Source organism: Marmota flaviventris, chromosome X (assembly GCF_047511675.1).
Source record: "Marmota flaviventris isolate mMarFla1 chromosome X, mMarFla1.hap1, whole genome shotgun sequence".
Lineage (NCBI taxonomy): Eukaryota > Metazoa > Chordata > Mammalia > Rodentia > Sciuridae > Marmota > Marmota flaviventris.
In genome coordinates, this window is record NC_092518.1 from 85,702,135 (window position 1) to 85,846,313 (window position 144,179).

The 144,179-nt window shown below is 33.9% G+C and overlaps 1 pseudogene; it reads right to left on the reverse strand.

Moving 5' to 3' along the window:
- Positions 1-8,372: 8,372 nt before the first annotated feature.
- LOC139703144 (DNA-directed RNA polymerase I subunit RPA43 pseudogene) lies at positions 8,373-89,511 on the reverse strand (annotated as a pseudogene).
- Positions 89,512-144,179: the final 54,668 nt, after the last annotated feature.

The window sequence follows — 144,179 nt, forward strand, 5'->3', positions numbered from 1 at the left end:
AGAGAGAGAGAGAGAGAGAGAGAGAGAAAATGAATGAATGAATGAATGAATGGTGTCTGGATCTATGTTGGATTCCTCCTTCTTCCACCCTCCTTTTGTCTAGGCCCCCAGCCCATTAGGCTAAAGTACCCACATTCAGAATGAGTGTATACTACTCCCTCAGTTTGTTGTCCAATATGCCACAAATCTCTGGAAACACTTCCATCAAAATGTAAAGTCTCTGAATTTAATAAAATTGACAATCCATATTAACCATCATAATGGCTTCTTCTTCAAGATGTCATTTATACAGTCCCTGGTGAGAATGACTGAACTCCAATCAAGTTTCAGTGTCTTCTCAGTATCTTCTTCATACATAGCAACAACCCAAGGAAAGGTCTTGTTTAGTTCATAGATGTTAATAGTTGCCATAATCCCTTGGTTCATTGGTGGGGTCAAAGAGGTGTTCTTTGGATGGTATAAAAGTCACACATAATAATAGGCTATGAAAGAGCATTACCAAAAATAGACAAAATTATAAAATGTATATTCTTCTCCAAAGAGTACTTTTCCATTTCGCTGGTATAGGAATCCAGGCTGTCAACTTATAAGAGACGGGTCATATATGATTATTGCTTTTGCGGTATACTCTCAGTGTGTGCTTATTGATATGCTTGAAGGATGGGTCTCTCATTGTGCCAGACCACTTGTATTCTGTAACATTGCCTCCTACGCACGACTGTTACACACTCTTTACAAGCCTTGATATCTTGCATTGCCTTCACTTCCTTATGGATTAATTACTTTCAGGCATACTTTTACAAAATAGAGATGTGTGGTCTATATTAAAGATTTGTTCTGCAAGTAATTTCACTGCACAATCAGTTTACCTATAATTAAAATAAAACTCTTTAGCTGCCTTCAGCACTTTCAAACTCATCACTCACTTTTTTTTATGTCATGAAAATAATTCTTGAATCATTTCAGCCATTCAGAGCTAGCAGTAAACTCAACAGAATAGTCAGTTCTAGCTTTATCTTCTAATGTAAAAAACTTTATACTCTCAGCATGACCATGAACATCATGGTGCTGAAAGGGACATAATTCTTTGTCTGGTCTTTAATCCATGTTCTTAGAGTTTGTTTCTATCTGATATCTTCCTATTTTATATTTTTGTTTGTTTCATTGCCTGTGTAACCTATCTTCTGCCAACTTCTATCACTTTGCTCTTGTCCTGCAAAATCTTAGCTGTGATCAAATGGGACATGCCTGACTGGTAAGCAATACCCATCAATGATTTTCCATCTAAATGGTTCTAAATCATTTTCAGTTGGCTTTTAGTTCAGTCACTAGATGTAAATACTTACTGGCAACATCAGCAGTGGATTTCATATGCTCAGGGACCAAGGGGGAGAAAATGAGATTAAATTAAGTATGAGGGAAAATAATACAATTAAGATATTCAGCAAATAAGATGTATAAAGGAGAACACATTCTGCAGGAATAATAGTATACACCTTTACAGTAAACTATTTTTGGAAGTGTAAGCAGTATTCTCTAAAATAATGATAATATATAGTATATTAATTCATAAGTCAGTTCCATAGTTATTTTTATCATTATCAAATATTATTGTACAATTTATGTTTTAAAATTTATATGAATGGCAGTGAAGTGTTTTATTTTTTCCCTTTTTTACAGTGGTATAAAATTAACTTTAAAAACCTCAGTTGGTGCACTATGTTCAAATAAACAAATATTCAGACATCCTAATTGTTAAATCATTATTAGTCCATCACCAATAAATTAGATTATACTTTTTTATGAAGGAAATATCAGTAGTCATTATCTTTTGTGTTTCTTAGCTGTTTCTGAAGAATTTTTAGAGTGTTTTTCTCCAGCAATCTCTGATTTGTTGCTATTATTTTCTTTCCTGACAATGACTCTTAGAGCAACCCTATTTGGCAGGGTATAACTGTCTTCATTTTTTAATCCACTGCCATATACCTTTATTATGTTCTCAAACGTAAAGTAGTACTTATCATTTGGCTATTTCTCCTAACAGAAGAATTTTATCTCTTTAAAAGTATTTTGAACCCATAAAATTTAGTTAAGAACATTTATCAAGTTTTTATTTTATACTTTCTATAAAGAAAGAGGTCTAAACAAGACAAATACATATTAAAGAATTAAAGAATGACTGAAAGAAAATGGTAGAACATTATACACTTCACAGAGCAAGTTGATAATTAGTTTGGCAGATAAGTAGCTTTTATGAAGTTCTTAATATTACTTAATGCTGTGACCTTATTTTTGTTTTTCCAAAATTAATAAATTAGCATACTGGAAATTAATATGTGATATGATAATACTAAGACATGAGGCTTTTAGAAAGTGATTGAAACATGAGGTTTTCATTCTCAGAAATGTTATTAATATTCTTTTTTTTAAAATTTTTATTGTTGGTTGTTCAAAACATTACAAATTTCTTGATATATCACATTTCACACTTTGATTCAAGTGGGTTATGAACTCCCATTTTTACCCCACATACAGATTGCAGAATTACATCAGTTACACATCCATTGATTTACATATTGCCATACTAGTGTCTGTTGTGTTCTGCTGCCTTTCCTATCCTCTACTATCCCCCCTCCCCTCCCCTCCCCTCCCCTCCCCTCTTATCTCTCTACCCCCTCTACTGTCATTCATTTCTCCCCCTTGTATTATTTTTCCCTTTCCCCTCACTTCCTCTTGTATGTACTTTTGTATAACCCTGAGGGTCTCCTTCCATTTCCATGCAATTTCCCTTCTCTCTCCTTTTCCCTCCCACCTCTCATCCCTGTTTAATGTTAATCTTCTTCTCATGCTCTTCCTCCCTACTCTGTTCTTAGTTACTCTCCGTATATCAAAGAAGACATTTGGCATTTGTATTTTAGGGATTGGCTAGCTTCACTTAGCATAATCTGCTCTAATGCCATCCATTTCCCTGCAAATTCTATGATTTTGTCATTTTTTAATGCGGAGTGGTACTCCATTGTGTATAAATGCCACATTTTTTTTATCCATTCGTCTATTGAAGGGTATCTAGGTTGGTTCCACAGTCTTGGTATTGTGAATTGTGCTGCTATGAACATCAATGTAGCAGTGTCCATATAGCATGCTCTTTTTAGGTCTTTAGGGAATAGACCAAGAAGGGGAATAGCTGGGTCAAATGGTGGCTCCATTCCCAGCTTTCCAAGAAATCTCCATACTGCTTTCCAAATTGGCTGCACCAATTTGCAGTCCCACCAGCAATGTACAAGTGTACACTTTTCCCCACATCCTCACCAGCACTTGTTGTTGTTTGACTTCATAATGGCTGCCAATCTTACTGGAGTGAGATGGTATCTTAGAGTGGTTTTGATTTGCATTTCTCTGACTGCTAGAGATGGTGAGCATTTTTTCATGTACTTGTTGATTGACTGTATGTCCTCCTCTGAGAAGTGTCTGTTCAGGTCCTTGGCCCATTTGTTGATTGGGTTGTTTGTTCTCTTATTGTCTAATTTTTTGAGTTCTTTGTATACTCTGGATATTAGGGCTCTATCTGAAGTGTGAGGAGTAAAGATTTGTTCCCAGGATGTAGGCTCTCTATTTACCTCTCTTATTGTTTCTTTTGCTGAGAAAAAACTTTTTAGTTTGAGTAAGTCCCATTTGTTGATTCTAGTTATTAACTTTTGTGCTATGGGTGTCCTATTGAGGAATTTGGAGCCCGACCCCACAATATGTAGATCGTAGCCAACTTTTTCTTCTATCAGACGGCGTGTCTCTGATTTGATATTAAGCTCCTTGATCCATTTTGAATTAACTTTTGTGCATGGCGAGAGAAAGGGATTCAGTTTCATTTTGTTGCATATGGATTTCCGGTTTTCCCAGCACCATTTGTTGAAGATGCTATCCTTCCTCCATTGCATGCTTTTAGCCCCTTTATCAAATATAAGATAGTTGTAGTTTTGTGGATTGGTTTCGGTGTCCTCTATTCTGTACCATTGGTCCACCCTCCTGTTTTGGTACCAGTACCATGCTGTTTTTGTTACTATTGCTCTGTAGTATAGTTTGAAGTCTGGTATCGCTATACCGCCTGATTCACACTTCCTGCTTAGCATTGTTTTTGCTATTCTGGGTCATTTATTTTTCCATATGAATTTCATGATTGCTTTCTCTATTTCTACAAGAAATGCCATTGGGATTTTGATTGGCATTGCATTAAACCTATAGAGAACTTTTGGTAATATCACCATTTTGATGATGTTAGTTCTGCCTATCCATGAACAGGGTATATTTTTCCATCTTCTAAGATCTTCTTCTATTTCTCTCTTTAGGGTTCTGTAGTTTTCATTGTATAAGTCTTTCACCTCTTTTGTTAGGTTGATTCCCAAGTATTTTATTTTTTTTTGAAGATATTGTGAATGGAGTGGTTGTCCTCATTTCCATTTCAGAGGATTTGTCGCTGATATACAGGAATGCCTTTGATTTATGCGTGTTGATTTTATATCCTGCCACTTTGCTGAATTCATTTATTAGCTCTAATAGTTTCTTTGTAGACCCTTTTGGGTCTGCTAGGTATAGAATCATGTCATCTGCAAATAGTGATAATTTAAGTTCTTCTTTTCCTATTTTTTATGCCTTTAATTTCTTTCGTCTAATTGCTCTGGCCAGTGTTTCGAGAACTATGTTGAACAGAAGTGGAGAGAGAGGGCATCCCTGTCTTGTTCCAGATTTTAGAGGGAATGCCTTCAATTTTTCTCCATTCAGAATGATGCTAGCCTGACTCTTAGCATAGATTGCTTTTACAATATTGAGGTATGTTCCTGTTATCCCTAGTTTTACTAGAGTTTTGAACATAAAGGGATGCTGTACTTTGTTGAATGCTTTTTCCGCATCTATCGAGATGATCATATGGTTCTTATTTTTAAGTCTATTGATGTGGTGAATAACATTTATTGATTTCCGTATATTGAACCAGCCTTGCATCCCAGGGATGAATCCTACTTTATCATGGTGCACATTTTTTTTTTTTGATATGTTTTTGTATCTGATTCGCCAGAATTTTATTGAGGATTTTTGCATCTAGGTTCATTAGAGATATTGGTCTGTAGTTTTCTTTCTTTGAAGTGTCTTTGTCTGGTTTAGGTATCAGGGTGATGTTGGCCTCATAGAATGAATTTGGAAGTTCTCCCTCTTTTTCTATTTCCCGAAGTAGCTTGAAAAGTATTGGTATTAGTTCCTCTTTAAAGGTTTTGTAAAACTCTGCTGTATACCCATCCGGTTCTGGGCTTTTCTTAGTTGGTAGTCTTTTGATGGTTTCTACTATTTCCTCAATTGATATTGGTCTGTTTAGGTTGTCTATATCCTCCTGACTCAATCTGGGCAGATCATATGACTTAAGAAATTTATCTATGCCTTCACTATCTTCTAATTTATTGGAGTATAAGGATTCAAAATAATTTTTGATTATCTTCTGTATTTCTGAAGTGTCTGTTGTGATATTGCCTTTTTCATCCCGTATGCTAGTAATTTGAGTTCTCTCTCTTCTTCTCTTCGCTAGCACGGCTAAGGGTCTGTCGATTTTGTTTATTTTTTCAAAGAACCAACTTTTAGTTTTGTCATTTTTTTCAATTGTTTCTTTTGTTTCGATTTCATTAATTTCAGCTCTGATTTTAATTATTTCTTGCCTTCTACTTCTTTTGCTGTTGTTTTGCTCTTCTTTTTCTAGGATTTTGAGATGAAGTATGAGATCATTTATTTGTTGGTTTTTTCTTTTTTTAAGGAATGAACTCCAAGCAATGAATTTTCCTCTTAGAACTGCTTTCAATGTGTCCCATAGATTCTGATATTTTATGTCTGTGTTTTCATTTATCTCTAAGAATTTTTTAATTTCCTCCTTGATGTCTTCTATAACCCATTGATCATTCAGTAACCTATTGTTCATTCTCCAAGTGATGCATGATTTTTCCTTCCTTCTTTTATCGTTGATTTTCAGTTTCATTCCATTATGATCAGATAAGATGCATGGTATTATCTCTACTCCTTTATATTGTATAAGAGTTTCCCTGTGACATAATATATGATCTATTTTTGAGAAGGATCCATGTGCTGCTGAGAAAAAAAGTGTAACTGCTTGATGTTGGGTGGTATATTCTATATATGTCAATTAAGTCTAGGTTATTAATTGTGTTATTGAGTTCTATAGTTTCCTTATTCAACTTTTGTTTGGAAGATCTGTCCAGTGGCGAGAGAGGTGTGTTGAAGTCTCCCATGATTATTGTATGGTGGTCTATTAGACTCTTGAACTTGAGAAGAGTTTGTTTGATGAACATAGATGCACCATTGTTTGGGGCATATATATTTAGGATTGTTATGTCTTGTTGGTGTATGGTTCCCTTGAGCAGTATGTAGTGTCCCTCTTTATCCCTTTTGATAACTTTGGTTTGAAATCTATTTTATTTGATATGAGTATAGACACTCCTGCTTGTTTCCGAAGTCCATATGAGTGATATGATTTTTCCCAACCTTTCACCTTCAGCCTATGTATGTCTTTTCCTATCAAATGCGTCTCCTGTAGGCAGCATATTTTTGGGTCTTGTTTTGTGATCCATTCTACTAGCCTGTGTCTCTTAATTGGTGAGTTTAAGCCATTAACATTTAGGGTTATTATTGAGATATGGGTTGTTCTTCCAGCCATATTTGTTTATTTATGTTACTAAACATGGTTTGTTTTCCTCTTTGATTATTTTCCCCCCTTTACTGTCCTACCTCCCACTGTTGGTTTTCATTGTTATTTTCCATTTCCTCTTCCTGTAATGTTTTGCCGAGGATGTTTTGAAGAGATGGTTTTCTAGCTGCAAATTCTTTTAACTTTTGTTTATCGTGGAAGGTTTTAATTTCATCTTCCATCCTGAAGCTTAATTTCGCTGGATACACAATTCTTGGTGGGAACCCATTTTCTTTCAGTGTTTGAAATATGTTATTCCAGGATCTTCTAGCTTTCAGAGTCTGTGTTGAAAGATCAGCTGTTATCCTGATTGGCTTACCCCTAAATGTAATCTGCTTCCTTTCTCTTGTAGCTTTTAAAATTCTCTCCTTATTCTGTATGTTGGGCATCTTCATTACAATGTGTCTAGGTGTGGATCTCCTTTGATTTTGCACATTCGGCATCCTGTAGGCTTCTAGGATTTGGGATTCTGTCTCATTCTTCAAGTCTGGGAAGTTTTCTTGTATTATTTCATTGAATAGATTGCTCATTCCTTTGGTTTGGAGTTCTGTACCTTCCTGTATCCCAATGACTCTTAAGTTTGATCTCTTAATGTTATCCCATATTTCTTGGATGTTCTGCTCATGGTTTCTTAACAGTCTTGCTGAGCTGTCTATGTTCTTTTCCAGTTGAAATACTTTGTCTTCATTGTCTGATGTTCTATCTTCTAAGTGTTCTACTCTGCTGGTAGTATTCTCCATTGAGTTTTTAAGTTGGTTTATTGCTTCCTGCATTTCTAGGATTTCTGTTTGTTTGTTTTTTATAACCTCTATCTCCCTGTATAGTTGATCCTTTGCTTCCTGGATTTGTTTGTGTAATTCATTGTCGAAGTGATCTTTCATTGTCTGATTTTGCTGTTTAATGTCTTCCTTGATACTCCAGATCATCTGAATCATGTATATCCTGAATTCTTTATCTGACATTCCATCTGCTGCAGCTGTTACCTCTTCTAAAGTTGAGTTGACCTGCATTGCTTGTGGTCCTTTCTTTCCTTGTCTTTTGATATTGCTTGCATTTCTTTCTGCTTGGTGAAACTGTTGTGTTTTTGAAATGTTTTTTTTCTCCTATATATTTATATTGCTCTTGTATAGTTGAAAAGTCTCCCTTGCAGGGTCGGGCGGCGGTCTGCCTACCTTACAGGCGCGGGCGGCGGCTCTGCTCTCTCCTTACTCCAATTGGGGTGTTATGACTACCATGCCGGCAGGTCACTGGGCCTGTTCTGGGCGCCGGCAGCGGCTCTGTTCTGCCCCTACTCCAATTGGGGTGACAAGTGTACCACGCTGGCAGGCCACCGGGCCTGAACTGCCGGTCAGTTGCAGGTCTGTCTACCCTGCAGGCGCGGGCGGCGGCTCTGCTCTGCCCCTACTTCAAATGGGGTGACGTGTCTGTCGCACCGGCCACTGGGCCTGTCCCGCTGGTCGGATGCAGGTCTGCCCATCTTTCGGGCACGGGTGGCGGCTCTGCTCTGCCCCTACTCCAATTGGGGTGTCATGACTACCACACCGGCAGGTCGCTGGGCCTGTTCCTGGCACGGGGCGACTCTGCTCTACCCCTACTCCAATTGGGGTGACGTGTGTACCACGCCGGCAGGCTCCTGGGCCTAATCCGAGAGTCTGTCGCAGGTCTGCCTACCTTGCAGGCGCGGGTGGCGGCTCTGCCCTGCCCCTCCTACCACATCTGCGAACCGCTGGGCCTGATCTGCAGGTTGGTCGCAGGTCTGCTCACCCTGCGGGCATGGGTGGCGGTTCCGCTCTGCCCCCACTCCAATTGGGGTCACGTGACCACCACACCAGCGGGGCCTGATCCGGGCACGGGCGAAGGCTCTGCTCTGCCCCTTCTCCAGTTGGGGTGACGTGTGCACCACACTGGCAGGCCACTGGGCCTGACCCGCCAGTCTGTCGCAGGTCTGCCCACCTTGCGGGCGCGGGTGGCGGCTCCGCTCCCCCCCTCTCCAATTGGGGTCATGCGATCACCACGCCGGCGAGCTGCTGGGCCTGCTCTGGGCGCGGGCGGTGGCCCGGCTCCTCCCCTCTGGCTCGACGACAAATCGAGAGAGACTCGGGTGTCTGTGCCTCACCCTCCCTACCAGGAGACCAACTGTTTCTGTCGCCGCTGGTATTGATGAAGTTCTCTCCTCCGCTGCTTTCTGATGACATCAGATCTCTGCCATGTTGGTATCCTATGTGAATGGCAGCATTCCGTTCCCTTTGCCGGGTAACCAAAGCAATGGGTGAGTCCTGACCGGCCCTCAGCAGGACCCGGACTGAGAAGCAGTTTCCGCGGGATCCTTAGCCCTGGGCCAGAGCCATTCTGGGAGCCGGAACTCGGCCGCTCCATGCTCGGTGTATGCTCTGATAAGAGCAGGCTCCAAGAAGCAGTTTCCGCGGGCTCCTTAGCCCTGGGCCAGGGCAGTTCCGGGAGCCGGAACTTGGCCGCTCTGTGCTCGGTGTATGTCTGATAAGAGCAGGCTCCAAGAAGCACTCAGGCACTGAGCCTGAGTAATCTGTCTGCAAGCCGCAGGCGAATGGCAGCCTGAAATTACCTGTTCTATGGCTGAATGAGCTTCGGTCAGTCGAAAACAGGGATGGTGACATCAGCTCTCCAAGATGGTGGCCACTGGCCTCCTCTGTGGTCTGACCAGTGTGGAGAACCGAAATGGACTGCTTCCTTCCCCCGTCTCGAACCCAGAATTCAGCACTGAGTACGGTGCTTGCACGGCTGGCAGAAACTGCAGCGCTGTATCCCTGTGCCACTATCTCCTCCTCGTTTCCCAGCGCACGCTGCAGACTCTAGCCGCGGGGCGATTTGCTGAATAAGCAGTGTTACCCTCCGTGCAACAAATCTCTCGCGTTTGAGTCCCTGTAGCCGATCCTCGTGCAATGGAAATCCTTCCTCCGGGTTCCGGAGCACCCCACTATTGCTGGAAATTCCTAACAAGATAGCCTTTAGCCGTCCTGACTTGTCATACTCCCACTCAGTGACGCGGCACACAGGGGCAATGCACTCCCCTCGCCGCCATCTTCCAGCCTCTCCTCATTATTAATATTCTTAAAAGAGTCTCAGAGACTCTGTCTTGCCCCTTCTAACGTGAATATGCCGTAAAAATGTGCTATCTTGGAAGCAGAAATAAAATTCTCAACAGTTATAAAATCTACTGAAACTGTGATCTTGAACTTCCCAGCTTCCAGAATAGGAAAAATCAATTTCTTTATTTATAAATCACCCAGTTAAAGGCATTTTGTTGTTGCAATCTGGATGGACTAAAGTAATTATGTCCATCGTTACACTGGAAAATTTTAACAACTAGTTAGGATACAAGGATTAGGAGTCAATGCTAAAAAGCCATGTTTCATAGATTTCACTAATTTAAGTGATATAAATATTCCAGCCATGACTGATTTCAAGCTATGAACATAAAGGAACTAAACACAGAATTAAACACCTCTTTCTGTTAAAAGCTAGATACAAGATTCTATCACATTCATTGCACAAAATTTTTATTAAAATGGTTAATTTGTACCCTGAAAGTTGTTATGAATTATGTCACACACAAATGTTCTGTTCCAACCATATTGGGGTACTTTTTTTTCCCTTATCAGCCCTATAATACAATATATGTTAATACAACAATTAATTTAATTCTGAATTGCTCAGGGGCCTATATAAAGTAATATGAGAAAAGAAAAAATTTGTTTTCATATACACATGCATATGCATATGCATGAAAATACTCAGTGACCAGTAACTTGCTGCTAGCCAGAAGTTGTCTTATATACCAAACACCAAAATTTGTGCAAGATTTATTTAAGAATTCAATGGGAAAATATAATGGTTATCTATGGACTGAGACCTGTAAAACTGTGAGCCCCCAAATAAACTTTTCCTCCTCCATAATTGTTCTGATCAGATCTTTTAATCACACTAGTGAAAAGGCTGACTAAAGCACAATTTTTTGCTTTAGCCTTACGGTATTCCTTTCCAGTATTTCTGCAAAGCTTATATCTTCTTTCCAATTGTTCATATAATTTCTTATACACTAGAGAAAATAGATGACATGAAAAATACAGTCTTGAACTTAAACTGGATAAACATTTTTTATGACATTATGTGTGATATGCAGTCAGTAGAAATCAGAGTTCTAAATTTGAAAGTTAATCATTTCTCAGGTGAACAATACTTGGCGTTAATACTCTTGTGTAAGAGCATGATCTGTGAGCTAACAGCTCCGGTCAGACACATGATAACAATGGTAAGCAAATAAAATTTTCACTATATTAAATGATGCTATTTGTAGATTGTGTGTGATAAATGTACTTTTAACTTAATTAATTTTACTTTATGATGGGCTTATAAGAATATATGTCCCATCATAGTTATAGGAGCACTTGTATTGGTAATTCCTCAAAATACTGACTTCCTACAAATAAAGACATCTTTATCCAAATCCACTTTTCCCATAATATTTCAAAAAATTAAAGATTCTTCCTCTAGAGTAAGAATTATTTCACCTTTCATCTTTTCAGAATTTAATCTTCTCTATTCTCGTGGATATATCTTCATCAACTGTACTTTTTAAAATTTATATTGAACAATTCCCACTGTAATTAATATATTGAGCACCATGGTGTGCCTGAATAAAAATCTAAACCGAAATAAAAAAAAAAACAGAACTTGTAGTGTTGATGTAGTTTATTCTAATTATTTAGGCTCTTTCTATTCATAGCCTAAATTCAAGAAAAAAATATACTACTATTAGGGTATGTACCTTTAACTCCTATTAACTATCCAGTTGATTTCAATCTGTATCCTACAATCACCAAACCAATTTGTTATTTTAATCAATATTTTTTGTCTTTTATATGATAAGGAGTGTTCTCTCTGATGGAGGTTTATCAGAGTAGAATAAACTGAATGATTCTTATAACCTCATAAAGTTTTAATTCTACTATAGGTGATAAGTGATATAAAAATATAAGTAGAAAAAAGAAGAAATATTGAGAGGTTCAAAATGAAGGCCAGTTCAAAGTATAAAATGGGGTGCTTGGGGTAAACTTCTCTGAGAAGATGAAATTCAAGGAAAGACTTAAGGGTAATAGATAATCAACCAAATTGAAAGCTTAGGGGGATATTATGTGAATTTCAACTGCTCTCTTTCAGTTTGATTTCTTTTTGCAACATTCTTATTAAAATTCTAAAAGATTTCTACTCACAAATTGTATTCATAATTTTTCAGTCTATAATTCATTTCTCCCTTTTAATATATATGTATACATATATGACTTTACTTTAAGATTTATAACATTTAAAAATAAATATTAGAAGGACCCATTTGTTTATAAAATAATAAAATATTATGATTGCATAACATCTTATCATTGAGTCTAGTCCATCCCCATCATTTTGTACATGAGGTATCAAATGCAAAAAACGTACAAAGGTTATGACACTGATAGTAAAACTGAGACCAGTAAACACAGGGATTAATTTCCCTTCTCTGAAGGCTTAATTCAAAACTTTACATGCACACACACACACACACACACACACACTCAAACATGATAAGAAAGAATGTACAAAACTATAATTCTATATAAAAGATATTTTAAAAATAATAATAGTTGCTTTATAATATTTACAAAATAAATATAGTAGCCTGAAGTCTATAGGATTACAGATAATTTTTTTCTGGGAAAAATAATATTTAATTTTTCATATAATCAAAAAAATTAAGTATATGTTGACACTTTATATATTTTAACAAGCATTTTTCTTATTTTATTATTTGCTAAAGCATATTTAATATATTATAAATATGATTCGAAAATTTTTTTGACTTTTATAAATGCATCTTTAATAGCTAATATATTTTGTATCATTAATTTTTCTTTAACAAATTCATCTTGTCCTTTCAGATTTATTTATGGCCGAATAATGTCTGAAAAAATATTCAGCAGATCACTATTGACACTGATAACCACTACAGTTAATTGCCTTATATGCAATGCTTTAAAAATTCAGAATTATAAAAAAATGATAGCTGAAATTTAAAAGAATATATTTCCTCATATATAAGGTGTGGCAAAATATAAAGATTTTTTTCAGCTTAAACACAATTTCAAACATTTTCAGAGTATTGCAATGGCCTAGGAATTATGGTGTAAGAAGGTGAATACAGAAAAATGGAATGAATTAATCCTTGAGATTTTGGAAGCACCACAAAAAAGGGAATCCTCCTGTTTCAGCCTGCTGATCTGCTGGAATTACAGGCCTGCAACAATACACTTGGCTCAATAATTACTTTTTAAAAATCTCAGCAGTAATCATTGGGGAAATGCATATCAAAACCAAAAAGAGATATCACCATCACCGTATTTCAGCAAGAATAGCTATTATCTAAAAGACTAAATATAACAAGTACTGATGAGGGTATGTAGAAAGTTGAACACTTGCATATTGTTGGTAGAAATCTAAATTTGTACAGTCATTATGAAAAGCATTTAGGAGGTTTCTCAAAACTTTAAAAATAGCATATAATCCAGGAACTCCACTTTCAAATATTATCCAAAGGAAATGAAATCAGTCTGTCAATGAGACATCTGCCCACCCACATTTTTTGTATCAATATTCACAATAGCCAAGAAATGGAAAAACAAATGTCCATCAATTAATAAAAGGCTAAATAATACATGGTAAATATATACAATGGTTTACTATGAAAATGGACAAAATACAGTAATTTTCAACAAAAACATTGATGGAATTGTATTACATTATATTATGTAAAATAGGCCAGATACAGAACTACATAATCATTTAATGTCTGTTTCAGAAACCCAAGTACAAGTTTAACATATTTATATTTTAAGCACAAATAAACTGTCATAGAGTTTCACCACATTCTTTCTAATGTTTTTTAAAGAATATAGTGCAAATCAGGAAGTGGTATAACTTGATTTTTGAACACTAAGTTATTCCACTATCATACTTTATTTCTGTGTGTTATTACACATAATGTCAATTTTTTGCATTGCTTTTTCTAATATTAAAGAAATACTAGTAAACAATAATTATAGAATACATCAGAGTACACAGGTACATAAGGAAATGCTCATAAATTTGAGTAAAACATTTTTTAGAAATATAAAACTGTTTTTGTACTACTAGTGGTGCTTGGTTCTAAACCCAAGCTTTGTGCACACCATGGAATTTCTATATTATTGAGTTAATTCTCCAGCTTGATATAAAACTATCTTAACCATGTACTTCCACATGAGAGTGAATTTAAAAATCAGAATGCAGAGTTCCCATGTTGTTAGTGAACTAATTGTCATCTACTAAAATTCTAAATAAAAAATACTAATAACAGGACAGCATGACAAATTAGTTGCATGTGCAATTTCATTATATCATTAGCTTCATAAAAGTGACATCATATAAATTTCCTCATATATCTTAGAAAGCTCTGGGGGCATCTTAGGAACTACATACCCAATGAGTAGTCATTATTATATGCAACAACACACAATGGGTAGCTTTTCAAGGGATCTATACGCTTTTTAGTGAACCACATTGAAAAGTTAATTTTGTGAAGTTTACACACATTCTTTTTATAGCATCGATTTCTATGTCGTAGCCATGTAACCAAAGCACTGCAATATATTAATGTGGGTGAAAGAAAAGCACTCTTTGCCTAGGTGAGGTGGTTAATTTTTCTTTTATTAGTAATAAGGAATTTAATCTGTAAAACAAAATTATCTTAAAGAGTGACTCATTTAAAATTCTTTATAGACATCATTTTATTTATCTTAGGGTCCCAAACCTATGGTTTTATCTCATTTTTTTCTGATTTACTGTAAGTGTATGCATACTTATATATAGTTTGTTATTGCTTGAAAGAATTTTAACATTGAAATGAATTCTATCTGAAAATGATTCATTATGTTGTAGAGATTTTTATCCTTAAAAAGTTTGTTGAGTGTATAAAAGGATGTTAGATCATCTTTTATAGTTCCTGTCTCTGCATATATGGCTCCACAAAATAGTCACCATGTTTCTTGAGAGGATGCTAGATAAATATATTAACACCAAAAATATGATAAAAAATGATCTAAATAAGAAGTAAATAAATAATTCCACTGAGTATCTTGTCACTGCATGACAATGCAAGTAGTTTTTCTCTTTGAAATATGTTATGTCTGGGTCTGGATATGTTATTTCTATGTGTCTGGAACTTTTCCTTAAAAACTCTTTATTTTTGTCCCAAGTAGGCTTACAAAGTTCAGTAAATAAACCCTAGTATGAAGCATCACCTTGACTATGTTTTGGCTATTTGTTATGTTGATTTACCTGTCTGTTTAGTGTGTTGGTCTTTCTCATTGGTTTACATGTTGAGAAGTTCCTGGAATACCCACAGGGAAAGGTACTAGTATACAGATTGCTATGGTTTGAATGTGTTTCCTCTAAAATTCAGGTATTACCAATAAGCTTATTTTAAAATGTATTATCTTTAAATATGTGACTAGGCCATAAGGGATTTTCCCTTATAAATTTGATGGAAGCTTTTATAATATAGGTCTTGTGAGCTTTCCTTAGAAGCAAAGAGAAGCCTTAATGAGATGATAGAAACTGCTGCTTTTTTGACCTTAAAAGTGGGCTGTCATATCACCAATTCTACAACACACATCCATGATAGAACCTATACTAAACAATTTGTACATGATCTGCTTCTCAGTTGGGGTTTTACACATAGCAAAGCAGCTCCCTTCCTGTCCACATCCATCCTATGTCTCTGCTACCTGTGTTTCCATGAATCACTCTTTAAGTACTTCAGGGATAGCTCAATGAGGCCCAGGTGTAGCCACTCTGGATTCATAAGTAGTGTACTTTGGTATCATTCATGTGGCTCAAATTCTACACACTCAACAAGTTTGAGAGCCATGGAAACATGGCTTTCTCCACCTAAATTTCAATGGATGCCTCAAAGAAGATTAAAGCTTAGGCTGAAAGCTGATACATATTCAGAGCCAAAACAGAGAGTTCCCAATATGGTAATACTAAATGGAACTGTGTGAGAATGGCTACTCTTAAGATATTGGATGTGTAGATTCAGCAGCATATGACACTAGCATGTGATAGTCAAATACACCTAATTCCAGCTTGTAAGACCTGTGGCATGGGTCATGCCAAGTAAAGTCATGGAGGTGGGGTCCCCTGGGAATCCAGCTCCAACTCTAATATGTTTGCAGGTAGGACAAGAAATCAAATCAGTTTAACCTCAAACATCAGTATTTAAGGTTTTATTGTTTGTTTGTTTTTACCTTTTGATTTCTTGGACTAACTTGAGACATAATATTACTTTTTTCTACTTTAATATTTCTCAATTTTGGAATGGAAATGTCAGTTATATGCCTACACTACCATTGAATTTTGAAAGTACATAACTTCTTTTGTTTCACAGGATCACAGATGGAGGGTAATTTGCCTCAGAATAAACCATTCTTTAAGTCTTGCCCTTATGTTTGCACCATATTGGACTTAGATTATAAAGTTCATGTTGCAATGAGCTAAGTCTTTGGGGGCTTTTGGTGTAGAATGAATGAATTTTGTATGTCCAACGAACATGACATAGTTGGGAGCAGGGGCATGGTTCTATGGTTTGAATGTGTCCTATCCAAAGTTCAGGTATTACACATGTGACACAATTAAGAGGTGGGCATTTAATGAAGTGACTATGCCACAAGGGCTATTACCCAGAAAATAAAGTAAAGTTAAAGCCCTTATAAAATAGGCTTTTTTAAAATTTTATTTATTCTTTTTAGCTATACATGACAGAAGAATGTATTTTGACATATGATACATACATGGAGTATAATTTCCCATACTTCTGTTTGTACATATTGTAGAGCTACACTGGTCATGTGTTTATATAAGAAAATATGGGGCTGAGGCTATAGTTCAGTTGCAGAGTGCACAAGGCACTGGGTTCAATCCTCAGCACCACATAAAATAAACAAATAAAATAAAGGCATTCTGTCCATCTCCAAGTACAAAAAAAAAAAAATTAAAGAAAATAGGAAAGTTATGTCCAATTCATTCTACTATCTTTCTTATTCCCATTCCCCCTGCCTTACTTTCATTCCCCTTTGTCTAACACAGTGAACTTCTATTGTTCCCTCCCCCTTCCCCACTTATTGTGAATTCGTGTCCACATATCAGAAAGAATATTTGGCTTTTGGTTTTTAGTGATTGGCATATTTCGCTTAATATGATAGTCTCCAGTTCCATCCATTTACCTGCACATGCCATAATTTATACTTCAAGGCTGAGTAATATTTTCATTGTTTATAAATATCATATTTTCTTTATCCATTCATCTGTTGAAGGCCACCTACATTGGTTCCATACCTTAGTTATTGTGAATTGAGCTGCTATAAACATTGATATGACTATATCAGTATAGTATGATGATTTTAGTCCTTCAGTTATACACCCATGTATCACCCTCAGCTGGGTCATATGATGGTTCCATTCCAAGTTTTCTGAGGAATCACCATACCACTTTTCATAGAGATTGCAGCAATTTTCAGTCCCACCAGCAATGTATAAGTGTACCTTTCTCTGCACATTTATAGTTACTTGTATCCTTGATAATTGACATTCTCATTGGAGTGAAATGAAATCTTATTGTGGTTTTAATTTGCATTTCTCTAATTGCTATAGATGTTGAACATTTCTTCATATTTTTGTTAATCAATTGTATATCTTCTATGAAATGCCTGTTTTTAAAAATTTGGTGAGCAATTTGTGTGCTCACTAAAATATTCTCCTGCTTTAATTTAAAACAGAAAGATTAATAGCATCATGAAATATAATATCTTTATCAAGTGACAGCTGTGGTACCACATCTGGCACACCATTGGTGCTCTACACCTCTAAGAAAATGTCACCTAACCAAACTACACTATAGAAACCAGTGTTAATTTGGATCATGCTGGGCTATATTAATTATAAAAGAAGTATGTAAAAAAGGATGACAAAGAGTAGCATCTGATTTTAAAAGTCTTTGCATTCATCAAATAACCTCCATCATCATCTTATACAAAGACAATAACTATATTTGACAATGAAAAGACATTTGGAATGATTAGGACAGAGTAAAAACATATAATATTTAGTTTTTCCCTAAGACTTTCCTTAATTCGTGGAGAAATTTTTTTCCCTAAGTAATGACAATCTTGATGAATGTGAATGCCTAAATAGAGGATTCAATTCCACTTTCACATGTAAGTAGAGAAATCTCATCTTGCACATCTCTTTCTCATGAGAGAAGGAAAGAATGCATGTGACAAGGCTATAACAATGGGTCTCCAAACATTTTGGATATCACATCTGACTATCATGTGCCCTGGATACCAGATATTGACCTACAGAATGTAATGTTTACCCTACTGTTCAGCCCTAGCCCCAGCCCCAGTAAATAGATTCTTAAGTACCCCATGGGAACAGGGCACCCTAGCACTTTCTTCTCAAAGCAAAATCTTTCAAATGAGTTTTCACTTTTAGCCTCCTGATTCTGCAACAAGTGAGTTTTGCTGATCCCTGAGATGCCCTCAGGGAATTTTTACCATTGTCTCAGTGCAAAAATACCTGATTTTTCTTTAATGGTGCTAATCTCTTCAGTAACCACACCTTTCTTGACCCCAATTTTACATGTGCTTTTCTGGATAAACTGCAAATTTTCAAATCTTCATACTCTATTTTTCACATTTAATTCTCATTCTAAAAATGGCTAAATGCTTCCAGAAATACATATACAATTTCATGAATCTTTTGCTTCCTTGAAATTTTCTGCCACCAAGTAAATTATTCTGCTACCTTTATATTCAAACTCATGTACTCCCAAGACATGGATATAATGTAGCCAAGTTCTTTGTCAAAATGAAGCACATGTGACCTCTGCTTCCATTTCCAGTAGAACACTATATGAAACTGCATTAACACAGTTTCTACTATGTGCATTCCTATCAGCATTTTGGCCTTCTAAACTCAAATTTCAACTGCTGGATTAGCTTTGCTTCCAATGTTCCAGGGATTATCTGGCCTCTGACTTCAAACTTTTCCAAATTCCTCCCACAAACCAGTCATGCAGAGTTTTGAACCAATCAGGTATATTCACAGCCACAAACCAATTTTCTGTATTATTCATATCTGACATAAACAATTCAGAAGAGAAAAAGTTATTTTGGTTTGTGGTTTCAGAGTCTCTAGTCCATATTCAGCTGGCTCCATAGTTTAGGCATAAGTGGGGAAGAATATAATGGTAAAAAGAAGTTGTGCAGGATATCTTCTCCCCTCATGGTAGCTTGAAAAGTGAGAGAAAGAATGAGAGAGAGGGAGGAATGGAGGGAGAGACTGGGGTGGGGTGAGAGAGAAATGATCCAGGGACAGGGACAAAAACTATAGACTTTCAAATCATTCCCCAATGATCTAATTCCTCTAAATAGGTTTCATCTTGCAAAACTCCACCATCTTTTTCAGCTATCAATGGATTAATCCACTGATGAGGTCTGAGTCATCACAATCCTCTTTTCAAAACCCCACCTCTGTATATTCCTGAATTGGAGAACAAGCCTTAAACTTGTGAGCCTTTGGGAGACATTCCAGATCCAAACCATAACAATTGGATGAGTAAAACTTAGATTTTGAAAGAAATAACATGGGAGTAAAAAGAAATATTGAAAAACTAGAGAGCATGCATTGACCTAAAATATACAGCTATTGCTCAGGTCCATGTGCTTGTTGATAATCAAATAACACCAGTAAACTGTTGGAGGTATTCTGATTTTTGCTACATAGACAAGATTTTTATGTGCAATATTCTGCTTTTTTAAAGTTGAAAATTTATATTTAAAATATCATTCTGCCCATAATTGTATATACCAAATCAAATAAGTCTCAATGAGTCAATCATTTTTATTAAGTGATATCAACTTTTAATCTTAGCATAATTCAAAAATCTAAAGTAAAACTCACTCTTTCATGACACATTAAATGAAGTTCATTTATATTCAAGATGGCAGAATAGAGGTGGTAAGCTGCAGATCTCAATCCCTCTATAGGTTTGATACAAATAAATGAAAGGATATATGATCAAAGTTGTGAGTGACAGTGGATAGGCACTGACAATTGTCGTGAGCCTTTTATGGGCTGTGTGTGTGAGCTATGTGCATTTGAGGTATGAGGAGACTGGTCTGGCATTGTGTGCTATGTGCACTGTGTGACACAAATATGCCTTTCCTCTCACTCTGCTTGTGATCCCACACAGCACCTGAGATGGGTGTGACTTGCCAAGATGTCAATCAATCTGATGACCATAAGACATCACCAATCAAGACTCCACCCTTCCAAACCCTACCCCTTATCTTATTTGGGCAGAATATTCTGTTGAATGTCTTCTCCCCAATAAATAGGGGGTTTCAGTTTTACTCACTCTCTTACTCTTTCCAGCACTGCCCAGGATGAAGCTGACCTTTGGGGTCACCAAGGTATCCTGCCCTTAGAAACTCATGTTTGTGTGCTGCATGGTTCCTTGGCTGTTTTCTTAATTATTGATACAGCCAGCTTATTTGAACCCATTTCATCTCGCCAGCCCAGCCAGCTGGCAACAGAATGTATTGGAAGGTCAGAAGGTTTTTGGGATCTTGGTAATTTAGGTTACTGGAACATAGAACCAGAAAGAAATGATTAACCTAAAACTAGCACTTGAATCAACAGGGTAATGCTTACGAGTGGGAAAACAAAGGGGAAAAGAGGGAGAGGTAATTCTGACAAACTTGTTTTTGGAAACAAAGGGAGTAGAAAAAATCAAACATAGTTCAGCTAAGAAAAGAGTAGCTAAACCACCTGCCATTTGAGAATGATTCTCTTTTCTCAAATTGCTGGTGGAGAATTTTGGTAGTCAGTCACCTTGCAGTGACTATATACAGACAATCCAGGAAGAACTCGAATTCACAACTTCATCTCAAATACAGATACCAATTGATGTCATAGGGAACACCTTGAAATGGGTTTACAAAACACATTGTGTACTGAAATCTTCCAAACTGAAGACTGCTGATCCACCCACCCCCAAATCTGCAAAGTCAAGGAGGTCAAGCAGAGTCTACGACACTTCAAGGAGAGAAGTGCCTAGGGAGTGACAAATACCTCAGCTTCTAAAGCTTAGGAAGCACCACATGTTACAGCACTACTACCGTGGGCCTCAACAGAGCAGGGTGGTGCAAAGAAATTAGATAAACCTCTTCACTGGTAGGTGCTATGACAAAGAAGGCCAAACCTTGCAAACTATGCACCACTGCAATAAGATGTTCCCTAAATACCAGTGTTAGGGTGGATAGGGGCTAGAAAGTAGCATACACCTGGGTATCAGTGGACTCTGCCAGGAAAGGCAGAGCATAACAAACAGTGCACAACTATGAACCTCTTTAAAGATCTATATTGAGCATGTCTGACATAGAGGAAAGTTCCAAGGTAGTGTAGCACAGCTAGCATCCTGGAAGCCACCATGAGCACATAACATGGGAAATCCAAATTTGAGGAGCTCTGTGTAGTTGCTGAGGGTCTCTCTACACCCTCAAATCCTCTAGAGGGAAGGCATAGACTAGGGTCCAGCGTGCACTGCTAACTGCAGCCATGACTCCCTGTTTCATATGGACCCCTAACCCGGTAAGCTAAACTCAGTCCTGAGTACCACCCACTGGTCAAAGACTCACTTTCCTGCCTCTACTCAACACTTCAGCCACCAGGTCACCCCATGCCCCTGCAGTGTGCTGTCTTGAACAGAGCATAGCAACCTACATGCGTAAGTCCTCAACTGTTCATATAACCATAGAGTATGTGAAAATATTGTCTCCATTTTAAATGCCTTAGCAAGGAGAAAACTGAATCTTTTTATGATTCGTTACAACTGCTCTTTGTAATTCAAGTTATTATATGTCCATCTCTCAGATATGATAGGTAGCTGTTAGAAATGACTAGTGGATAGGGAGTTTAAGAACTACTATAGAACAAATCAGTTAATAATCAGCCATGCCTTAGTGGTACCATAAGGTTTGACATGATAGCCATCTAAGGATCCTCACCTGATCTCAACCTTATAAACTGTTCTTCTCATATAAAGAGAAAGATAAATACAGGTAAGTGCAAGTATATTTTTGCTCAAAAGGGTTTAATTGTTAAGACACATTAAGCAAGAACCTACACTAACAACACAGACAAAGATTCCTAGACATAAGAAAGCAGGCAGATTAAGACTGAAAGTCCAGCAATCATAAATTCTATAAAATCATTTCCAATTAGGAGCTGTCAGTATGAGAAAAGATGACTACGAGTTTCCCGTGGGTTGTTAACTAATGTAATCTTAAAATACAGAGTTAATAAATGCTACTTGGGTGAGAACTTCTAACAATCTCCCTCCTACCCCAATAAAAGCTTGATCAAAAAGAAGTGAGGTGTCACTCTCCTCTCTGAAAGGGCTCACTCTCTCCCTTCAAGGTGACTTTTTCTCTTGTTGTTTCTCCTTTAATAAACTTTGCTACAACTGATCCTCACCCTCATCTGCTTTCTATTTTATTTTATTCTTTTGAGACACGTTTTCAATAAGTTGTTTAGGGAATAAGTTGCTGAGGCTGGCTTTGAACTTGCACAGTTTGCTAGTATTAAAGGAGTACATCACTGTGCCTGGCCAGAAATTTCTCTCAGTACAAATTTCCTGCAGAAGATCTGATGAGATTGGAGCATAGTTTCTAGTAGCAAAATGACATTTATCAAGGATGATCCATGCTCACCATTAAAAAGAGATCTATGGCTTCATTATCTGATGTTCTGACTTCTACTTCATCTACTCTACTTGTAATACTCTCATTTGAGTTTTTAATTTGGTTTATGGTTTCCTGCATTTCTAGGATTACTGTTTGGCTTTTTTTTAATAATCTCTATCTCCTGGTAGAGTTGATTTTTTGCTTCTTGAATCTGTTTATGTAATTCATTTTCAAAGTGTTCTTTCAGTGTTTGCATTTGCTGTCTAATGACTTCTTTAAGATTCCATTCCGAGTCAGGTATGCCTTGAGTTCTTTCTCTGTCCATTTTTCTGATGCCTCTAGGTTCTCCTGTAGATTTAAGCTGTCCTGCATTGTTTGTAATCCTTTCTTTCCCTTGTTTTTTCATGATGCTCACTTTACTTTCCAGCTCTGTTTGACTGCTGTGTTTCTATTTTCTTCTATTAATTTGTTTTGGTTTTGTATATCTCTGGGATCTCTCCTTTGTGATGGGAGACTATGTCTAGAGATGTTGGGCTTTATTGTAATTTAAAGCAAATTCGTTCATTTCATAAAAGGCATATGGATTCGGAAGGTGTATAGCTATCTGCGGTTTGGTCTTAGGACTTTATGTTTAGGTCAGGTGCTGTGATGGTATGGGGGTTAGTATGTCTTAGCTATCTTGGAAGATTGCTCTACTAAAGGGGAATATTAACAGGAGAATGTACCAGGGTATTTGGGGGTAGCTAGGAACTGGCAGCCATTATGAAGTCAAACAACAACAAGTGCTGGCGAGGATGTGGGGAAAAGGGTACACTTGTACATTGCTGGTGGGACTTCAAATTAGTGCGGCCAATTTGGAAATCAGTATGGAGATTCCTTGGAAAGCTGGGAATAGAACCACCATTCGACCCAGCTATTTCCCTTCTCAGACTATTCCCAAAAGACCTAAAAAGAGCATACTACAGGGATACAGCTACATCAATGTTCATAGCAGCACAATTCACAATAGCTAGACTGTGGAACCAACCTAGATGCCCTTCAACAGATGAATGGATAAAAAAAAAAATGTGGCATTTATACACACTGGAATATTACTCAGCACTAAAAACTAAGAAATTCATGGCATTTGCAGGGAAATGGATGGTATTAGAGCAGATTATGCTAAGTGAAGTCAGCCAATCCCTAAAAAACAAATGCCGAATGTCTTCTTTGATATAAGGGGGGTGACTCAAAACAGAGCAGGGAGGAAGAGCATGAGAAGAAGATTACCATCAAACAGGGATGAGAGGTGGGAGGGAATGGGAATGAGAAGGGGAATTGCCGGGAAGATGGAAGGAGACCCGCATTGTTATACAAAAATACATATAAGAGGATGTGAGGGGAAGCAGAAAAGAGAGAGAGAGAGAGATGAGTTATGGTAGATGGGGTAGAGAGAGGTGAGGGGAGTGTAGGGGAGGGGAGGGAAGAGGGGATAGGAAGGGTTTAGGAAGGGCAGCAGAATACAACAGACACTAGTATGGCAGTATATATAAATGTGGCTGTATAACCAATATGATCCTGCAATCTGTACACGTGGGAATAATTCATACCCCATTTCAATCAAATGTATGATATATGATATGTCAAGATCAATGTAATGTTTTGAGCAACTAATAAATTTCTGATGTTTAAAAAAATAAAGGATAAGAGTTTTTTTTAAAAAAAAATGACATAAAAAAGAGATCTATGGCATAAAATGTTAATTATAGGTAATTGCACTCCATTATCTACTTGAAAATTGTCGATATTAGAATTTAAGTGTTCCAACTGCAAATAACTAAAAAATGTGAAGTAAAGTCTATGGTAAGTAGTTGTGTTCAGCCATTTCACAATATATATATTTCAAAACAGTATGTTCTATGCTAAGCTACGTGCACAATTTATTTCCAATTACAAAATAAATCAATAAAATGCTTGCCTGAAAAAGTTCAAATATATAAGGGAATTCACAGTTTGTTCTATCCAACACTTTATGACATACCCCTAGTCACCCCACTTTTTTATAGCATTCACTAAAAGGGCTTAAAATGGTGACCACATCTGTTGTTTTGAGGTTTATATGTACCTCCTAGCACTCAGGAGAATCTTTCTTAAGAACAAGAAAGATCTTCCTCTCAAATGAAGTCATTAGGAAAGAAAAGGCCACTGTCTTCTAGTTTCTGTGGGAAAATAGAATTCTAATTTTGATAATCAACAAGTACCAGATATATATGAAATAACCATGTTTATACTTTTCAAGTCTTTGTAATTTTTCACTTTATCTCCCCCTTCTTTGTTGTCCTTATAAAATGGACATTTTGTATGGGGTTGTAGCTCAGTGATTGCTACAATGGGCAAGACCATGGGTTTGATTTCCTGCAATGCAAAAGAAAAAAAGTATTAACTTCTTCAAAAATTGAAAAGGAGCTCAGCTCTTTTCTATTTGCCAACAGTTTCTGAATAAAACGTATTTATTTATTTTTACTTCTTTATTTATTATACTTCTTAATGTCCATATTTTTTCCTTTGAGAAGAGTCAAAATGGAAATTTTTTGTCTATCAGCAAGCAAGAATATATTTCCTTCAGTAACAATAATTTTGAAAGGAAAGAAAATATTCACTTGTTACTTCTCATCTATTAGATTGATGTAGAAAAGATGAGGCAAGTACAAAAGAGTGACACCTAGCATCAGAGGGGAAATGAGAAGAACCAAGAAAGAGAAATTTTACTAGGTTATTTTGGACAAGGTAAGTTGACTAAGGGACTATCTTTCTTATTCTCCTGTAAGCCTAGATAAAATGAAAATGGACTTCTAAATAGAAATGTTCTTTCAGAACTTCAAAATGAATGATATTCCAAAAGACTCTGTATAATAAATTATGATATACAGAGAACTTTTCGGTTGTACATCAGTTTTTGTTTTCAATCAGATTATATCTTGTAGGAATAGTTTCTATCTCCAAATGTCTTACAATGTGAAATGACTCACAATTCTGGAAGTTCATAGTCCAAAACTAAGGTGTCTGCAGGTTACTTTCCACAGCTGTGAAAAAAATATTTAAAAAAAAAGATCTGTTTTAGGACTTTTATGTTTGGATATCTCTTTGTCTCTCTTCTCATCATTTTCCCTCTGTGTATATCTGTGTTTAAATTTATACTTTTTCTAAGGATATCAATCATATTGCATTGGATTTTACCATAATGACAACATTTTATTCTGATTACCTGGGTAAAGAATCTATTTGCAAATTGTAACACTCTAACATACCAATGGTTAGAATTTCAACATATTCATGTTTTAATTGAAACACAATTTAATATATGATACTTACCAATATAGTAACAGTGACAGTTTGATAATTTTCTGAAAAATATTTTGAATAAAATGAGAATTGTGATTTTTGTTACTTTTAAATATTATGAGAATTGAAACCCTGAAAGCAGAATTTCTTATTATTTTCAAAGTTGCACTTTGGCTTTTATGTGAATGTGTATGTATACACATTTGTTTGTGTGTATGATGTGCAAGGAAATCAGAGAATAAACTTAATTTATTTCAATGCACTTATTTGTAGCCTAAATATGTTTGTTATTGTTCTTGCTAATAATTAGGCCACGCCTTGATACTACCATCTTCTAGAACCAGAATTCTCCTGTATTTCAGAAACAATAATACTGTTTGAATTTTTCTTCACTTTATTTTTAAATTTATTTTATGTTTTATTTGTTTTACTGGTTCTTTTTAGTTGTACATGACAATAAGATTTATTTTGACATGATTATGAAACCATGGAATATAATTTCTTCTATTTCAATCTTCAGTACTTTCCTTTTCCTGTCCCTCTTTCCCTTATCCTTCCCTATTTCCCTTCCCTTCTCCCTCCTGTTACCTTCTCTATACTCTACTGTTCTTTCTGCTATTTACTCATACTTTTTAAATTAGTGTCTTGTAGATGTACATGATGGTGAGATTCACTGTGATATATTTGTATATGTATATAGTAAAGTTAAGTCAGATTCATTCTACCATCTTTCCCTATTCCATCTCTTCTCCCTTCTCTTCATTCCCTTCTATCTTTTCCACTGATCTTTTTTCTATCATTTTTTTTCATCCAACTTTACCTTATTTTGGATTAATTTCTTCATACCAGAGAGAACATTTCACTTTTGACTTTTGGGGACTAGCTTATTTCATTGAACATGATAGTCTCCAGTTCCATCCATTTTCCAGCAAATGCCATAAAGTGGCTGAGTAATATTCCATTGTGCATATAAACCACATTTTCTTTATCCATTCTTATGTTAAAAGGGACCTAGTTTAGCTTCATAGCTTGGCTATTGTGAACTGAACATTGATGTTACTTTCTTGACATTTATTTTTGACATAAGGCATTAAACTTTGATATTACCAATTATCTATAAGGAACATGAATCCTTCTAAGCCAGATTCCCAGTGACCCACCTACTCCAGTCATAACCCACCTGCCTACAGTTACCACCCAGTCAATCTACTCAAACTAGGATGAACTGATTATGCAACAACTCTAATAATCTAACAATTTCTACTCTGAACATTCATTCCATAACTGAGGAGTTTTTTGGGGGGGAGAAACCATATATCCATACCATAACAGATATTTGAATATGTTTGCATTTTATTTTCGTTTTTATGTTGCATATACTTAAAATTAAAGAATTAATGATATTCCAAAAGATTCTGTATAACAATTTATGATATGCACAGAACTTTTTGTAGTATTTTTTTCTGAATATATTTGGGTTATATTTTGCAGAAATAAATTCTATCTCTAAATTACCTATTCTTTGGAGGGATATTAGAACAGACAGTTCATTATTACTTGGAGGGGATATTAGTAGAACTGGCAGTTCTATTTAATACAGCAGGTGACATTGTTACTAAAATAAATGAAGTGCAAATATAGTAAAAAGCATCATGGGCACATTCATTTTTTATAATTGATTTGAAGAAATAAATTAAAGTTGAATTTACATGATTATACTCTGCATCTGTCAATTAAGCATTCTGTTCAGAGAATGGAATAAATGGTGCTATTAAAGGTTAAAATTAATATGAAATATTTTGTTAAAAACTAGCTCCCAAAATTTTGGGGTAACATATGTACTTATGCAAAGAATACTCCCAGTCTGGAAAAAAATATGCCACATTGATATTGGAAAGCAATTCCTATAGAATTCTATTTAATTCAGCTCTGTTAATCCACATTTACTCCCTAGTTAATATAAAAATGACTACTTCTTTATGGGTGCTGGAATTAATTTATTTCTACTACATATTGAGTTTGCATGTTGACATATGCTTTGATGTTCACCAGATCAGAAAGTGTGATTTTCAGCAATATGTTTATCTGTAGAATTCATTGATGATTAAACTGTGTAACTAAATTATAATTCAATAGAGTGCTATTTGAAATTGAAACGAATGGTACACCTAAGGCATTTTGATTACTGTATATGGTTATGTATATATATGTCTAAACACATATAGATGATATATATATATATATATATATATATATATGTGTGTGTGTGTATATATATATATATATATATATATATATATATATATACACACACACACACCTACATGATGTGAGGTGTGTCTCTGTGTGTGTGACTTTTGTGGAATAAAGTTGACATATATCCAGATAGCCGACTGACTCTCTATGTTAAGGAAGGAATTTCAGGTTGATATCAGTCCAAGGCAAAAATTGAAAATATCTGGCACAATGGAAACAATAAGCAGGAGAAGGAGCACAGAATGCAAATATTCTTAAATATGGCTCTGATATTGAGAATATTTAAGTTGATTTGTGCTCCCAAACAAAATTATAAATTCACTTCGGGATAATTACAAAATCAAATTACAAATTTGGGCTTTATAATTTGTTGAGTTGTGCATAAACAAGAAAAGGAGCATTTATTTACTTCTGTACCAAATATCATGCAAAGATTATCTCCACTTATCTTCTAGACATTCTTGTGAAGTAATTATCACTTTTATTTTTTTGTAGAAAATAAGGACCCTAAATAATAGATAAAAATGTCCAGAATTTATAAGTAATGGTAAAATCATCTCAAATCTATGTATTACTCTATATAAATTGAAATCCAAGTTCACATGCTATAAACAAATACCAAAATAATTACAACTTAAGGCAAAATGAATGTTTATATAATGATGCAAGTGTTAATAATACAGAACTAAGATGATTGATCCATTTTAACAGGGTTATTAGTACCTTTATGCTCTGCCATCCTCAAACACAGCTTATGTCTCATGGTTTAATTCTTCTTCAACTCCATCCTTCACATCTGTATTCTAGTCACTGAGAAGGAAACAAGGGAAATGTAAAGCAGTCCTCTTCTCTTTAAGGAAAAAAACTCAGAAGTTGCATGCATCATTTTAATTTACTTGGCCACATCAGCTACAATACAGCCTCAAGAAGATATTCTTAGCTGGTGGGCACAAATTCAGTTAAAATTTGGTAATTCTATTATAAAAGGAAGAAAAAGAGAACATAAATTGGGGATCAACAAGCATAACCAAAAGCTATCTTATTTTAGCTGTTAAGTGAAAAATTTCCTCTCTAGTATTAGAAATTTATACATTTTCCTTTGTCAGTCAACATTATTATTCTTTAGTCTACATCATAACTGAAGAGTTAGTCACAGGTCTAAGTATGGCTTTATTTCCTAATTATTATGAAACTTTCTGGACTTTTCTAAAATAAAATTGATATAATAGATGAAAGTTCTCTAAAATGTTTTTCCTGAAATCTTAGAAGGCTGTATTTCAGTTATCAATGATAATTTTTTTCAAATCTAATTGATTAAATTAGTAGAATTGATTGAATTACTCTACAGTACCATTAAATTATGCATTGACAATGTTTTTGTATAAGGAAACATAACTGTATTTTACTTTGTAATTCTTTTTTATATTTCAGATATTTTGTATATTTTTTCAAGTTATATAAACCTCTGAAGGGCCACAAACTATTATAATATATAGGTGAAAACAAAATTATTATTCACTTACAAAACAATATACTTTTATAATGCATATAGTTAAGCAAACTTAAAGTCTTTTCCCGTTCAACTTTAAGTACTTTCAATCTCTCTGTAATTTATTTACGAATTTTTGCAATCACTAATCGGCTCTACTAGAAAGACCATACTAACCCATAATAGTCTAGCTTGTCTCTGTTAACTAGATGTGCTAACTTATAAATACCCTAGTTTCTAAACATGTTGCTCTTGTTTCTTCTATCTTTGGTAGCCATTATGTGCAGGTATAATTCAAAAAGAAATTAAGGTGATTATCTTGGAACTCTTGGTAGACATAGACATCAACTTTCCAGGAGAGGAAATAAAACCAAAAATAAGCTAGAGTGGAACTACAGAATTATAAGACAAATTGCTTCCTCAAAAATACATACTGATAAATTAGGCATTACTACTAGTAAGTAAGTAAGTTAGTTGCATCCACTCTTAAGGCACAGGAGAAATTATGGTTTATTCTCAAAGGTAATACACTGGTCACCTTGCTTATTTTGGAGAGGATCAGGCAACTGAACTTAAAAGATTTTATTGAATTGTCTTGGGATATGAGCTTTTGTTTTTTAAATTTACTTTTGGTAGAGCAGGGTTGCCAACTCTAAGAGTAACTATTCACATTTTAGTTCATTTAAATGGTCCCCTAGAGCTTCTAAGTGCAAATTATGTTTAGCTATAAAATCATTCTGGATACTCAGGTTCTGCTTGTACCAAACTAGTTACAGTATTATTGAAGATAAAATGTTATAACTTTAGGAAACTGGGGAACTACCTATGGCAGATTCAATCATGTTTGTGTGCTTACAAATGGTAGGAGCAGACTTAAGATTTGAAAATCATAGGTGATCTGAATTTCAAAATTTTTAAAAACATGTAGCTAATTTCTAAGGCTTGTCAAGATCAGTGATCTTTAAATATTTTGCTAGCATAAATAATTTTGTAAATATGTGTCACTCCTAACATTTTATAAATTGACAACTAATATTTTTGACAAATAGTTTAAATAGTTGCAGAAACATCAATAACTAGCATGCTGTTATATTGGAATTGAAAGAAAATTTTATATTACACTTTATAATGAATAAAATGAAATGTTTGGGTTGAATTGATATGATGCATAATAAAATATATGGACATATTCATGTTTAACAAATGCATATTTTATATTTTTTCTTCAATCTCACTGAACTTGTATTTTCATTTATTTTCCCAAACAATATTTTATCCTAATATTATGTATTTTATGTCTAAGAATCTCTCATTCTTTGGAGCTAAGGTATGCCTATAATTTGAATTTTTAAAAGTTGGTCATAATAATAAGCCTCAAATGATTAAAATATTCTATTTTGAATTGAATTTTCATAGCCAGAACAGAGAAGGAAGATTCAAGACAACATATTAGAATCACCCAACCCTTGATTGCTTCTCCATGTGATAGAATCAAAACAACTAGAGTCTATATACTTATTTAAGTGGAGAATTATGGAACAAGGCTGAAGCCCAATTGTAGTCAATAACTTGTAGAAAACCAGATGCTTTGGTTAGTAGAATACAAGGTGAAACCCATCACTCCAGCACAAGTTGCATGGAAGCATGACTGAGGGTGGGGGTGGAAGTGCCTCCTCTAAAGGGTTACTGGTAAAAAAGGGAGAGTCCCAGAGAGCAACACTGGCACAAGATTTGTTGGCCTGCAGCAATACAGCCTGAATGACAACAGACCTGGGATTTGCATGGTAAGCTGGCTCTGAAGAAATTCTCCACATTTTTCAGCACATTTTCATAGTGCTGTAACTGAAAGCCATCTTGAGAAGGGCACTGTTGTCTAAGCTTACTCCTTAAGAAGCCCCTGCATTTTTCTGTCTATGAAGATAGTGATTTCAATAACTTAAAAGGACACAAGAAAAAATAAAACAATAGAAGAAAATTTATGAAGAACATATATGCAAAAATATTCAATGAAATAATTGAAAATCAAATTTAACAGTATATTTTTTTTAGTTTTCTTACTGCTGTGACTAAATAGCCTGACTAGCACAACTGTAGAGGAGGAAGAGTTTATTTGTGGCTCACAATTTCAGAGGTCTCAATTCTAGATAGCTGGCTCCATTCCTCAGGGCTCTAGGTGAGACAGGAAAAATATTGCAGAAGAGTGTGGAAGAGGGAAGTGGCTTACTGGTAATCAGGAAGCAGAGAGAAAGACTCCACTTTCCAGATACAAAATATATACCCCATATCCATGCACTCAATGAACCACTTCCTCCAGCCATACCCCCACATACCTCCAGTTAGTGGTAAATGGAGGTTAACATAATAATTTCTTCTCCAAACCTTCTTGTATTGTCTCACACAAGAGCTTTTGGGCAACACCTCACATACAAACCATAACACAGAACATTAAAATATTACACATGATCCACTTGATTTAACTTCAGGGACACAAAGATAGGTTCAATATATGCCATCAATAGATGTAAGATAGTATATAAATAAAACAAATGTTAAAATTATGTGATCATACCAATAGATGCAGAAAAGTCCCCTAATAACATTAAACAATTCTTCATAATAATACCCCTGAACAAGTTAGGTATAGAAATATCATGGCTCAGTATGATTAAAGCTATATATGAAATGTGCAGAGGCAACATCATACAAAATGGTAAAAGGTGAAATCATGTCTTCAAATATCAATAATAAGATAAGAATGTTCACATTCACCACTTTTAGTCAATACAGAATTAGCAATTCTAGCCAGAACAACTAGACAAAATAAATAAATAAATAAAAGTGATACACACGGATAAGGTTTGCAAATGAGAAAGAAGAATTCAAAGTAACCCTCTTTACTGATGATATGATTTACCCAAAATTTCTTAAAATTTATAAATAAGTTTTGATTAATCAATTGAGAAAGTAGCACAATACAAAATCAGGAACTTTTTTATACACTAATTAAGAACTTATGAATTAAAAAAAAATCAGTAAAAGAATCCTGTTTGCAGGATAGGCACAGGCAACAATTTTTACAGTAAGATCCCTAAATCTCAGGAAATAATGTCAAGAGTTAATAACTAGGATGACATGAAATTAAAAAATAAAAACTTCTGCACAGCAAAGAAAACAATTAGCAAAGTTCAGAGAGAACCTACACAATATGATGAAATCTTTGCCAGCTACTTTTTTGACAGAGGTTTAATATCCAGATTGTATGAAGAACTGAAAAAAAAAAAAAAACAGCACCAACAAAATAAAACAACCCAATAACTCAATGGACAAATAAATTAATCAGACACTTCTCCGAAGAAGAAATACAAATGGGCAACAAATATATGAAAAAAAATATTCAACATCTTTAGCAATGAGGAAAATGCAAATTAAAAGTACACTGAGATTTGAAGTTTGTAAAAAATGTATAGTGACATGTAATTAAAATTACTTTTTGATTATGAGAACAACTTTATTTTGTTGTACTAATTATCGAGCCCAGGTTCTCACACATGCTAGGAAAACACAATACCACTGAGATACATCTTTATCCCTCCTTTAAATATTTTTTGGTAAAGAATTGTAAGCAACCTGACATAGAAAATTTGTTAGCACTTCACTAGTGTTTTGATTTCCATCTTATCTGATTTTGAAATCTCAGACTGACTATAAGCCAAAATAGGCACTGTCTAGGAGAGTCCTTACTGTGAAGAATGTTAGGTTTGGTTGAGTAGACCAGGTGAGATACGGTGAGGAAGTAAAGCTAAAATGCATAAAACAGAAATAAATATATGAAATAGTGGTGGGACTAATTGGAACTCCAGAGGCAACAGAGAATTCAACTAGTGACTAGAGAGAATGAGAGAGAGAGAGAGAGAGAGAGAGAGAGAGAGAGAGAGAGAGAGAGAGAGAATCTTTTTGAAGGTCCATGATTATTTTCCCTTAAGGCTTGCGAAGATTGTGAATTGGCTAACATAAAAAATAGTATAAAGAATATAAATAAGGACAAGCGACCATTGTTGAATGAAAGGATTTACAACACATAATCTTCACATAGAATGGACATTATTTAGCCTTAAAAGAAAGCAAATTCTGTCAATCTATCCTGATGTATTTTGAATTTTTTATGATAAATGACATAGGCAATTACAAAGGGCCAAATACTATATAATTTCACTCATATAAAAAAGGTATAATAGCCAGATTTGTAGAGACTAAAACTAGAATGATAGTTGACAGAGACTGAGTGAAGGAAGGAATGGGGAGTTATTGTTCAATGTGTAAATAATTTAGAAAGATGAAGAGGATCTGAGGTAGATGATAGTAAAACAAGGTGAATGTAGTTAGGATCCCTGTACTGTATCCTTAAAATATATTAAGTAAAATTTTCTATTATTTTTCTCTAAAATAAAAATAATAAACTCTATATTTTGAACAAAAGCCTGTTAGTACTGGAAAGCTACTTTAATGAGGGATGAAACCATCAGTTACTATTCTGTAAAGATATGATGAATTTAAGTATTTTTAATAATGGCATTCTCTTGTTAATGCTAAAAGAATATTCATTTTCTTCAAAGAGAAATGTTGAACTAAAACTGCTAATACAGCATCAGTCTCAATGGGAAAAGTGTGAGTGACAAACAGAATCTCCATCTGTTATGTCAATCTGTCAACCCTGACAAACATGTCAACAGCTATTTACAGGGACTAAGAAGACTAGTGATTGCATGAAAGCATAGTATATCCAGTTGGCCCATTTCTTTATATCAAAATGAAATATCTGGCAGTATTAGGTGACAATGAAAGCAAAATGTTGAATACCATATGTATGGGAAGCAAAATTGCACTGTCACATTTTTAATTTGTACACTTTTAAACCAAAACTTCAATCTCCTCCTATTATATGTAATCCAACAATGAGAAAGAAAATGTGAGATTTGATAAATTAACTTTATATCCAGTTAAAAGATGTTTGGGGAATTGCTTTTAGTAAAATGTGAAGGCATGCGAAAATCAATCAATTTGAAGCTATTCTACACCTCCAAGATTTTTATTGATCATTAATAATAAGAATCTGCCGAATCTATGAAAATTCGGAGCACAGAAAATGCATGGCCTCCTTGTTTGAATAATGGCCTATTGCTATCATATCTGTGTCCATTGTGCAATGATAAATCAAAGTCAAGAAATCAGTCACCATGATATATTGAACAATGGTTTTTATGTATTTATGATTAAAAGCATAAATCTAAATTTTGCTAACTTTTCCACTTTTTATGATTTTTTAAATTGCAAATAATGTATTCAACTAGAAAGAGCTATAAAATTTTTCAAGTAATTTGATTTCCTACAAATGCTTACTCACACCAAGTTGAGAACATTAATAAGTCTTTGAAAAACCAATCCAAATTAAGTGTTTGTGTACTTGATGCCATGTTCCTAATAAGTAGAGTTGTGCAAATATACCTAGGATAACTTAATTTTACATTCAGTTTGTTTACTTTTGTATTAGAGGTTTGTAGTTGTATTTTCTAATGTATAAGATTATGATATATGTGAAAACTGTTCACTGTAAAAATAAGAACAGATATATAAGTGCATTTTTCACTGTTAGGCATTATATACTTTTATATATCAGATAACAATAGTGCCTTGGATTTACATAGCGAGTTTTTGTTAAAAATCACAAAGAAGTTTTGAATCTGTCACAGATAGATGAGGTAGTGAGATGACAGTTAATTTCATTTTATAAATGTTCATAAAGATTAAATTACTTCTTCAAAAAGTTTAAAACAAAGCAGTTAAGGAAAAAAAGATATAAACCCAAGTGAAATTATATTGTTGTGTCATTTTTACAGTTAATTACAGGAAAAACAAATTACCATTAAAGTGGTTACCACTTAACCATTCCAGTACTAATGAGATTGATTTCATACATTATTGAAAAGTTTGTTTAGAATGTCAAGATGAGTGGCTGGGGTTCTGGCTCACTGTTAGAGTGCTTGCCTAGCACACATGAGGCACTGGGTTCAAACCTCAGCACCAGATAAAGATAAAATAAAGACATTATGTCCACCTACAACTAAAAATTAAATATAAAAAAATGTCAAAATGATGTGGCTGTGTCCCTGTAGTATGCTGTTTTTAAGTCCTTAGGGTATAGTCCGAGGAGAGGGATAGCTGGGTCAAATGGTGGTTCCATTCCCAATTTTCCAAGAAATCTTCATACTGCTTCCCACATTGGCTGCACCAATTTTCAGTCCCACCAGCAGTGTATGAGTGTACCTTTTCCCCTACATCATTGCCAACACTTATTGTTGTTTGTATGCATAAAGCTGTCGTTCTGATTTGGGTGAAATGAGTGGTTTTGATTTGCATTTCTCTAATTGCTAGTGATGATGAACATTTTTTCATGTATTTGTTAATTGATTATACATCATCTTCTAAGAAGTGTCTCTTCAGGTCCTTGGCCCATTTATTGATTGGGTAATATTTTTTTTTATGTTTAGCTTTAATAAAATAGATATTGAAAAAAGCATCCTGGTTAATCACTGTCGCAGATGTAAGAATAGCCAAGCTGGAGATCTGGATATCAGCTGTTATGGATTTGAGTCAAATCATCTTCCTTTTGGTCTGTAGAAATTGTTTTAGTTAGTCTCTCTGGAATCCAAATTGGCTGCTGTTCTTCCTGTGGAAAAACACAAACAGAGCCCCGACTCCAGACTATCACTGGGTCAGGACCTTTCCATTGTCCTGTTAGAATATCTTTCCAAAGTACCTTAGGCTTATGTACATTTTTTGGATACAAATGTCTTTCCGCAGCACTAAGCCCTGATGAATCCAAATTTAAAAAGTTTAGAGTAAAAAGGGTTATTTTAAGTTTATCTTTGGGGGATATATACCCCTTTCCAATTCCCTCCTTTTGTTTTAATAAGTACATTTTAATAGTTTGATGAGCTCTTTCAACTATGCCTTGTCCTTGTGGATTGTATGGAATTCCTGTTATGTGAGTAATGCCAAATGATGAGCAAAATTGTTTAAAAGAGGTGGACGTATAGCCAGGACCATTATCGGTTTTTAACTGTTTAGGAACGCCCACAGTGGCAAAATTTTGTAAGCAATGAGCTATAACATCTTTAGTTTTTTCTCCGGCATGAAGGGAGCCCATCAAAAATCCGGAAGAAGTATCGACTGTAACATGTAAATATTTTAATTTTCCAAATTCTGGCAAGTGTGTGACGTCCATCTGCCAAATATGGTTAGGTATCAGTCCTCTAGGATTGACTCCAAGATTAACTTGTGGTAAAAGTGTCACACAATTTTGACATTGTTTTATTATATGTCGGGCTTGTTCTTTAGTTATTTTAAAACACTTTTGTAAAGTATTAGCATTGACATGGAACCTTTTATGAAAATTTATAGCTTCTTCTATTGTGGAGAAAATATGTATGTCATGTGTAGATTTATCTGTTAACTCATTGCCCAAACTAAGGGCTCCAGGCAATCCTGTATGTGCCCTGATATGTCCTATAAAGAATGGATCTTTTCTGTCCCAGATTAGACTTTGTATAGTGGAAAACAAAGAGAAAACAGTAGAAGAAGGGGAAATCCTACCAGCATCTTCAAGGGATACTATAGCATTAAATACATACTGACTATCAGAAAATAAATTAAATACAGAATCTTTAAACATCATAAAAGCTTATAATACTGCATTAAGCTCTACCTTTTGAGCTGATTGTTTGGGTACTAAAAATGTAAAAGTTTGATCAGGGGTAACTACTGCTGCTGTACCATTATTTGACCCATCAGTGAATATATTTGGAGCATTCATGATAGGGTTTTTTTTTTTTTTTTGTCATCTTTGGAAAAACTACAGGATGTTTAGACCAAAAAGATAACAAAGGATTAGACGGTAAGTGATTATCAAATGAAACATTAGATTTACACATGATTATTGCCCAAGTATTTAACTCATTAGCTAACTCATCAATTTGATCTATAGTATATGGGGTAATAATTTTATTGGGAGAAATCCCAAACACTCCTTTGGCTGCTTTTATTCCTTTGAGTATTAATTGTCCTACAGCCTCAGGATACCTAGTAAGAATAGTGTTAGGAGAATAAGATAAATGTATCCACAATAATGGACCTTCTTGCCAGAATACTCCTGTAGGAATATTTTTTGTTGGCAGTACAATAAATAATAAAGGCAAACATATCAATTCTATCCAAATGCATATTTTCCATATATGTTTCAATGATTTTTAATGCCTTTCTTGCTTCAGGCGTCAACATGCGGGGTGAATTTGGATCTGATGGACCTTTTAGAATATCAAATAAAGGTCCCAACTCTCCTGTTGGTATGCCTAGATAAGGCCTTATCCAATTTATGTCTCCTAATAACTTTTGAAAGTCGTTAAGTGATTTGAGTTGATCTACTCGTATTTGAATTTTGGGTGGACGGACCATGGTTGAGGATAATAAAACCCCTAAATAATTAATTGGAAAATTTAATTGTACTTTATCTATTGCTATCTTTAGATTATAATTTTTTAATAAATTTATAAGTGTGGCATAACATTCTAGCAATGTGTTTTTATCTTTATGTGCCAATAACACATCATCCATATAGTGAAATATTTGTAGTTCAGGATTTTGATTTCTAAGTGGCTGGATTGTTTTGTTAACATAAATTTGACACATAGTTGGACTATTAGCCATCCCTTGAGGGAGTACTTTCCATTCATATCTCTGATCAGGACCTTCATGATTTAGTGCAGGGATAGTAAATGCAAAATGCGGACTATCCTTGGGATGAATTGGAATTGAAAAAAAACAATCTTTCATATCTATAGCTAAAACATACCAGATTTTTGGTAAAGCAGACAATTGGGGAATCCCTGATTGAGCAGGTCCCATAATAACCATCTCATTATTAATGGCTCTTAAATCTTGCAATAATCTCCATTTACCAGATTTCTTTTTAATGACAAAAATGGGAGTATTATGGGGAGATACGGAAGGTTGTATATGTCCCTCCGCTAATTGTTGTTTGACCAGGTCATGGGCTATTTGAATCTTTTCTTTAGTCAGGGGCCACTGAGGAACCCACACTGGTCTTTCTGATTTCCAAGTAATTTTGATTGTCTCAGTGGCCCTTTCTGAAAACCCAATCCATGTCTATTTGTTTCTTGATCTATTTGAATTGGTGCTGTCATACCTTGTTCTTGTTCTCTTAATCTTTCTTCTTTCCTAAAGCCTTGTCTAGCCCTAGTAGTGGGCGCATTAGGATTGATGTTATTTGTTAATGTCAAACCTAATTGATCTAGGACATCTCGTCCCCATAAATTTATAGGAAGATGATCCAATACATAGGGCTGTATAGTTCCTTCACATCCTTCAGGATCCTTCCAATCTAATACCATTGCACTTCTATAGGGATTAGTTGCCACTCCTAGGCCTCGAAGCGTTTGCTTCCCATACATATGGTATTCAACATTTTGCTTTCATTGTCACCTAATACTGCCAGATATTTCATTTTGATATAAAGAAATGGGCCAACTGGATATACTATGCTTTCATGCAATCACTAGTCTTCTTAGTCCCTGTAAATAGCTGTTGACATGTTTGTCAGGGTTGACAGCTTGACACAACAGATGGAGATTCTGTTTGTCACTCACACTTTTCCCATTGAGACTGATGCTGTATTAGCAGTTTTAGTTCAACTTTTCTCTTTGAAGAAAATGAATATTCTTTTAGCATTAACAAGAGAATGCCATTATTAAAAATACTTAAATTCATCATATCTTTACAGAATAGTAACTGATGGTTTCATCCCTCATTAAAGTAGCTTTCCAGTACTAACAGGCTTTTGTTCAAAATATAGAGTTTATTATTTTTATTTTAGAGAAAAATAATAGAAAATTTTACTTAATATATTTTAAGGATACAGTACAGGGATCCTAACTACATTCACCTTGTTTTACTATCATCTACCTCAGATCCTCTTCATCTTTCTAAATTATTTACACATTGAACAATAACTCCCCATTCCTTCCTTCACTCAGTCTCTGTCAACTATCATTCTAGTTTTAGTCTCTACAAATCTGGCTATTATACCTTTTTTATATGAGTGAAATTATATAGTATTTGGCCCTTTGTAATTGCCTATGTCATTTATCATAAAAAATTCAAAATACATCAGGATAGATTGACAGAATTTGCTTTCTTTTAAGGCTAAATAATGTCCATTCTATGTGAAGATTATGTGTTGTAAATCCTTTCATTCAACAATGGTCACTTGTCCTTATTTATATTCTTTATACTATTTTTTATGTTAGCCAATTCACAATCTTCGCAAGCCTTAAGGGAAAATAATCATGGACCTTCAAAAAGATTCTCTCTCTCTCTCTCTCTCTCTCTCTCTCTCTCTCTCTCTCTCATTCTCTCTAGTCACTAGTTGAATTCTCTGTTGCCTCTGGAGTTCCAATTAGTCCCACCACTATTTCATATATTTATTTCTGTTTTATGCATTTTAGCTTTACTTCCTCACCGTATCTCACCTGGTCTACTCAACCAAACCTAACATTCTTCACAGTAAGGACTCTCCTAGACAGTGCCTATTTTGGCTTATAGTCAGTCTGAGATTTCAAAATCAGATAAGATGGAAATCAAAACACTAGTGAAGTGCTAACAAATTTTCTATGTCAGGTTGCTTACAATTCTTTACCAAAAAATATTTAAAGGAGGGATAAAGATGTATCTCAGTGGTATTGTGTTTTCCTAGCATGTGTGAGAACCTGGGCTCGATAATTAGTACAACAAAATAAAGTTGTTCTCATAATCAAAAAGTAATTTTAATTACATGTCACTATACATTTTTTACAAACTTCAAATCTCAGTGTACTTTTAATTTGCATTTTCCTCATTGCTAAAGATGTTGAATATTTTTTTTCATATATTTGTTGCCCATTTGTATTTCTTCTTCGGAGAAGTGTCTGATTAATTTATTTGTCCATTGAGTTATTGGGTTGTTTTATTTTGTTGGTGCTGTTTTTTTTTTTTTTTTTTTTCAGTTCTTCATACAATCTGGATATTAAACCTCTGTCAAAAAAGTAGCTGGCAAAGATTTCATCATATTGTGTAGGTTCTCTCTGAACTTTGCTAATTGTTTTCTTTGCTGTGCAGAAGTTTTTATTTTTTAATTTCATGTCATCCTAGTTATTAACTCTTGACATTATTTCCTGAGATTTAGGGATCTTACTGTAAAAATTGTTGCCTGTGCCTATCCTGCAAACAGGATTCTTTTACTGATTTTTTTTTAATTCATAAGTTCTTAATTAGTGTATAAAAAAGTTCCTGATTTTGTATTGTGCTACTTTCTCAATTGATTAATCAAAACTTATTTATAAATTTTAAGAAATTTTGGGTAAATCATATCATCAGTAAAGAGGGTTACTTTGAATTCTTCTTTCTCATTTGCAAACCTTATCCGTGTGTATCACTTTTATTTATATATTTTGTTTTAGTTGTAGTTGGACACAATATCTTTATTTTTTTATTTTTATGTGGTATTAATGATCAAACTTAGCGCCCCACACATGCTAGGTGATCACTCTACCTTTTTTCATTATTTTTATACCAGAAAAATGCTCCTTTGTGCATTTGTGATATTATATCCATTCATCCTTCAATGGGTATTTAGGTTGTTTTCATGTGTTGGCTATAGTAATTGATGCTTCCATGAGTATGGGAGTTTAGAAAACGTTTCTAAATACTGATTTTGTTTCCAATGGGTATATACCCAGAAGTGGGGTTGCTGGATAATGTAGTAGTTGTATTCTTATTTGAGGAACTTTCATACTCTTATAATGGTTGTCCCAATTTACTTTCCCACGTGCAAAGTTTCTAGCTTCTTCATATCCTTGTCAACCCTAATTATCCCCCATGTCTTTGAAAATTTGGAATTTTAAAATGTGTTCTTCCCTAGGGATAGGTGCTAATCAATGTTTATACATATAGTAACAAAGATACAAGATCTAATAACTGTTGGTGAGGTATATTCATTCATAAACACTTATTATCTCATCTCTTTGTTAATGGGATGACATCTCATTGTGGTTTTGATTTACATTTTCTGATGATCAGTTATATTGTGTACCTTGTTATCTACTTGTTAGCCATTTGCTGGTCTTCATTGGAAAAAAAAATGGATATTTAGGTTCATTATCCATTTACAGTTGGAATATATAATTTACTAGTGAGTTGTATGAATTCCTTACATATTTTTATACTAATCCTTTGTGAGTATATGGCTTCTAAAAATTATCTCTCACTTCATAGGTTGCTTTTTACATTTTGTTAATTATTTCCTTTGTTATGAAAAAAATTTTGTGTAATATAATCCACTATTTGTATTTGCTTTTGTTGTAGCATTATTTTAAATTTACTTTTTCTTTTGCTACATTCAGCCATTTTTTTAAATATTTTTAAGTTGTAGAGGGACACATAATATCTTTGTTTATTAATTTATTTTTTATGTGGTGCTAAGGATGTAGCCATTGCCTCTCATATGCTAGGCAAGTGCTCTGCCACTGAGCTACAGCCCTATTTTATGATTATTGATTAGAGAATTATTTAAGCAATTTAATTTTAAAGCAATATTTAATAGAAAATTATTTACTATTGCTGTTTGGTTAATTGTTTTAGACTGTGTTTCCTTCACTTTTTTCTTCCTCTCCATTTTTCTTTGGGATGTGAAATTTTTTTTCATTTGTCTAGTTTGATTCCTTTCTCTTAATCTTTTGTTTATTTACTACCGAGGTTTCCTTTTTGGTCACCAGGAATTTTATATAAGATACCTTATAATATTGTACTTTAGAATTGAGGATTAAACTCAGTGATGGAGTACTTGCCTAGCATCTACAAAACTCTGGGTTAAATCCCCAGTACCCAAAACAACAACAACAAACCCCACAATCAACAAAATGAAAAAAAAATCCTATTTTAAGCTGATAAAAGCCTCAATTTGATCATATACAAATGCTTCATGATTTTATTTTCCTTCCCCCTCATATTTAATGGTACTGATGTTAAAATTTCTTTTTAATATTATGTATCCATTACCAAATTACTGCACTTAAAATTCTTTTCACTTTCATATTAGAGTTGAGAGTGATTTATACACTAAATCTAAACTTCACTATACACTCATTTTACATTCATTTATATGAGTTTTACATTCTCATATGATTTTATATTGTTAATTTTCCACTGCTTAATCTGAGCTTGAAACACTCCCTTTAGCATAACATGTAAAGCCTATCCAGTCTTTATAACTACATAAGTATTTGTTTATTTTTTATATTTTAGAAATACAGCTTTGCTGGGAATGCTATTCTTGTTTAGCATTTTTTCCTTTTCATATTTTGAATATAGCATCAACTTTTTCATGACCTATATGATTATGCTGAGAAAACCACTTATAATATTATGGGTGCTCCCTTTTATGTGATGGGTCAGTTTTTCCTTGTTGTTTTCAAAATTCTCTTTCATAAATGTTTCTATGTGTAGTTTTTTAAATGAAGGGTATTTAGGGGCCTTCAGATCCAATGAATCTTAATATCCATTTTCTCCTCAAATTTGAGAAGTTAGTCATAATCTCTTTAAATAGAGTGGTGTCTTTTTATCTCTTCTACTACTGGGATTCCATATGACTACATAAACTTGCTAGATGGTGATTCATAAATTTCACAGGCCTCATTCATTTTTTGTCACCATAATTTTTCTTATTGTTTCTCTGACTAATTTCAAACAATTTTGTTTGATGTCACTGAATTTTTCTTGTGTTTGCATAAGTCTACTATTAAAGGTCTTTTAATTTTTTTTCATTTCAGTAATTACATAATTTAACTTTAAATGTGTTTTAATATGGTTTCTATTTCTTTTGAGGATTCAACATTTTGTTGGTGTATTATTTTACTAATTCATTTCAGTTCTCTGTATATTCTTCTACTTCAGTGAACTGCCTTAAAAAGATTATTCTGAACCACTTCAGTCACTTCATCTTTCTATATTTCTTTATGTTTGGTTATTGGAGTTGTATTAATTTTCTTTGGTCGTGTCTGATTCTTAGTGATAATTTCATCCTGCTATGATCTTTTATTGCTGGTCTGTACATATTTAAGAAAGTATGCATTCTTTTCTTTTTTTATTTCTTACATACATGACAATAGTGGAATGCATTACATTCATAATTATCCATTCACAGCACAATTTTTCATAACTCTGTATATAAAGTATGTTCATGTCAAATTATGTCATTATACATGAGCTCTCTCTTTTTTTGCATTACAATTCTTAATACACATTTATACCACAATTTATCATATCTCTGTTTGTATATAAAGTATGTTGACACCAAATTCACAACAAGTGTTGGCGAGGATGTGTGGAAAAACGTACACTCATACATTGCTGGTGGGACTGCAAATTAGTACAGCCAATTTGGAAAGCAGTATGGAGATTCCTTGGAAAGCTGGGAATGGAACCACCATTTGAACCAGCTATTCCTCTTCTTGGACTATACCCAAAGGATCTAAAAACAGCATACTACAGGGAAACAGCCATATCAATGTTTATAGCAGCACAATTCACAATAGCTAAACTGTGGAGCCAACCTAGATGCCCTTCAGTGGATGATTGGATGACAATTATGTGGCATTTGTACACAACATAATATTACTCAGTGCTAAAAAAGAATAAGAACATGGTATTTGCAGATAAGAAAGTATGCATTCTTATATCCTTTTACAGATTTACTTTTGGTGGATGAATATCTTTAATCTACCCTGGGTTTCATGAAAGGCTAACAGCATATATGTAAAGATGGGGATTGTTGCCAGAATCTTTTATTGATCAGGGTTCCTACCTGTGCTCTGAGGTTAGGTAAGGCTGCTTATTGAGTTCTGCATTCAGTTGGGGTTGCAAGCTGGACTCCATGATTAGTGGAGGCCACATTATCTGCAGTTACACTGTGCTGAGAGCCATAGCCAAGTAGGAAGCATGGCATTTTTGGTTGAAAGGTGACCCTGCTCAGGGATTAGGGTGGCTCCAGGTTTAGGGTGGATCCTGCTGGATTAGGGTGGCTCCAGGTTTAGGGTGGATCCTGCTGGATTAGGGTGGCTCCAGGTTTAGGGTGGATCCTGCTGGGAATAGGGCATATCCTGCTGCCTCAGGCACCTGCTCCTTAAGTTCCCATTGAATTCTCCCGGAGTTCTGAGAGAATTGGTACACAGAGCCTGGTGGAGGGAGTGTATTTTTCCCACAGTAGAGTGCTGGTGACAGTTCGGGAATAAAGAGTTGCTGTTGGAATCTACAAGGCTTTGTGGTGGCTCGATTATTTTGTGCCCAGACAGACTGCGGCAACACTGGATCACTGACATTGTTCCCTGTCTGAGTACTGCTACTGATTGTACTATGTAGTCTGGAAGAGTTACTTATCAGGCTTCCAGGTTAGTGAGGACCAAAGGCTGTGCTCTGTAGTTTGTGTGAAATCTGGCTTGATTCCCTGCCAAAGCAAGCCTGCCAGCTATTCTTCAAGATTAGCTAGCTTCACTGTTTTCCAAAATCAGGTGGGGCTATGGTATAGGGTCTGAAGCTGGACCACTGACTTCAGATCTCAGTTAGGAAGAACTACTGACAATGCTTCATGGTCAGAAAAGTCTGCAGACTGAGCTCTACCAGGTAGGATGAGGCTTCCAGAAGAGAGATGGTGCCACCAGCAAGACTGACATGATAGTTACTGTGAGCATCACCCCAAGTCTTGTCTCCTTGTTGCTCCTAGGTAGTCAAATCCTACAAATTCCAATTCCTGTGAGGTGAAATGAAAGTGGGATTTGGGGGATGTGCCTGGTGTTCTGGAGAAGCTTGATTTCTATCTCAGGTTCTCTATCTCACACTGGATAAAGCATAGTTTAAATTTCATGTGTCTCTCTTTCTGTGCTTGCTAGGGAATGAGGTGTTTTGGTCAAAGTGAAGTCACTCTTTTTACCATTCTACCACATCTTTTCTGTATTTTTGTTCCAAAAGAGTGCTTCAGCTTCATCCCCAGTTTTTGGAATTTGTGGTGTTTTTTCCTGAGAACAGGTGCTGTTTTATTCTGTGAAAAGGCCTAGAGCCAGGAACTTCCTAATACTCCATGTTGCTAACACCCATTGGAAATTTCATACCATTATGTTATAATTGAAGACATTCTGGTTCAGAAAAGTAATCTCTGAGTAATACATGGAAACAAAGTATTAAATGACTAGTTTCTTGACTACCTTTTCAGAATTGCCTTTGCCGTGTTTTTTAATATTTATTTTTTAGTTTTAGGTGAATGCAATATCTTTATTTTATATTTATGTGGTGCTGAGGATCAAACTCAGTGCCTCATGCATGCCAGGCAAACATTCTACCACTGAGCCACAACCCTTTCCCCGCCTTTGCCATGTTTAGTTAAGTGCATAACAGTGATCTAAGGCAATCTAGTAAGGTTATATAAAAGCATCATTAGAATATTTCTTTTAGCTTGTAGTGAGATATTATTTAGTTATATTGTGGAATGACAAATATAAGCTCTTACTGAGTTGAATTTATTTTTTATTAGAAATGGAACCACATGACTATGATTTATAACATTGTATATCAATATATAATGTATGTTATTATTACATGCTTATATTTAATTAAAAAATTATTATTATTATTATTTGAGGATATCCTAATAGTGGAATGTATACTTCCTTAAAAATCCAATCTCTTAATGAGGGATTTAACACCTAATGGTCTAATGTATAGAGCAAGATAATAATGTCATAATGTTGTGTTCCTATTATATTCCACAGGAGCCCCTTGGATGACATCTAGCACAGATATTCATGAGAAAAGTCTAATTTATATTAATCTAGAGATTAGGGTTACCAAGGTAGAAAGCCACATATTTACTCTTTTTGTTTTTGTGTGTGGGTTTCCTAAAATTCACTCACAATTTATCATCATGCCTCACATTCAAAATTATCACTTCATTCTAGCAATATATTGATATGCACAATAAAAATATATGCAGAATTTAATAAAAAACATGAACTTGCAGAATAACAAATCAACATTACTTCACTATAAGAAGGTTGAAAGGATTAATAGAAATAAGTAGTGAAGATACAGTGATTTTATATATCTTTACAATGAAAGGCATAAGAAAAATCAGGATCCACATGTAGTTAAAGATTTGGTCTAATCTCTAGTTCTAAAATTTTCAGATTTTTAAAGTACTTCTTTCCCCCAAATATAGAACTCTCTAGAAAAAAAAAACAATTAAAAAGGACAAATATAAATTTGGAAAAAATAACTTAATGTCTCATCCCAGATATGTCCGGAATAATATATAGAAAATGCAGTTATAATACCCAAATTTTCATATTTTTTTCTAGACTTAATGGCATATTGAGCCAATCGTTAAATCTTTCAGGAAATTGGCTATGTATCTGAAAAACAATGCAATGACACCTTACTTCCTCATTAGATTGCTGTAAGACTTAAGTTAGAACATAAATGCTTAAATAGATTAGAAAAAAATTAAGTGCATGGCAAATACCATGTAATCTGGAAACTAAAAGATACTAAAAGATTGAAGTTTTCCTGACTTACTTAAAGTTCAGCAGTAAACTTCTACAGAATGTGGTGTGATATTTCCTGGGAACTTTCTTCAGTGCATGATTAACAAATGTAAATGAATTCCATTCTCTCTGGGATCATACTATGTAGTCTACTCCAAATTGTGAATTCCTTATAACTGTCTATTGCCCTCATATTGGTCTTCTGTCTCCTTCACCATGTCATCTTGCACAGGAGAGCCAATTTTCCAAGACATAGTAAATATTGCTCCTTTTCCATCATTAAAGCATTCATAATTTATCATATAACTGAACAGTTACTCAAAACTTAACAAGATATAGATGATATTATAAACTTATTCAAATATTTTAGAAAAAACAATAATTTTGATAATTGTATGTTTTGTGCCCAGCTGTATAGACTGGTAATAAAATGCCTGGTAATAATCTGTAAAGAAATTGGTGAAAATATAAATTCCCAATCACAATTTCCAAGATTCCAATTTAATGAGATTTAATTAGAAACTAGATGTCTCTATTTTAAAATAATTTCTTCAGATGATTTGGCTAAGTAGCCAATTTTGAGAACCACTGATTGCAAATTGCTGAGGTTTGCATATTTATGTCTCTCTGAAATTCATATAGTGGTGATATTAAGAGGTGGAATTTTGCGGTAAGTGACTGTCATGGTGGTTCTGTCATTGTGAATGAGATTAATGTCTTTATAAAGAGACCTCAGAGCACTGTCTGGTCTTCTGCTGTTCCACCATGTGAGAACACTTGTTTCTGCCTCGTACACATTGTGAGAATGAAGTATCTAAGCACCATTTTGGAATCATAGTGATCTTTTCTTAAACATTGAATTTACTATCACATTGCTCTTGTACCTCCCAACATGGTTAGCCTTATATTTCTCAGAAACCTAACTTATTATATAAAACTCATTTCTATTTTCTTTGATTCTATAATATTTAAAACATTAAAATATTTTCTAATTACAATAAAATGTCAATAACAAAATATAACAATATATAGATTATATGTAATTACATACAAATACACACACAGACACACTTTATATATATATATAAAGTGTGTCTGTGTGTGTGTGTAGAGGGGTTGCTGGAGATTGAGCCCAAGGCCTTGTAAATAGGAGGCAAGCACTCTACAAACAGAGCTATATCCCTAACCCCTATAGAAAATTTTGCATATATTAAAAATAACAATGAAATTCAGTGTCACTAATTCATTGGCAATGTCAAATCATCACTAATATCTAATTTGAGAACTCTTCCATCATCACACACACACAAACTCTACATTAATTAAACACTAACAACCTATTTATTCAGTCTTGATGCTCTGCTACCCAATATTCTATTACATTCTCTGTGCATTTAATCACCCTAATTACCTATTATGTTGAACCATAAAATATCTGTACTTTTAATTTTGGCCCTTTTGATTTAGCATAATATTTCCTAGGTCCACTTATATTGTATCATGCATCAGAATTTCATTACTTTTTAGAGACGAATAGTTTTCCAATGTATGTGTATAGCACAATTCATTTATCCATTCACCTATTAGTACATATTTGGATTGTTTCTGTCTAGCTCTTAAGAACAATGTTGTTGTGAGCATTGATTTACAGACACTTACTTCAGCTGGGCACAGTGGCATACTCCTGTAATTCCAACAGCTCTGGAGGCTGAGGTAGGAGGATCACAAATTCAAAGCCAACCTCAGCAAACGTGAGGCATTAAGCAAGTCAGTGAGATTCCATCTCTAAATAAAATACAAAGTAGGGTTGGAGATGTGGCTCAGTGGTCAAGTGGCCCTGAGTTCAATCCCCCCCCCAAAAAAAAAAAAAGGAAGAAGAAGCACATATTTCAGTCTCTGCTTTCAGTCCTTTGAATATACACCTAGAAGTAGAATATCTGGATGATATTGTAATTTTACATGTAACTTTCTGAGGTATTATCATATAGTTTCCATAACAACTGTACTGTATACATTCCCATTAGAAATGCACCAGGGCTCCAGTCTCTCTACATCCTTGTCAATAGTTATTATTCTTACTTAATTGTTTATTATTAATTTTGATGTGTGTAAACATACCAGATTGTGAGGATTTGATATGCATATCCCTAATGACTTGTGTTATTAAGCATTTTTTTTCATGTGCTTAATCTACATTCTATTCAGGTAAATTTCTGTTAAAGTTCTGTGCCCCTTTTTGAATCAGGAGGTTTTTGTTGTTCAGGTGATTTGCATATAATCAGATATTAATCTTCTATTAGATATGTGAATTAAAAAAGAATTTCCTTTGTATAGATTTTTAAAAAATATTTTGATAGTGTCCTTTAATGCAGACAAGATTTTAATCTATTTATTTATTTATTTATTTATTTATTTATTTATTTATTTATTTTGGTGTTAGGGATTGAACCCAGGGCCTTGTGCATGCAAGGCAAGCACTATACCAACTGAGCTATATCTCTGGCCCCAGATTTTAATCTTGATGAAATCCAATTAATCTTTTTTTTTTCCATTATTTTTGTCTGTGAGATATCCAGGTTATCATTGGCAAAACCAATATTATAGGTATATTTCCCTCTAGTTTACTTTGAGTATCATAAACTTTAATACTTATGCTCACTACATTGATCCATATTCAATTAATCTTTTCTTTAATATGGTATAATATAAAGTTTCATTTTCAGTATTGATGTAAGTGGATACACAGTTATTCTGGCATAATTTGTTGAAAAGAATTTCCATTTGAAATGTCTTGACTCCATAGTTAAAAATCGACTGATTTTTAATATAAGTGTTTCTTATATTAATATAAGTGTTTTCTTTTGACCTGTTTATTTTATATCCTAGGTACCTATATCTGTTATCAATCCAGTACCATACTTTTTTATATATTTTTTAGTTGTAGATGGACACAAAATATTTATTTATTTTTATGTGAAGCTGAGGATGGAACCCAGTGCTGCTCACGAGCATGGCAAGTGCTCTACTGCTGAGCCACATACCAGCACCATATACCCATATACTATTTTTATTCCTATGAATTTCTGTTAAGTTTTAAATAAGAAGTGTGAGTCATCCAGCTTAATCCTATTTTGAAGATCATTTTGCCTTTTTAGGATACTGTGAGATTTATGTGAATTTTAGAATTTTTTTCTATTGCTGAAAAGTCATTGGAAAACAAATAGGAATTGCATTGAATATGTATGTTTTTTTGGTAATATCAATATAAACAATATTAACTATGTAAATCTTTGAACATGGGATATCTTTACAATGTCTTTTATTTCTTTCAGCATTGTTTTAAAGATTTGTATGTGTATATTTTACCTCCCTATATAAGTTTATTAATATGTAATTTATATTATTGATGGCATTGCCAATGAAATTATTTTTATAATTTTGTTTTCAGATGTTCATTGTTGATATATAGAAAAAACTGATTTTTGCATGTTTATAATATATTTATGTATATATACACATATATGCATATTTACATACATATGTATTTTGTATATATATATATTATTTTTATGGAAACTTCAAGGTTTTCTCAATAAAATATCCTATCATCTCTGAACAAATACAATTTTACTTTTAAGTTTCTAATTTTAATGTTTCTTTTTTCATTAATTTTTTTGGCTGGGACTTCCAATATGTTGTTAAATAAAAAAAATGAATGTAGGGATCCGTGTCTTTTATTTATTTGTAGTGGGATTTTTTTTTTTACATTTGTCTGATAATTTCTCCTTAGACTCAATGGTAGTTGAAAAGTGGGTTGATTTTCTCATATTTGGGGGTTTCTTGTTTATTTTTCTACTTCTTTCTACTTTAATTCCAATTTGATTAGAAAAAAATATTTTGTATAATTTCATTTTTTAACATTAAGACTTGTTTTGTGGCCTAATTCATGATCTGACCTGGAGAATACTGCACATGAACTAGAGAAAATATGTTCTTTGATGTTTAGGTGCAGAGTGTTCTGTATATGCCTGTTTGGTCTAATTGGTTTGCATTATGAGTGTTTTATTTCATAACTGATTTTTTTTGTCTGGTTGTTTTATTCATTACTGGAAATAGGGCATTCAGTTTTTCTGCTATCATGGAAATATTAGTTGTTTCCTTTATTTCTGTGAACATTTAGTTCATATATTTTGGATCTCTGATATTTTCTATGTAGATATTCCTCAACTTATGATTGAGTCATGTCTTAATAAACTCATCATAATTTGAGAATACCATAAGAAGAAAATGCACTCAATCACCTATCCATTGAACATTGTAGTGCAGTAACTTCATACCCTATAGAATGTTTGTCGTTTACTCTCATAGTCACATAGCTAAGAGGTTATTCTGACTTCTGGCCAATGTCCAACATCACAAAGAAGAATCATACCACATATTGCAAACTTTGAAAAACATCAAAATTCAAAATTTAAAATATAGTTTCTACTGAATGCATATTGTTATAAAAACCATCATGAAGTAAGAAAATTACGTCAAATCATTATAAGTTGGAAATTACAATGTTTGTACTGTACTCTTGCAATGTCAAATCATAATAATTTTGGAAACTCTGTGTGTGTGTGTGTGTGTGTGTGTATGGATGCATGTATGTGTGTGTGTGTGTTTCCAATCACATCTTCTTGGTAAATTAAACCATTTTATCAACGTATATTGTCCTTATGTATCTATTTAAATGTTTTTAATAGAAAGTGTATTTCTTCTGTTTTTAGTATAATGCTCCAACTCTATTTTTGTTACTGAAATATTTTTTGTTCATGAAATATTTTCTAATGATTTCAGTTTAAAACTAATTGTTTCTTTAGATCTGAATTAAATCTTTTGTGAACAGCATATAATTAGAACTTCCTTTTTGTTGTTATTTGTGCTTTTAACTGGATAATTTAATCTACTTACATTTAAAATAATTACTGATGAGGAAGAAATTACATATAGAAAGTTTCATATTCATTCTCTTTATATCCTTCAGGGTTTTTGTTTTGTTTTTCTTTTGTACCTCTTCCTTAGTTCCTTAATGTCTTCTTTCCTATTTATTTTACTTTTAAAGTGTTATATTTAGATCATGCTTTCACTTCTCTTTATGTATATGCTATAGATATTTTCTTTGTAGTTAATAAGGGGATTGAATCCTAAAATTATAATTTAAACTGATACAAAGTTTTAATTATATATAATACTACTACTATGGAACTTTATCCCTTTTTATATAATTTATCAGAAATTATATCTTTATATGTTGTTTATGCATTGATATTTTCATTCATTTGTTTATAACTACTATAGAAATCAAGCAGCTACCAGATTATAGTAGTATTAAACTTCCTATTTGCCCTGTATTTATCTTTACTAGAGAATTTTTGATATTTATATATCTTTGAGTTAATGTCAACTTAACTTTTATTTAATTTAAAAGATATCTTCAATCACTTCTCACAGTACTATTTTAAGGACAATGAACTCCATCAGATTTTGTAATGTCTTCATTGTACCTTTAACATTTTTAAGAACAGTTTTGCTGATATATACAATTCTTTGCTTACAGTTTACTTCTTTATGGACTTTCAAAACCACACAATTGCCCCCTGGCCCCCAAAGTCTCTGATGCAAAAATCAGCTGATATTTGAACCTTTTATATGTTTAGAGATTTTAGTAATTCATTGTATTCAGATTGTTCCAAACTATTTTTGCAAAGAACATTTGTTTTCATATGTGCTCACTGAAGTCTTTATTGATATTTAAATCAATGTAAATTAGTTGAATTTAATGTATTCATTTAATGTTTTGGCAGATTTCCTTGAATGTCAAGATCTGAACCTAACGTGTGTTTTACACACACACACACACACACACACACACACACAAACAGCTACTAGTCAAATCACTGTCCTGGTGAATTACTTTAATTATTACCTAGAGCTTGGTCTGAGCCTACTAATCATCACTCTTTTAGTTAGTGTTTTTGCTGCTGTAACTAAAAGGTCTGATCAGAAGAATTTTAGAGGAGAAAGAGTTTATTTAGCAGCTCATGGTTTCAGAGTTCTCAGTCCATGGACAGCAAGTTCCATTCCCCAGGGCTTAAAGTGAGGCAGAATATCATAGTGCAAGAGTGTGGTGAAGGGAAGAAACTCACATGATGATCAGTAGAGAGGGAGAGAGAGAGAGAGAGAGAGAGAGAGAGAGAGAGAGAGAGAGAGAGAGAATCCACCTGCCAGATACAAAATATATACCCCAAAGGCACATCCCCAGTGACCCACTTCCTCCAGCCATACTCTCCTGGCCTTCAGTTTCCACATACTTAATCCCATCACAGGACTAATTCACTGATTGAGTTAAGGGTCTCATAACCTGATCATTTCTCCTCTAAAACTTCTTGCATTGGTTCATACATGAGCTTTGTGGAGACCTCACATAAAAACCATAACAATCCTGTAGAGAAAGATTAAGGTTTTCTCAGGACTTTTCTGAGCATACATCTTTTCTGGATATGAACATGGCTTTCAAAATTGTTCTATACATGCAAATTCTCTTTTATGCCCTGATTGCCCAAAGAATCCATGTCCAACTTTCAGACAGGCTTTAGATGGTCTATTGCATGCCTTCCTCTGAACATTTTTGGCCAAGGCATCTTTAGGTTTATAGAATCATTGCATTTTTTTCCAACTGCTTTTCAAGTTATGCAAGACAGAGACATATGAATGATTCCTTCAGGTATCCAAAAGATAAGTTAGTAAAAAAAAACAAAAAAACAATAATGTGCATGTGATGTTTACTCTGACTGTTGTGATGGGAATCAAGCAGCGGTCACTCAATTCCAAAGTTTCTGACATCTTAGGAATGAAGGGGAAAATGGTGAGAAAAATGCTTCCATAGTATTCTACTATTTTGTAGATGAGATTTCTTTTTTATATACTTGTTTTGTTGTTGTAAATATTTGAATGTTTTCTATAGCTCCTGGAAATGTGGTTCTGAGAAGTTATAATTTGTTCCTACATTTCTTTGAGGCCCCTTGGGAACTTAGAGCTTCCTAAGTAGTAAGCTTCCACCAGTTTGCTGACATGACACTTCCATACACACATTTTTAAATAAAAATCACAAAATCATCAAATTATATGAGGCACAGAGTATTATAAAATTTGATTTTTTTTGGTTTTATATAGATGGTAGCTGAGCCGATCCATTTTCAATGATAATCCATTTTACCAAGGCATATTTCACATGCAAACCTATGAGAAAACACATGAAACTGTCTAAACTTATAAAATATTTTCATTAAATTTGTTCTTGTTGCAGGTATATTTTGAAATATTATTTATTTTTATTAGAACATACTAATTATACAAAATGCTACATTTCATTGTGGAATATTAGGATGTGTATATAACATGTTTTGATCAATTTCTCTCCTCATCATCTTGTTTCATGCTCCCTTCCTCTCTCTCCAACATATCCTTTTACACTCCTGCACTCCCTACATATCTTTCTATATCCTGATGATCTCCCTTCTAATTTCAAAATAAACTTAAAAAAAATTTCCACTAGCTTCCACATTTGACAAGAAAACATATGACACTCTTCTCTCCAATTCTGGTGTATTTACTTAACTTGATGCATTATAGTTTCATTAATTTTCCTGCAAATAATAGAATTTTGTTCTTTATTATGACAGAATAAAACTCTTTAGTACATAGATACCATGTTTTTTTCCATTTTTATGATGAAAGAAATGTGAATGTTTCCACAAATTGGCTATTGTGAATTGTACTATAATAAATATGGGTATGAATGTATCTCTAAAGTATGCTAAATTTAATTATTTTGGATAAATACTGACTAATGGGATAGTTGAGTCATATGGTAGTCCAATTTTTAGATTTCAGGAATCATCATAATAACTTTCATTGGTGGGTATACTAATTTAGATACCCATCAAAACTAAGTATTAATTTATATTTTTTGCATCCTCACCAACACTTGTTGTTATTTATATTCTTTTTTAGTTTTAATTAGGAATATATGACAGCAAAATGCATTTTGATTCATTGTACACAACTGCAAGCACAACTTTTCATTTCTCTGTTTGTACATGATGTAGCCTCACACCCTATGCGCAGTCTTATAAGTACCTAGGGTAAAGATGTCCACCTCATTCCATCATGTTTTCTGGCCCCTCTACTCACCCTACCCTCTCTCCCCTTTGCACAAATTTCCTCCAGTTTTCCCATGCCTCCCACCTCCCCATTTTGGATCAGCATCCAATTATCAAAGAGAACATTCAGCTTATGGTTTCTTGGGATTGACTTAATTTACTTAGCATAATATTCTCCAACTCCATCTATTTACGTGAAATGCCATGATTTTATTTTCTTTTAATTCTGAGTAATATTCCATTGTGTGTATATACCATGGCTTCTCTTTCCATTCATGTATTGAAAGACATCTATGTGCTTCCACAGTTTAGCTATTGTGAATTGAACTGCTATGAATATTGGTGTGGCTGAATTACTAAAGTATGCTGATTTTAAGTCCTTTGGGTATAGACAAAGGGGTGGGATGGCTGGGTCAAATGGTGGTTCCATTCCAAGTTTTGTAAGGAATCTTCATACTGCTTTCCAGATTGGTTGCATCAATTTGCAGTCCCACCAGCAATATATGAGTATGCCTTTTCCCCCACATCCTTGCCAATGTTTATTGTTGTCTGTATTCTTGATAACTGTCATTCTGACTGGTGTGGGATGAAATCTTACAGTAGTTTTGATTTGCATTTCTCTATTTACTAGAGATGTTGAACATTTTTTCATGTATTGGTTGATAGATCGTATTTATTTCTCTGAGAAGTTTCTGTTCAGCTCCTTAGCGCTTTTATTGATTGGGTTGTTTGTTTTTTTGGTGTTAAGTTTTTCAAGTTTCTTATGTATAATGGATATTAGTGCTCTATCTGACATGTATGTGACAAAAATTTGTTCCCAAAGTGTAGTCTTTCTGATTAAGTCTTGATTTTATTCCTTGCGCGTTAGGAGTCTTGTTAAGGAAGTCGGGGCCTAATCCAATGTGAAGATTTGGGCCTAATTTGTCCTCTATTAGGCACAGGGTCTCTGTACTAATTCCGAGGTCCTTGATACATGCTGAGTTGAGTTTTGTGCATGGTGAGAGATAGGGGCTTAATTTTATTTTGCCTCATTTGGATTTCAACTTCTCCCAGCACCATTCGTTGAAGAGGCTATCTTTTCTCCAATGTATGTTTTTGGCACCTTTGTCTAGTATGAGATAACTGTATTTAAGTGGGTTTGTATCTGTGTCTTCTATTCTATACAATTGGTTTACATGTCTGTTTTGGTGCCAATATCATGCCGTTTTTGTCACTACATCTTGGTAGTATAGTTTAAGGTCTGGTATTGTGATGTCTCATGCTTCAGCCTTCATGCTAAGGATTGCTTTGGCTATTCTGGGTCTCTCATTTTTCCAATTGAGTTTCATGATTACTTTTTCTATTTCTATAAGGAATGACATTGGGATTTTAATTGGAATCACATTGAATCTATATAGCACTTTGGGTAGTATGGACATTTTTACAATATTAATTCTGTCTATCCAAGAGCATGGGAGATCTTTCCATCTTCTAAGGTCTTCTTCAATTAATTTCATTAGTGTTCTGTAATTTTCATTGTGTAAGTCTTTCACATCTTTTGTTAAGTTGATTCCCCAGGTTTTTTTTGTTTTTGTTTTTGTTTTTACTTTTGTTTTTTGAGGCTATTGAGAATTGGGTGGTTTTCCTAATTTATCTTTCATAAGATTCCAAACTGATGTATAGAAATTCATTTGATTTATGGGTATTGATTTTATATTCTGCTACTTTGCTGAATTCACTAATTCTAGAAGTTTTCTGATATACAATCATGTCATCAGCAAATAATGTTATTTTGAGTTCTTCTTTTCCTTTTTGTTTCCCTTTAATTTCTTTCTTCTTTCTAATTGCTCTGGGTAGAGTTTCAAGGACTATGTTGAATACAAATGGTGAAAGAGGACTTGCTTGTCTTGCTACAGTTTTCAGAAAAAAAAAATACTTCCTTTTTTTGCCATTTATAATAATGCTGGCCTTTGATTTAGCATTGATAGCTTTTACATCTTTGAAGTATGTTCCTACTATTCTTAGTTTTTCTAGTGCCTTGAGCATGACAGGGTACTGTATTTTGTCAAATGCTTTCTCTGCATCAATTGGTATAATCATATGATTCTTATCATTAAGTCTATTGATATGATGAATTATATTTTTTGACTTCTGTATGTTGAACCAACCTTGCATCCCTGGAATGAAACCCACTTGATCATGGTGCACTATTTTTTAAGTATGTGTTTGTATGTGATTTGCCAGAATTTTATTGAGAAATTTTACATCAACATTCATCAGGGATATTGGTCTGAAGTTTTCTTCCCTTGATGTTTCTCTGCCTGGTTTTGGTTATTTATATTCTTAATGGTTGACATTTTGACTGGAGTGAAATAAAATCTCAGTGTACTTTTTATTTGCATTTCCCTGGAGGTTAACAATGTTGAACATTTTTATATAATTATTTAAACATTTGTACATCTTATTTTTAGAAGTGTCTGTTTAGTTAATTTGCCTATTTAATGAAATTATTTTTTGTGTTATAATTTTTAAAATTCTTTATATATTCTGGTTATAATCCTCTATCAAAAGAATAGATGACAAAGATTTTCTTCCACCCTGTAAGCTTTCTTTTCATACAGTTTATTGCTTCATTTTCTGTGCAGATATTTTTTAATTATTATCCATAACAATTAGGCAAGGGAAAGACATAAGAAATAAGAAGGGATAAAATTATGAAAAAAAGTAGTCAAATTACCCCTATTCGTAGATGATATGATCCTATATTTATAACTCCCTGAAAGCTCCACTGGAAGACTCCAAGAGCTGGTATACAAATTCAGGAATGTAGCAGGGTTTAAAATAAACAGAAAAATTGATAGTTTTTCTATACACCAATAATAATACAAATAAGACATCAATGAGGAAAAGAATTTCATTTACAAAAGCTTTAAGAAATACTTAGGGATGAATCTAATAAAAAAGGTGAAATACTTCTGAACAAGATATTACAGAATGTTGAGAATAGAAAATGGAAAGACCTCCCATGTTTTTTGGGTAGGCAAAAATAAATGACCATATTATACAAAGTGATCTACAGATTCAAAGCAATCCACATTAAAATATCAAAGATATTTTTCTGACATCTCAAAAAAATACTTAAACTTATTTAAAATAACAAAAAACTCAGCAAAACAAAAGCAATCCTGAACAAAGCACCAATAATGGAGGCATCACAGTATCAGATTTCAAATTATTCTACAATGCCTTAGTAATATAAACACCTGGACATTGGCAGAAAAATGGACATGCAAACCAGTGAAACAGAATAACAGACACAGAGACAAAGCCACATACTTACAGTCATCTGATACTTGGAAAAATGTTAAAAATATACCTTGGAGAAAAGACATGGATATCTATATACAGAAGAATGAAAGGAGATCCATATCTCTCATCATGCACAAATGTCAGCTCAAAATGGATGAAAGGTTAGGTTTCTTTCCAGAAACTAGACAACTTCTGGGATAAACCATAGGGAATACAAATATACAGGTAGAGTCAATGTCATCCTGAATAGAATTCCCATGGCTCAAGTAATAATATAAATTGCCTAGCACCACATTAAATGAATGAATGAATGAATAAATAAACAAATAAATATAGGTGTTATGTCCATTTACAACTTAAAAAATTAAAAAGAAAAGAAGTCACATAAAATGAGAAATAAATAATATCAACTATTATTGCACAGAATGAGATTGTGTTAAAAATTGTTTGCTGTTTAAGGATGCTCTAGGAATTAGAAAATAAGATGAAACATTTCTGAAAAAATTGAAAAAAATTCTTCTCATGTAAAAGTTAAAATCTCATACTAGAAAATAAATAATGGATTTAGTCTATTCAGAGATATCCTACCAAATGGCTACAATGCTTGTAAAGAATCAAAATCTCCTTAGCTCCACTTAAAGGTTCATTTTCATTTAGCCTAGGGAGTACAGAACCATATCAAATAATTCTCGACTGATTTCCAATGACAACGAATACCAAGAAAATTGCCTATAGCCCTTCATACTTCAACCTAAAAACTTTGTCTTTAAGGAAAGGGATATATAAAAGTATTGTCAAAGCTGGCTTGAGGGGATGGGGTCATGACTCAGTAGTAAAGTGCTTGCCTTGCACACATGAGCCACTGTGTTTGACCCACAATGCCACATAAAAATAAATAAATAAATACATGCATGCATATATACATACATAAAATAAGGGTATAAAAGAAAACCTGGCTAGAGATCAAAATGTAGCTTTGGTTGTTTCTTCCTTTGATAATCAGTTCTCTAACCACAGTATATGGGTTAATTTTGACAAAATCATACATGCAATATATTTGATTTCAATTCCTATCCCCTCTTTCCCTCTCCCTGTTCTCTCTACTCTGTTCTTCTAATCTTCTCTTCATTCTCTTATTTATTTATTTTTGATTGGTATTTTCTACATAGGCATAAAGGTGAAATTCCCTTTGGTTCCTTTGTATCTGAATGTAGCATGATTTTAGTAAGTTCAATTCATAGTTGTTCCCCTTTCCCTTCCTTCCTCTCTCCATCTTGTTCTTCTTCTACTCCACTGATATTTCCTGTATCTTGATGATATACAATCTCCCCTTATTTGCTCCACCTTGCACATACAAGAAAAAATATCTGACCTTTGATTTTCTAAGCCTGGATTATTTCATTTAGCACAATTTTCTTCTTTTCTGTCCATTTACCAGAAAATGCCATTATTTCTTTCTTCTTTATGACTGAGTGTATATATAGCAACATGTATATATACCACATTTTGTTGATTCATTCATTTATTGATGGGCATTTGAGTTGAATACATAATTTTTCTGTTGTGAATTGTGCTGCTATGAAAGGAGCTACATCATGATAGTATGTTGATTTAGATCTTTAGATAAAAACTGAGGAATGGGATAGCTGAGTCTTACAGCAGTTCCATTCCTAGTATTTTGAAGAATCTACATGCTTCTTTCCAGACTATTTGCACTAATTTTTAGTCCCACTAAAAATGTATGAGTATACCTTTTGCCACACATCCTCACAAACATTTGTTACTATTTGTATTTTGATAACTGTCATTTGGACTAAAATTAAATTATATATTAATTATAATGGTTTTGCTTTGATTTATCCTGATTGCTAGAGATGTTTCACATTTTTTTCCCATGTATTTCTTGGACATTTGTGTTTCTGCCTTTGAGAAATTTCCCTTTAGTTCTTTTGTCCATGTATTTATTGGGCAATTTATAATTTAAGCAGTGAGGCTTTGGAATATATCATACATTATGTATATTAATTCCCTGTAGAAGGACTAGCTGGCAAAATTTTTCTTCCATAACATAAGTTGTCCCTTCACTCTCTTAACATTTCATCTGCTGTGTAGAAGTTTTTTATTTGATGGTATCCTACTTATTGACTCTTGGTTTAATTACTTGAGTTTTAGGGGTCTTGTTGAGGAGCCTACACCTATTTGTGATGGAGAGTTGCCCTTATGTTTTCTTCTAGAAAATTCAAGGTTTATGGTCTAATTCCTAAGTATTTGATCCACTTTGATTTAACTTTTGTGTGGGGTGAGAGATAGGGATCTGGCTTCATTTATTCACATATAGCTATCCAGTTTCCCCCAATACCAATTGTTAAAAAGTCTGATTTTCTCCAAAATATATTTTTGGCACCTTTATCAAGTATTTAATGGATGTAACTATGTTGCTTTGTCTCTGTATATTCTATTCTATTCCATTTTGATGCATACCATAGTGGTTTTTTTTTTTTTTTTTTTTTTTTTGCTACTATACCTCTGTCACATAATTTGAGATCATGTACTATGATGTCTCCTGCATCTTCTTTCTTGTTCAGAATTGCTTTTGCTATTCTGGGTATCTTAAACTTCCAAATAAATTTTACAACTTTTTTTCTAATTCTATAAAGAATTCATTGATATTTTTATGGGGATTACATATATTGCTTTTAGTACTATGGCCATGTTGACAATACTAATTCTGCCTATGCAAGACTGTGGGAGGTCTTTTTGTCTTCTGAGGTACTCTTCAATTTCTTTTTGCTTTCTTCAGTGTTCTATAGTTTTCATTGTAGACATCTCTCACCTCCTTGGATAGATTATTTCTCAGGGTTGTTTTATTATGAAGGTATCATTTTCCTGATTTCATTATATCTTAATCACTGTTATTGTATAGGAAAGCTATTGATTTATGGATGTTGTTGTTGTATCCTGTTACATGGGTAACTTTATTTATTAGCTCTAGAATTATAAACATCCTGGTGGAATTTTTTGCATCTTCTAGATGTAAGACTTTGTCATTGGTAAACAGTGGTAGTTTGATTTCTTCTTTTCCTATTTGTATCATTTTAATATCCTTCTCTTGCCTGATTGCTCTGGCTAGGGTTTTGAGAAAGAGATTGAATAACAGTTGTGACAGAGGGCATCCTTTTCTTTTCCTTTAGAGAAAGAAATTCTTTCTTTAAAAAATCCTCTGGATTTTAGAGAAAAAAAAACTTTCATTTTTTTTTCTTCATTCAGTATGATGTTGTCTTTGGGTTTGTCATATAAACATTTATAATGTTGAGATAAATTCCTTGTACTACTTTCTCCAGTATTTTTAACATGAATGGGTTCTGGATTTTATCAAAGGCCTTTTCTGTGTTTATTGTAATATCATATGATTTTTGTTCTCAATTATATTTAATTGGTGAATTATGTTTACAGATTTCCATATGTTGAACCAACCTTGTATGCATGGCATGAAACAAATTGATCATGGTGTATTGTTTTAATAATATGCTTTTGAATGTCCTGTGGCAACATTTTATGAAAAAAATTTTTGCATCTATGTTTATCAGGAATATTGGTATGTGTTTTTCTTTCCCAGTGAGGTCTTTATTTGGTTTTCTTATCATAACTATACTGGATTCTGGCAATGTGTTTGTGATTGTTCTTTTCCTTTTAATTTCATAGAAGAATTTAAGAAAGACTGATGATAGTTCTTCATTAAAGTTCTGGTAGAACTAACCTGAAAATTTATCTAATACTTAGCTTTCTTACTATTAGGCTTTTAATTACCCTTTCAGTGTCATTACTTGGTATTAGTTTGTTTAGGTTTTCTACATCTTCATGGTTCAATTTGGACAGGTCATCTGTGTCTAGAAATTTGTCAAGGTCTACTAGATTTCACAGTTTATTGGAGTATAAATTTTCAAGATAATTTCTAACAGTGTTCTGAATTTCAGAAGTGTCTGTGGTGATATCTCCCTTTTCATCTCTAATTTTAATTAATTGGACATTCTTTCTATTTTCTTTTGGTTAGTTTGGCTGGTGGTTTATGAATCTTATTTACCTTTTTGAGGAATAGAATATTTGTTGCATCAATCCTGTGCATTGTTTGTTATATTCAAATTACTTAATTTTGGCTCTGATTCTTATTACTTCTCATCTTCTTCTGATTTTTAAGTTAATTTGTTCTACTTTTTCTAAGGCTTTTATGTGGAGCATAATCTTACTTATTTGGAATCTCAATTTTTGTTAAATGTAGGCAGCCAATTCAACAAATTTTTCATAATACTGCTCTCAAACTGTTCCAAATATTTTAATATGTTGTCTTTTGTTTTCATGTTTCTAAGAATTTCTTGATTTCTTCTTTTATTTCTTCATTGATCCATTCTTCATTTAAAAGAGTATTGTTTAATTTCCATGTGTTTATATGGTTTCTATTATTTTTCTCACTGTTTTTTCTAGTTGCATACATTCATGATTTATATCTATCTTTTTGTATTTGCTAAGACTTATATTGTGACCTAGAATATGATCTATTTTTCAAAAAGTTCTATTATCTCCTAAAAAGTAAGTCAAATTAAGATGTTTGGGGGCAAAATATTCTGTAGACTCTATTAGCTTCATTTGTTTTATAACGTTCTTTAGGTTAACTATAACTTTATTGATTGTATGCTTTGATGACCACTTTATTGGTGATAAGTTTGTATTGTAATCACACAATACTCTTGCATTGTCTTCTATTTACGATTAAAGTTGAGGAAGATTAATTTAATGTAACTGGACATTTGGAACATACACAGTTACTATTATCATATCTTTCTGTTAAATTGTCCCCTTCACCAGTATGTAATGGCCCTATTTGTCTATTATTATTGTTATTATTATTATTATTATTATTATTATTATGTGTGATTTGTGGTATGCTGTCATGATAATTTTTGTTATATTTAATTCTGTCTTGATTTCCATTTAACTCATTACTCTTCTATTAATTTTCATTTTTTTGAAGTTTTGGGCTTTGTATTTATATTCATTTCTGATCAATTTAACTTTGAGCATTCTTTTTCAGTGTTGGCTTGGTAGTCTGATATTTTTTTAGTTCTTCCTTGCCATAGAAATATTTTTCCATTAAATATGAAAAAGAGTTTTGCTGGGAATAGCAATTTTCACTGCCAATTATTTTATTTTAGGGCTTGGAATATCTCATTCTAGGCTCTCTTTCATTTTAGTGTATGTGGTGAGAAATAAGAAGTGAACCTTATTATTTTACTTCTAAAATGTGACCTGATGTTTCTCTCAGAAATCAATAAATGTAATTCATCACATCAATAGGCTTAAAAATAAGAATCATATGATCATATCAACAGACTCAGAAAAAGCATTTGACAAAATACAGCATCCCTTCATGTTCAAAACACGAGAAAAACTAGGGATAACAGAAACATCTCAGCATCATAAAGGGTATCTATGCTAAGCCAAAGGCCAACACCATTCTAATTTTTTTAAGGAAGGAAGGAGAGAGAGAGAGAGAGAGAGAGAGAGAGAGAGAGAGAGAGAGAGAGAGAATTTTAATATATATATATATTTTGTTTTGTTTTGTTTTCGGCAGACACAACATCTTTGTTTGTATGTGGTGCTGAGGATCGAACCCGGGCCACACCGCATGCCAGGCGGGAGCGCTACCACTTGAGCCACATCCCCAGCCCAACCAACACCATTCTAAATGGAGAATAATTGAAGGTATTTCCTCTAAAAATTGGAACAAGACAGGGGTGCCCTCTTTCACCACTTCTATTTAACATAGTTCTTAAATAACTGGCCAGAGCAATTAGACAGATGAAGGAAATCAAAAGGATGCACATAGGAAAAGAAGAACTCAAATTATCACTATTTGTTGATGATATGATTCTATACCTAGAAGACCCAAAAAGTTACACCAGGAAACTTCAAGAACTAGTAAATGAATTCAGCAAAGTAGCAGGACATAAAGTTAACACCCATAAATCAAATACATTTATGTATATCAGTGAGAAATCCTTAGAAAGGAAAACAAGGAATACTACTCCATTTACAATAGCCTCAAAAAAATACAATAAAATACTTGGGAATCAAAGTAATGAAGAAGTGAAAGATCTATATAATGAAAATTAGAGAGCCCTAAAGAAAGTAATCAAAAAAGACCTTAGAAGGTGGAATGATCTACCTTGCTCTTGTATAGGCAGAATTAATATTATCAAAATGACCATACTACCAAAAGCACTACACATCTTTAATGCAATTTCAATCAAAATCCCAATGACATTCCTCATAGAAATAGAAACAGCAGTCATGAAATTCATCTGGAAGAATAAGAGACCCAGAGTAGCCAAAGCAATCCTTAGCAGGAAGAGTGAAGCAGGTGGCATCACTATATCTTTCAATATTCTCTCCTAATTTTCTGTTATGCATTTTATTATAATACATCTTAGAAATTTTTTTCTCATGAAATTGTTCTGTGACTCTTTGAAAATGTTCTTAGTGGCTTTAACTACTATTTCAATGTTCTCTTCTATCCCAATGATTTTCAGCTTTGGTCTCTTGATGCTGTCCCAGAGTTGTTTATACTCTGATCATGTTCTATTACTATTTCTCTTTATTCCATTCCATGTACTCAAATTCATGTATCCTGTCTTCAAGGCCTGAAGTTCTAGTTCCTATAAAATCTAATATTTTCATGATTTTTCAGGTGAATATTTAATTTGTTTAATTGCACTTTCATTTTCAGGAAATATAAGTAGTTTCTTTTCAATATTTCTATTCCTTTGTGGAAAAGGGTCTTTCATCTCTGGAAGTGGTCTCTTAATTCATTTCTTAGATCTTGTTTTAGTTAATTGAGCATTAAAATAATCAGTTTATTATAATATTTTTCTGAAATTTTATCCACTTCTGTATCTGTGGGATCCTTTATTGAGGGATTGTAAATTTTGGGGGGAGGTTTTTTTGCCTTTTTCTCATGTTTTTAGAAGTCCTGGATTGGCACATCAATGGAAGTGGATTCTCATTTCTTATTTTGCATGTCCTTACATGTGTATTTATTTTTATTCTAGGATTTCTACCTGTTATATGAAGAGGTGTCAAGGGAGGTCACCTGAAATTCCCCTGTGGTTGTTCCTCTGCAGAGCCTATTTTTTAGTTTGGGAATTTTGTTTCACCAATTCTATGCATTGAATTAAGTTTAGGTTCAAGTGGCATTAGATCTTGTATGGGTTGAGAGTCAATCTTGTTTAGCTGGTTTATGAGAATTTCACAGTAGGAGAATCACTACTCTGTAATCTTGAAGTATCCTAATCACTTTTTGAGCTCTTCTTAGAGGGAGGGGGAACCAGGAATAGCACTAATGTCGGTGTCTCATATATAAAAATAAATATCCAATGTCTACTTTGATATATGTAAAATTAATTGCCACCTATAAAAGTATAATGAGGTCAGTAAATAATGTACCAGCAATACAAAACTCTGAACTAGATCATGAATTCAATATCAGGTATCTACTATATCATCCACTATATTAATTATCAACTCAACATAAATGGGGTATGAATTGAATAAACTATATAAATCTATTTGTAAGTTGGATTACAGTTTTTTAAGTATAGAAAAAATAAGGTAGAAATGTGGGATAAACTATGAAATATTTAAAGAAAGTGATCAGAAGATAAACAGGAGTTAGGTAACAGATGTCATCCATAAATAAGAAGAAATAAAAGATAAAATGAGAGTAATTAAAGAAAGAGGAATTGGGGGCAGGAAAATTTGGCTATTAGTAGGAAAGAGTAAAGAAGGGGAGATTAGAAGGGAAGAACCCAGATATGAAAAAAATAGCAACTATAATATCAAATCAACTTGAATCCGCATATACTTGAGCTCCACCTAAGACAAATCAAACCTAAAAAACAAAAACAGAAGGAAGCAATAAATGTGAAATTTTAATTTATAAGAATATGCATATATTTTCTTTAACCTATTTTCACAGTGAGTACACATATCCATGCCTACACCCCCATATATGTGTTCACATAACCATGTAAAATGGAAAAAAGTAAAATGTAATAGGATACAATAAAATGATGTTTAGGAATATCAAAATAAATAGTTAAAAACTTTACAAATAAGAACATTAAAAATTATTATGGGAGAGGGCTGGGGTTGTGGCTCAGTAGTAGTGTGCTTGTTAGCATGTGTGAGGCACTGGGTTTGATTCTCAGCACCACATATAAATAAATAAAATAAAGGTCCATGTACAACTTAAAAATATTTTTAAAATAATAAGGGGCGTATGCAGAAAAGGAAAAACAGAAATATAAAAAAATATAGAAAAAAAAAGAAACCTTTTTTTGAGAAATAAAGTGCTTATTTATGCTAAGATGGTCAAAATGTTGCAGGGATGAATTTTAATTGTTCATATTCATTTTGGCTTTGTTACCCTTGGGTGGAGGGTTGGTGATCCTTAAGCTCAATGCCTTTGTGTTCCTTACTTAACTGCCAGCCATTGTGGTTAGGAGACACAGCTTGTTTCATCGGATCTCAATTTCCAATCTCCTGATATATGGTGGTGTAGCACAATTTGGGTGACAGAGGTGGTGTAGATTTCTAAATTGGAGATTCTAATAATTGGGGTTTAGTCTTAAATGAACTTTGAAATTCTGTGGGAAGGAATTTGAGAGTTGGTCCAGACCACCTTATTGGTGGGAGATGCTGGCATCTGCAGGATGTCTGGAGCTATAGGGCTTCTGGTAAATCCAGTTTTATGGCACAGTGACAAAACCTCCACCAGTTTCATCTTCACTGCTACCCATAAGAAATACCATATATCTGGCCTGGAGTGCAGATGCTCCTGTGTAGCCACTATAGCAACAGCAATAAAGGTAGTTTGTCCCTTGAGATCCAGAGATGGAACTGTCCAGATATAATTTTCTTTGTGCCTGTTTCAGTCTCTGGCTCAGGCACCTACTGGACAATTTTTTAATCAGCTTCTAGAGTTCTCAATCTCCTATCTTTGCTTGCAATTCCTCCACACAGATGCAGCAGCGCCCACATTGTGTGTGTGGTGCTCAGCAGTAGAAGCTGATGTTTTTCCCATCAGGGGCATGCAGAGAGAGTATAGTGGTGGTACTAGTGCCAGTAGTGGTTTTCCCCATGAGATATGAGCACAGACTATGGCTATGCCCCTGGCAGTTTTCCCCACAGGGCACTGTGTCTGCTTTTTTTGTCTAGGAACATCTGCTCCCAGAACATTTCTCATTACTGGGGAGGTAATTTTGGATTTGCTTTCATTAATTCACTTATCCTGCTGACTCTGTGTCCATTAAAATCAGCCTTCCTCTCTAATCCACTGGTTTCCCCAAATTGATTTTTTTTCTTTATTTTATTATTCTTTATCTTCTGGGCATACCTGTCTTCTTTGTTTATCTGTGTTGCCCCTCACCTTTGCTACCACCACTGATATTCTTAATTTATTATTTCTTTGTTCAATTTCTAATTCCTGAGTCTTTATGGGTTATTTTTAACAGTTCAGTATTTTTAGTGAGTTTCTTTAATTACTCACATTGCTGAGAAGAAGTCTTCCCTCTTTGTAATTCTGATGCTGAAGTGTTTCTGTGAGGTGCTTCTTTCCCCTAATCTGCCGTCTTCTGTGCTCTAAGAAACAATTTAAAGATTTTAAAATAATATTTTTATGAACTCAATATGTGTACCAACTTAATCTCCACATCATAAAATATTTCAACTAGGAGTTAGAAATCTAATTTATGGGAAAATGAAAATATACCATTTGAAACAAGAGAGAGAATATAAGTAATTTGTTTTTTTACTATCAAGAACAGAATGAGGATAGTCATTGTCACCACTGCTATTGAATGCAGTCCTTGAAATTGTAGCAAAAGCAGTTATTCAAGTCATGTAGGTAAAAGGGTTTTTTAAAAAAAGGAAAGTAAGAAGATGATATAATCCCAAACTCCACTTGGAGACTTCTAGAGCTGAAAAACAAATTCAGCAAAATAGCAGGCTACAGAATCAACATACAAAATCAATAGCTTCTTTATACAGTAATAATGAATCTGAGACAATTACATCCACATGAGCTTCAAAAACAGCTAGAATTAATCTAGTCAAGGAAGTGAAATACCTCTTTAATGAAAATTATATAAGACTGAAGTAAGAAATTTAAGAAAACAACTGAATATGAAAAAACCTCCCATTTTGTGAACAGGCAGAATTCATATTTTTAGTGGCCGTATTACCTATAGTAATCTTCAGATTTAATGCAATCCTCATTAAAATACCAATGATTCTTCAAAGAGAGAAAAAAAATCAGTCTTAAATTCACATAGAGGAATAAACGTCCCTGTATAGCCAAAGTCATTCTGAAGAATAAGAGCAATGCTGAAAGCATCACAATACTTGATTTTAAGTTAATGTGCAGAGATACAGTAATAAAAATAGTATGGTATTCACACAAAAACAGACATTTAGACCAATGTAATAAAATAGAAGACAGAGGGAAACACACAGGTAGTCATCAGATCCTTGACTGAGTAGTCATCAGATCCTTGACTGAGGCACCCAAAAATTTTTGGAGAAAAGACAACCTTTTTATCAAATGGTGCTGGGACAACTGAATATCCATGTGTAGAAGAATGAAACTGGATTCTTATCTCTTCCTTTATACAAATGTCAACTCAAAGCAAATCAAAGATTTAGGCAGTAGTCCAAAAACTTTGCAACTGCTACAAGAAAAGGTAGAAGCAACATTTCAAAAAAAGTGCGGGCAGCAACTTCCTCAATAGGAATCCTACTGCACAAGAAGTGATATTAATAATTAATACATGAGAAGACATTAAACTAAAATGCCTTTTTAAAACAAAGGATAAACATTAACAGCCTAAAGATAAAGCCTACATAATGGGAGAAACTAATCAGAAATTTATCAATAGGAAAATTGCAAGTGGACAATGAATACATAAAAATGTTCAAAATATTTAGTATTCAGGAAATGCAAATCAAAAGTACAGTGAAATTTTATCTCACTACAATTAGAATATATATCATCAAGAAGATAAATAATAACAAATTCTCAAAGTGATATGGAGAAAAAAGCATACTTATATATTGTTTCTGGCATTGTAAGGTAGTATAACCACCAAGGAAATAAGTATGGAATCATCATATTACCTAGACAGACCACTCCTCAGTATTTGTCCAAAATATCTAGAGCAAGCACACTATAATGATACATAAATACCCATGTTCATAATAGCACAATGCACACTAGCCAAATTATGGAAACATATTAAGTGCCCTTTAACAGATGAATGGATAAAAAAATGTATATATCGCAATGCTGTTTTCCAAATCATAAAGGATGACATTATATCATTTGCAGAAGAATGGATGTAATTTAAGAACATCATGTTGTTAATAAAAAATCCAAATTATTGAGGAAAATAATGCAAATCTAGAGAACTAAAGGTATATATTTTCTCTTTTTGGGGGGATGGGTGTACTGGGGACTGAATTCAGGGGCATTTGACCACTGATCCACAACCCCAGCCCTATTTTGTATTTTATTTAGGGACAAGGTCTCACTGAGTTGCTTAGCATCTCGTCATTGCTGAGGCTGGCTTTGAACTCATCATCCTCCTGCCTCAGTCTCAGAGCTTCTGGGATTACAGGCAGGTACCACCCTGGCTTATATTTTCTCTTATATGTAAAAGCTAGAGAGAAAAAAGCAAAGAAGTGTTTTCAAGAAACTAAAAGAGAATCCAGTAAAACACAGTAGTAGAAGATTAGAATCAGGGGAAGAAAGAGGAGAAAGGAAGGGAATGTACTAGGGAATAAGCATGTACAAATATATTATAATGATTCCCTATATTATTTATAATTATGAAGCACCACTAAAAATTAGAAGTGTAAGAAAAGTACTCTGGTAATAGTTTTTATATATAATTGTACAAAGGAAAGAAGAAACACCAAGAAACTAGTTAAGCTACTGTAAGTGGGTTATAAATAAGGCTAGTATGACTTAAATTAAAGTAGTAGCAATAAAGATTAAAGGAAGAAACAGATATAAAGAATGGACAAATTTTATGAAAATAAAAATAATTTTTAGGGGACTGGGATCATAGCTCATTGGTAGAACACTTTCCTGGCATGTGTGAGGCACTGGGTTCAATAAAGGTATTATATCCATCTACATTTTTTTTTAATTTAGTACTGTTTTTGTTTCTAGGATTAAGCCTTTGTTCTGGCTGGGGGAATCTATAAATTATCAATTATATTAAACATATTGCAATAAATAAGTATATTTTATTTATTTATGTATTTTGAGAGCAACTTTTAACCATCATATTCTGTCTAAAAGAAAATGGCACATTTAATATCATTGATACTATCCAAATTAGCCAGTTTATTTTAGTACAAAACCCTTGATCTCCTAATCAAGTGTTCCGTGTTTTATAAATTACTGATTTATTTATTCATTTGTTCATTTGTTTGTTTATTTCACAGTACTAGGGATTCAACCCAGGTGCACTCTACCACTGAGCCACATCCTCAGACTTTTTTGAGACAAGGTTTCACTAAGTCACCCAGACTAGCTGTGAATTTGGAATACCCTACCTCTGCCTCCTGAGTAGTTGGAATTATAAACTTGCCCCTCCATATCCAGAATAATGTAAACATTTTTCAAAACATTTACTCATCTATTGTGTTTAATATCGTATCAACTAAATCATATTTAAAATATATTAATTACAATTACTTTTTCATTTCTTCTTAGGTGAGCATTCCACGACTGGTGTGTTTTCTTTTCTTCATTTCTTTCTATGATCACTTCAGTAACCATTGGAGTTACTGCCTTGAAAAACACAATCCTGATATTCATGTTGCTGCTGCTGCTGTTTCATTGGCTCTTCCTCACAGACGCCATTCGTATTATTATCATCCCATAGATTTTCCTTTTCTTAGAATGGACATTTTAAAAATCTGCTAGCTAGCTGGGGTTGTGGCTCAGTGGTCGAGTGCTCACCTAGCACATGTGAGGCCCTGGGCTCTATCTTTAGCACTACATAAAAATAAACAAATAAAATAAATGTATTGTGTCCAACTACAACTAAAAAATAAATATTAAAAAATAAACAAATAAATAAATAATCTGCTACCTCTGTGGCAGCATATTTTACTTCATAAATTTCTGGGTCTATCTTCTTTGGAATATTTTCAACAGATTTTTCAGTTCTGATTTCTGCTACTTCTTCAGAAACATCAAGACACATAGATTGTAAACAACTAATATTTAAAATTTTTCCTTGAATACTGAATATTCTAGCAGCATCTGGGTCTTGAAATACTTTGAATTCTAGTTCATCATCAATGCTTACCTCCAAGGTTTGCCACTGTTCAACTGAACTCTGCTCAGGTTTAGTGATATAGGTATTAAAATATCCATGTCCTAAACAACCAATGTGGCTAGAACACACTTTATTAACCATGCCCTATTGGAATAACATAGGAGCTCAGCATCTAGTTGCTCTCTGATACCAGTGCATTTCCATTTAAGGTAGTGGGATGATAGGGCAATGTGACATTGGTGCAGCAGAGCCACCAGGCAGGAGTAGGGGTTATTCACCAGAGTACAAGCAAAAGCATAGGTGGGAAACTCTAGGCAAGACAGGAAGCCTACCAGTCTTACTACTGGCCTAGAGGAGGAAACTTGGCCACAGAAACTCAGAGCAACCAGGAGCCATGTGACTCATTCAGGAATATGCTTTTGTTGTTGTTGTTGTTAAACAATTTCATTTTACATATTTTATTTTTTAGTCATATCTTTTTTTAATTTTATTTTTTAATTTTTTATTGATATTATTTTTTTAAATATCTTGAGTCATGAATGTTAAGGAGGCATAGAAATCCTCAGGTGAAATGGTCTTTTTTTTTTGTATAAGTGGTTTTTGACTACTACTCAGTCCCTAAAATTATCAGAATTTCTGTCTTTTTAGAAAGTCTACAGCATGTAGAGGTATGATTAGAGATACCTACTCTGTAGCCACTATTTGCTTTAAGTGCTTTATGTTATGCACATGAGATATGCTGTCATACAATAATGTTTTTAAAAACAAATACCTGACCAGTGATATGAGTAAGAGATTTACACTTGGGTTCATTTGACACTACAAAACTAAACTATATGACTCTTTAATGATGAACTTTTGTCTTAGTAACTTAAAAACTACTTCAGGTGGCTTTCATTGGCTTCAATAGGCTGTGCTAGAGTCCTTTGTTTCTACTAGAAAATGAAACACTTATAATCATCCTAAATTTCCAATTGAAACTCTTGCTCTAACATTTAAAAAGTTGTTCTTTTTTTTCTTCCAGAGGTTTTTAATTAGTCTGTGTATATATGGATTCATTTTTTCAGTTTTTATGACAGCTTTACAAGACATTAAAAAGGATGATTTGTGGTGACATTACTTTTAAAGCTACTGAGAAACACTGTCTATGATTTTCACAACTGAAATTATCCCCAAAGTATAGGAGCATAATGTAAGCCTGAATCATCATTATTATTTCCTTAAAAATTAGGTTTCAATCTACCATGTCATTTGCATGGCATCTTGTCTTTCTTTAGGTCTGCTGAATTTAGAAAATCATGAAATACTTCCATTAAAAAATGGGCAATTTTATTAAAACTTCAGATATCTATGTTGGTGTTGCAAAATATTCCAAATTTAGTGGCTTAAAATGAAAACCAATTTATAATTTTGCATGATTCTATTGGTTAAATAGTCAGCTCTTCTGCTTCATGAGGTATCAAGTTGAATTGTGATAGGGCTGGGCATTTCAAATTGGCAACATGAAGACCAAGAAGGTATATAAACCGTGTGCTTGGTTTTGTAAGCAGGAATTTCCATATCTAGTGCTAGACATTGTGAAAGAAAGAGAACCTTTTACATATTATCTATCAATCAATCAATCTATCTATCTATCTATATCGATACCTATCTGTATCTATATCTATATATTCGTTGTAGTTGGACACAATACCTTTATTTTATTTATTTATTTTTATGTGGTGCTGAGGATCAGACCCAGGGCGCCATACATGCTAGGCGAGCGCTCTGCCACTGAGCCACAACCCCAGCCCATCCACGTCTAGTGCTTTTTAAAACATGGCACATGATTTTTCAAATAGTGCTCCAAGAGGTAGTGGTGGAAGATGTGGAACTCCTAAAGTACACCTCAGAATTTAAATAGTCATTTAAGAGATATTTCTATTGCTCAAATTAGGCTAAATGTCCAGTCCACATCAAGGACAGGGAATAAGACCCCACTGTTTAATGAGGGTGTTGCCAGCTTACATAATAAAAGAGAATATCAATGGGAAATATGGTTCTAGTTATCTTGGGCAATTAGTCTTAAACAAATCTACTTCAGGTTAACAGAATTTAATTGAAAACGGATAATTGCAAATGATTTTAGTCACTGATCTCAATAATTTCTCAGGTAACTTTTAGACAACTAGTGAGATTTTAAAAATACATTAGTCATTTTTAATAACTTAGAGTAAAAATGTATTTTTCTTGCATGAAATTTAATTACTAAGGGACTTGTAATATTTTTGCAACTCCACTGAATTAATTAGAATTCTATTGCCAACATCTTGTGTGTGTGTGTGTATGTGTGTGTGTGTAGTGAAAAAGAGAGGAAAGAGACAAAGACAGAAAGTGAAATAATTGGCTCATCCCAGTTCTTCCTTATGAGAAGTCAGCCACTTTTCTTCTAAGGCTTTCAACTAATTGGACGAGGTTCACCCACATTATGGATGATGATTTTCTTTACTTAAATTATATGGATTTAAATATTAATCATGCCTAAACGTATCTTCATAAAAACTGCTACAATATTCTTTGATCAAGTCCCTAGGTGCCATTGTCTAAGTGGATGCATAAATATAGCCATCACATCTCCAAGTGACTAATAAAATATGGTTACTCAAAATATTGACTAAGTCAACAAATTATTGATTACTCATAGGAGGTAATCTAGACATTGTGAAAGAAAGAGAACCATTTACATATTGTCTATTCCTTTATAAATGGGTGATTCACCTAAGTTTTGTTGAATGAGTAGTTATCAAATATTGTTGCAAATCAATGTGGGTAACGGTGAATATTAAATTCCAAACTGATTCAGTTAGGTAATAAAATTATATTGCAACCTAAGATGCTGGTTTATTCCATAACTACTATCACCACTATCCCAAGTAATGGGCAGTCATCATAATTTTTTATGAGAAATTTTCATAACAAGTCAATTTATTTAAAAGATATTGCATTAAAACTGTTTTATCACTTTTTTAATATAAATACAATTTTCTGACTATAAATTATATATAATTGATACATGATAAAATATTTCTGTAAAAAAATTAAACATAAATTTAAATCATTTTATATATGATAGGAAATTTAAAATATCTGAGATTCAAAGAAAATAATATCATATATAAAATATCATAATATAAATATCATATATAAAATATCACCTATTATGATTCTATGTAGAAACAATGTTTCAGGAAGCCAAAAGTGAAATAAAAAATAGAATGCATGACATTTATGACAGAGTGTTCTCAGTTTTAACTTCTGTGCAGAAAGTGGAAGAAACCAAGATTGGGAAGAGAAGCTGGGCTATAATATGATCAAAATGAAATGTCAACTGAGAACATGGGGAATTCCATGTGAATGTGTTTTCCAATCAAAATGATCATTGTCCCTTTTTAAGACAAAAGGTTTTTAAATGTCATTTATTTTTCAACAGGTTCTTTTTGATTTTCTCAATAAAATTTGCTCTACTTGGTATATAATTTTATCAGGGCTAAAATTTAGTTCGTTATTGCTATTGGGTTGGGCTTTTTAAGTGGTGGTAGCTTAATCAGTTGTTCTGAGTGGGAACCCCTACTATTGTTCTCATACATGCCTTTTGTTTGTTCTGTCAGGACCATTCCATTCATATTCTATAAAGCGCTGATGATAATGACTGGAAAATATTGACTAACCTTGTAATTCTTTCTACTCAGTTTTTTAGTGCTATTTCCTGGTAGATATTCTCTAGAGGACAATATTTAGTACATACTTTCATAGGGCCATCTACATGACTCTACTCCTGATATTTCAATTTTCTTTTTCTGGATTTCAAACTATCAGGCAATTTGGTATTGCTTAATTAAATTGATTCACACACACACACACACACACACACACACACACAGCAAGGGCCACCTCCTAAAATAACTTAGATCACAAAGTGAACCACCCACATTTCTTCCCATTATTCTCTTATAAACTCATCTAGAGTGAAACTGTAACATAGCTTCAGAACATTTATTCTTGATAAAAATATGTGCCTGTTAATAAACATAGTGTGTTAGCTTTTAATGTCTGTGAACATAATTCCTGACAAGAACAACTTAGAGGAAGAAAACTAAATTTTGGCACATGGTTTCAGAGCTTCCTTCCATAGTCAGCAGGCTCCAAGGCAAAAACATCATGGTGAAAGGGCATGATAGAGAAAAAACTCTTTAGTTCATGGCAAACAGAAAGCAGACAGAGAGACAGAGAGAGGCAATTTGGGTTTCAACTGTCAAGGCAACAGGTGTGGAGCTGCCTAAGTCCTTTGGGGCCCACATCTTACTACCACATGACCCAGACACCAGACATAAAACTACAGGACTTAATATTTTCCCAGCTGTGTTTTAGCTTTGCTTTAGTCCCATTTCTTATTTCCATCCCCCTATTCTTCCTCCTTGAATGGGAGTGTTTACTCTGAGGTATTTTATAATAGAAGCATGAAATTAGCTTTTAATTTTTACAGGAACTTACAGCTAAGAGTTTCCCATGAGTCTTGGAGAATTTGGATGTGGACATTTTAACAATGCTTGAAATATTAAGACTATGCAGAAATTTGGAGGTGGTGCAACTGCAGTTTGCATTGAGAGATGGGCATAAGCTTTTGGGGGCCAGGGATAGAATATAATTATTTAGATGTAGAATTTCGTCCCCCAGGCCCAGCGGCCTGCTGAGGGGCAGAGCCGCCCCCCACCCCCCGCGCCTGCCAGGTAGGGGAAGGGTGACCACCGACAGAAAAGGCCCAGTGGCCCGCGGCGGGACAGAGCTTCCAATCACTCCTGCAAGGTAGGCGGGCCTGCGACCCACCGGCAGAAGAGGAGCAGCCGCCTGCTGAGAGGCTGAGCCGCCCCCTCCCGCTGCGCCGGCATAGTAGAGGGAACTGTGACCAAACACAGAGCAGGCCCAGCTGCCTGCTGAGGGGCAGAGCCGCTCCCCACCCCCCTCGCCTGCCAGGTAGGGGAAGGGTGACGACCGACAGAAAAGGCCCAGTGGCCCGCGGCGGGACAGAGCTTCCAATCACTCCTGCAAGGTAGGCGGGCCTGCGACCCACCGGCAGAAGAGGAGCAGCCGCCTGCTGAGAGGCTGAGCCGTCCCCTCCCCCTGCACCGGCATAGTAGAGGGAACTGTGACCAAACACAGAGCAGGCCCAGCGGCCTGCTGAGGGGCAGAGCCGCCCCCCACCCCCCTCGCCTGCCAGGTAGGGGAAGGGTGACCACCGACAGAAAAGGCCCAGTGGTCCGCGGCGGGACAGAGCTTCCAATCACTCCTGCAAGGTAGGCGGGCCTGCGACCCACCGGCAGAAGAGGAGCAGCCGCCTGCTGAGAGGCTGAGCCGCCTCCTCCCCCTGCGCCGGCATAGTAGAGGGAACTGTGACCAAACACAGAGCAGGCCCAGCGGCCTGCTGAGGGGCAGAGCCGCCCCCCACCCCCCGCGCCTGCCAGGTAGGGGAACTGTGACCACCGACAGAAAAGGCCCAGTGGCCCGCGGTGGGACAGAGCTTCCAATCACTCCTGCAAGGTAGGCGGGCCTGCAACCCACCGGCAGAAGAGGAGCAGCCGCCTGCTGAGAGGCTGAGCCGCCCCCTCCCCCTGCGCCGGCAAGGTAGAGGGAACTGTGACCATGCACAGAGCAGGCCCAGCGGCCTGCTGAGGGGCAGAGCCGCCCCACACCCCCACGCCTGCCAGGTAGGGGAACTGTGACCACCGACAAAAAAGGCCCAGTGGCCCGCGGCGGGACAGAGCTTCCAATCACTCCTGCAAGGTAGGCGGGCCTGCGACCCACCGGCAGAAGAGGAGCAGCCGCCTGCTGAGAGGCTGAGCCGCCCCCTCCCCCTGCGCCGGCATAGTAGAGGGAACTGTGACCAAACAAAGAGCAGGCCCAGCGGCCTGCTGAGGGGCAGAGCCGCCCCCCACCCCCCTCGCCTGCCAGGTAGGGGAAGGGAGACCACCGACAGAAAAGGCCCAGTGGCCCGCGACGGGACAGAGCTTCCAATCACTCCTGCAAGGTAGGCGGGCCTGCAACCCACCGGCAGAAGAGGAGCAGCCGCCTGCTGAGAGGCTGAGCCGCCTCCTCCCCCTGCGCCGGCATAGTAGAGGGAAATGTGACCAAACACAGAGCAGGCCCAGCGGCCTGCTGAGGGGCAGAGCCACCCCCCAACCCCCGCGCCTGCCAGGTAGGGGAACTGTGACCACCGACAGAAAAGGCACAGTGGCCCGCGGTGGGACAGAGCTTCCAATCACTCCTGCAAGGTAGGCGGGCCTGCGACCCACCGGCAGAAGAGGAGCAGCGGCCTGCTGAGAGGCAGAGCCACCCCATCCCCCCCGCGCCTGCAAGGTAGTCGGAACTGTGACCACCATCAGAACAGGTCAGACCTGCAACCGAGAGACAGAACAGGCCCAGTGGCCTGAGGAAGGGTAGAGCCGCCCCCCCCCACGCCTGCAAAGTAGGCGGACCTGCGACCCACTGGCAGTACAGCCCCAGAGGCCTGCAGAGGGGCAGTGCCGCTGCCTGCGCCTACAAAGTAGGCAGAACTGCCACCACCGACAGAACAAGCCTAGCGGCCCGCAGAGGGACAGAGCCGCCGCCCGCGCCTGCAAGGTCGGCGGACCTGCTACCGACTGGCAGAGCAGGCCCAGCGGCCTGCCGGCGTGGTAGGCACATTGCCTCAATTGGAGGAGGGGCAGAGCCGCCGCCCGCGCCTGCGAGGGAGACTTTGCAACTATACAAGACCAATATAAATATATAGGGGGAAAATTCAATAGCACAACAGTTTCACCAAGTAGAAAGGAACGCGAACAGTATGAAGAGACAAGGAAAGAAAGGACCACAAGCATTGCAGGTCAACTCAACGTTAGAAGAGGTAATAGCTGCAGCTGATGGAATGTCAGATAAAGAATTCAGGATATACATGCTTCAGATGATCTGGAGTCCAAAGGAAGACATCAGACAGCAAAATCAGACAATGAAAGATCACTTCAACAATGAATTACATAAACAAATCCAAGAAGCAAAAGATCAACTATACAGGGAAATCGAGGTTATAAAAAACAAACAAACAGAAATCCTAGAAATGCAGGAAGCAATAAGCCAACTTAAAAATTCAATTGAGAATACTACCAGCAGAGTAGAACACTTAGAAGACAGAACATCAGACAATGAAGATAAAGTATTTCAACTTGAAAAGAACATAGACTGCTCAGCAAGACTGTTAAGAAACCATGAGCAGAACATCCAAAAAATATGGGATAACATTAAGAGATCAAACTTAAGAGTCATTGGGATACAGGAAGGAACAGAGTTTCAAACCAAAGGAATGAGCAATCTATTCAATGAAATAATAGGAGAAAACTTCCCAGACTTGAAGAATGAGACAGAACCCCAAATCCTAGAAGCCTACAGGACACCGAATGTGCAAAATCATAAGAGACCCACACCTAGACACATTATAATGAAGATGCCCAACATACAGAATCAGGAGAGAATTTTAAAAGCTACAAGAGAAAGGAAGCAGATCACATTTAGGGGTAAGCCAATCAGGATAACAGCTGATCTTTCAACACAGACTCTGAAAGCTAGAAGATCCTGGAATAACATATTTCAAACACTGAAAGAAAATGGGTTCCAACCAAGAATTGTGTTTCCAGCGAAATTAAGCTTCAGGATGGAAGATGAAATTAAAACCTTCCACGATAAACAAAAGTTAAAAGAATTTGCAGCTAGAAAACCATCTCTTCAAAACATCCTTGGCAAAACATTACAGGAAGAGGAAATGGAAAATAACAATGAAAACCAACAGTGGGAGGTAGGACACTAAAGGGGGGAAAATAATCAAAGTGGAAAACAAACCATGTTTAGTAACATAAATAAACAAATATGGCTGGAAGAACAACCCATATCTCAATAATAACCCTAAATGTTAATGGCTTAAACTCACCAATCAAGAGACACAGGCTAGTAGAATGGATCACAAAACAAGACCCAACAATATGCTGCCTACAGGAGACGCATTTGATAGGAAAAGACATACATAGGCTGAAGGTGAAAGGTTGTGAAAAATCATATCACTCATATGGACTGCGGAAACAAGCAGGAGTATCCATACTCATATCAAATAAAATAGATTTTAAGCCAAAGTTAATCAAAAGGGATAAAGAGGGACACTACATACTGCTCAAGGGAACCATACACCAACAAGACATAACAATCCTAAATATATATGCCCCAAACAATGGTGCAGCTATGTTCATCAAACAAACTCTTCTCAAGTTCAAGAGTCTAATAGACCACCATACAATAATCATGGGAGACTTCAACACACCTCTATCACCACTGGACAGATCTTCCAAACAAAAGTTGAATAAGGAAACTATAGAACTCAATAACACAATTAATAACCTAGACTTAATTGACATATATAGAATATACCACCCAACATCAAGCAGTTACACTTTTTTCTCAGCAGCACATGGATCCTTCTCAAAAATAGATCATATATTATGTCACAGGGAAACTCTTAGACAATACAAAGGAGTAGAGATAATACCATGCATCTTATCTGATCATAATGGAATGGAACTGAAAATCAACGATAAAAGAAGGAAGGAAAAAGAATACATCACTTGGAGAATGAACAATAGGTTACTGAATGATCAATGGGTTATAGAAGACATCAAGGAGGAAATTAAAAAATTCTTAGAGATTAATGAAAACACAGACACAACATATCGGAATCTATGGGACACATTGAAAGCAGTTCTAAGAGGAAAATTCATTGCTTGGAGTTCATTCCTTAAAAAAAGAAAAAACCAACAAATAAATGATCTCATACTTCATCTCAAAATCCTAGAAAAAGAAGAGCAAAACAACAGCAAAAGAAGTAGAAGGCAAGAAATAATTAAAATCAGAGCTGAAATCAATGAAATCGAAACAAAAGAAACAATTGAAAAAATTGACAAAACTAAAAGTTGGTTCTTTGAAAAAATAAACAAAATCGACAGACCCTTAGCCATGCTAGCGAAGAGAAGAAGAGAGAGAACTCAAATCACTAACATACGGGATGAAAGAGGCAATATCACAACAGACACTTCAGAAATACAGAAGATAATCAAAAATTATTTTGAATCCTTATACTCCAATAAATTAGAAGATAGTGAAGGCATAGATAAATTTCTTAAGTCATATGATCTGCCCAGATTGAGTCAGGAGGATATAGACAACCTAAACAGACCAATATCAATTGAGGAAATAGAAGAAACCATCAAAAGACTACCAACTAAGAAAAGCCCAGAACCGGATGGGTATACAGCAGAGTTTTACAAAACCTTTAAAGAGGAACTAATACCAATACTTTTCAAGCTACTTCGGGAAATAGAAAAAGAGGGAGAACTTCCAAATTCATTCTACGAGGCCAACATCACCCTGATCCCTAAATCAGACAAAGACACTTCAAAGAAAGAAAACTACAGACCAATATCTCTAATGAACCTAGATGCAAAAATCCTCAATAAAATTCTGGCCACTCGGATACAAAAACATATCAAAAAAATTGTGCACCATGATCAAGTAGGATTCATCCCTGGGATGCAAGGCTGGTTCAATATACGGAAATCAATAAATGTTATTCACCACATCAATAGACTTAAAAATAAGAACCATATGATCATCTCGATAGATGCGGAAAAAGCATTCGACAAAGTACAGCATCCCTTTATGTTCAAAACTCTAGAAAAACTAGGGATAACAGGAACATACCTCAATATTGTAAAAGCAATCTATGCTAAGCCTCAGGCTAGCATCATTCTGAATGGAGAAAAATTGAAGGCATTCCCTCTAAAATCTGGAACAAGACAGGGATGCCCTCTCTCACCACTTCTGTTCAACATAGTTCTCGAAACACTGGCCAGAGCAATTAGACAGACGAAAGAAATTAAAGGCATCAAAATAGGAAAAGAAGAACTTAAATTATCACTATTTGCAGATGACATGATTCTATACCTAGCAGACCCAAAAGGGTCTACAAAGAAACTATTAGAGCTAATAAATGAATTCAGCAAAGTGGCAGGATATAAAATCAACACGCATAAATCAAAGGCATTCCTGTATATCAGCGACAAATCCTCTGAAATGGAAATGAGGACAACCACTCCATTCACAATATCTTCAAAAAAAATAAAATACTTGGGAATCAACCTAACAAAAGAGGTGAAAGACTTATACAATGAAAACTACAGAACCCTAAAGAGAGAAATAGAAGAAGATCTTAGAAGATGGAAAAATATACCCTGTTCATGGATAGGCAGAACTAACATCATCAAAATGACGATATTACCAAAAGCTCTCTATAGGTTTAATGCAATGCCAATCAAAATCCCAACGGCATTTCTTGTAGAAATAGAGAAAGCAATCATGAAATTCATATGGAAAAATAAAAGACCCAGAATAGCAAAAAAAATGCTAAGCAGGAAGTGTGAATCAGGCGGTATAGCGATACCAGACTTCAAACTATACTACAGAGCAATAGTAACAAAAACAGCATGGTACTGGTACCAAAACAGGCGGGTGGACCAATGGTACAGAATAGAGGACACAGAAACCAATCCACAAAACTACAACTATCTTATATTTGATAAAGGGGCTAAAAACATGCAATGGAGGAAGGATAGCATCTTCAACAAATGGTGCTGGGAAAACTGGAAATCCATATGCAACAAAATGAAACTGAATCCCTTTCTCTCGCCATGCACAAAAGTGAATTCAAAATGGATCAAGGAGCTTGATATCAAATCAGATACACGCCGTCTGATAGAAGAAAAAGTTGGCTACGATCTACATACTGTGGGGTCGGGCTCCAAATTCCTCAATAGGACACCCATAGCACAAAAGTTAATAACGAGAATCAACAAATGGGACTTACTCAAACTAAAAAGTTTTTTCTCAGCAAAAGATACAATAAGAGAGGTAAATAGAGAGCCTACATCCTGGGAACAAATCTTTACTCCTCACACTTCAGATAGAGCCCTAATATCCAGAGTATACAAAGAGCTCAAAAAATTAGACAATAAGAGAACAAACAACCCAATCAACAAATGGGCCAAGGACCTGAACAGACACTTCTCAGAGGAGGACATACAATCAATCAACAAGTACATGAAAAAATGCTCACCATCTCTAGCAGTCAGAGAAATGCAAATCAAAACCACCCTAAGATACCATCTCACTCCAGTTAGATTGGCAGCCATTATGAAGTCAACAACAACAAGTGCTGGCGAGGATGTGGGGAGAAGGGTACACTTGTACATTGCTGGTGGGACTGCAAATTGGTGCAGCCAATTTGGAAAGCAGTATGGAGATTTCTTGGAAAGCTGGGAATGGAGCCACCATTTGACCCAGCTATTCCCCTTCTCGGTCTATTCCCTAAAGACCTAAAAAGAGCATGCTACAGGGATACTGCTACATCGATGTTCATAGCAGCACAATTCACAATAGCTAGACTGTGGAACCAACCTAGATGCCCTTCAATGGATGAATGGATAAAAAAAATGTGGCATTTATACACAATGGAGTATTACTCTGCATTAAAAAATGACAAAATCATAGAATTTACAGGGAAATGGATGGCATTAGAGCAGATTATGCTAAGTGAAGCTAGCCAATCCCTAAAAAACAAATGCCAAATGTCTTCTTTGATATAAGGAGAGTAACTAAGAACAGAGTAGGGTCGAAGAGCATGAGAAGAAGATTAACATTAAACAGGGATGAGAGGTGGGAGGGAAAGGGAGAGAGAAGGGAAATTGCATGGAAATGGAAGGAGACCCTCAGAGCTATACAAAAGTACATACAAGTGGAAGTGAGGGGAAGGGGAAAAATAATACAAGGGGGACAAACGAATGTCAGTAGAGGGGGCAGAGAGAGAAGAGGGGAGGGGAGGGGAGGGGAGGGGGGATAGTAGAGGATAGGAAAGACAGCAGAATACAACAGACACTAGTATGGCAATATGTAAATCAATGGATGTGTAACTGATTTGATTCTGCAATTTGTATACGGGGTAAAAATGGGAGTTCATAACCCACTTGAATCAAAGTGTGAAATATGATATATCAAGAACTATGTAATGTTTTGAACAGCCAACAATAAAAAATTAAAAAAAAAAAAAAAAAAAAAAAAAAAAAAAAAGAATTTCGTCCCCCAGAAGGTCATGTGTTGAAAGCATCATCCCCAGTACAAGGTTAAGAGGTGGAGCTGTTAAGAAATCATCGGATCTAAGGGTTCAAAAATCATCAGTGGTTTAATCCATTTCATGAATTATTAATTTTGATGAACTACTAGGTGGTAACTGTAGGCAGGTGGGGCATGACTGAAGGAAATCGGTCATGGGGGCATGGCCTTAGGGCTTATATTTCTCCATGGTTCTTGACACATATTTATTTTATTTCTCATGATCATGCACTCTGCCTCTTTGGAGGCTAGTAAGTGTTTATTAATAATACTTTTGTTCTTCAGATGGCATAGTGTTACTGTATAAACCTATATTTCTGAATTATAATTTTTCTTTTGGTATCTGTCATAAATTTCAGAAATCATATTTTCCTCCCACAAATTCATCTAGTATGATCAGGTATATTTTGGAAGGCATAGCCTAACACATTTCTTACTGTGTGACTTAAAAGAAAATTCATTGATTTTATGGATATTGAATTTTGTAGCATTTCTCTTTCACCCTTTGGAAATTCATAAAAGTGGAGTTGTATTGGTGAATGTTTACCAACACATTCTTCAGTATAAAATGAAAACTAATTTGTAGAAATTGCAGATTTTGAGGATATAAATAGTCCCACTAGGGCTACTTCAAACTACTAAGGTAACATCATGTGGAACAAAGAAAATGTAGTATTTGCACATAAAGATATAGTATAAGGTAAATAACAACAAATGCACAGATAAATGAAAACAGAACAAAATAATAAGGAAGTGATAAACATGGAATATTTATTAACTCAGTCTTAAGTTTATAAAATATGGTTTTATTATCGGTTACTGGAATATACAATTTCTGAAAATTTAATAAACATCTCAAGAACTGGTTTGAGCTGGGTCCAGCACACCACTGCTTCAAAAGTGTTTGCCATTTTTTACTCATCTAATCTGGTTAATGTAATATAGCCAATATCTTAGACCAATGTGATATTCTGTAGATGGTCCATCAGAGTCTTTAAATTTTATTGGTATAGAAATGTTTACAAGCTCTAGGTCCCCTCAGACTATATTACGTAGAGGACAAAAGAGTATTTACAACTCGTGGACAAGATTTTAAATGTATAATTTCATAGCTTACAAATAAATTCGGACAATATTTGATCCTCTCTTCTGACAGGAATGAAAAATAATGGTAACATGTTCCATGACAGTGAAACAAGTACCCAATTGCATGCTCATTTAACTCGGGCAAAGATAATACATGTGGCATTTCAGCTACAACTTGGATAAGCATGCAAAAGTATATCATTCCTCCCTAGAATCTACCTGAATTTGTTAGGACAGACTGTTGAATTAAATTTAGATGATGTACTAACATCCTTGTCCCTGTATTGTACATGTCTTTAAATATAGTACTTACCCTTGACACTCTTGTTTAGATGGAATATTTTCTTTATTTAATACCTTGGCCAGTAGTGGGTGTGTGCACTTTCTGAGTTTTACTTTTGGCTTTCCAATTATGTTAGCTTCCAGGAATGAGGAAATAGTTGGCCAATTGTACCATTCCACAGAGCCCAGGAGTATATAGGAAGTTAAAATTTTCAATTGCATCAAGCCAGATGTCCAGTCTAGTGTATTATTATCTCATTATTTTCTAATTGGGGTCCTGGACCTTGGTTAGTAGACTTTCTTATATTAAAGTTTAATATACTTTTTATTATCTCTAATATTGTAACTAAGTTTATAATCTGATCCCCATCATTTTCTGCCCTTCAGCTGTAGGAGATGAAAACTCTTCATACATTGCCAAATGTGTATTCTGGACTTAACTTCTAGCTTTGAGTTATTTATAAATCACTCTAAGTTCTTCACCATACTTTTATTTTATTTTGGTAAAATAAACACAACATAAATTACCTCTTTCATCATTAAACAAATTACATTAAATACATTCACAATATTGTATAATCATACATACTTGTTATTTTCTGCTTTGGTTCATTTATTTATTTTATAATAACCACCCTAATGATTGTGAAGTGGTTGTTTATTTAAATTTTATTTTTTATTTAAATTTCCATAATGAATAATGATATGGAAGCTTTCGATTTTCACCAGCCAAAACAAAAACCATACTCCTTAAATAACTCCAAATTCCATCCTTCACCCTAAACTCTCATGATTACTATTCTACTTTCTGCCACCATGAATATTATAATATTAGTTGATTCCCATAAAGGGAATCATAAAATACTTTTCCTTTTTTGTTTGGTTTATTTCCCTTGGTATAATTACATTATATATTCTAAATGTTAATCCCTTATTAGATACATGCTTTGAAAATATTTTCTCTCATTTGCTGTTTTTTTTCACTTTCTTGATAGTGTGCTTTGATGGATAAAAGGTTTTTAATTTTATCAAGTCCAATTTATTTATTCTTTCCCTCATTGCCTAACTCAATAAGGTAATATCTAAGAAATTATCAGCAAATCTGATGACATGAAATTTTCCTCCAAGTTTCTTTTTTTTTAAATTTTTTATTGTTGGTTGTTCAAAAACATTACATAGTTCTTGATATATCATATTTCACACTTTGATTCAAGTGGGTTATGAACTCCCATTTTTACCCCATATACAGATTGCAGAATCACATCAGTTACACATCCATTGATTTACATATTGCCATACTAGTGTCTGTTGTGTTCTTCTGCCTTTCCTATCCTCTACTATCCCCCCTCCCCTCCCCGCCCCTCCCCTCTTCTCTCTCTGCCCCCTCTACTGTCATTCATTTGTCCCCCTTCTATTATTTTTCCCTTTCCCCTCACTTCCTCTTGTATGTACTTTTGTATAACCCTGAGGGTCTCCTTCCATTTCCATGCAATTTCCCTTCTCTCTCCCTTTCCCTCCCACCTCTCATCCCTGTTTAATGTTAATCTTCTTCTCATGCTCTTCGACCCTACTCTGTTCTTAGTTACTCTCCTTATATCAAAGAAGACATTTAGCATTTGTTTTTTAGGGATTGGCTAGCTTCACTTAGCATAATCTGCTCTAATGCCATCCATTTCCCTGTAAATTCTATGATTCTGTCATTTTTTAATGCAGAGTAATACTCCATTGTGTATAAATGCCACATTTTTTTATCCATTCATCTATTGAAGGGCATCTAGGTTGGTTCCACAGTCTTGCTATTGTGAATTTTGCTGCTATGAACATCGATGTAGCAGTGTCCCTGTAGCATGCTCTTTTTAGGTCTTTAGGGAATAGACTGAGAAGGGGAATAGCTGGGTCAAATGGTGGCTCCATTCCCAGCTTTCCAAGAAATCTCCATACTGCTTTCCAAATTGGCTGCACCAATTTGCAGTCCCACCAGCAATGTACAAGTGTACCCTTTTCCCCACATCCTCGCCAGCACTTGTTGTTTGACTTCATAATGGCTACCAATCTAACTGGAGTGAGATGGTATCTTAGGGTGGTTTTGATTTGCATTTCTCTGACTGCTAGAGATGGTGAGCATTTTTTCATGTACTTGTTGATTGATTGTAAGTCCTCCTCTGAGAAGTGTCTGTTCAGGTCCTTGGCCCATTTGTTGATTGGGTTGTTTGTTCTCTTATTGTCTAATTTTTTGAGCTCTTTGTATACTCTGGATATTAGGGCTCTATCTGAAGTGTGAGGAGTAAAGATTTGTTCCCAGGATGTAGGCTCTCTATTTACCTCTCTTATTGTTTCTTTTGCTGAGAAAAAACTTTTTAGTTTGAGTAAGTCCCATTTGTTGATTCTAGTTATTAACTTTTGTGCTATGGGTGTCCTATTGAGGAATTTGGAGCCCGACCCCACAGTATGTAGATCGTAGCCAACTTTTTCTTCTATCAGACGGCGTGTATCTGATTTGATATCAAGCTCCTTGATCCATTTTGAATTCACTTTTGTGCATGGCGAGAGAAAGGGATTCAGTTTCATTTTGTTGCATATGGATTTCCAGTTTTCCCAGCACCATTTGTTGAAGATGCTATCCTTCCTCCATTGCATGCTTTTAGCCCCTTTATCAAATATAAGATAGTTGTAGTTTTGTGGATTGGTTTCTGTGTCCTCTATTCTGTACCAATGGTCCACCCGCCTGTTTTGGTACCAGTACCATGCTGTTTTTGTTACTATTGCTCTGTAGTATAGTTTGAAGTCTGGTATCGCTATACTGCCTGATTCACACTTCCTGCTTAGCATTGTTTTTGCTATTCTGGGTCTTTTATTTTTCCATATGAATTTCATGATTGCTTTCTCTATTTCTACAAGAAATGCCGTTGGGATTTTGATTGGCATTGCATTAAACCTATAGAGAAATTTTGGTAATATCACCATTTTGATGATGTTAGTTCTGCCTATCCATGAACAGGGTATATTTTTCCATCTTCTAAGATCTTCTTCTATTTCTCTCTTTAGGGTTCTGTAGTTTTCATTGTATAAGTCTTTCACCTCTTTTGTTAGGTTGATTCCCAAGTATTTTATTTTTTTTTTGAAGATATTGTGAATGGAGTGGTTGTCCTCATTTCCATTTCAGAGGATTTGTCGCTGATATACAGGAATGCCTTTGATTTATGCGTGTTGATTTTATATCCTGCCACTTTGCTGAATTCATTTATTAGCTCTAATAGTTTCTTTGTAGACCCTTTTGAGTCTGCTAGGTATAGAATCATGTCATCTGCAAATAGTGATAATTTAAGTTCTTCTTTTCCTATTTTTATGCCTTGAATTTCTTTCGTCTGACTAATTGCTCTGGCCAGTGTTTCGAGAACTATGTTGAACAGAAGTGGTGAGAGAGGGCATTCATCTACTGAAGGGAATCTAGGTTTGTTGCACAGTTTAGATATTGTGAATTGTGCTGCTATAGACATTGATGTGCTGTGTTCCTGTATTATGCTGTTTTCAAGCCCTTTGTGTATAGACCAAGGAGAGGGATAGCTGGATCCAATGGTGGTTCCATTCCCAATTTTCCAAGGAATCTCCATACTGCTTTCCATATCGACTGTACCAACTTACAGTCCCACCAGTACTGTTTGTTTGTACCTTTTCCCCCACATCCTCACCAACACTTATTGTTGTTTGTGTTCATATTAGCTGCCATTCTCACTGGAGTGACATGAAATCTTACAGTTGTTTTGATTTGCAATTCTCTAATTGCTAGTGATGATAAACATTTTCTCATATATTTGTTAATTGATTATATATCATCTTCTGCGAAGTGTCTGTTCAGGACCTTGGCCCAGTTATTGATTAGGTTATTATTATTATTATTATTGGTGTTTAGCTTTTTGTGTTCTTTATATACTCTAGAGATTTGTGCTCTATTTGATGTGTGAGGAGTAAATTTTGCTCCCAAGGTGTAAGCTCTCCATTCATCACACAGATTGTTTCTTTTGCTGATAATAAACTTTTTTAGTATGAATCTATTCATTTATTGATTCTTGGTTTTAATACTTGCACCACAGGAGTCTTATTAAGGAACTTGGTGCCTAATCCCTCATGATGGAGATTAGGGCCTACTATTCTGTAACATTGGTCTACTTTTCTGTTTTGGTGCCAATACCATGGTGTTTTTTTTTTTTTTTTTTTAAACATTCCTTTGTAGTATAGTTTAAGGTCTGGTATAGCGGAGCCACCTGCTTCACTCTGCTAAGGATTGCTTCAGGTATTCTGGGTCTCTTATTTTTCCAGATGAATTTCATGACTGCTTTTTCTATTTCTATGAGGAATGCCATTGTGATTTTGATCAGAATTTTGTTAAATCTGTACAATGCTTTTGATAGTATGATCATTTTGATAATATTAGTTTTAGCTATCCAAGAGCAAGGTAGATCTTTCCATCTTCTATGGTTTTCATTAATTTCTTTTTTTAGGCTTTTGTTTTTTTCATTGTATAGATCTTTCACCACTTTCATTAAGTTGATTCCCAAATATTTGTATTTTATATTCTTTGAGGTTATTGTAAATGGGGTAGTTTTCCTCATTTTTCTTTCTGAAGATTTGTCTCTGTTATACAGAAATGCCTTTGTTTTATGGGTGTTGATTTTATTTCCTGGTAGTTTGCTGAAATCATTTACTAGTTCTAGAAGTTTTCTGTGGAAAAATTTGGGTCTTCTATGTATAGAATCATATCATCAGCAAATAGTGATAATTTGAGTTCTTCTTTTCCTATGTGTATCCCTTTAAATTCTTTCACCTGTCTAATTGCTCTGGTCACTCTTTCAAGAACTATGTTAAATAGAAGTGGTGAAAGAGGGCATCCCTGTCTTTTTCCAGTTTTTCAGAGGGAATGCATTCACTTTTTTTACATTTATTATGACACGTTAGCCTGGGGCTTAGCATAGATAGATTTTATGATATTGAGATATGTTCCTGTTATCCTTAGTTTTCCTAGTGTTTTTGAATATAAAGGGATGCTGTATTTTGTCAAAAGCTTTTTCTGCATCTATTGATATGATCATATGATTTTTATCTTTAAGTCTATTGATGTGATGAATTACATTTATTGATTTTCAAATGTTGAACCACCCTTGCATCCCTGGGATTAACCCCACTTGATGGTGGTGCATATCTTTTTGATATGTTTTGTATTCAATTTGTCAGAATTTTATTCAGAATTTTTGCATCTATGTTCATTAGAGATATTTCTGAAGTTTTCTTTTTTGATGTGTCTATGCCTGGTTTTGGAATCAGAGTCATATTGGCCTCATAGAATGTGTTTGGAAGTGCTCCCTCTTTTTGTAATTCCCGAAATAATCTAAAGAGTATTGGGATTAGTTCTTTTTTAAAGGTCTTGCAGAATTCCACTGTGTATCCATATGGTCCTGGGGTTTTCTTGATTGGTAGGCTTCTGATGGCATCTTCTATTTTGTCACTTGAAATTGATCTCTTTAAATTGTGTATATCATACTGATTCAATTTGGGCAAATTATATCACTCTAGAAATTTGTCAATGCCTTCATTGTTTTTTTAGTTTTTTGGAGTACAAGTTTTCAAAATAATTTCTAATTATCTTCTGAATTTCTGTGGTGTATGTCTTGATATTTTCTTTTTCACCACATACGTTAATAATTTGGGTTCACTCTCTCCTTCTCTTCATTAACATGGCTAAGGGTCTGCCAATTTTATTTATTTTTTTTTTCAAAGAACTAACTTTATATTTTGTCAATATTTACAATTGTTTCTTTTGTTTCAATTTTGTTGATTTCAGCTCTGATTTTAATTATTTCCTGTCTTCTGGTGCTTTTGGTGTTGATTTGTCCTTCTTTTTCTAGGTCTTTGAAATGTAATGCTAAATCATTTATTTGTTGTCTTTTTCTTCTTTTAAGGAATGAATTCCATGCAATGAACTTTGCTCTTAGAACTGCCTTCATAGTGTCCCAGGGGTTTTGATATGTTGTTGCTGTGTTCTCATTCACCTCTAATTTTTTTTTAAATCTCCTCTTTAATATATTCTGCAACCCACTATTCATTCAGTAGCATATTACTCCAGGTGTTGGAGTAGCTTTTATTTCTTATTTTATCATTGATTTCTAATTTCATTCAATTATGATCTGATAGAATTCAGGGTAGTATCTCTGCATTTTCATATTTGCTAAGAGTTGCTTTGTAACATAATATATGTTCTATTTTAGAGAAGGACAAAAGTGCTGCTGAGAAGAAAGTGTACTTGCTTTTTGAAGGATAAAATATTATATATATGTGAGATAAGTCTAAGTTATTGATTATATTATTGAGTTCTATAGTTTCTTTCTTCAGCTTTTGTTTGGAAAGTCTATCCAGTGGTGAAAGATGTGTTTTAAAGTCACTCAAAATTATTGTGTTGTGGTCTATTTGACTCTTGAACTTGAGAAGAGTTTGTTTGATGAATGTAGATGCTTCATTCTTCGGGGCATATATATTTGTAATTGTCAAGTCTTGTTTGTGTATGGTTCCCTTGAGCAGAATGTAGTGTCCTTCTTTCTCATTTGATTAACTTTAGCTTGAAGTGTACTTTATTTGATATGAGGATAGAAACTCCTGCTTGCTTCTGCAGTCCAGGTGAGTGGTATGATTTTTTCCAACCCTTCACTTTTCAGTCCGTGGATGTTTTTCCTATGAGATGTGTCTCTTAGAGGCAGAATATTGTTGGGCTTTTTTTTTTTTTTATCCAATCTGCTAGTCTATGTCTTTGGATTGATGAGTTTAGGCCATTAATATTCAGGGTTATTATTAAGTCATGATTTGTATTCACAGCCATTTTTGTTTATTTTTGGTACTTAACTTGATTTGGTTTTTCCTCTGATTAGGTTTTTCTTTAGTGTAATACCTCCCTCTGCTAATTTTTATCATTTTTTTTTCATTTTCTCTTCATGGAATATTTTGCTGATGATGTTCTTTAGTGCAGACTCTCTAGTTGTAAATTCTTTTAACTTTTCTTTATCATGGAAGGTTTTAATTTCATCATCAAATTTAAAGCTTAGTTTTGCTGTATATAATATTCTTGGTTGGAATCCATTTTCTTTCACAGCTTGGTATATGTTGTTCCATGATCTCCTGGCTTTGAGTGTGTGGGTTGAAAAATATCCTGAGATATGAATTGGTCTCCCCCTATACGTGATTTGATTTCTCTCTCTTATGGCTTTTAAGATTCTATCCTTATTCTCTATGCTAGGCATTTTCATATAATGTGCCTTGCTTCAGATATGTTGTAATTTTGTATAATTGGTGTCTTGTAAGCCTCTTGTATTTGGTTTTCCAATTCATTCTTCATGTTTGGAAAATTTTCTGATATTTTCTCATTGAAGAGATTCTGCATTCCTGTGGTTTGAAATTCTGTGCCTTCCTCTATCCCAAACATTCTTTGATTTGGTCTTTTGATACTGTCCGATACTGTCCCATGCTTCTTGTATGTTTTCTTCATGGTTTCTTAGTATCTTTACTGTGTAATCAACTTTATTTTTCAGATTGTATATTTGGTCTTTATTATCTGATGTTCTTTCTTTCAAGTAATCTAGTCTGTTGGTTATCCTTTCTATTGAGATTTATATTTTGTTTATTGTATCCTTCATTTCAAGGATTTCTGAGTTTTTTCCCAGAGTTTTTATCTCTTTCTTGAAGTAATCTTTTGCTACCTGTATTTGCTCTCTTATCTCCTTGTTGGAGTAATCAATTTTTGCCTGTATTTGCTCATTTAGGTCATTCTTTAATCACAAATCATTTTTTATTATGAACCTTCTGAACTCCTTCTCTGACATTTCTTCAACTTTGCTGTCCATAGGTTCTATTATTGTAGTATCCTGGTTTGTTTGGGGCACTTTTCTCCCTTGTTTCTTCATGTTCTATGTGTCTTCTTTTCTTGCAGTGTGGATACTGGACCTGGGTCCCACGCAAGTTGGTGAGGGCAGATCTGGTCTGGACAACCTACTGTTTGGAATGAGTTGTCCTGTGCCAGAGTCTGAGCTCAGGTGGCTGTCTGCTGGTGCAGGATGGACCAATGCCTACTGTGAGCCTAGGTCCCTCACAGGCAGAAGTAGTCTGCTGACTGGAAGGGGCAGTCCCCTGCCAGAAGCTGGGTTCTGGCAGGTGTCTGCAGGTGATAGGATGGACTGGGGCCTGCTGTGAGCCTGGGTCCTGCGCAGGCCTGTGTGGGTGGATCTGGGCCTGGCCTGCCCTCCCAGGAGTCTATTGGTTGGAAGGGTTTGTCCCATGCCAGAGACTGGGCTCTGGTAGATGTCTGCAGGTGGCAGAATGGAGCAGGCCTACTGTGAGCCTTGGTCCTGTGCAGGCCCGTGTGGGTGATCTGGCAATCCTTCACTTCTTGATTGACATTTATGATAAGCTACCTCCTTAAAAGTGTACTTCCTCCAGCCAGAGTGACTCTGGAAAACAAGAGTTTTGACTTCTTTCTTTTCTAATGTAAGCATACACAACTACAAATTTCCCTCCTTAGCACAGCTTTTGTTGTACTCAATAAGATTTCATATGTTGTGCTTTTGTTTTAATGTGTTTAAAAGTATTTTCAAATCTCCTTTGTGATTTCTTTGGTCTACTTTTTAAGAGTATTATTGTTTAATTTCCACATATTTATGAATATTTCCATTTTCCTTCTGTGATTGATTTTATTAAATTTTCAGCATAACAGTTTGTATGGTAACTTTTAAAACTTATTGAAACCTGCTAATGTATGGTCTATCTTGGTAAACATTTCAAGTGCCTTTGGAAAAAATGTTGATTCTAACATTATTTGGTAGAATTCCATATATGTCTCTTAGGTCTAACAAACATTTTAAAGTTTTATATTTTCTTGCTGATCATTAACAGGTTTGTTCTAATCATCATTGAACATTGTGTATTAATAACCCCAAATATTATTTAGAACAATTTCTCTTTTAATTTCTATCAGTGTTGTCCTCGTTTTTTAAAGTGGCTTACTTAACTTCTCCTCAGTGTCTTAGATAGGCTTTTATATATCTTTCACAAGATGTTTGCAGGTCTGTTGTCTCTGAAACCTTCATGAGTTGTGGCTACTACTTTTTCCTGCCTGAGATCTAACTTAGGCAAGACAGAAACAAGTTATGAATGGTTGTTTTTACATGTTTCTGATTGTTTTTAGATGTTTCTATAGACAGTATGAGGGCATGGAGTTTCCCTGCCATTTTACTGTTGATGCCTTACACAGCAACAGTTTTCCCTAGTAGCAACCAAACAATTCCATTGTTCTTATTAATATTGTTATCCCATATTTATCAAATGTCCAATACAATTTTCTGTTGCTATGTATCATTCTATTACTATAGTATCCCACTTTAACCCCTGAGAAAATTATAGCAAGCTTTTTACTATTTTATATGAGTAGTTATTCAGGCTCTAAATTACAATCAGTTATCTGTTCTTCATTTCCATCTGTCTCATGGGCCAGCAAATTGTGACCCATGGGTTAGTTGTTTATTTGAATGAACAACATTTAATAAGAATATAGCCACTCCCATTCTTTATATTTTATCTCTGGCTGCTTTCATGTTATGCTAGCAGAGTTTGGTATGAATTAAAGTGACCATATTTTAGCTGCTCCCTATACCTTTGAGAGAAGTTTGTCCTTGTTCTAGCTGGTTGATGATCCAGCTCCAGGATCATATCTTATTATCCATATCCATTTTCTTTGTCAAATTATGGTAGTATCTGTTGCTGATTGGGTTTCATGGGGAGATAATTAATGTGCATAAATATGTGAGAACATGTTTTCAGATTTAATAGTGGGGTGGAAATAAAAAAAAGAAAATAGATTAAGAAGAAGGAAAGGTTCAATTGTGATAGAATCACAGCAAATGCCTGAAGTGATACCATAAGGTGCCCTGAAGCTCAAATGGTCCATCATTATAGTTTCAAGATGTAGGGAAAGAACCAGTGCTTTATAATTTTTCACTGATTACTGGATTTAATGTTCCCTAGGAAGTAAGCATGCTCCTGGAGGAGATAGTTCTCTAAGCCAAAGTAAACTGCTTGAGAAGGATGGCAGTTAACTGCTCTGATAGTACCTAAGAATAGGCTCTATAATTCTGAAAATGGATTATGGGAATATATCACAGAATCCAAGTAAATTGTTGATATTTTAATGGATTTCCTTCAAACTTTTGTTCTCTATGTGCATATAAATATATAGTTACAAAATTTTATTTGAAATTATCCCTTTATTAATTAGTAAATAATTTTTCCTACTTTCAAGAACTTGAATAGCCATGAAAGATTTTTAAGTCTATTATGTTTAGAGTGAAATTAATATGCAATGGTATTGAGCTGTGTTATTAAGGAAAATTAAAGATAGTGAATTTATACTTTATTTGAGGCAAGAAATAATACATAACTAAATATATTATCATATGTCTGTTTCCTTTTTCATATGTTCAAATTTAATATCAGTATCAAGTTACAAATTTCTATTATAGATAAAATACACATATATATGAGTGATATATATATATATATATATATATATATATATATATGAACAAATACATTATTGTAGTGGTTCTCTAAGAAGTATATGCACCTCAGCTTAAGCCTTGAAAAAGAAAGGATGCCTAACCTGAAAACACATGAAGTTTTATTAATGTTTGGTTTAGCATTTCCTAATCTTGTTTCTAGTTAACATCTCACTTTCTTATTCCTCTAATGCAGATCACACATGTATTCCATCTGAAGGACAGATATGAATAACTTCATCCCTATGTTCTAATTCATACCATTTTCTACTTATTTTTCATATGTTGATCTGTAACAGTTGCTTTTCAAAAAATCTTTAATGTGTTGCATTCCAGTTATCATTTCCTTTGTGTCAGATTTTTCTACACTTTGAGCTTGTGTTTCATAAAGAGGGTTTAGACAGCACTCAAATGTAGGTTTTATCTTTGCCTCAAGAATGCCTTCAGCAGCTTGGCAGATTTAAAGGTACTCTATCAATTTCTCCAGTTGTTCTCCCTATGTATTCAGTTCAAAGCATCTGTGGCTAAATTGTTTTCTTTCGATTCATTATAATACCTCAAGCACTTAAACAAATAGAGACAATACTATCTGCTCCAATCTTCCATACCAGATTCTTCTCTAGGCTGTTTAAAGCCATCATAGGATAAACATTTACTGAATTCCTGCTGAGCAATTTGAAAGGAAAATGAAGTAGAGAATTTCTTACTACATTAAAACACATAGGCAGCTATGGAAAGAGATAATAGTTACATAAAAACAACTAAAGAATGTTTGCCAAAAACCTTTGAGAACTCCTTGTCTTCTATTTATTATGTTTAAGTAAAACAGATTTTTGTAGTTGACATTTTTTTCTTTTTTTCAATTAATACTAAAGCTTGCTGTGGACTCTAGTTTTATAAAACACAAGAATATTCGTATTAAAAACTCAATTTCCTAAATTTATGTTGGTGCCATTGTTGATATAAAATGACAATTTTTTTGAAAATATATTGGAGATTATGATTACTGTGATGTCCTCATGTATGGTTCAACCATAAATACTATCACTAGGTATATAATTTCATTCTATATTGTTAAGAGATCATTTATTACCACCAGATTATATTCAAGCTAAAAAGAATCATCTCTACAGAAAGTACTAACTAAAAAATATTTTAGAATAAATAGTCATAATACATAACTGAAATAACAGTTATGTGCAGCATGCAGATGACTACAAAAACATATCTGTAGTGATTATATTACTACTCTCTATTGACAACCAATATAATTGGAGTGATATCAATACAGAATTCTGATTTGTTTATTACTTCCCAAAATGCTTATTTATATCTAACTACAATATACAGAATTTAGAAACTATCAGAAAATATTGGAAAATAATACACAATACCAAAAGTGTAAAATTTATCACTTCTATAGAAAAGTGCAAAAATTGGACTAATGTGTAAACATGTATAAGCATTCACAAAAAAATAAATTGTGTTTGTGCTTATATCACCTTGGAGAATCAAAAAAGGAAAGAAAAACATTCCATTTGAATTTTTAAGATACTGGGAATTTCTCTAGAAAATGTTAATATCCTTCCTCATAAGAAGAAAAAGAGGTAAACACCTTGCCATTTTTAATATTTGGTTAGTGAGTACTCTTGTCCAAGAATATACAAGGAACCAAAGGTAATTTTGTACTAACTAGAGAAGAAAAAATTATTATGAAATATAATTTCTCAAAGTAAAATAAAGCAGTTGATCCAATAATAATTAAACCAATAATGTTCTGGCAGTTTCTCAGAAAAACTATAAGTGAACTTATGTATTCATTTATTTAAAATTATTTACTATTGATGTTTATATTCTAGGTACTGTGATTATACCTATGTACATAAAAAGTAGTCTTCATTCCACATGTGAAATTACACTTTGATGAAGAGGAAGCATACTAAACATGTATGCTAATGACAAGTAGAAATAGAGGCCACAAATACAAATTAAATTGTAAAATGGCACACATCTTTAAAGGCCACACTATGCTCTCTAGGAAATTATAAGGATTTTTGAAAAATTAATGATGTAATGGGGAAAGAACTAGTAATACAAGTAGAGTTCTTTAGCAGAAGGTAGGAAAATGTGGCCAAGTGGCTTGGGGATTATAAGATAGGAGCAAAGATAATTGTTCCTTAAAGCAACAAGTAGAATAGAGTATTATTATAGACATTTGTAAGTTGGTAGTTTTGTGGTTGAAAAATATGAAGTTTTCTTCTGAGAATTTTTTTCTTAGTGAAATAAAAAACAATTTCATCAGCTGAAATGGAAAATATGGAGGAGAGTTGGAAGCTTCAGGATAGAGGAAAAGATAATGAAGAAGTTATTTCAGATAGTGATAGAATAAATTGACTTTTTAGGATTAGTAAGTTTACAGGAAGTGCTGAGGACTCATTAACTGTGACTATTATGTGGATACAGACTGGAGATAGCATAAGACACATTTGTGTTTATGTGTTTTTCTCCAGCATTTTTCAGTTTCTGGGTATAAGTGTGGATGAAGTAGGTAATGAATTGGTTATTATTATTATATTTTTAGGACCTTTATCAGAGATAAAAAAGAGGTATCAAGAGGTATAGTATGCATGAAACAATGTTGTAAAGAGAGATTTGAAGACATGAGGGATGTTGAAGATCCAGTATGTTCAATGAAATGGAGGTTCCAACAGGACTAGAAAATTATGGCAGTTGAATACTAGAGATAGAGATATTGAGCTGAACATTGTAACATTCATGCGTCACAGAATGGGAAATTTGATCTTGAAATTTTTAAGTGGATGCAAGGAAGATCTAGGGCATAACCATGCATGCATTAAGCTGCAATGGATGGAGGAAAAAAGTAATTATAGGGAAGGACATGAAGGAATTCAGACTACATGATGTTAGGTGGATCATTTCTATGAATGTTATACTCATTGAGAATCATGGCTCTGGTACAGTGGCACAAGACTGTACTCCTAGTGAGTGATTCAGTAGGCCAACGCAGGAGAATTGAAAATTCAATATCAGCTCATCAATTTTTCAAGACACTGTCTCAAAAAGAAAGAAAGAAAGAAATTTTAAAAAGGATTGGGAATATAGCTTAGTAGATAAAGAACCCTTGGGTATAATTCCCAGTACACACACACACACACACACACACACACACATAAAAAGATTTATGGAATGGCATAAGTAGTAGAACATGTAGAGGAAGATGTCAAGGTGTTAAAATATTCAATGAGTAAGGGAGAGTATCTGTAAGGTTGGTGGATGGCTATAGCAAGGGATGATAGTAGATGATATATGATAACATTTACTTTAGGGATATGGGTTTTAAAGGTAATGAGAACTAAGCTTCAAATTCTAATTTAGTAGTTTCTTTTGAGAGTAGGACTCATGATAGGCTGTACTATAAAAGTAAAATTGTAAATGTTTGGGGCTCTAATATTAGCCCTGACCTCCTTTAATTAGTTATAAATTAATTTTGTTTAATTCTGAAACTCAAAACTGTATCTTTAACATTTCCCAAGAACAAACACATTGAAGAGGTGCAGATAAATTTAAGAATGGTTCAAGAATATGTACCTTACAAACCACATTCTTCCCAAAGGGAAAAACCCATATTTGCATGACAGAGAGAAAATGTTATTGGGTAATCTATATGGTTTTCTCATCATTTCAAAACTTCGAGTAATTATTTTCCTCCATTTCATGTTAAGAAAAAAGAAACATTGAATGAGATCAAAATTTAAGCTTCTCAGCTCATCTCAACAGTTTTGCAATTGAAAATATCATTTTGTCTTCTCAAATAAGAACTAACATTTATTGAACATTTAATATGTGTAAGGTACTGATCTAAGTATTAGTTTTATAATAATCCAAAATCCTATGCATTAAGAACTATATTTATCCTTGTTTGTAGATGATACGTATTAACCAGTAATATAATGAGTAATTTGTTACATTTTCACTGTAAATAAGAAATGAATTTAGGACTGAGACCTTATAATTTCAGAACTCTTACACATAATTGCTACTATTGCTAGCCTGTGCTATTTAAAAATGGGATAGATTTCATGCATCCATTAATAAAATAAAATCTTATTGAAATACAGCAATCTGATATAATTTGAACAAGTTTTGTTTTGCCTCAGGGGAAACTGTGACTTTAAAAAGAGTATTTCAGTATAAACAAAAACATTATCTCAAGACATAGACAATAAGCAAATTTTTATACATAGATTTTACAAGTCATCAGGCCACATTTTTATATGTCAAACATTTTCAAGTCAGATATGAGTCAAAATTTGGTATAAACTGATCCAGTCTGCCATTAAGAGAAAACATGATAGAGATTTAAATTATGCCCAACTGAATAGATAATGACTATTTGTCCTATAGCAATGGGATTAACAGTATAATAGGAACCCATGTTATGTCATTAATCTAACACTATTATTTGAGTAGATTGTGTCTTATTACTAGATGAAAACATTGAGAATGTTTTGCCACTGGACTTTAGCTGAGGCAACACTTGATAAGAATAATGATAATAAGACCAGTAGCATTTACCAACTGAAGAGTAGTACAATGTCAGGGGCACAATGATGAAATATATATATATATATATATATATATATATATATATATATATATCCTTATCTTATTTAATTCTTTTAACATACTATTTTAGATAGGAGGATATTAAAATTAGTTTAAATTGCTTTTCCCCATCACACAGCTGTTAATTTGTCTAATCACAAAGCTATCAGCCAATGTTCTTTATTGTTAGACTTTACAGGTTAAGTATACTATAAAATGTTACATGGCATAATGCAAGGAAAGATAACTAATAAGGTAAATGACAGAATCAATATTCAAAATTGTCTTGGCATAGGAGAATATTAGGATCACACTGACAAAACTGATAAAATTTAAGTGGCAGTAATTAAGATTGAATTTTAAGGCTTCAACTTAAGGAATGGCAGGTATCTTTCAGTTTTTTTTTATTAGTTGGTCAAAACATTACAAAGCTCTTGACATATCATATTTCATACATTTGATTCAAGGTATCTTTCTGTTGATGTGAAAACTCTATTGGAGGAAATGATGTTGAAAAAAAGTTTCACTTGCCCATTAATAATATGCTTGATATCAAATCAGAGACTCTTTGTCTGATAGAAGAAAAAGTTGGCTCCAATCTACATATTGTGGGGTCAGGCTCCAAATTCCTTAATAGGACACCCATAGCACAAGAGTTAATAACAAGAATCAACAAATGGGACTTACTCAAACTAAAAAGTTTTTTCTCAGCAAGAGAAACAATAAGAGAGGTAAATAGGGAGCCTACATCCTGGGAACAAATTTTTACTCCTCACACTTCAGATAGAGCCCTAATATCCAGAGTATACAAAGAACTCAAAAAATTAAACAATAAGATAACAAATAACCCAATCAACAAATGGACCAAGGACCTGAACAGACACTTCTCAGAGGAGGACATACAATCAATCAACAAGTACATGAAAAAATGCTCACCATCTCTAGCAGTCAGAGAAATGGAAATTAAAACCACTCTAAGATACCATCTCACTCCAGTAAGATTGGCAGCCATTATGAAGTCAAACAACAACAAGTGCTGGCAAGGATGTGGGGAAAAGGGTACTCTTCTACATTGCTGGTGGGACTGCAAATTGGTGCGGCCAATTTGGAAAGCAGTATGGAGATTCCTGGGATAGCTGGGAATGGAACCACCATTTGACCCAGCTATTGCCCTTCTCGGACTATTCCCTGAAGACCTTAAAAGAGCATACTACAGGGATACTGCCACATGGATGTTCATAGCAGCACAATTAACAATAGCTAGACTATGGAACCAACCCAGATGCCCTTCAATAGATGAATGGATAAAAAAAAAATGTGGCATTTATACACAATGGAGTATTACGCAGCACTAAAAAAATGACAAAATCATAGAATTTGCAGGGAAATGGATGGCATTAGAGCAGATTATGCTTAGTGAAGCTAGCCAATCCCTAAAAAACAAATGCCAAATGTCTTCTTTGATATAATGAGAGCAACTAAGAACAGAGCAGGGAGGAAGAGCAGGAGGAAAAGATTAACATTAACCAGAGACATGAGGTGGGAGGGAAAGGGAGAGAAAAGGGAAATTGCTTGGAAATGGAAGGAGACCCTCATTGTTATACAAAATTACATATAAGAGGTTGTGAGGGGAATGGGAAAAAAAAAGGAGAGAAATGAATTACAGTAGATGGGGTAGAGAGAGAAGATGGGAGGGGAGGGGAGGCGGGATATTAGAGGACAGGAAAGGTAGCAGAATAGAACAGTCACTAATATGGCATTATGTAAATATGTGGATGTGTAACCGATGTGATTCTGCAATCTGTATTTGGGATAAAAATGGGAATTCATAACTCACTTGAATCTAATGTATGAAATATGATATGTCAAGAGCTTTGTAATGTTTTGAACAACTAATAAAAAAAATAAAAAATTAAAAATTAAAAAAAATAATATGCCCATAGACCCAAACTAATGTAACTATTGGAATATGAAGGAACTCTGTGACTATGTTGCTTAAAGTGATTTTCATTGTAGTTTCTGGTGACCTGTGATATTATATTAAATTATAGACACCAAATTTTCAAGCAGGATGATCAAATTAGATTTTATCACACAAGTGGGGAATCTGGCCAAATGTGAAACAAAACAAATTTCTTTAAAATGATATTGGGCACAACTATAATTATAAGTTTTTTATATTATCTTTTACTGCTTTTTCACAGTAACAGTTAAATATTTGTGACTCAGATCTTATGTCTCATGCAAAGTGAATTATTTGCTATTTCATTCTTTGCAGGAAAAAATATGCCAACAACTATGTTAAAGGAAGGTGACAAAGATGGTGATATGATTTTAAAAATTTAAAACAATAGTAAATTAAAGTAATTAGGGACAATTAGTCTTTAGTGAAGAAAAATAAAGGAGTAGCCAGAGATATTAAAAGATGCCTTTGAATATTTGGAGTCTTTTCATGAGCATGAACAAAGAGACATATTAAAATCTTCAGAAAACAAGCATAAAATAAATGAGGAAAAGTCTTAGTGATTTTTTTTTGTCTACCCTAATAAGGAAAACCTTTCTTAAAATTAAAACTATATAACAAAAAAAGTTCTTAATAGTATAATATTCTCTTCATCACTGGAAATATTTGAGCACAGGTTCATTACTTAATGAAAAGGAAAGTAGAAATAAATAGTTTGAAATACTATGTCTACCAGAAAAAAATAAGTAAATTTTGTGCTATATATTTTCCTCATTAGCATTTGCTTTATATTAGAAAGGTATAACAGAATATTTGAAGGAGGTTGTAGAAATTTTGAGAAGTAGAGAAAAAATGATAGAAGTTTTTCACTGACCAGAATGCAGGAATCCTCAGGCTCATAAATCCTGAAGTTTTCTTTAAATAAACCTCAGAGAACTTTTAAACTTATAAAAAACAAATTTGAGAGGAAAGTGTTAATTCTGGAATAGTTAGCAGTGCAATTTACCTTGTAACTAAATTTGGAATGGCAGATATAAACCACAAATTTGTGTTTTTTAATTAATTTTTTATTTATATATGATAGCAGAATGCATTACAATTCTTATTACATGTATAGAGCACAATTTTTCATATCTCTGATTTTTAAGGCAACCACGTGTATTCTGTATGACTGATAGTCCCTGAAGTTGTTCAGTGAATAACATGCACAAACTTGCTTGCCATGGTAGACATACATGGTGGCTAAAAGCAGTGGATTTGTCTTCAGGATAGATTAAAAAATAAAACAGATGTATAAAAAAGGTAGAGAGTCTTTCTTAATATAAAATAAAACTCATATTGAAGGTCTTCAACATAGAAGATAAATTATATATTGACCTACAAGTAGCCACCAGCCTCTCCAATAAATATCAACAAAAATCTAAAAATAAAAACTAAAACAGGAACAATGACTATGTCCACAAGTAGTGAAATACTCCAAATCTCTACCCAAGAGTAAATGTTTCTTTCTTTGAGAGTTATGGAATATATATATATATATATATATATATATATATATATATATAGAGAGAGAGAGAGAGAGAGAGAGAGAGAGAGTATGAAAACATGCAGGATTAGATATTCTCATATCTGACAAAGCAGATTTCAAGCAAAAATTAATTAGAAGAGACATAAATGTCCACTACATTCTGGTAAAGAGAACAGTACAATAAGATGCAATGATATTAAACATTTACACCCCAAATCTTAGCATACCCAATTACATAAAAATATACTACCTGACATTAAATCTCAACTAGACTCCACAATAATACTGAATAATTTCAACATATCCATTTTGTCAATAAACATTTGTCAAAACAAAATCAAAATGATATTTTAAACCTGAATTAAACTACAAATTAAATAGACCCAACAGACAACTACAGAATTTAACAGCTGAATTTTCCTTTTTCTCAGCAGTTCATGAAACTATATATATAATCCCATGTATCCTATCAGATCATAATAGAATGAAATTAGAAATAAATAGCAAGAAAAATAATAGAAACTACATCCCCACGTGGAGATTGAACAATACTCTTTTTTTATTTTTAATTTTTATTTTTTAGTTGTTCATAGACCTTTATTTTTTTTTTACTTACATGTGGGGCTGAGAATTGAACTCAGTGCCTCACACATAGTAGGCAAGTACGCTATTGCAGAGCCTCAGTCCCAGCCCCTGAACAATACTCTTTTAAATTAAGAATGGATTGAAGAAGAAATGAGTAGAAAATACAAAATTCTTAAAAATAAATAGGAAGAGATGTATCACATATCAAAATCTATGGGACAGTATGAAAGGTGTTCTAAGAGGAAAATTTATATCACTGAGTGCCCACATTAAACTAAAAAAAGAAATCCTGGGGCTGGGATTGTGGCTCAGTGGTAGAGCACTCGCCTAGCATGGGCAGGTCCTGGGTTTGATCCTCATCACCAATTAAAAATAAAGGCATTGTAAGCTATGTTCCACCTCACTTTCATAGAAAAAGAAGAACAAACTAATTCCAAAACAGTAGAAGACAGAAAATGATTAAGATCAGAGGTGAAATTAACAAAATTGAGAATTAAAAAAAATACTCAGAAGCAATAAAATTCTTTGGTTCTTTGAAAATAAATAAAATTGAAAAAACCATGAAATTAAAAGTGAAGTTATACTCCCAAACGTATTTTATGATGCCAGTATTACCCTGATACCAAAATCAGACAAAGTGAAATCAAGGAAAGAAAACTACAGACCAATATTGGTGATGAATATAGATGCACAAGTCCTTAATAATGTATTAGCAATCACATTCAAAAACACATCAAGGTAATACACTGTGATCGAGTAGGTTTCATTCCAGGAATACAAGGTTGGTTCAAAATACACAAATAAATAAATGTAATTTACCACTTAAACAGAATTAAAGAAAAGAATCACATGATCTTCTTAATACATAAAGAAAAGGCCTTTGATTAAAATCCAGCACCCATTCATGTTAAAAATGGTATAGAAGCTGAGTATGGAAGGAATTAACCTCATCATCATAAAAGTTATTTATGACAAAAACAAAGCCAGCATCATACTGAATGGAAAAATAACTAAGAGCATTTACACTAAAATCAGCGACAAGACACAGCTGTCTACTCTCACCATTCCTAGTGTTCTTGAAACACTAGCTAGAGCAATTAGTCAAGATAAGGAAATTAAAGGGACATAAAAAGAAAAAGAAGTAGTCAAACTATCTCTGTTTGCTGATGACATATTCCCATATCAAGTAGCCCCCAAAAAATCTACCATAAGACTTCTCAAACTTATAAATGAGTTCAATAAAGCTGCAGAATATAAGATCAACACCCCAAAATCAATAGCTTTTCTCTACACTAATAGTGATTCAGCTGAGGCAGGAAACCCATTCTTTTTCACAATAACCTCAAAAGTAAAATAAAATATTTGGGAATTAATCTAACTAAGGAGTTTAAAAACTCTACAATAAAAATCATAGAACACTAAAGGAAAAAAATGTAGAAGACTTTAGAAAATAGAAAGTCTACCCATGTTCTTGCATAAGCAGAATTAATATGGTCAAAATGTCTATACTACCAATAGTAATATAAAGATTCAGTGCAATTCCCATCAAAATACAAGTGATATTCTTTACAATATTAGGAAAATAAATCCTTAAATTCATTTGAAGTATAAGAGATCCAGAATATACAAAGCAATACTAAACAAGAAAAGCAATGTAAGAGACATCACAATACCTGAACTGAAATTATATTACAGAGGTATAGTGTGAAAAACAGCAGTGTACTGGCACCAAAACAGGCATGAAAATCAATGGTATAAAATGGAAGACATAGAGAAAAATCCACATATATACATTTATATGATATTCGACAAAGGTGGCAAAAATATAAAGAAAAGTCAGCCTTTTTTACAATTAGTACTAGGAAAAACCACACAGTAATATGTTGAAAAATGAAGTTATTTATATTTTTTAATCTCATTCTTCACACAAATCAAATCAAAATGGATCAAAGAGTAAGAATTAAACCAGAAACCTTGCATCTAATAGAATAAAATATAAGGTCAATACTCCATCATATTGGGGCTAGCACTGAATTTCTTATCAAGACCCCCAAAGAAACAAAAAAATAAAAAATAAAAGCAAGAATCAAAAAGGTGGTTACCACCAAGTTAAAAAGCTTCTGGTCAGCAAAGGAAATGTGTTAGAGCATAAAGAGAGGGCCTATGGAATGGGAGAAAATCTTTGCCAGCTACTCCTACCACAGAAAATTAATATGAAAACTTCAAAACCTCAATGACTAAAATCAAATTGCCCAATCAATAAATGGGCAAAAGGAGAAAACTAAACTTCTCAAAAGAAGAAACAAAAATGGCTCTCGCCCTTGTCCCTCAAGGCTGATGGAATTTGGGTCTTCTCTGAATGAGGCTGGCTGGCTATGAAATTAAGCTAAGAAAAAGAAGCCAGAATAAACCACTTTACACAGGAAGTACTTTTGAAAAGCAGGGGCAGGTGGGCTCTATGACCTTAGGGGTCCAGCTTCCACACTGGGAAGAGAGAGAGATAAAGAGGGAGAACCCGTGTTTGCTTTATTATATATGGGGAAACTTCAAAGGTTATTCATTTAATGTTCTTGGCCAAATAAGGCAGGAGGTGGGCTATCCAGTCCCAATGGGTCACACTCAATTCCCGAACTAGGAAAGCAGCCTTCCTAGCCCAGTGAAGACTGAAGTCATGTGCATTGAATAATCCATTAAGTGAGAGGGCCCACAAAATAACATGCAATGCTAGACCAAAATATCCTTGGCTCAAGGTCAAGTGAAGACGGCTAAATAGCTCAGGAGTGGCTTCCCACAAATAGCCAACAAATTTATGAAAAAATGTTCAACATATCTAGCAATCAGTTCAAAACTACACTAAAATTTCACCTCACTCTAGTCATAATGGCATTGATCATGTTTAAAAACAATAATAATAATTTCGGGCAAGAATGTGAGGAAAAGGGCATAATTGTACATTGTTCGGATTGCAGACCAGAACAAGTACTCTAGAAAGCAGTATGGAAATTACCCAAAAATTTTGGAGTGGAATCATAATATGACCCAGCGATCTCTTTCATTGTTATTTATCCAAAAAAACTAAAATCAGCATACTAGTGATAAAGCCACTGCAATGTTTATAGTAATATGATTCACAATCATTAAATTAAGGAATCAATAGAGATGCCCATAAATAAAATGAATGGATTAAAAATTGTGGTAAATCCCAATGGAGTTCTACTCCGCCATGAAGAAGAATGAAATGGGGCATTTGCTGGTTAATAGATGAAAATGGAGAACAACATTCTAAGTGAAATAATCCAGACTCAGAAACACAAACTTAAATATTTTCTCTCTCTGTGGAAGCTACAGTAAAATAAAGGAAAGGAGTTGGATATGTTGAATAACATAAAGATATACGGAGGAAAAATAGTGTAAAGAAGGAGAGTGAGAGTCAGAGTGGAGAAAGGGTTAAGATATTATATGCAGTTACAGAAGTCAGTTGGGTTTGTCCCTAATCATGCAACCTCCAACTATTCCTTTAAAACACTCTCACAGATGTAGTGAAATACTTAATGTTTTTAGATATATTCTTTTGATGATTGAACTAAGAAGAAGTTTAGATTTGTGTTTTTGTTTGGGGGGGGATTGTAATCAAGAATTTGATTTACTTTTATGTCATATGAAAATAAAATGAGAACACATGCAATGTGTAATCTACTATGACAAAGGAATTAGATCATAACTTATTTATACATTAACATCAATCATTATGATTAATGTACAAGGTGATAATTAATAACGTTTTAGAAATAAGAAACTGTGTCTCATAAATATTAAATTCTCATTGTCACAGATTTAGTGATAAAATTAATTCTGCCAAGTCAAAAGGCCCAGTAATTTTATATTGTACAATAGAAATTTGATTATACCACAAAAGACTCATTATAGATCTCAAGTGTCAAATTACTGTTCTAGCATAGTTAGATTAAACAATATAATGCAAATATCTTAGTTTCTCTTGCTTCAGTTTCTATATCTTCTGATATATATATATATATATATATATATATATATATATATATATATATATATTATAATATATATATTATAATATATATATGATATATATATATATATATATATATATATATATATATATATTATTTGGAGCAGAAATTCACTATCAACCACTCACTGGGTACCATTTGCTATAAAATATAAAAAATATAATCATACCATCAAGTTCAATAGAAATGACAATATTCATAGATAATAACTCATAGGAGTAAGTCTTGTTCCTTGGCCTCAATTTCCTAAACAGGATAAGTTTTAGATAAAATAGAGATCATTTGGTTGATAACAGAATAACAATGGCAGAAGGCTTATTGGTCATTTCTATTATAAGGGATTTTTGTAAGCCTACCTGTTTTTGAAGTACCTGTACAATAATAATTTATACTCAAAAACCTCCATATCTCTGGTTTGAGAAACAATAATGCCCACCTCTTAAGGCTCTAGTCTAGGTATTGCTAAAGTATTTTATTAACCAGAATGTTACCTGATCATCATTCTCATTCTCTGTGAGTGTATGTGTTTATATGTGTTGGTATAGGTGTGTATTTGTGTGTGGGAGTGTCTTTTTGCTTTTAATTTCAAGGAAGGCCTCAGACCATTCTACTCGGATCTTCCACAAGATTGTTATCTAGAGATTGTCAAGATTCCCTTCTGTTAATGATACATTCTCATAAAATAATTGGCAATATGATCAGATCAGAAAGAAAACACTCTACCAGTTTGAAATAGCATTATTTGTAGGTAAAATAATTCTGAAAACTTACTGAATTTTAACAACATAATGAAATCTATTTCTAAAATCCTAACAATATCAAGCAACATGAGTAAGCACTTTGAAATATATAATGCAAACTTCAAATAATAGTACTGAATAAATCACATTCTTAAAAGATAATGAAATCACTTATAAAAAGAATTGTGCTATATAAAAAAGAACTTGGATGAATACACAGAGTGATAGCTTGTAAAACATTTTCAGGAATAAGATACTACTTATTTCTTCTATGTCCCTGTGATATAAATTTAAGGGTTTTCCAGTCAGTTACAAGCAATTGGATCTTTTTCTGTCTGCCTACAAGCATATTCCAGCCAAGCCATTTTGTATAGATTTTTATATTCTGTGAATGAATTATGAATAAAATTTCCAAATGTCACAAATCCAACTATTAACATGTATCAACATCTTTAAGCTGCTTTTTGGCAATAAACATTAAAAGATATTTTATGGGTTTCAAAGCTTTTCTTGCAGTTTGTAATGAACTTTTTGAAATATCCATTATTTTATGAGCCAGAACAACTGTCAAATGTACTTTTAATGTCAGGAGTTTCATTACCACATGACTGCAGGCTAAAGTTTAGGTGCTAAGCTGCTTCTGAGTTGATGTCTGCCTGATGGCTTTTAAAATATGGGGTATGTCCCTTGAAATACTCATCATTTTTACCATTTTTAAATTAATTATTTCACTTACACTTCTTATTATGTTATAATCACTCATATATTTCATCAAATATTTATGCAATATTGGAGTTTATAGTTTTACAGGAAATTAAAATAGAAGTCTTAAGCAGTATCTTTGAGTTATACACCAATAGCTGCTATTTGGAAGCTGAACCAGAAGCAATGTAGATTTAATGTCATTAGAAAACTTTTCAACTTTTTTAAATTAAAAAAAGAAAGGATTTTAATTATTTCTTAGAATAATTCATATTCTGTGGATTTTTTCTATTAGTCAATGAAGCTATAATATTAACATTGAATATATAAATAATTCTAATAATCCAAATGAAGAGAAATATAGCTACCTTAGAATATTTCATTTTAAATGGGATTCTGTCACATTATTAAAAAGGTTCATTAATGTGTCTTTCTTTAAATACTTAATTCCATATTTGTATAAAATGGACCAAAGTTGTTGCTTGAACTATATTATTTAATTGAATAAAATGGTAAATATAAGATACATAGTTTCCTTTTGGCAAACTAGTATAGAATGTTTATTTTTCTTGCTATTGTTGATATATTTAAATTTCAGAATTTTTAATTCTATGATTTAAATTATGGGGCATTTTTAGTGTTTAATAAAACATTATTGTCTGACAATTTATTTAATAAATTCTATTTCATTTCAGATAATTTTGGATCCTAAATATTGAATGATCTGCATACTTACTATTAGAGATATTTAGCAAATAAAATACACATTATTTGTAAGCCAAATTATGCTAATTTAATACATTACTAGTATTTGCAAATTACATTTTCCCCTAAATTACATCCATCCAATAAAATATATTTTATCTCTGAGTTATGCTATTATTATTTTTATTAATGTTATTAATTGAGGCAAAACTGAAATTTAGAGATTTCAAACATTCAAAAGCATAAAAGCGTTCAAGAAAAAAGTATTAATTCTTGATGAACTTTACTATGACTCAAATAAGACTCATAAATTGTATGTGAGGGTATATACCTCAAAACATCATAATACTCCATTAATAATTGGCATAATTTTACATGTTCAAGTTTATTTTAGTTGTATCTATATTGTCTTCTGATATTAAATGTAAAAATAACAAACATACTCCAAAATTGTCTATAACATTCATAACATCTTGTTTTATCACTTTGTATAAAATAGAATACTGAGACAACACTTGAAGTATTTCTAAATGTAGACCTGTGGACCAAGTCTTTAAATGTTAATGTAAATAAATGTCCTTCTCCAGACTAATATTGGTAATTATAGTGTAATCTATAATGCTGTCTTTTTGTATGGGTGACTGCTTTAAGATATTTATGACAAACTAAACAGGGGCAAACACACTCACACACACAAACACATACACACACACACTTGCACATACATATGCATTAATTAAAATGTGGCAAATTATAGTTTTGCTATAAAGCTCATTAAAGAGTCAGTATTTGGACTAGGGGTTTAGCTTAGTGACACAGCAATTATCTAGAAGACTTGAGGCCCTGGATTCAAACCACATTAACATACACATGGTGGTACAAGCCTGTAATCCCAGCAAGTCATGAGGCTGAGGCAGGAGGATAGAGCATTCCAGGTCCTTAGCACATTAGCTTAGAAGTAGGGATATAGCTTAGCGGTAAAGCATTCCTGAGTTAAATCCCAGGAGGGAGGGATCATCTTTTAAGAGATCCAATATTATTTTTCATATGTAAATGCATTGAAGTGTATGCTGATACACAATAAATATAGTTGTAATACGTAAAAACCAAAGTCTTATAAGGTATTGGTGGTAACTGAAGAATTAATCCTGAATAATTTAAAATTTAACTTAACTTCATCAAATCTCAAACCAAACATGCTAATTAATTTTGGCAGAGTTATAGATAACTAACAAGATGCATTTCAAACTGTTCTGAGTGTGTATATAAATAAATTATACACAACTGTAAATAATATATAGAAAGTATAGTTAATAAATAATGGGAAAAACAGAAAAGTAAAAAAACAGAAAAGCTATGTACTAGATGATACATAATTTTATATTTCAGCTTATTTTTTTTCCAGTAAGCTCTCTATTTAATCTTTTAATTATTTCTTAATTTATTTTATTTCTGAGTGGATCATTTCTGTGTAATAGCAGAAAGCCTAATATTTTAACTTATAACAAAAGTTTAATCAAATTAATGGAATAAACTCCTCTTAATATAACTTTGATGCTACTGGTATTAAAATAATCACTTTAATTCTAGGTGTATATTAGGCCATTCACAAATTATTTGACAATGACCGAGTCAGAGTCTCAGTTACATTCTTTGCCATTGTAATCTAAAGAAATTAAGCCTATTAAAACAAAGTCATATTTCTTTACTCCCACCGTCTTCATTTTCCCATTTTTTGAGCTACAATTTGTGATGTTGTCTTAAGGCAATCATACCACTAGTTAGGAAAAAATTGATAAGACTTGGCCAGAAATACTGTTACTCTAATTCCTAATTGTCTGTAGGAGTCTGAATAAGATCCTCTTCACCTGAGAGCTGAATACATTTCTTTTGCAGAGTTTGTGGTTTTTATATGCCCAGAAAGTTGGACAGCAGGCTTGGTAATCAAATAATTTTTATTATATGTTTTTTAAATAGAAGCAACTTGAGAAATTTGAAAATTTGAGAGAGAGAAGACTGCCTAATATACACATTTCAAATATTAATAAATAAAAAAATAAGTACATGTTTCTGATTGTAATATTGCCTCCATCCAAAATCATATGCAATGTGGAAAAATGGCAATGGTGGAAATAAATAGTGGTGATGTGGAAAAATGGCAATAAAATGTGGAAATAAAATAAAAAAGGAAGAAAATTGTGTGTTCTTTTATAAGAAAGAAAATTCAGAGTTCAAAGGTAGATCAAGACCACAAAACTGATTAAATGAATGGTATGGTAATAGATTTTGGGAACCATGCACTTCTTTTTTTTAACTCACAACATTGCCATTTTGGGTATTGATTCTATTTTGATACAGATAACAGGATATCTATAACTATTATTTTCATTTCACAAAGCAGTATAAATAAACAAAATTGTTGAGGATATCAAGCCATCCTCTTTATCTAGTATATGAAAATATGAAGACAGGATTTGCTACATAACATGTGGGGTTCTAGTACAAAATATAATTGTAGAGCCCCTTAATAAAAGTCTATTTAAAATGTAAAGACTTACACAGCAGGAAATTAAAACAAGTGCAGAATTATTCAACATGCGGGGCCCTGTGAACTTATACAGGTTGCATATCAATAAAGTTAGCCTGTATTCAGGACAAGAGACCAGCTATTCACTATTTCTTTATTAGGAGGGATGAACTTTCTTCAGAAACAAGAAAAAGACTCTTATACTTCCTGAGACCAAATAGCATCACACACATTGTTTTGAACCAATAAAACTGGAATCAATCAAAATCATTCTAATTGGGCAGAGTGCTTTATTTAGTTTCCTTTGAGATACCCGAATGAATATGGGAAGGGAGCTAGTTCTTAAATAAAAAAAAAAAAAAGAAGATGTAATACATCCTGGGTTTGCAATTAACAGTATCCATCACAATGCAAATAATTCTCTTTTTCTTAAGGTAGAGATTAAAGATTACTGGTGTATATTTATATATAACGTAGTGAAAGGTGTTTAAGAAAATGTGAAATTTAGTAGCTAACTTTAGAAGTTACAGAATCAGAATTCCTCTTCTTTTAATGTGTCTATTATTATAAAATCTCAAAATCATATTTTGCAATCGAATATTTCTAAATAATAGAAATTGTGCAAAGGATCTAATATACTTTTTAAAATTTATTTTGAGGTATAGAACCCCACTCAAACTGAGTTAAGTAAAAAGTGAGTAATCTCATAACACCCAAAGACAAAAATTAAAACTTGGCCCTGCAAATTAGAACTGAAAGGAGATATGGTACTTTCAGTTTTTCTTGCTTGGAAAGGCCACATATTATCTGTCTGGTTTTACTCTGCATATTTACTGAATCTACCATTCTTTTCCCCCTCAAATTTTCTCTTTAGCTCCTAGATTTATCTTTAGCAATCTTTGTTTGTGTATCTCTTTGCTATGCCATAAAGTCACCCACAATCCTGATTTTATATGACATTTCAGCTCAAATCTTATGTTGGTTAATTTTAGGCATCAACTTGACTGGATCAACGGGCACCTAACAAACTGGTAAAACATTTCTAATGGTGTTTGTCAGGGTATTTTTAGAGGAGATTGACATGTTGGTTGGTAGATTGAAAAGGAAATATGTGCACTCAATGTGGGTGGGCACTATACAATTGGCTGGAGCCTGGGTAAAATAAAAGTCAGAAGAAATGCAAATTCAATCAACCAATTTCCCCTATCCCAGTCCTCCTTTTCTGTATAAAGAGCTTGGGAATCCATCTTCCACTCTTGGATATCAGAACTCTAATTTCTCTGGCTTTTGAACTCCAGGACTTAACACCAACAGATCTAGTTTCTTAAACATTTGGCCTTAGACAATGCAACACACCATCAACATCCCTGGTTCTAAGGCTTCTTTTATTTGAACGGAGCCAGGCTTACCAATTTTCTTAGTTTTTCAGCTTGAAAATGACCAATCATAGTTAAGATTTCTATGTCTCCATAATTGCATAAGCCAATTCCTCTAATAAATCCCTTCTTATCTTTCTATATGTCTATGTATATATACCTATCATATTCCCTTTGTTCTGACTTTCTGAAGAATCCTAAGAAAAATATCTACTATGAACCAAATATATTCTATGTCTAAATTCTTGAAATAGAATATCCTTGGTTACTGGTCAGTTAATCATTTAACCTTGGGTCATGTATTCCTCCATGGTTCAAAGAGCCATTATTGGAGGTAGATAGTATTCAGTGGTATTAATGCTGAGGTTTTGAAGAGCTCTGGCTTAAACACATAACTCTACCTCATGAAGAAGTATTGTTATCATTTCAATAACTCTAACTTTTCAATTGTTAGTTAGCTTTATGTCACTATGACCAAAATACCAAACAAGAACAACTTAGAGGAGGGAAAGTTTATTTTGGTTGAGAGGTAGAGATACTTGGTCCATGATGGACTAACTCCATTACTTTGGGGCCAAGGTGGTTTAAGGCTGTGGCCAAAGGAAGTTGATCAGGACATGGTAGTTGGAAAGCAGAGAGGGGAGGGTGAAAGTGGCCACAGCGAAAGTGAAAACATACTCAGAAACATTCTGACAACATGAATATCCCCCACTTTCTCACAAAACCACCCAGTTACTCAATTCAAAAGAGGATGGAATGATTAGGTTATAGCTCTCATGATCAAATAACTTTACCTCTGAATATTCTTGCATTAACACAGGAGGTTTTGGAGGAAAACTTCATAAACAAACCATAATACCAAATAATATTTTTTTGCTTCATTCCAATTAATCTTCAATTATCATTGACCTGGGATTCATTACATTTCTCTCCATCTAAATTATCTGTAAAGTGCCTAATGATCTATAAACATTAATTTAGAAAGATTAGGCTGCCACTAATTAAAATAATTTTTTGTAGATAGCCATAAATCTTCTATAATAACTGATTCTCTCTTAACTGTTTGATTTTGTTTTAGAAAATCACACTTATGAGGGTCAGATTTGATAATTTTCTAAGGCTGGATAAATAGCTTTATAAAATTTGTTCTATGCCAACTAATATATATATAATCCAGTATCCAATATATGTGTAATATTTCTTCTGGCCTTTTTGCCATCCTTAGTCCACTGGAAGGTATATTTGAGGCTGGATCATGACTTGGGTAGGAGTAAATTAGATACAAGTAACAGTACCCGAGTAAACAAATATCATATGTGCATCTGGGTGTTTACATATACAGAGATGTTGCAAAAAATAGTGATGTAGAGTATAGCTAGGCCTAACAGGTTATAGACTATAAAATGGGAAATTAGAGAAATGAAGTTGCCCTCTCCATATGTTGCTGGAGACATAGGGGGTCCCTATTAGGCTCTTCTTTTGAAAAAAATTATCTTTCCCCTTGCCCCCGCCTCTCTCTCCAGATTAGATTTCATTGATTTCTCAGTGGATTGTGGTGAAAAATGTTTGTTGTGAAACACTGACAGAGAATGCAGAGATTGGTGGTTTCATTGTCTAAACTGTTTTCTTTCTTAATTACCTGTGCCTGGCTTGTTCTGATTATATCAGGAGATTTAGACCATGTTTCTCACTATCCCCTCAGCAAGAGCTGCAAAACAGACTTTTTGAAATGTGCCAAGGTGAATGCTCTCTAAAAATGGGTTGTGGGATCAGGATAAAATAATTGATGAGAAACATGATTAAAAATTTTCTTATATGCTACATTTAAAGTACAATGTTCGGAACAACATTCAGGAATAGAAGAAGGGAGGCTTACTCTTATTTGTTTCCAGAAGTTATGCTACTGCACTGTCCTTAATTAAATTAGGATCAACACCCCCAATATTTCAGTGAAAAATATTTTTTTCTAGCAACTAGAAGAAAACTTCAACAGACACTGTGAGCCCTGTACAGAACTATTGTATTTTTTGGATAGTATGTATGTATTTATTCTATTTAGAAAGAAATTTGTTATATCTCCAAGCCATATTTACCCAAGGCTTGGTACAAAAGTAGAGGGAGATTAATTTACATTTTTCATGTTCTGAAGTTTTCAAATCCTTAAAAAAATTTCTGTAGAAAGAGACATTATTATCGTGATATCCTCATTAGTTCTTTAAGGAAATAAATTATATTATGAAATATTATGCTATCATCTTGCATAGTTCACTTTTTTCTAAGTTAGAAACTTACAAACTAATTTTATATTTCTTCTTCATTTGATGAAGTTGTGCACACAGAATGCAAACTGCAATTTATACACATGTGAAATTTAACTTATTCTCATTCCCCTTGTTACAAGGAGAAATTTCTATGGGGACTGTCTCATCTTTGTCTAAGTTGTTATTATTGAAAATTATGCCTAACAATGTACATGTGATTCCCACCAGATATGGATTGATGAAACAGAAAAAATGAATAGAGTAAGAAAAACTTTAACTGTAATGACAAGATGAAGATGGAAAGAATAGAAAAGGGTCACTTTAATTTTACCTTACTGAATTTAGACATTTCCAGTTGAATCAGTGACAGAAAATGTTTTTCTTATTTATCAGATCAATCTTTCAGTGTAGATTCCTCAAGGAAGAACTCTCCAAGAGAAAAAAAAAATGTCCCTGTATGTTTCAGTTAGCTCTTTAGTTGTTGTGAACAAAGCAACTAACAAGGACAATTAGAGGAAAGGAAGTTTACTTGGGGCTCATAGTTTCAGAGTTCTCAGTCCATAAATGGCCACCTCCACAGCACTGTGCCAAGAATGAGGCACAACATCAAGGTGGAAGGGCACAGCAGAGGAAAGCAGCTTAGAACATGGTAACAGGAAGGAGAGAAAAAAGACAGCTTACCAGGGACAAAATATATACCCCAAAGATATGACACCAATGACCTACTTCTTCCAGCTACATGATTCCTGTCTATGGTTAAACCCCAGTCAATCAGTATAAGTGGATTAATACACTAAACTTCATTAGATTGTCTCACACATGAGCTTTGGGGTGCTACCAGATATCTACACTATAACCCTCTGTCTTTTTTCTTCCCTTATTTTTGTCCTCTTCCTCATTCCTCACACATATGCAAAGCAGAATAAGGTTACAGTTTTTAACCTCACATAAAAAATAATGTTTTTAGTTGACATTTGACTTCTTTTCCTTGCTTGGAAACAAACTTGATATTCATTGTTTTGGAACTTTTCTCATGTGACATGGAGTAAAGAAGATAATACTTCAGAAGAGACAATGACCTTGCTTAAGTACGTAATATACATCATTTAGCTGAAGTGAGAACTCAAACTCAGTTGTTTGTGGGTTTTTAAATAACTTTATTAACATTTTATTAATATATTTCATTTGAGTAAATTCCAATATAGTTAATCTATGTTATTTACCTGAGTTTCTTCATTCAGTTTGCCATCTCTGGGATGCATATAGATCACATAGGTACAGTTTTTATTTTTTCAAGATGACCAAATTCTATCTTATTTCTGTATGACAGAATCCTTTAAGAGACACCCAAATTTATGTTTCTACCTGCTCTTGTGTAAACAACATGGTTGGCTAAGTTCTTCATTTTTTTCTACTTTTAATCTGCTTCGATTAGACTGCTTTTGAAGAGACTTATGAAACAGTGTTACTCTTGTTTGTTCTGTACTTCTATTAGTACTTGAATGTGCACTCATGAACACCTGTGCCATAGTCTCTTCAATTTCGCCCATTTATTGCCTTAAATTTTTATTCTCAAAAATATTTCAAGCACTGGAATATGATCTATCAGATATTCCTTGCAGACAGGAAAGATAGAAGGAAAGAGAAAGAAGATAAATGAGGAAGGTCAAAGGAGGAAAAAGAGAAAAGAGGAGGAAAAGACCAAAAAAAGATGTTTTAATGGGATTTGAGAGAATTCAAAGATGAATTGGATAATTAAGAGAATATAAGAAATAGGGAATGTGTAGGGATAGTGGAAATAGTGATGAGAGATTCATTTTACACACGTGGAATAAATAATTAATTTTAATTGATAAATATGGAAAAGTATGCATTTGACATAATGTTTCTTTTCAAACAGCAATTGAATATGAACATGGGTTTTTAATGCTGCTCACTAATAGGCTATGACCTTCCCAGTATAAATATTCCCTTTAACATGAAAAAAAATAAACATTCTTCATCCAAATCCTTGTACATTTAGTATGCTTATGTTCAAATAAATTTGAATATATTTTATAAATTTCCAGCATCCTAAGTATCATTAGTATGTATCTTAGGAATGACTTTTCAAATATATTATTGTGACATGATAATAGCTGCTTACTTTTTCCAGGAAATATATGCATGCACATACAAATAAAAATTTTAGGAACACCAATTACTTGTATTTATTAAAACTGTATATGCTAGCATTGACATTTCAGAAAGATCTAGAAATTTAAATTATGGAAACTGTAAGATAACAGATAAATCAAAATAAATATCACATTCGATGGAATATTACTCATCTTTAAAGAAAAAATGAAATTATATCATTTGCCACTACATGTATGGAGTTGGAGAATATCATGCTTACTGAAATAAGCTAATCCCAAAGAAACAAAGGCCAAATGTTTTCTTTGATATGCAGATGCTGATTCACAATAAGGGGGTGAGAGTATGAGGAAAGAATAGAGTTACTTTAGATTAGGGAGAGGGGAGTGAAGGGAGTGGAGGGTATATGGAGATAGAAAGCATAGTAAAATAAAACAGACATTATAACCTTATGCACATATATGACTGCATGACCAATGTGATTCTACCACATGTATAATCAGAAAAAGGAGAAATTATACCCCATTTATGCATGATATATCAAAGTGCATAAATTCATTCTACTATAGTGTATAATTATTTAAAAATGATTTTTTAATTTAGTTTTGTATTCTAATTTGTTATACATGACAGCAGAAGGCATTACAATTCATACTACACATAGAGCACAATTTTTCATATCTCTGGTTGTATACAAAGTATACTCACATTATTGCTGTCTTCATACATGTATTTAGAGTAATGATATCCATCTCATTCCACCATTTTTTTATCCCAATGCCCCCTCCCTTCCCCCTCCCACCCCTTTGCACTATCTAGAGTTCGTCTAATCCTCTCATGCTCCCCCTCCCAACCCCACTATGAAACAGCCTCCTTATATCAGAGAAGACATTCGGCATTTGGTATTTTGAGGTTGGTTAACTTCACTTAGCATTGTCTTCTCCAACTTCATCCATTTACCAGCAAATGCCAAGATTTTTTTTTCTCTGTTATTGTTGAGTAATATCCCCTTGTGGATATATACCACATTTTCTTTATCGATTCATCTCCTGAGGGGCATCAAGGTTGGTTTCATAGTTTAACTACTGTGACTTTTGCTGATATAAACATTGATGTGGCTGTCTCGTTGTAGTATGCTGTTTTTAAGTCCTTTGTGTATAGACCAAGGAGTGGGATAGCTGGGTCAAATGGTGGTCTCCTTCCCAGATTTTCAAGGGTTCTCCATACTGCATTGCATATTGGCTGCACCAATTTGCAGTCCCACCCACAATGTATGAGTATGCCTTTTTCCCCACATCTTTGCCAACACTTATTGTTTGTGTTCTAAATAGTGAGATGAAATCTTAGAGTAGTTTTGATTTGCATTTCTCCAATTTTTAGAGATGTTGAACATTTTTTTCATATATTTGTTTAATGATTGCATATCATCTTCTTAGAGATGTCTATTCAGTTTCTTGGACTATTTATTGATTGGGCTATTTTTTTTTTTTTTTTGGTGTTTAAGTTAAAAATTTGCTCCCATGATGTAGGCTCTCTATTCACCTCACTAATTGTTTCTTTTGCTGAGAAGAAAGTTTTTAGTTTGAATTCATCCAATTTATTGATTCTTGATTTTAATACTTGCACTATATGATTTTTGTTAAGGAAGCTGGTGCCTAATATGACATAATGGAGATTTTTGGCCCACTTTTTATTCTAATAGACACTGTGTCTCTGGTTTAATTCCTATGTCCTTGGTCCACTTTGAGTTGAGTTTTGTGCATGGTGAGAAATAGGGGTTAAATTTCATTTTGTTGCATATGGATTTCCAGTTTTCCCAGAACCATTTGTTGGAGAGGCTATCTTTAATGCAATATATGATTTTGGTGTCTTTGTCTAATATAAGATAACTGTAATTATGTGGGTTAGTCCCTGTGTCCTCTATTCTGTACAGTTGGTCTACCAGTCTAATTTTGTTATCAATACCACACTGTTTTGTTACTATTGCTCTGTAGTATATTTTAAGGTTTGGTATAGTGATGTCACCTGCTTCACTCTTTTTGCTAAGGCTAAAGCAATCTGTAGCAAGAAATGTAAAAATGTTAAAACAATAAAATAAAAACCATATAAATTAATCACCCATTATTTGAATATAATTATATGACACAATTTCTTAAAATAAAAAGAGGTCTAAGTAATTATGCTAATTATGGTTTAAAAAACAGTTTCAGCAGCAATGGACAAGGAGATACAAGACAAATATTAATACCAAAATAACTAAATTGAATTGAGATTAAACTTAAAAATTTGTATATGTGAGTTGAATGAGTAATAAATTAGAGAAATAATTTCTTTACAACTCATAGAAGAAAACCTATAGCTACCATTTTGTTTCTAAACTTCATAAAATAAAATATAAATGTATACTTATTCATTTAAGTGGTAAAATCTACTCTGAATAGGAATGGAAAGAGAAGTCATACCTTCAAAATTATGGGAAGAGGATTATATAAAAGAAAAGAAACAAATGATACTCAGAAACATATAAAATAAGTTGAGAAGTATTACCATGAGCATCTTAATAATTACTCTGAAGTAAATGACAAGGTTATTAATGCAAAATTAGTATCATACAAAAACAAAATTCAATTATATGATGTTGAGAATTGACATTCATAAAACAATGTACTTCCTAAAGTTTGAAATTTAAATTGGGAAAAAGACATTGAGAGAAGGCAAAGTTGAATTCATCAAGAAAATGTTTTAAAATATCTGAAAAGCTTATTTATTTATTTTTCATAGCAGTGGGCCTATAATTAAAAATAATATATTGCAGTTTTAAAAATAGCCAAAAGACTAAATTTGAAATGACTCACCACAAAAAATGATAAGTGAACTGATAGTTACGTTAATTACTTTAATCATTTACACCATATACATATGTTAAATACCATATTGTACCAAATAAATATATACAATTATGGTTTAAAATAATACTATTAAAAGAGATATGTTTGGGGATGTAGGTAAGTGGTAGAGGGCTTGCACTACATTTGCAAGGCCCTGGGCTTGATAAACAATGATGCAAAAATATTCAATGCTTTAAAAATATGCTTTAAAAAGAAAAAAAAAATAGTTTCCTTTCAAAAATGCTTTTAACAGAAAAAATTATATATACCTAAGATTCACAAAATTATATTTCTATATATGTATGCATTGTGAAATTATGGCCATTATTAATGATGATGCAAACTATTCCCAATGGCATAAAATCAGGGTTTTATATGTATGAATTACAAAACATCAGTATATAATAATAATAATAATAATAATAATAATAATAATGATTATAATTAAAGTTTACTAACTATTACTCTACCAGGTAGTCTAATAAATATTTTACATGTATTAACTAATTTGGTGGTAATTAAGAAAGAAATAAAAATTAAAAACAATAATAGCCATATGAAATTCTAACACACACACCCTCAGTTCTTATCTGATCCATCAGGTTAATAGAAATTGTTTCTGTAGTGGTTTTGTATTTGACTGGCTATCATGTCCTACTATCTCAAAAAACTCCGAAAAGTAGAATTTGAAAAAATAAATTGTTTTTTCTGACTATACACCATAACTCCAAATAAATAGCAAAAATAAAATAAATGAGTAAAATCAAAATAAAATGTGCAAACAAGTATTCGTTGTCACCTGCTAAGTACTTTGAAGAAAGTTGATATCAAAACAGTAGTTGCAAAATGTCAAGAAAATTATACCTTCTAGTTAACAATAGCTCTTCAGCCTGCAATATTAGAATTGTCACAGTAGTATAACGGCTCTTTATTTAACTTGAACTATTAATAAATTTATAAACAAACTAAAAACATTTTATTATGAATACAGAACCAAAGATAGATGCTATCAAATCTCAACAATTTAACATGAAGATTATTAGTGGAATACTGGAAAAAGAGAGTGGAGAACTTCAGGTAAATAAAGAAGCAAAAATATCCTCACTTTTGAAAAGTTTGTATAATATTGTAAATGGTGAGACAAGAAATAACATTCACTGAATATGTCAACATCCTTTTCCTTCCCATCATTCAGTCCACCTGCTAGCTTCCTTCCTATTTATGATTTTTCATTGATCAAGTTTAATTTTTGTTGTTGTTTTTTTTCAGTATCCAAGGATTGAACCCAGGCATGACTTATCACTGAGCCAAATCCCCAGCCCTTCTTATTTTTTTTTTTTTTTAATTTTGACACAAGGTCTCACTAAGTTGCATAATGCCTGGCTAAATTGCTGATGCTGGTTTGAACTTGCAATCCTCCTGCCTTAACCTCCTGAGCAACTTGGATTACAGTCATGCACCACCACATCTGGTGATCTAGTTTCATTTTATGTGACTATATAAATAGGATGTGTCTGCAGCCATATACACCAAACTATAACTTTTAGTCCTTATGTAGGTTTGGATTATGCAATAAGGGCATTCACAGTATGCCCCTATATAACCACATGCATACATTTTAAGTTTTGGGGTCTAAGATACAATATATTTTAACCTTTAGAAAAAATAATTTAAGTTCAAAATAATTATGTAAGTGATATCAAACACTTTATTTACATTTTAATTTTTTTGGAAACAAAATAAAATCCTAATTAGTAACTATCAGAACGTGATAAAACTCAGAAGTGAAGTGAAGAAGGTGAGAGATAATGCAGTGGAGGTTATATATTTCCAACCCTAATCCAGAAAAAAATACAAGTTAGTCTGAAAGAGAACGTAGGAGTATGACAATGACATCTAAATTTCTTGTCACATAAATCAAATAATTTCAATACCTGGCAGCAAATGGTTATTAGAACTTGAAATTAGTGAAGTAGGAGGAACCAGGGCAGGGGAGGCCTTTATTTTATGCTACTATTTTGGTTGCATCACTAAAACTCACCACACAAAGATGCTAGTTAAAATAAATAGTTTCTGCTTTGTCCCCTTTCAGCAGAGATAATTCATCATTCCACATTTCCTGTGTATACCCTTGGTAGGCAGGAAGGCAACCACTGCCATAAGAGGGAGGCCAAGTCTGCAGCTTAAGGCAGGTCCCAATATCTTGAAGTACTATCCTTATTAGTATCCCACAGTGCTGGTATGAGATACATATAATCATTCTTTGCCACACAGATAAAGAAGTTTTGGCTGATGAAAAACAAAGACTATGGTACCGAAGTAGACTAGACTAGACAGGGACTTAGTGATTTTGCTTGTGTCCCTCCATGACAATGTTCTGCAGATGCAGTGGGATGATAAATTTCATTGGCAAGTCACAAATGTGATACCTAATGATAACCCATAACAAGATGTTATGGTCTTTATGATAATTCATTTTCTTACACACTGTTCCTTCAAAACCCCTAAGGTTGCATTTACAACAATAATTTGCCATCCAAATATTTACAGTAATAGTGGCATTTCATCTTCATATTTTAAGATTACAGTGGTTTCCTATTTTAACATTGCTAATATTCAATTACCTATTTGTTCACTTTTGTATGATCCAAATTTAGATCACTGACTAGTGTCAATAATTTCAGGGATCTCTAAAACAGGCACATGAGTAATAACATAATATCTTAGGGATAGATTCAGTGATATACCATGTGATCCTGCCATAAAGGTAGAACAATTTTCATTATAGCTATAATAAACTTTGAATTGCTATTTGTTTTTATTTCCTTTTTAATCTGCTACTAAATTAAATTTCATATTTTTAAATTTTATTTTCCATTATGTCCCTTTGTTCATTCACATGGTCAACAGAAACATCTTAAGTTTTCCAAGTAAATGCTTTTAGAAATTGTAAATTACTCCAAGTAAATTGTAAATTACTCCAATTGTAAATTACTCCAGTTGTCTCAATTTCAGAATATTTTTAAATGGTTCATATGTAGTATGTGGCCAATGTTTTTATATTAACTTGGTTATGAGACTAAGGCCATCCCTCTACTCTAACATGCTGAGGAAATCATCTGAGGGAAGCGAGATGGATGCTTAGTTTTTCATATTAAAGGAAGCAATATTATTCTAGCTGCATTCTTTCTTGTATTATTTACTATTGTTGGAGACTTGAGGTTATGTGATATAGTTTATGCTCATAACTGATGTGGCTAGAGAATTTGAATTGAATTTATAGCATCAGCAAAAGAGAAAATATGATGTATTTCATACATGTCAATAAAGCAATGACCTGTTCTTCCTCCACAGGGAATGGAATAAAAAATTTCCCAAGTTTCTATTCATAATGTTTATTATGAACAGAGCCTATCTTTTGCATATTTCCTGGGTACATATTGTAGAGAGGATTCAAATATCAGTCTCCACTATAACTTCAAATATGAATGCTTAGTCAACCTCCAGCATGCTTTTTATAATAATATAAAAAACAAACATTATTTAATCCAGGAAAATCATGAGTTTAAGATTCATGTGTTCATATTCTAATAATAAGACTGCCTTCTTCTTAGTTTTACTTCAAATCTTTTTTAAAATTTTTTTTAGTTGTGTGAACACAGTAGCTTTAATTTATTCATTTACTTTTATGTGATGCTGAGGATCAAACCCAGTGTCTCATGCATGCCAGGCAAGCACTCTACCACTGAGCTATAACTGCAGCAGCTCCATAATTCAAATCTTAAATGTGATAGATTCTGATGATAAAATACTATAATTTTATTGGAAAGAACCAAGACCTGAAATCTATAGGCTCATTATTCTCATTTTTATCATATCCCATGATGTGTTTCTGAGGAAAATTACTTAATTTTTACCACAGTTTCCATATCAATAAAAAAGTGTTTCTTACTCACAGGTTTCTAAATATCCTTCCTGTTGTTTGTGATATGGTAAGGAAAAAAAGTGGACTTATGATAGATTTAATTTTTACTCCTGATTCTGTACTTTTAAAAATGTCACATTAGACCAGGCACAGTGGTGCATGCCTTTAATCCCAGTGTTTTTTGAGGCTCAGGCAGGAGGATTGCAAATTCAAGTCCAGCCTCAGCAACTTAGGGAGGACCTAAGCAACTTTGTGAGACTCCGTGTTAAAATTTTAAAACAAAACAAACAAACAAAAAAACAACACAAAAGAAAACATGGGCTTGGGATGTTGCTCAGCAGTTAAATGCTCCTGGGTTTAAAACTTATTACCAAAAAAAAAAAAAAAAAGTCACCTTAGACCAACTCTGAATGTCTTTGATCCTAAGTTTCTTTTCTATCATAAAATGAGAAGCATCTTATCTAAATCATAGGATTTTTAGATGTAAATGTATTAGGTAACATATAAAGTAATTGGCAAAAAAGTAGGCACTATATCTATATCTATCTATCTATCTATCTATCTATATATGTATACACACCAACACACATGCATAACATACATACATATTTATTATGTTGGTAACAGCCATATAAATAACATTTCCAATCTATATTTTAGGTAAAAAATGGAGATGGAAATTCGTAGTAACTAGGGATATTTCTCAAAGTAATAATTACCAGGAGCCTAAGTCAAAGAAGCATTTCTCTATTTTGCCAACAAAAGCAAGGAATTAACTCTAGTTTACAGCTCATTGAAGTACTAACAGAAATTAATTGCTAGACTCCTCTGCACACACAAAGTAGCATCATGAATATGGTGCCATTGCTTGTAATGACATAAACTATAGGGTATTGGTAAGTTTAATTTGAGGAACATATAAATTTTTCTAGAGTACATTGGATGACTTCCAATATCTTTTAAAAATGCTATCTTTCTAGTTATATTTTGGTCTCAGGTTTAGAACACTTTATCTTAGAAGCCATTTGTGAGTCACCAATGCTGGTGTTGATGGTCCTCCCATGTACCCATATAACATCAATGAAGTGAAAAACACAAAGCTCTCACATAGTATTTCATCACCTCTGCCTTAAAAATTTCTAGAATAAAATTTAGTGAATAGTCAGTAAATAAAAATTAGATGAAGAGAAGATTGTTATGACCTTAAAGTCAAAGACAACCTAAGGAAATAGTTGGATTGGCTATAGTTGTGAAGCTGCAATATAAGATAAATTTCAATTGTTTTCTTTACATCTAAAAATGATGCTAAACAAAACTGCATTACTCACTATAAATACATACAAAAAGGAACAAGGGAAAGAACACTGAGGTAGGAAAATAAAGCATGGGATCAAGTTTCACTTTTTTTTTTACTGAGTCATGCAAAGGAGATCAGGAATATTCAAGATTTAATTGTTTAATCATTGTAAGCTTTTGTTTCCTCAACTATAATTGGGATGCAAATTAAACATTCTCTCATTTTTGCTCAGTTTTTCTGTGAGGTTAGAACATGACTGTGATAAGAAAAAGTACATTTAAAATAAACCAAACTAATGTAAATACAAACATGTATTCATAATTGCATAGAATTTTGGAGGCAATTACTATAGAACACATTTAAAACTTTATTTTTAAAAGATTATAACCTGTTTGTATAATTGCCATATTAAAATATAAATTCCAATCTCTAGAGATTGTGCAAAGAAAAAGTCCTCTTAAAGAAAAGAGTACCAGAATTTTGATCTAAAAGGGACAAAATGGGTAAGCAAACAAGTAAATCTGTGCTTATGACTTTACAGAAATTTGTAAAAAGGTCAATTCAAGAAATATTTGGATGATAATACATACTAGGAATTGTCGTAAGCAGAGAAATCCATAAGCATCTCACACTTTACTGTAAATGATGGAGAAATCAGAAACAGAAAGAAAATTTGCCCATTAGCTTTTCTAACCCCATTATTCCTTTAAAACTCATCCATTCCTATCTTTAAAATTTCATGTATATATACATACATATGTGTGTATAATAACATGAAAAGGGGTGAAGATGTGGCTCAATAGTTAAGCATCTCTGCATTTAATCGCTGGTGTATGTGTGTGTGTGTGTGTGTGTGTGTGTGTATATATATATATATATATATATATATATATATATATATATATACACACACACATATATAGAGAGAGAATATATATAAAAATATAGATAAATATATATATATAATATATAAATATATCATGTATTTAAAAGAAATATATGCTATATAAATATACATTATATTTAATAGTTACATATAAATATAATACAATAAATATATGATATATAATTATATATAATATTTAAAACAATAAATGAGATACAATATATAAATATATAGATAAATATAGAAGATATAAATGTATTTATATATTTATATTTTAGTATGTGGTTTTATAATATTATATATATGATTATATATGTATCTATTTATGTACATTATATAAATTTATTTATATATTTCATATATACATATGTGTGTGGATATATATATATATATATATATATATATATATATATATATATATTTGAAACAGGGATTGAAAGCTACATCTCTAGCCTTCTTATTTTACTTTTTTATTTTGAGACAGGGCCTCACTAAGTAGTTTTGAGCCTACCTAAATCGCCAAGGCTGGGTTGAACTTGTGATGCTCTTGCCTGAGCCTCCTGAGCCACTGGGACTATAGGCCTACACCACTGCTTAAATTTTATTTTTATTAGCCGATATTCTATTTCCAGCCCTTCAAACCCTTCAACTAATGGAAAGACTTCAGATGATTATCCTGTGCCCATCTGAAGTCACTTTAGAGTCAACTATACAATAAGGATTGTAATTTAGGTAATTGGATCTTTAAGAAGCAGAATAAAATCCAAGACATAAAACTCTCATTCGTAGTTTATCAATTAGCATTGTAAAAAGTAATACTACTCACCCAGAAAACATGCATATACTTCTCTAGGTATTTATTTATTTATTTAGTATCAGGGATTGAACCCAGAGATGTTCTACCATTGAGCCATATTCCTAGCCCTATTTTTATTTTTAGACAGGGTATCATTACATCATCATTAAATTGCTGAGGCCAAGTTTGAACCTGCAATCCTCCTTCCTCACCCTCTGGAGTTGCTGGGATTCCAGGCAGGCACCACCATTCATGTGGTAGTTAATATTTCTTATTAATGTAATTTATTTTTAAATCAAAGTATAAACTATTAGAGTACTAATTGTCAACTTATTTTTTTCAGAAACCAAGTAACAATCTTTGAATTCTCTTTTAACTAATATAATAAGCATATTTTTCTAAACTTTGTTTCACACGAGGTCATGTAAGATCAGCAAATCATTCAAATCCTGAGAAAATTTATTCAACCTCTGTTTTCTGAAGGAGTATAAATACATGTCATGGTGATCAATATTTGCATTACTTCCTAGGTTTAACATCAACAAATATGACATTTTCTGTTTATTTGAATGCAATTTTGTAATTCACAATGCTTTATAAAACCCAAAATATACTTCTCTTATGTAGCTAATTTTATGCAAATAACTTTGGTATTTCAGGTAATTTCATATTTAGCTTCCCAAGTCCAGCATGTTTATTTTCCTTTTTCCATCCACCACACCCCTCTCTCTCCAGATTCTGGATAGTTTTCTTCCAAGTGAAAGTTTCTTTTATATTTTCTTTTAAAAATTCCATGGTTAGAATTTTAAAATTTGTCACATATAATTCAGTGATTGTCACTAATAGCATATTATTCATGCAACAGAACTGATAAAAAGTTCATTCAAAAGCATGTATTCAGTAGTTCCCATAAAGATAAGTCTATTAAGACCACTGATACTTGTGGCTTGCATTCTAAAACAGTTTTGAAAAAAAAAAAAGGAGGCTTTTTTTTTTCCAGGGGGAGGGGTGTACCAGGGATTGAACTCATGGGCACTCAACCACTGAGCCACATCCCCAGCCCTATTTTGTATTTTATTTAGAGACAGGGTCTCACTGAGTTGCTTAGCCCCTTGCTTTTGCTGAGGCTGGCTTTGAACTCACAATCATCCTGCCTCAGCCTCCTGAGCTGCTGAGATTATAGGTGTATGCCACCACCTGGCAAGACAGGAGACTTTTATCTAGCCTTGGAAAGGTCAGAAAAGTCTTCAGAATGCAATTTCTATTTTAGCTCCACTCTGATAGGTGACTGTGCATCAACTATCAAAGAACCTCTGTAAGAATACTCTGAGGAGGAATGCTATATACAAAATTTGAAGACAAGAAATAATTTCCATGGTACAAAGGATAAAAAAAAATAGTGTGCTATAAGATAAAGCTAGAACAGTGGACAGGGGCTAGAAACATGAATTTTTCTGTAGGTCTGCATTATGGAATTTCCTAAAACCATAGAAGACAGTTTAAAAAAAACTTTATGATATTTATCTACTCAGGAGATAAGTATTGTCTGGAACTTAAATATCTCCAAAGGCCCATGTATTGAAGTTTTGTTCCTTGAAGTGGCACTACTTGGAGGTTGTGGAGTCCCTAAAGAGGTGAGGCCTAGTGGGAAGTATTTGAGTCACTGAGAGCATGGCTTTGTAAAAGATCATGAGACCTCAGATTCTTCTTCTTTCTCTTTCTTTCCCTGGTCATAAGTTAAGTGTTTTTGCTTTACCTTGTGTTCTGCCATGATGTGCTGCTTCCCAACAAAGCAACAAAGTCAAATGATCATGGGCTGAAGTCTCTGAAACTGTGACAAAAAATTAACTTTTATCTTTGCAAGTGGATCATCTCACATATTTATTATAGTAACAGAAAACTGACTAACACAGAAAATTAGTATCAGAATGTAAGGTCTTTTCCATTGCTATATACTTGATAATGTAGATTAGCATTGTAACTGGTTTACAGGAGTATTTTTAAAAAGTGTTGAGGAGTGGATTAAAGAAAGCATAAAATGACACAAGCAAAGCTTACTAGGTGATTTTGGCAGAAGATCAAATTGCTGATGAGAATGCACAAAATAAAGGTTATGCTAAAGAGGTTCTAGATGGAAATGATGATGGTATTAGAAATTGGACTAGAGGTCACTGTTACACTGTGACAATGAATTTAAGTATACTTTATTCAATTTTTGAGAGTTAACAGGAGATTGGCTTTTTTTTCTTGGAACTAGAGATTTAAAACAGGGGTTTCTTACCATGGGGCTACATTCCTCAGCCATATATTTTGTTTTGTTTTGTTTTTTTTATTTGTTTGTTTGTTTGTTTTGAGATGGAATATCACTGAGTTGCTGAGAACCTAGTTAAATTACTGAGGCTGTCCTAGAACTTGTGATCCTCCTGTCTTAGCCTTCAGAGTTGCTTGGATTAAGGTGTGTGCCACTGCACCTGGCCAGAGACTGACTTGTAATGGAGACAGACTTGTTTATCTGGTGGAGAAAATTTCAAGGCAGCAAAATATACTCAGACTGTGGCAGGGACATTATTGGCTGCCTTCAGCCAAATTTACAGTGAGAATTAAGAGGAAAAAGGAGGAGAACAGATTTGAAAAGAGTTTTGCAGTTAGGCAAAAGAAGTAGAATGTCTATTGAGCAGCTAAATAAGGTACAATTACTAAAAAAAAATTCACACCATTATAATGAAAGTAAGTGCACCAGGTGTGATGACATACCCCTGTACGCCCAGCAAATTTGGAGGCTGAGGCAGAAGGATTGAGATTTCAAGGCTAGTCTCAGAAATTTAACATGGACCTAAGAAGCTTAACAAGACCCTGACTGAAAATAAATGCATAAATAAATAGGGCTGTGGATGTAATATTGTGGTAAAGTGTGCCTGAGTTCAATCCCCAGTACCAAAAAAATTAAGAGAATAAATAGAAGGAGAAGGAAGAGGAGAAGGAGGAGCAGAAGGAGGAGGAGAAGGAGGGGGGAGGGGAGGAAGGAGAGGAAGAGCTGGGATGGGGGAGAGAGAGAGGGAGTGGAGGAGCAGAGGGAGATGGAGAGGCTTAAAAGTATAAAATTAGAATTTTGTTTCAAATAATTTTATTTGAGAGGAGAACCTGAAGTTCCATGCATTCCCAGAACTGCCTAGGCTTGGGATTTACTTCCCTAATTCCAACTGGCAAGATACTCAGAAGGTGCTACAGTCAGTTCAATTGGCACCAGGTACAGTTCATGCTGGTGGAAAATTTTGTCATCATCCATGTAATACTGATTTTGAAGGCATGTGGAATAGGAATTATGGGTTCATGTAGGTTTCTACTAGAATTTCATAGTAAAGACTAAAAGGTTAGCAAGTGTAGGGCTGGATAAGAATCTCTACACTTAGCCTCTGACAGAGTGATAATGTGAAACTTTGATAATAAAGTCCAAACTATAACACAGATTCCAAGAAGGATGAAGTGCCAGAAATTTAGAATATCTCTTGAAGAAAGCTGCATTGAATATCCCAAGCCAGACTGATATATTGACCATGCATGTTGCAACCAGAAAAGCCACATGGGTAGGGCCGCCCAATCCCATGGTTGCCCACATCTTACCACACTGTGCCCTGCATACTGAACATAGAGCCATGAGATTTAATGCTGTCTTGTAACATTTTGGTTTTGCATTGGTTTGATACGTCCTTGATATTTTCCTGTTGTTTTTGAAATAAAAAAAAGTTTACCTTATGCCTGTCTAACCATTGTATCTTGGAAGTATGTAACTTTCTATTACAGCAATTCTCTGCTGAGTGTGCCTTCAGTCAGAAAGGAGACATTAGACTTGGACTTTTGAGTAATGTTGGACCAGTTAAGAAATTGTGACTCTTGAGGATGAGCTAAATATATTTTGTAATGTAAAATGGAGAAAATTCATTAGGGTACAGGGCAAAATGCTATAGTTTGGGTTTTAAATATCTCCCTAAGGTCTGTGTGTTGAACACCTGTTCCCTGAAGTGATGTTATTAGGAAGTTGCAGAACCTTTAAGAGGTGGGGGTCATAGTGGAAAGTATTTGGATCATTGAAGTCATGCCCTCAAAGGGAATGGTGGGACCCCTGTCTCTTACTTTCATAGTGGCTTTACTCTGCCATGTGTTCTATCATGATGTGCTGCCCTAGGCCCAAAGCAACAGTGCCAATAAATGGAATAAATCTTTTCTTTGAAACTGTGAGCCAAAATAAGCACTTTGTATTCATAAAGTTATTATACAAGGTATAATTAACACTAACAGAATCCTGAATAATATAGCAATCAATCTTACACGTTTGCTGGCCTAGTGTTAGGTGAGAGACACTGAGCTGATTGGACTAACATATATTACTATTGACAATGAGTTTGATTTTAGTTCTGACCAGCAATACTATTATTAAAATTTCAGGCTCATACATTTTCATGCCTACAAGGGACTCTTTCATACATTCTTCTAACCCCACATGTTCAATACCTCACTTCATCATCATGCTCAGTTAAAGCTCTTTCCTCTTGTTTCAATAAGAACATAGAAGAAAACAGAGGGCTGTATACAGCTACTCCTACCATAACTATCAAACTGATTTGAAAATTTTTGAAGTTGCCACCAATGGGATTCAGGATAAATCCCAAAATATCATCCAACAATAAGAAATATGGTTTATTAATGGAATTTCTAAAGATCTAGTCAATAGTCAATAAGAAGAGTACTGGAAGAAGCATATCCCCAGTCCTTTCATCATCTAAGGGAAAAACATGCTGATGTCCAAGTAATTTCTTATAAATGTAGTGGATTTTATTCTAGTGTATTGACCCTGTCATTATCCTTTTTTATAAGTACAGTAGGTAGAATTTTAAAATGGCCTCTACTAACTCTCAAACTTACTTAAACATTTCCTCAAGTATGGGTCAAACCTGTGAATATGATGAGAAATTCTTCTTGTGGTTATATAAAATATATAAGAAGATTATTATGACCAGACCTGACCTAGTAAGTGAATCTTTAAAAAGCAAAGAGATTTCTCTGACTTCCCTTACAGAAACTATGAGATCATACATTGATATTGCTTTAGACCACTAAGACTGTAACTATTTTATTATGCAACAATAGAGAATTAATATACATTTTGGTACCTAAAAAAGGGATACTTTCATAGGAAATAATTAAAAATGAATTATCTTTGTAATTAACAAGTAGAAAAAGCCTAGGTAAATGTTCAAGCCCATGAAACAACTTCAGATTGCCATAAACATACATTTCATAGAAGTATGGTACAAAAATTGGGTTAATAACTCAAAAATAAATTAGGAACATATTATTGAAAACTGAAGGAAGATATTTGGTTGTATTGGAAAATTTTAAATTTAGTCTTTTTAATCAAACCATGTAGCTTTCATGAGGTTACTTTCTAGACTCTAGTATTGGAATTTGTGGCCCTGAAGATAACTTCAAATGACCTGTCTTAACGTTTGCTGAGTCTTACTTCTACTTGGTTAATTCTAGTGTTATATACTTTTAGTGGCTAGAATGTTTGGGAGATATTGTTGGAATTCAGTGTGGATGGAATATAGGAATCTTTAAGCATAGAGATTCTGGAAGGTCTGGTAAAGATGAAAAATGAAATTCCTTGTATTGTCTTCCCAGTTGCCCTAGTCCAAACCAGTTTGAACCAAAGAAGATCCATCCGTAGTGGGCAAAAGGTAAATACTAGCCACCTAACAGGCCATATTGGCACCAAAGACACCTCAAGTTTTTACTGCTGAAAAATACTAAAGCCCTGAGCCCAGTTGTGGAGTTTTCAGGGAAATATACATCATTGTAGTCATTCATAGAAGTAACAGTTCACATTGTATCTTCTTCTACCAAGGCTGCTACTACACTGTACCATTTTAATACCAAACCAGACTCTGTCCCACTCTTGTTCCTGTGCATGTCTCACCCTCCCAAGCCACTAGAGTGGCTCTACATCTATGCAACCTGTAGTGACCCACAAGAATGTACTGCAAGATAAATACTGCATCATCCAGCCAACCTATAACAACCACACCCCAACCTATTCACCACAGACAAACAGGCGAGCTATTCATCACAAAAGTACCTTATGACCTCTGCCAAAAGAACTGTACCAAACTGGCCTAGGACATGCTACAATTGCCTTACCCCATCATGACCTTCAGAGACTGACAAATGGTCTCCACCTATCATGAATATGCATTGCTCTGTACCTGCTGGACTTGCTGGAGTATTTATACAATGGACATACCCCAATTGCAGTTTCTGCCACAACAACTTTGGCTGCTAGAGTGCTCCAACTCCCATGTGACCTGTAGAGATGAATGGGCCTTCTAACTCTGCTATTGCAGTGCACCCAAAGCCACCAATTACAGAATAGCAATTTATACAAATTCTGCACTATGGTGTCCTGCGTTCACCAAAGTCATTGAAATAAGCCAATTGACAATGAAAGACATATCTTTTATAGAAATTTCATTAAAATGAAAGACACCATATAAAATAGGTAGAGAAAACTGATCAACAATTGTACAAATCTCAAGGTAAGGACACAAGATGTATGAAAAAAAGGATAATATAATACATCCAAAGGGACACAATAACTCTCTAGCAAAAAGAAAACCAAATTTACTACATGACTAAAAATGAACTCAAAACCATCCTTATAAAAAATTGAATTACATGTAAGAAAATAATTTAACAAAATTATAAAAATAATTCATAATATGAATGAAAAAAATTAGTAGGCATAGGCATCATGAAATAGAAACAAATAGAAATCCTGGAACAGAAAAAGTCAGTAATTCAATTAAAAAATATAGAGAAGAGTCTCAGCAACACATTATGTTAAGCAGAGGAAAAATATTCCTAAATGTAAAGGGTCATTTAAAATACCTCAGGTTGACAAAGAGAAAAAAAATTAAAGAATGAAGAAAGACTCTGAGACTTATGGAATACCATTAGACAAGCACATTATTTTTTACCTGTGAAGAGATCAGAAAACACAGACAATTTAAAACTGACAGAAATACTATTTGATGAAATCATGATTGAAAATGCTATTAATCATGGAAAAAACATGGACAAGCATGTTCCTGAGACCCCAAATTTCCTAAATAGATTTGATCAGAAAACAAATTATAGTAAAGTGTCAGAAATATAAGACAAAGGCAAAGAAGTAAAACAGAAAGAGAAATTCACCAAGTCACATTTAAAGAATTCTCCATGAAACTTATAGCAAATTTCTCCAAATAAACCTTACAGGCTGGAAGGAAATGAGATGACATATTCAAAACTGTGAATGAAAGAAAGAAAGGAAAAGAAAACTATTTAATGAAAATACTATATCCAATAAATCTGACCTTCAGAAATTATGGAAAATAAGGAATAAGCAAAAACTGAGATAGTTAATTCTTCACCACCAGACTGGTATCTCAAAGGATACTTTAAAGAGTCTTTCATCTAAAAGACAAAAAAAAAGCACAACTATCATCATAAAAACATGCAAAAGCATAATATTATGAGAAGAAGAGATAAAATAGAAGTAGAAATGGCAGGGGATGGAAGTGGGGAATAGTATAAAAAATTAGGAATACAGAGAATATCCAAAGAACAAAAATGAACTATAAATGGGAAGACTAAAAAAAGGATATTCAAAACAAGAAGAAGCAAATTAACCACATATCATAGGAGTAAGATTTCACATATCAAGAGTAATTATTATGGTTTGAATATGAGGTATCCCCAAAAACACCTATGTTAATGCTGGGGTGAAATGATTAGATTAGGACACCTACAATTTAATCAGTCCAAATTAATCTGAGAACATTGATTGAATCGTAACTGTATGCAGACAGGGTATGGATAGAGGAGGTGGATCAACTGGGGTTTTTCCTTTCAAGGGTTCACCTTCCATTTAGCCCCTTCCCCTTTTCCTCTCTCTGCTCCCTGACTTCCATGAGCAGAGCAGTACTCCTCCACGATGCCTGCCCTTCCACCAGGATATTCTGCCTAACCTTGGATCCAGAGCAGTGTACTATGCCAAAAAATGAACTAAACCTCTGTAACCATGAGCAAAAATAAAAATTTCCTTCTATACACTGTTCTTGTTGGGTGTGTGGTCACAGCACCAAAAGCTGACAAAGACAACAGTCTTGAATATAAGTGGGCAATTTTAAAGGTATAGACCAAGTAAAGAAATTTTTAGAAAATATAAACACAGCATACCCAAACTTATGCAATGCAGCAAAAGCAGCACTAAAATGGAAATTTGGAGCATAATCACCTATATTAAAAAAATTGGAAAGATTTCAAACTAATGATACATCATCTCATGTCACTAGAAAAACAAGAACAGAGCAAACCTAAAACTCAAAGTCTAAGAGAATAGAATAGTAATTAGTAGAGGCTAGTAAGTGTAAGGGGTTCAGGGGTTAGTGGGAAGCTGGATAATGGATTCCAAATCAGCTAGGTAGGAGAGATTATTTCTAGTATTCTATAGCACATTAGGGTGACTAAAATTCACAATAGCCTATTAAATATTTTGTGAAAAATTAGAAAAGAAGAATTAGAAGTCTTCAAATACAAGCATATGATAAGGAGGTGGAACTGCCAATCATTTTGTATTCAATCAGTACATATTGTATATCTTTATTAAAATACCACACTGTACTCCCTAATATGTACAATTACTACATGTCATTTTAAAATAAAATGATTCAATTTTAAAATAAATACATTAATGCATGTGATCTTTTTCCTCTGATGTTTTAAAAATTTTAGCCTATGAAATGCACTAAAAATAGATTTTAAGGAAGAAAAATCCTAAGTTTGTTAATATACATAAACTTTGAAGCTGTAAACAAAGTATGAGACCCAAAAGAGAGCTAGACATTTGGAGATTACACAGTACTAAAGTAAAAGTGGCTTATACTTCTATGATAAAGGAATATGTCAGCAAGTTATGGAAGGTTAAGGCAAGGAAATGCACAATGAGCAGAGAAAAATTCCCCACGTAATAATCTCCTGTGGGAACTGTCTGGGCCAGGTTTCATACATCCAATTTCTTCTTCATTATGAAAAGATTTTCCTAGAAAGAAAGGGGATGTCAGATAGAAAACATCTACCAGCACTGCTGTTTTTTTTTAATGCATAGAGATATAAATTTATTTTTATAAATGATGGCTTTTCAGAGTGTTTTATGTCTATAAAAGTCTGTAAATCAGCCCAAACTATGCCAAATATATTTGGGGTGATATATTTAACTTTTCTACAATTTTGGTTTTGTTTGTTTTGGTGGTACTAAGACTCAGGATTTCATGTATTTGAGGCAAGGACTTTACCACTGAGCACATCCAGAGCCCACTCTCCTATAATTTTTATGTATTGCAGTATGTTTAGCAAAATTGGATCTTGCAGTTTATGTGGACGACAGAATTTGTAAGTGATGAAACTGGATATATAGCTAAAGATTTCTGAACAAAATACTGAAGGTGCTACCTACTGTCTTCTAGATGCTTACTGTAACATGGGACAAGAGAGAGACAAACTGAGGGAAGAAGCATTAAATCAAAGTAAATCAGAATCTTTGGATTTTGAAAATTCTTAGTCTCTTAAAATGGATAAAGATGCTAAAAACAGGAAATGGATAGAGAAAGGGTAACATATATGAAAGCTGAGTATGTCTCTATAACATTTTACTAAAACCTCAGGAATATTTTTAAAAATCAAAGTATTCAGTCACACAAAAGGATCTTTGAAGAGATTAAGGGTATGACTGAGTTTCTCTCAATTAAACCAGAGGGCTTCTGGGAAGCTTAAGAACATCTCTCAGGTATCAGAGCAGAAGCTAAAAATAGATTAGGAATTATCTCAGAATGACAGGTAGACCACCTTTTTTTTTTTTCCAATAGAGTGAAACCCAGTGCAGTTTATTCAACGCCAATAAGTTTCTCAATTAAGTTATGTAGACAGAGATACTGCCAGGTAGGACTAACAAGGAGAAAAAGAGTACAGAAAAAAAAAAAAGAAGGCTATAGACTCAAAATTCTACTGGGAGGGATGATGATAATAAAAACCACTCAGTTGCAAAAAAACATACTACATTTCATATAAAAAGAAGAGTGACTCAGAAGGCAATATAGAGAGCCTAGAGAACAGAACAAATTGCCCAGTGAGTTTATTCAAGATGACAGGGAGGAAAACTGAGAGAAAAGGAAAATGATTTATAGGTCCTGGAACCTATTTAAAAAAAAAAATCCAATGTATGTTTGGTTGCATTTCCAAACAGCTTGAACCTATGGCATGTTACTTTTCTTTTTTTATTTTTTGAATTATAATATATATATAACTTTTGCTATACTTGTCCTACAAAGGGGAAAATAACTTGTCTCTTTTGTTTCATAGGCATGTAGATAGAGAGGAATCATCATGCCATGGTAGCTCATTTTAACCTGATCAGCTAGATTAGACGATAAGATCTTGTACTGAAATCTAAGTACATTTAGGGGAGATTTTTAACTTGAGCTAATGAGATGATAAAAATGTAGATTTGCATGTTGATTTTGGACACAAGCAAATAATATAAAAAAATCAAAAAGTTAAGGGATTTAGGATAGAGGGAATGTATTTTGCATGTGAAAAGATGAAAATTATGGGAAACAGAAGCCAGATTTTGATGGGTCAAAAGATCTTTTGTCATGTGATGTCAATTTACCATTGTATTACTATTACATGGTAAAAAAATGATTTTCCAGAAACAATAAATACATTAATAAATTGACCTTAAGGAAAGGAGATTATCTAAGTGGGACAAATCTAATGACATGAACCGTTTAAAAGCAGAGTTTTCTGGCCATTGCAATCAGGTAGGATCTGTAAACAACCACTAAGAATTGAATGTAGCTCCAAGATGAGAGCCAGCAAGGAAATAAGTACCTCAGTCCTACAAATAGCTAGAACTGAATTCTGGCGATTTTAATGAACTTGGAATTAAGTTCTTTCCCAAAACTTCCAGTTAATAATGTAGTCCAAGTGACACCTTAATTTTGGGCTAGCAATACCTTAAGATGGAATCCATCTAAGCCTACCCAAAATTACCCTTTCCATACAATTTTCAGAAATTTGTGCTTGTCTCACCATACTTACTCATATCTATTCCAATATATTCTGCCTGTCCTTATATTGCTATTTATGACTTTTCTGTCCTATTTTTAAAGCTACACACTCCACTTATACAATTTAATTAATCTGTCCTGTATATAAATATATCACTATATTATTATTAATTTTAATTATTAAAAACTCTGCTTTTAAAGGGTTCCTGTTATTAGGTTAGTCCCACTTAGATAATCTCCTTTCCTTAAGGTCAATTAAGTAATATATTTCATTGTATCTGCTTTACTTTATGATGAAAATAAAGTAAGAAATATTAAACTTTTTATCTCACATTTTACTTTAGCTGCTTATTAATTTCCCTAATCACTTTGTTTACAACAAAATTCCGGTAGCAAATATTTCCTATCTTGCACCTTGTAAATCTGTTCCTTTAATTTTCTTTAATTCATTTCAATCAATTTTGCCTCAAACACACTTTCCAATAACATCATTGACTCCTGTAATGTTAATATAGGAGAAAATATTCACATTTGCTCTTTATCTTACCTGACATATTAGTAATGTCCACACTGATGCCAAGGTATGCTACTATCACAAATAACCTTATTTTAACCACTTTGATGGCTCTTCCTAATATGCTCAACATGTAAATATTGCAGTAACTCATTATCATCATGTTTTCCCGGAATCACATTCTGAATAAATACCAATAAATAAGTGGAGAAATAAGGAAAGAAGACTAATGTAGGGTGAGCAATTAAGCAAGTTTCCATTATGTAGTAGAAGAGCTTAATTAATCCATTTGAGGTACTGAGCGGCAGTGCAGAACACACATTTTTGTCCTACAAAACAGGTGAAGGCAATGAAATTATCTATTAATATTTGTCATAGGTTGACAGCTGCTTCTCGAAGGGCGGCATTAAATTCCTAGAATTTTCATTTTTCTGTTTGTAAGAATGTATTGAACTGTAGTGTAAAGAGATGATACTAAAAATTAAAATAAAGATGCACATCTGCTGATCATTGGAAGTTGGGCTGACAGGAGTTAACTGATAAATTTCAAGGAGATATAAGCAAAGGCACCAACAGTATTAGATGTTCATGCAATATAGTTCTAGGACACTTTCATTTTTATTCACTTCCAAGTCCTATTGTAACTTTAAACAGTTCCACCAATGTAAATTCTTCTATATATTGGTGATTCTCAAATTTATGTCTTTAGGAAGGATATCTCTGTTTATTTATAGATTCATATATCCAACTGCCTACTTGACATCTCCAGTTGAAATGTTTATTTTTTTTAGCATTTAGTTTTTTTTAGTTTTAGGTGGACACAATATCATTATTTCACATTTATGTTGTGCTGAGGATCAAACCCGGTGCCTTGTGCATGCTAGGCAAGCGCTCTACTACTGAGCCACAACTCCAGCCCTGAAATGTTTATTATGAATGTCAAATTAATATATCTAAATCAACCATACACTACTCTCCAAAAGGATTTTTTGCTCATTCTTATCTATATCATTAATACTTTACCACCAGCCACCTGGCATCATCCTTTTTGCTATTTATACCATATCATAGCCACAGTGGTTTATTTCTGCATCCAGAATGATCTTTAAGAAATATAAGTTAATAGGGAGGTCACTTTACTGGTGGATCCATGGCATGAAACCAAGAAAAGCAGACAGGCAGCATTTCAGAAGGGGTGTGAATAAACAACAATTGGGGGAACTTTGCTGGAATTTAATACTGTATACTCAAAACAGATCAGGGACTCAGGAGGATGAATATAATAAAACAAGGCTGTGGCTCAGCAGTAGAACACTTGCATAGCACGTGTGAGGCCCTGGGTTCTATCCTCATCACAACATAAAAATAAATAAATAAAATAAAGGTATTTTGTCCAACTATAACTGAAGAAATAAATATTTAAAAAAATAAGGAAGAAAGTACTAGTGCAACAGCCACAGCAGAGGCTGGAGACACAAGCCAGAACAGTCCCTTCACAAATGCAGTAAAGCAATGAGGGAATTAAAGGAACTCCCCAATCTCAGGAGGACTGATATATGTTTGGGTACACAGAGTTTAGAGATCAAAGACACTGCCCAACTAAACTGTAAAGTGCTCTGCACAATATTCTTATACAGGAAAGAAACTGCTTCTTTTCTGGGACGTGCAGAGAAAAGAGGAAGGACCCATTTTGCAGCCTCAGTAAGGTGGCCAGTAGCTAGGAAACACAATTTCTGGCAGATCCAAGTATGCCTTGAAAAACAAGCTGGACAAACCCATGCTATGCAACAGAGAGAGTGCCCAAGAGACCAGGAGCAATATCAAGCAGGGAGAGAGGTTTACATGAGGGGAATACTGGTTGTGGCTTCCCCCTCCCCTTCCAATCTAGCTGCTACCAGAATCCCCAGGCGGAGAAGCACCTGACCAGGAATTCTAAAGGGCAGGAGTCAGACAGATTAAATTTGGAGACTGGATCAGAGACCAGGAATCATGGAGTCCACAGGCAAGGTAGTGGGCTAAGAATTGGCTCCTAAACTACATGAGTGGAACCCAAAGGAGATTCCTGGGGTATAGTCTTCCAGCATGGACTGGCAATTGCTGGTCTCTGGAGGTTCACTGATTTAAAATCTTCAGACCAACTGGAATTTGCCAAAGAACTGCAGTATACCTAAGCCTAAACTCCTCCAGGAGTTCAGTCTCAAATTAGCACTCTCACATTAGCAACCTCATCCTAAGGATGGTACAAACAAAGGGAAGCCGAAAATCTTTTAATCTTCAGTGGAAACAATTATTGAAATTTTCATTGAGACTTTTTTTTTTCTTTTTTTCTCTCTTACATTTCTATCATTTTTGAAACTAATTATTTTTCAAAACGAATATTTTTTAGTTTATTGAGGATTAGGATGTCTAATTAGTATATTTCAGTTATGTTTTTTAAATAGAGAGAGAGAGAATTTTTAAATATTTATTTATTTATTTATTTTTAGTTTTAGGTGGACACAACATCTTTATTTGTATGTGGTGCATAGGATCGAACCCGGTCCGCACACATGCCAGGCGAGCGCGCTACTGCTTGAACCACATCCCCAGCCCAATTTCAGTTATGTTTTGTATTATTTTATTTTTACTTTATTTCTGTATTAAGTTTTTAAATTTTAATTTATATATTTTTTTCTGTCTCTCAATTATGTTTCCCTTGATGCTCTTTCTCTCTTTTCTCCTGCTAATAGCCAACCAATCTCTTTTGTTCCCTCTATCATTCTTCCTTTGATTTTTTTATTTATACCTTCTCTCCTCCTTCCTCATAATCATCACATCCTATACCACTTCTGTTCTCTCCTTGTCCACTGTGAACATCTAGAGCGTTCGGGTCCCTGGGTAAGGGTCACGAAATAACCGGGACACAGGGGATGCAGAGCCAAGGCAGCAATCACAACTGCATGCTGAAGTTTATTTGCAAGTTCCTTTTATACACTTCTTCTAACAAAGCAAGCAATTCTTCAATAACACTTTACCCACATTGTCCAAATATCATGCCTCAGC